The sequence below is a fragment of the Stegostoma tigrinum genome, chromosome 30 (assembly GCF_030684315.1).
Source record: "Stegostoma tigrinum isolate sSteTig4 chromosome 30, sSteTig4.hap1, whole genome shotgun sequence".
Taxonomy (NCBI): domain Eukaryota; kingdom Metazoa; phylum Chordata; class Chondrichthyes; order Orectolobiformes; family Stegostomatidae; genus Stegostoma; species Stegostoma tigrinum.
In genome coordinates, this window is record NC_081383.1 from 18,457,898 (window position 1) to 18,600,716 (window position 142,819).

General features: G+C 40.4%; 1 protein-coding gene across 2 annotated transcripts; it reads left to right on the forward strand.

The window, feature by feature from the left end:
* The first annotated feature begins 39,176 nt into the window (after window positions 1-39,176).
* On the forward strand, window positions 39,177-108,602 carry LOC125450190 (nuclear receptor ROR-beta-like). Of its 2 annotated transcripts, none has more exons than XM_048526210.2 (10): window positions 39,177-39,466; window positions 77,179-77,264; window positions 83,175-83,316; window positions 85,620-86,033; window positions 88,858-88,979; window positions 90,517-90,649; window positions 93,829-93,936; window positions 96,379-96,489; window positions 100,283-100,395; window positions 105,041-108,602. In XM_048526210.2, exons 1-10 carry the CDS (start codon window positions 39,460-39,462, stop codon window positions 105,200-105,202), a joined length of 1,398 nt encoding a protein of 465 aa, XP_048382167.1. In that variant the 5' UTR covers window positions 39,177-39,459; the 3' UTR covers window positions 105,203-108,602. The 2 variants fall into 2 exon arrangements, with proteins under 2 accessions (XP_048382167.1, XP_048382166.1); XM_048526209.2 differs by lacking the exon at window positions 39,177-39,466 and adding an exon at window positions 68,124-68,223.
* Window positions 108,603-142,819: the final 34,217 nt, after the last annotated feature.

Below are 142,819 nucleotides of genomic sequence, written 5' to 3' on the forward strand. Positions count from 1 at the left end.
ACCCCTTGCCTACCACTTTCCACTAAATGAGATTAAACGTGGAAAATTACAAGCAAATCTTCCACAATTGTACAATGCTGTTTGCAAGGCCCCTTGTGTGGCCTAGGGCCTTGGGAGGCAGAGCAGGGATTAAGGTGTTTCCACAAGACAATTGGATGCATTTTCCAAATTTCAAAGTTAGCTGTAATTCTGCTTTTCGAGCCAAAAATAATTTCTCCCAGACAGTTCCTTCGTATTACACAGCCAATGTGCATTTCCTCAGAGCTGTGAACAGCTTTCTTTGGACACATGACACCCAGATGTTAGAGACTGGCAGAGCACACAACCATGAGGATAATTCATATTCTTCCCAGTGTGACTGCATTTTATTGCAGGATACAAATCAGATCTGGTAGCATCATTAGTTCTTTTGTGTCTCAGACGAAGCCGTTTGGCTTCACAAACCCTTCAGCAGCACTTGCTAACACTGAGGAGCATGTCATTAGCAGCAACTTCTTTTAGAAATAGAGTTAGAAAAATTGATGTTTGTAAATTAATTGTTACTAATTTAATGAAACTTTATATCAGGACATAGAAATAAACTAAAACAATGTACAACTTTTACTTCAAATTTCAAAAAGCCAGCTTAACATTGTGTGCATGCACAGTCAGCAATGATTAGCTCTGAATTTGTACAAATACCCATTAATGATATTATTTTAGTAAACAATTATATTGTGATAAATGTATTTTATAGTGGTCACATAGATAAAGTGTGAAACAAAGTATGAGTTTTCTTTTTTAATTCAACAACAATCTTAATAGTGTGCATATACATTGGTTTCAGCAAACATAACTTTACTGTCTGTTTCTGCAGTAGAATCTTCAAGGCATCTTCAGAAACTGGGCGGCTTCTTTTTTTAACCTACACTTACTTTTGCCTCTGACCCTTTGAACAGACAGACAACACAGTGCAGTAAAAGGTGGCTACATGATGTTTGTTTACTTCACATGGCTTGAGACCTTTTCATTCACACCCATCCTCAATCTCTCATTCAAATGTCATCATCTGCATCTTTCCATCTATGTAAGATGGTGAACCTGCAGCAAGTTATATCTATTGGGGATGGGATAGATGCACTTTTGCTGATGGATGAAGAGGCAGGTTCTGCCATGCATGCCATATGTGAAGTGGTTATCAGGTGTTGTAATGGATTGGTGGTTTCAGTGTTGGTGCCAGTTGCCAATCCACTGCAGCCAATCATTGCCAATGTGGCATATATCAGGACATAGGTCATGTCACTATTTTCCTCCGTCATCAGCCAGTGCCTCTCAAATGCAAGAATCCATATACATGTTCATCATGCTACATTTGCAAGGACCTTTGAATGAAGGTTTTGGCCATTTACTGACCAATTCCAACACAACCTTGCAGAAGAAGGAGGTGGCACTGTATGTGAATTGGGAGGAAGGACACTTCCGTTAGGATGGTTGACTTACTACAAAGAGAGGGCCTTGATGATTCTTCAGATGTAACAGCAAAGCACTTTATTAATGTCATGACCACTGTTTATAATCCCTGATCACCTATAGATCTTTTGATATAATTACAACACATGCTTCTAAGAAGGAGCTATATAGCCAAAAGATGACTAAAAATGTAAATTCTTAGCAACATAATTCAAGGCCTGTCTGGAGGGCCTGAGTGGATTATCCCCTACTCGAGGGAGGGCCATGGAATGTCAAACCAGGTAGGGTCAAAGAGGCTTCAGAGGGAAGGATATCAAAGGGAGCAATGCGTTGCAAACTGAACTCTAACCTCCTGTGACTTATCTCAAACTGTGAATGTTGTCATGAAAAAGAGAGCAGTTTTGGTGAGCATGTTTTCTCCTTTTGAGAGCACATAAGTACCAGGGTGGGGGCGTAAAAGCTATCTTCAGCCCTGGTGTGCATACGCTGGTCATAAAAGCTGTGTGCTATGAAGGTTACAGCCGAGAAAGCCCCTAGTCATCCCTATACTGCAGATAAACAAGTTTCTCACTCTTTGTTTGGAAAGCAGTCAATAGGGAAAGGAAACAGAATAAAAGAATTCCACCTCACTTATAAAGCGAAGAATTTCACAATTGACTGTTCAACTCCTAACATCAGCAATACCAGTATCACCCAAATGAACAGCTGCGACATTCAACCATCTACTCTTCGCCAATAGCCCAGAGACTGATCGTACAACTTTTAACTGTTATCTTTTGTGGACTCTTTTCTCATTTTTAATCAGTGTCTATGTCCGTTGCATTATTATTTCTTTTTGCAATTTGTAAGTAGTATATGTACTTTTTTTGCTAATTCACAAAAGCCTGGTTAAATTAGCTCCTTTTAATACATACATACATTTGATCTAGGAGAAAAAAAGACACAAGTGAAAGGGTCCTTTGCAAATTAATCTTGTCACCAGCAAAGGAAGCAGGTGAATAAGACGGGGAGACACCTTATCCCTCCTCACCCAGGAGATGGACAATTTGGCATATCCCATGTGGAACCTTAATTTGGGGAAACTTGTCAATGGACTGGTTGTAACAAATATAGACCTATTTTTAGCATTACTTATTTAATCTTTCCCTCCCAAAGAGCATACAATTCCATGAAGCTACATAAAACAGTGGACTATTTTAGCAAGTTTATTTCGGTGGGACATTTTCTTCCTCACATTACAAACTATTTTCTTACAGTCTTCTAGATGTCAGGAGATTGAAAGAGCCTGGGCTCAATGCAGTATCTTATCATCGCATGGAATATAGGTTTACTTTTCTTTCATGCAGTAATTAAATACTTGCTAGATTCATTTCATGTATATCTGATCAATGAAAAGGAGAAGAGAGTTTGTTAAACTGTATGAATAATTTTTGTGAAAAGATGTAAAATGAGCAGCAAATTTTACACACTCCATTTTAATCAATTTCGCTTCATGGTTAACAACAGACCACAAGACAAAGCAAATAAGACACACCTTCAGATACATCTCATATTTCTATAGAGGCAGTTTTGACTCCTACGATATTCTTGTATTACAAGTATAAACCTTGAAATAGCAAATAAACAGCAAATGCAACTTTGAGCTGGAAGTTCACAGGTATGTTAAGGCATCAGGCAAGCAGCAAGCTCCAAAAAATGTAGCTATTAAACATTGTTATGCAAAACTAAGTGTACTTCCACTTGGTCCTCAATCTGTGCTGATTTCTTTTATGTACCAATTTTCTTGACAGTCAAATAAATTTTCTAGTTAGCAATATTTGATGTTCAGGTCTTTTCTTTGTCATTTTCTTGAAGCTACTTTCAAGGATTTTTTTCTATTGTGATTTGCATTCTATGACAATTGTTGCACTGCTACCTTTATTTTAGCAACTGTTATAGTGCCATAATAGACCTTCCAGTAGGAAATCTCATTCCACATTCCTCTGCTTCCACTCCTTCCCTGTTGGTTGTGCATTGTGGCGAAAGAAAGGAGCGCTAACAAAAGAATGTCAGGCTGAATCAGAGGTACACCCATCGTCCTGCTCGTGTATACAACAATCTGCAAACAGAAACAAACATCCATGAACTTGTAAAAGCAGAGGGGCTGTGATTTACTAAGGAGGACATGATGTAGACAAGAGACCTAATGGATGCAATGAGTTAAGTGAAACTATTCTCATTGTTCCATTGACATTAAGTATTCGGCTAATAACCGCACTCAAAGCAAGAAAAAATGTTGCTCGTTGCTTACCAGTGACTTTGACTGAATGGCAACTTCTACGACTCAAGCAATCTGTTTTCTTCATTCAGAGGAATATTTTTGCTGTCTAACCACTCCCAGGCTGTTCAGTAGTGCTGCTGGAACAAAACAAAGTTGCTGGAAAAGCCCAGCAGGTCTAGCAGCATCTGTGAAGGATGAAACATAACCTTTCGGGTCCGGTGACCCTTCCTCAGAACGGTGCTGTTGTTGCAGTACTGTTGGTCTTGTGCTATTGGGAAAGGTCAGTTTAGTTGCACTTGGAATATGCACAAGCTGGGGCTGGGGCCGTATATTTGGCACGGCCAAGTGCATATTTAAAAGGAGCCAAATTGGAATGATGACAGATCTAAACCTTTCCAGCAGGACAGCACAATAGCTCACTGCTATTTTAGGGATGTTTCTGCACAAGGCATCACAGCAAAAATCAGAAGCTTCCAGAATGGAAGGCCACACTCATTTAAGTACATCACCAGAATGGCACGGTCGGAGATTGCATAAAAAATTATTTCTGACTCATCAGTGAACAACATAAGAGCACTTTCAAACTTGCTGGGCTAAGTTTTACCTCATTGAATGGATCTAAAATTTACTGAATGTAATATTATTATTTTTCAGAAATCATGTTTGGAAATTGAGCTGCTCGTACTTTATTGTCCAAATATAATATCACTGTAACTTCTGGTGACAGAACAAGACTAGCTCATTTGCAAAATTCTGGTATTAATTGCAGTTCATTGCAAACTCGGTACAGCGTAATAATGTATTGTATTCCAGCAACAATTCATGTTATTTTCCAAAAGCAAAGAGTTGTATGCGTGTTATTCGGGTTGCCACCATCACAACACATTGAGCAGCATTTTCTATTTGAGTTCTGAGGGAGGTGGCTGAGGAAATAGCAGAGGCTTTGGTCATGATCTTTCAAAAGTTCCTGGAGTCAGGGAAAGTCCCAGATGATTGGAAAATTGCTGGAAGTGCAGGGTCAGCTTAGAACAAGTCAGCATGGATTTAGCAAGGGGAGGTCGTGCCTGACAAACCTGTTAGAATTCTTTGAAGAGGTAACAAATATGTTAGACCAACTCTGGAATGGCAACCAGTGACAAGTGGTGTCCCGCAGGGTTCAGTGTTGGGGCCACAGCTGTTCACTTTATATATTAATGATCTGGATGAAGGGACTGGGGGCATTCTGGAAAAGTTTGCTGATGATACAAAGATAGGTGGACAGGCAGGTAGAACTGAGGAGTTGGGGAAGCTGCAGAAAGATTTAGACAGTTTGGGAGAGTGGTCCAGGAAATGGCTGATGAAATTCAATGTGAGTAAATGTGAGGTTTTGCACTTTGGAAAAAAGAATACAGGCATGGACTATTTTCTAAATGGTGAGAAAATTCGCAAAGCAGAAATACAAAGGGATCTGGGAGTGTTGGTCCAGGATTCTCTAAAGGTTAACTTGCAGGTAGAGTCCATAATTAAGAAAGCGAATGTAATGTTGTCGTTTATCTCAAGAGGGTTGGAATAGAAAAGCAGCGATGTGCTTCTGAGGCTTTATAAAGCTCTAATTTGGGCCCATTTAGAATACTGTGTCCAATTTTGGGCCCCACACCTCAGGAAGGACATACTAGCCCTGGAGCAGGTCCAGCAGAGATTCACACAGATGATCCCTGGAATCATAGGTTTAACGTATGATGAACGGCTAAGGATCCTGGGATTGTACTCATTAGAGTTCAGAAGGTTGAGGGGAGATCTAATAGAAAGTTACAAGATAATGTATGGTTTAGAAGGGGTGGATGCTGGGAAGTTGTCTTCATTAGGCGGTGAGACTAGGACCCGTGGGCACAGCCTTAAAATTAGAGGGGGTAAATTTAAAACTGAAATGAGTTGACATTTCTTCAGCCAGAGAGCGGTGGGCTTGTGGAATTCATTGCCACGGAGTGCAGTGGAGGCCGAGACGTTAGATGCCTTCAAGGCAGAGATCGACAAATTCTTGATCTCAGAAGGAATCAAGGGCTACTGGGAGAGTGCAGGGAAGTGGAGTTGAAACGCCCATCAGTCATGATGTAAATGGTGGAGTGGGCTGGATGGGCCGAATGGCCTTACTTCCACTCCTATGTCTTCTGGTCTTATTTTTGAGAACAATTGTGGAGGTAGACATAAAATCAGAAGGGACTTCCAGGTAGGAGTGGGGCAGTTTTCCAGTGCAATTTACCTTCTTCTCAGCTCACAACATATTTGTGCGTGGTTAAAATGTTAAATCCTATGGACAGGTAGTTCTGAAACAAACACTTGGGGGCTCCATGTTTAAAATGCACCCGGACAGCACTTCACTGTCTGCAGTTTATGAGCATCACTCAGCCTCTGCTCATCAGTGCCCACCCACCCCACGAGATATGTGAATAAGGCAAAAAGCAGCTTTAGTGATGCCTGCCCAGAGGTCATCCTGCGTAGGAGAAAAGGGGAGTTATTTTCCCGATGGATAGCAACAAGGCCATTCTGACTGATGAAAGCAGGCTTGCCACAGGTGGCTACAGAGGTTATCACCAATGGGTGGCTGTAGAGAACCTGGCTCCAGCACCACAAGAGGAAGAATGATTTGCTGCGCTTCACCAGGGTATGTCTCCTCAATGCTGCATGCTCTCATGAGTGCAAGTTAGGATGGTAAGTTTGTCACAGTAGGGACTGTTACTCAGGAGATTGGGTGCCATACATCTCCATCAGATGTTTCATTTACAATGTGGCTGTCACTTCATTGCAGCTACCAGTGCAGCACTACTGGCACCACAGTAGCACTGTCTCTCCCTCAGCCTCCAGGGTACACACTTAAAACATAAAAAGGGCTACAACAGTCAGCAGCTCATGCACCATCAAGTCACTGTCATTTCATCATAACTAGGAGAATGTACACATCTGATAGTTCTTTTACAAAATGTTTGCAGGGGATACGTGCACAATGACAAATAATGGCTTCATGAGTCAAGTCCCCTTTTGTGTTCAGCCCCACTTGTCAGCCAAAGTCAGGTTTGTTGGCATTAGTCAATAAGGCTGCTTAACATGGACAGGCTTAATGAACCAGTTAGGCTTCAACTGTGACTCTGTGACAAACCTAACAGATCAAACTACAAATGACTGAGACTTCCCGTAAGTTGATCACCCAAACACTGAATGAGTTTACGCAAAGAAACACCTTGATTATGAAGGAGTAACTGAGGAAGTTTGTAGTCAGTGAACCTTGAAGGAAGAAGTTTACCACCAACAGTGTATGCATGATCCAAATAGGGTAGGTTTGTGAGCATTTGTATTTCCCAGTTTTGGCTAACAAAATGGCACTCGTAAATGTAATTTCAGTGACCTGGAGTGCTAATTAGTGTTCATGACATGCAGGTCAATGCAAAACATGTTTCAAACACCTAAAAAAATCTGCAAAGGTAATACGAAAACTTTTACTCATTGTCGGGAAACTGAATTTACATCCCAGCCAATTAAGTTCTGCTGCCCGTAATTTTATAGCTCTGGGCAGGAATGGAAAATTCCACCCATTTTGTACGTAATTTATGTCATGCAGCAAATGACAAACCCAAAACACACTGGGTGCATGTTCATGGACCCATGTAAAGTAATTGTGGCAATTCAGTAGCATACATTTCATCATAGCGGGACACGTTTTTGTCTTAGTCCTTATGCCAGTTTATGCCCTCTTCCTATCTGGTTGCAGCAGAATGCCATGCATTCCACGTGAGGAACGGGGTCACCTGAACTACAATTCATGACTACCAGCAAGGGAAAAGTTCTGAAGAGATTGGGAATTAAAGCAATAAGGGGAATGGAGAAAGGGAAATTGGAGTGTTCCACCAGGCTCTGTTCATATGTTTTTGTTCATTCAGGGAACGTGGGCATTGCTGTTGGGGCCAGCATTTATTGCCTATTCCTAACTGCCCAGATGGCAGTTAAAAGAGAGTCAACCACATTGTTGGGGATTTGGGGTCACATGGAGACCAGATAAAGATGGCAATTTCCCTCTCTAAAGGACATTAGTCAGCTAGATGGTTTTTCCCCCTAAACAATCAACCATGGTTTCAAGATCATCACTAGACTCAGTTCTAAACTTTTACTGAATGCTGTGGCAGGATTCACACTCATGCCCCCAGAACGCTACCTGGGTCTGTGGATTATCAATCTAGTGATAATACCACGAGACCATCACCTCCTCTTTAGACTTCAGATTTACAAAGTCTTTCCCTGTTTAGAAAATTGTCAATGCCTCAGGTATTCCTATCAAAACATACTACCACACATCTTCCCACACCCTATATTCCATCAGCCTCTTGTTTGCCATCTCCAACCTGTCTAAGACCTTCTGCAGTCTCCCTGCTTCCTCCACTGCCCAAGCAAACATCTTTACTTCAACCAACATCACTCAGAACTTAGATTATTTGATCATTACCCCATTGCTGTTTATTGGATTTTTCTGTGTGCAAATTGATTTTCAGGCTTCCTATGTTACAGTACAGCCCTTCAAAATTACTGAATTGATTATAAAATGTGCCAGGACATCCTGAAGTCATGAAAGGCTTTATGTAAATGCAAAATATTTTTTATCTCAGTTTGTGCCTCTTGCCTTTCTCTCATATTCCCTCTTGCATCAGTGTCATAGAGGTGGAGGAACTACTGCGAAGAATTAGAGGGTGGAGATAAAATCAAATTTGAAGAGCTCTTATAGTACAGAGGTAGTGTCCCCACTCTTGGACCAAGTAAACCCAGGATCAAGTCCCACCCGGTCTAGAGATGTGTTTTAGCAACTCTGAGCAGGTTGATTGGAAAACATTTTAAAAGTCCCAATCCCAATGTAAAGAAGAACCTTGTACAAATTGGACCTGGGGTGTCTGGAGGGTAGAGAAAACTATTTTTGTGCACATATGCTAAAAAAATATCAGCACGTTCTCTGCTTTTCACAAGTACAGTCTAATTATCTTGGATTTGCGGGATAAATAAATGTTAATTTAAACATGTATCATTATAACATGATTTGTAGGTAATGCATATAAAATATGTTTTCTTTGTTGATATAATAATTTAGGATTGCGTTAGAATATCCAAATATGGCTGACTGAGAGCTAAAAGTGGGGAAAAGTATGTGTCAATTTCAACAACAAGTTGGTACCTGGACATTTTGAGAATAAAGTGTAAATAAAGCCTATGTGCCCAGTCTAAGTAAGAAAATGAGAATTTCTGTCATAGTGTCACAGCCTGTGGGAGCCAGTGAATGTATTAATGATTGTTTATCAATGAAGGCAGGATGTTGAGCACGTGTGAACTGTGCATATATAAAGCATTGCTCCTGGGTCGTCAGTAACAGCATCTGCAAGACAAATCATCCATTTTGGCAGAATCTGCGCAATCATGAATGGCTGGAAACCATAACAGCCCATAACAACAGTTTCCCAGTCACACTGATTAGAGTAAATGAGAGGTGACACCTCAGTTTTCATGAGTCTGTTTGTACGTCTAACCTAATTTGCTGCAACAACTACTCCAATTATCACAAAAGAAAGAGATGACGATGGTAAAGAGCTGGAACAGGAAGTAATATAACAAGGTAACCTAGAAAGATGTGTCTGAGCTAAATTTTATATTGACCCTAATCATTCACATACACAGCCAGTAATTGTTTTGCGTTAAGTCAGCTCTCAGCCATTGATTGAAAATTTCCACTGAGCTGCTTCTCATCGTAAATCTGTCAGAATTGCATCAGAAACTCCAATTATGTATTGCAAAGGGCTTTTACTGCACCCCGAGTGAGTTTCCAGGAGGAATCAGAGCAACTCCAAGGAAATTCCGGATTCTGTAAGGCAGGTCATTAGAAACACTCTACACTTTCCAGTAAGTTATGGTGAAAGACAATAACACTATGTTGTTGTTAGGAAATCATAATATAAAATATCTGTTTTCTCAATGCATCCTCATTATTCTTTTACTTAACAGACAAAAAGCAATGTATTACAGAAAGCTCCAAATCTGATATGCAACAGGTCAGTACTTAATGTAATAATTGCAGTGGACATTATTGATTTTGAGACAGTATGCATGGTGTACAAGGTGGAGAAAATGAACAAGAGTTTGATTTTTACAACAGTAAATATTTTCAGCTGGAAAGCAACACTCAACCATTAAATGTTGTGTGTATTTTATGCAGAAGCAGAATAAAGTCAAAAATGCAACCACTGGGTAGAATCTTCACACCTTAGCCCCTGCTTGAATTTATTTTTATTCACCAACATTTATTGCCTGTCTCTATTTTCCTTTGAGAAGGCAGTGGTAGGCTGCCTTCTTGAACTGCTGCAGTCCACATCCTGTAGACAGATCCACAATGCCCTTAGGAAGGGTATTTTAGGATTGAGTTAGCAGCAGTGAAGGAATTTTAACATATTTCCAATTCATGACGGTGGGTGGCTTGGAGGGGAACTTGCAGGTGGTGGTGTTCCCATATATCTGTTGCCCTGGTACTTTTAGATGGAAGTGTTCGTGGGTTTGTGAGATGCTGTCTGAGGAGCATTGGTGCATTTCTGCAGTGCATCTTGTACATTGTACAGATTGCTACAACTGAGCATTGGTAGTGGAAGGAGTGGATGCTTGTTGATATGGTGCCAATCAGCTGGGTTGCTTTTATCTGATGTTGTCAAACTTCTTGAGTATTGTTAGAGCTGCACTCTTCTCAGCAAGTGGGGTGTATTCCATCTAATTCCTTACTCGCGCCGTGTGGATGGTGGGCAAGCTTAGGGGAGTTGAAAGGTCAGTTACTCGCCACAGTAATTCTAGCCTCTGACCTGTTGTTGTAGACACTGTGTTTACATGGCGAGTCCAGTTTAGTTTCTGGTCAATGGTAACCACAGGACATTGATAGTGTGAGGTCGAGTGATAGTAATATCATTGAATGTCAAGGGTGGTGGCCAGATTATCTCTGATTGGAGATGGTCATTGTCTAACATTGGTTTGGTGCGAATGTTACTTAGCACTTGTCAACCCAAGCCGAGATATTGCCCAGATCTTGTTGCATTTGAACATGAAATGCTTCAGTATCTGGGGTGTCATGAATGGTGCTGAACATTATGCAATCATTACTGAACATCCCTACTTCTGATCTTATGATGGAATGAAGGTCATTGACGCAGGAGCTGAAGCTGGTTGGGCCGAGGACACTGCCCTGAGGAACGCCTGAAGAGATGTTGTGGAGCTGAAATGGCTAACCTACAACAACCAGAACCATCCTCTTATGTGCCATGTATGACTCCAACCAGTGGAAAGTTTGCCTCCTGATTTCCACTGATTCTAGTTTTTCTGGAACTCCTTGCTGCCATACTTGGTTGAATGCAGCCTTGATTTCAAGGGCTGTCATTCACACCTCACTGTTGAAATTCAGTGTGAAAGCATTTTTGGGTTGGGAACTCAATGGTTGATTTGTACCCCTTCTTTGCCCATTCTCAACACAATATTAACGACCACTCAGAGATGACTTAGGAGGCAGGGGTGGTGGGGAAATTCTGATGGATGAACACTGGAATGAGACATTTGAAGCTTTCCCAGGTTTAAGTGATCTTGTAAGAGGCTGCGTCAAAGCCACAACGCAATTAACTGGCTCCCATAAAGGAGCCAATTGGAACAAAAATGTAGAGCTGCTAGTATACTGCCAACAGTAAATGACTTCTTGATTGGACTGGGGCCTGTTAACTAAGTGGAAGCAGAGATCAAGCAGCAGGCCAGGATAACAGAGGTGTATGTCTGTGCATGCATTTGGGCGGGGCGGGGGGGGTAGGTGATATGCATCCCTAATTGTCTTTGAAGAAGTAGCAGTGAACTGCCTTTTGAACTGCTTTGGTCTATGTGATGTAGGTACACGCAACAATGTTATTCAGATGCCAGACCCTATCTTCTGATGGCAATGGTCTGGTAAATGGTCTGGTCTGGTTTGTTGGTAGTGTATAGTTATGGGGGTAGGCTGGAGTACAACCAGATTATCACTAGACTAGTAATCCAGGCCCAGGCTAATAATCTGGAGACATGAAACCTTCGAAGATTGTTATAACATATGTCTGGTTCAATAATGCCTGTTTGAGAAGGAAAATGTGCCCCCCTCAACTCGTTTGACCTATATATTTTTCATTATTCTGGTCTTACCCTTCATGAGAAGTGGATGTTGGAGCTGCTTTAGGCTGGCAGCAGAGTAATGCTGTTGTAGGTGTATGAAATACCAGATTGGAGAAGTGCCTTGCACGAAAAGACCTGTGAAAATTTTCTGCGGGAAAAGAAGTGCTTTGAACAGCAGTCTCTCACCGTGGTCGGACCTCTTGACTGTAACTGACTAAAGAGTCTTAGTTTATCAGTTCCACGAAAGGTGCCATTCTGACTGTACACTCAACTCAATGGTCCTGTTAATGTGCTAACATAGCATTGAACAAGGGATGTCACAGCAGCCTGGTGTGAAGAGAGGGTAGCAGCCGGCATTCAGACCATTTGGAGGCCCCCTGTGCTGGTCTGCTGTGGAGAACCTTTGGAAAGAGACTAGATGTTTGTATTTTCAACTTGCTTCTTGGTTTTTATGTCCTATGGTTATACAATCTATAGCTAAAATGTAACTCTTTTTCTTCATTATCATAGAATCCCTACAGTATGGAGGCCCTTCGGCCCAACAAGTCCACACTGACCCTCAGAGCATCCTACTCAGATCCATCCCCTGATAACCTACCTAATCTACACATCCCTGACCACAGTGGCCAATCCAACTAGCCTGCACATCTTTGGACTGTGGGAGGAAACCAGAGCACCCAGAGGAAACACACGCAGACACGGGGAGAATGTGTAAATGCCACACAGACAGTCACCTGAGGTGAATCGAACCTGGGCTCCTAGCGCTGGGAGGCAGCAGTGCTAACCACTGAGCCATCATGCCACTGTATCTAAGGATTGAACCGAGGTACTCTGTACCTAAATGGCACTGTATGTTCATAACATTGTTACCCTGTAAATAATCTGTAACGGAAGAAGCTGTACCTGGGTACCTTTGTACCTAAAATGGCATTATAAGTGGCGACTTGTAACTTTGCACTGCACTCATTGGAGTACATGTGAAAATAAAGCTAATTCAATTCAATTCAGTTCAGTCCAATTCTAATCAATTCAACCAGTGTGCTACTGGAAGGAGAAATGTTTGTCGATAATCACTCTTCACTGCTTTTTTAATCACTTCAAAAGGTTTGCAGACAGACCCGTGAGTGTTTCTTCATAGCCTATAAGCCTTCTTGGGAGTGTTCAAAGAGAGCAAGATCATGGCAGGTTCCCAAATCATAATTTTCTGGGGAATTTCCCATTGTGCACACTCTGGAATCCACATTCTTTTTGTTATAGATATGCCAGTACTGGAACAAGCCAGACCTGTTCAGCTCCAAGCTTCAGAGTAACTTCCAACAATGTCACCACTTGAAATAGCAACTTGCATTGATTGACTTTAATGTACATATTTGACATTTGATAGGGATATAACAATGCCAAAAAATCTCAGATTAAAATCCAGACAAAAATTTTTTAACAATCCCCAAGTACAGCAGCTTGCCTACTATATCCTGTTCCCCATTCTCTTTTCCTATGTGTTGACAACCAGGCCTTCATCGATATAAGCCCTCACCTCTGGATCTTCTGCCTTGAGTTTAGCTACCTTTATCCACCACATTAAAACGGCCTATAAAACATACCGCTGGCCCGTAACACTTCCTTCTTTAGTTCCATATCAGCTTTAGACTGATTGTTTCCACAAAGCACCTTTGGATTTTGGTTATGTTCGAAATCTCATATGCATGGACATTGTTGTTGAGATGGGAGAGTAAATTGTATTGAAGCAGGCTTAAATAACAGCTGTTGATTATTTTCTCACTGAACTCCTTGGACAAATAGAGAAAGCACAGTTTCAACCAGTGACCCACATAGGGATTCAAGTGAGGAGAACAGCTGTTTCTCTGTTACATGCTGAGGTACAACGAATTAATAACCTCAATTATAACATCCAAAATTTTCATTGTCCTTCATTGGATATTGTGGATGTTATAATTGAGGATATTAATCCATTGTACATCAGTCTATAACCACGCCAGCGGAAATGAGAGTTCTAATCTTTGACTACCCTAAGCTATTTGTTTTCAATCAGCCCCTTCATAGCTGCAATCAAAACATGACCAGGGCTCTGGTCTCTGAAGAATGGACTGACATCCAGCAAAAATAGAGAAGCAACTCAGCCATCACATCTAGCTGTTCTATCTGGTCAGGAGTTGTGAGTCAGTCTAATGAACTGTCCTTTTTAAAAGCAACTTCCTCATGGAAAAGCACGAAATGTTGGAAGAAACAGGTTGTCACATGCCACTTGTAATTTACTTAAAAATTTCCATTCTTGAACATTCTCACTGAGTTTTTGCAGGCTGACTTGAGTAACTTTCAATAATAAAGAATGACCCTTTGGAAGGGAAGTTCTTGAATTAATGCATGACTTCTACATTGTCTCTGAAACAAAACTTCTTATTTTTACATGGTGGCAGGTAAAACTTATCATTCAGTTCAAACACAGGAAATAGGACCACATCTCCATTCCCACCAATGCCATGTGTACTAGTCACGCCAATAATACTATAAATAGAGTCTGTTATTTGGTGTGAAAGCAGCTAAAGCAGATTTTCTTACTGTTTGGTGTTCAACAACATGGGTACTATACTTTTTTAAATGTTAATAAGAAGTCATGGAGATTGCTGTCTGTGACATACTCGCAACCCAATTATAGTTATAATAAGATAATAAAATGTGAGGCTGGATGAACACAGCAGGCCCAGCAGTATCTCAGGAGCACAAAAGCTGACGTTTCGGGCCTAGACCCTTCATCAGAGAGGATGAAGGGTCTAGGCCCGAAACGTCAGCTTTTGTGCTCCTGAGATGCTGCTGGGCCTGCTGTGTTCATCCAGCCTCACATTTTATTATCTTGGATTCTCCAGCATCTGCAGTTCCCATTATCTCTCCTATAGTTATAATAAAGTAGCACTTGGTGCTCAAATGGCTCCTTGAATTTAAAATCCAAATACAACTATTACGTGATCAAGTAGTGGCTAACCATGACTGGAGAGATGCAAGAAGCATTATATAACCAAAAGTGTTAAAGTGCCTTCAGCATTTGTAAAAATCTATTTTAAATATTTACCCTAAGTTAAATTATTCCCTCAGTGGATTGAATAAAATTTAATGGTGAACTGCTTAAAAAACTGTAATTACACAAATTGTTAAGGAAGGCATTTGATGAAGAATTAAGGTAGGAAATCTGGGGTTATGCTACTAAATGATGAACTTCTTCACACTTGATTATTCACTTCTGGAATTGACTTCCACTTAAAACAAGAAAGATAGACATGAAGGGAAGCTATGGATGTAATGGAGCTGATCCAGTTAGTGGAATCATTGAGGTGAAGAAGCAGAGAAAAGGACAACACAGCTGTCAGAAAGTACCAGTGCTTGAACAAGGTGAAAATAGTTATTCTGGGGGAAACTGAGAAGATAAGAAGTATTTTCCAAATTACAGAAAGTCAGCCTTTTATTATTTATACTTCTGCACTGTATATTCCTATTCTATGATACAGAGTTACTTGTTGATCTTCCTTGTAATTTTTCTACAGAAAAACTTCAGTTATACAGTAAAGTCGCAGCATTCACCAGGGTTACATTCCTCGAAAACTTCATGCGTGCTGACTTATTCGCACTGCAAGCATGGCAGACCATATGTGGGCAGTGTGAGATATACATGCAAGGTGCACTTCCTGCTCCAGGTGTTACATTTACTCTTACAGTTTTTTTCTTTGAAACAGCTGATAAGTGAAGAGTAGATTCACAGTGGATGAAGAAAAAGTGTGCCATAGTTTTTTTGCAGATAAACAGTTATATGAAGAGTATACGCCCGAACACAGGACTTAACATAGAAACATAGAAACATAGAACATTACAGCACAGTACAGGCCCTTCGGCCATCGATGTTGTGCCGACCTGTCATACCAATCTCAAGCCCATCTAACCTACACGATTCCATGTACGTCCATTTGCTTGTCCAATGACGACTTAAATGTACTTAAAGTTGGCGAATCTACTAACGATGCAGGGAAAGCGTTCCATTCCCTTACTACTCTCTAAGTAAAGAAACTACCTCTGACATCTGTCCTCTATCTTTCGCCCCTCAATTTAAAGCTATGCCCCCTCATACTCGCCGTCACCATCCTAGGAAAAAGGCTCTCCCTATCCACCCTATCTAACCCTCTGATTATTCAGTTGCATTAAATTTTTTGGAGAGATTTCTCACTGTATGTTACCAAACCCAGCACAATAACTATCTACTTCAACCCATGCCATACTCCAGATTTGATTCCAGTCCCATCATGCACGTGCCATTCCCAGGACAACTCACTGGATATCCGCCACTATCTTTAAAAGGCCACTGTGCTCTTTGGGCTAGCATTGGCATTCCAAAGCTGTCCTCTTGGTCGTGGACATTTTCTAAATATGTCTGCAAAGGGGAAGATGGCACCGTGGCTTTCCTGAAGGGATCTGGAGGGACCTATTACTCAAGGGGAATGTGCGAAGTAGCAGAGTTCACGTCCCACAGGACTGACAGATGAGGTCATGCCACCAGACGCTGGCAGCCTGGTTGATATTTGGAGATGACTATCTTTATGTGCTTGAGATCATGGCTTTAATTGGAACAGGCCTCAAGCCATCATCTTCAGGTGCAAGTTCTGAGTATGCTGCTACCTTTGCCGTAGTTTCAGTCGCAAGACCTAATTCTGATCCAGTTTTACGTATAAGATTCTAGACATCAACTTATAGCAGTGAAATTATTTTCTTAATATGACTTGGTGCATTAGTAAGTATGGTAACTATAACCGACAGCAAGGAGAAAGAGAATTGGAGACATAAGCAACACTTACAATAATATATAACGAGAATTTTAAATGATACTTTAGAATAATATTATTATATTACAATTCTTATTAAGCATTTAATAACTTTTCAAATACAGTACAAATATTTTGAGGCTTTGTGAAGCCACAGGGCTATACCAGACAGACATATTTACAAGCCAACAAAGAGAAGGAAGTAGTCATTCTAAATGAGTATGATTATGTTAACAAAATGCACACTGTTCTTAGTGACAGTTCTAAATCTGTACCTATCAGAGCTTCCACCAAGCATGATACATAGCCTTGCTGAAAAGCAGCTGCAAAATTGTTTGTTAGACTTCATTGAGGGCAATGAGTTGTCTTGCAATATACATGGATTCAACTTCGGCGTTCAGCGTCTGTGTTCTCTTTCGCCATTGTAAGCTTGTTTATGAATATACTGTTGAAGGAAATTCTGTTAGTATTTGCTGTATGCGACTACAACATGACAAGATTTTGAATCAATATTAATTAAACTTATGACCTTAACGAGTTATGCAGATGAGTGAAACCACGGTTGCCAAAAATAGATTATGTAGCCATGGGATCCCCTCTAGACCCAGAGCTCACTAACATTTTTATCAGTTTCAGTGAGAAATGCATTTTTGTTGGAAAGGTCCCTAATCCCATACTGTACATATTTACGATATGTGATGATACCTTTAAGAGCTTTGAATTTCAGCCCTAATATACTTAGTATGCCTTAAAACATTTCACCCTGCCCTCAAATTCACTTCTGGGATGGACTAGTTTAACGTGCCTCCTTTCTTTGTCGTACTCATTTAGAAATCCACTAATGAAGTCCCCACTATCACCAACTGCAAGCCTACCTTCGCTAGTTAATAAACATTTTGGGATTCATATATCTCCAAATGGAGAGGACAGCACAAAATGGTCATCCCCGAAGCTGAAAAAGGCAATCTCTTGGCCAATCAGAGTTTGACTTTGCCTGGTTTGAATTTTAATGAAAGCTTGGCAGTTAAGCATATTCTGGTGCATTGTCCATGACGATATGTCTACCTATCAAAGACTACTTACAATCAGAGATAGCAAGAACTGCAGATGCTGGAGGCAGAGATAACCAAGTGTAGAGCTATACATAGAATTCACCAACTTTAAAATCTCCCCACCCCCGGCCTCATCCCATGACCAACCCTCCCTCTCATCCCCGTCTCCTTGACCTGACACAACCTGTCCAACTTCACTTCCACCCGCCTGCCCCTCCCACCTCATTGACCAATCCCCACAACTCCCTACCTGCACTCACCTACCACAATTCTACCTGCCTTCTCTAACCCCACTCTTCCTCTCTCTGTTTATTTCTGAGCTCCCTTCCCTTTCCCATTTCTAAAGAAGGGTCCTGACGCGAAACATCAATTTTCCTGCTCCTCTGATACTGCCTGGCCTGCTGTGTTCCTCCAGCTCAACACTTTGTTATCTACTTATAATCAGCACCTTCTTCTCATGAAGTATAAATTGATGTTCCCTATGAGATTTGGTACTCTTGCAAATCTGTCCTGATCAATGCAGAACTAAAAAACTTCAATACTCATCTACATTATTCAGCAAACATCTGCTGGTAGATAACATTCTGAGAGCAACTGAACAATGTTGATTGTGTTAATAGTTACACTAACAACCAATGTGTGATAATCAATTGAGCTCATACTGTGATTCACTGATACTTCTAGAAGTAATACACAAATAAAACTGTTCTCTGTAAACAAAAGGGATATGTTCAAGTCTTGCGTCCCTTGTTGTTTTTCCCATGGCCATACTTCAGCCGATGACAATCAACTTGCCAACAAACGTTTTATCTTTTATCTTCTAGCATAAACTGTTTGAAATTTTTGCATTCTGGTATTTGTTCTATTAAGCACAAGATTATAAACTTTGGCAACATATCTGCCCTTTCAGCAATAAAATTAAAATTAATGAAATTAATTTACAAATTAAACAAAGTGTAGATAGAAAAAAACAAGTCACAACAGTGTCAACTTTTAGTTTAAGATTTACCACTCTTAATGGCACAATCCCAGTTTAATTAATGACCAGAGAACATGATATTGGCCTTTCAAAATTCCCCAGTTTCTAAAATGGCCAAGATAGCTTGAGCAAGTGTAATCCCTGTGTTCTCAAGAAAGTAGAGAGAGAGAGAGAGAGAAGGGAGTTAATAGACCAAATGGTCTGGCATCAGCATGGAATACCTAATATCTTTTATTAAAGACACAGAAATAGGACACCTGGAAAGAAATATAATGTTAGGCAAGGCCAACATCACTTTATAGAAGGGCAATTGTGTTTTACAAATCTACTGGAGATTTTCAAGATGTAAATAGCAGGTGGATCAGAGAGAACCAATGATGGAGTATAATCGGGTTTTCAGAATGTATTCAATACATGCTATACTGGAGCTTGTTTGACTAAGTCAAGTTTAATGGGATTGGGGACAAGTATTAGCTTGGATTGAGGGCCAGGTAATGGCAGAAAAAGGACTAGGAATAAACAAGCCATTTTGGGAAAGTAGGTGGTAACTCTTGGATTATCACAAGCACCAATGTTTGTACCTTAACTATTTCCAATCAATAGTCTGGTATTGTGCTATAATTACAGCAAAACTATTAGTGCTTACCACCTTTACTCTGAAAAACTGTCAATAACTTTTGCATCCACAAATGCACAGCTAAATGCATACATCAGGAAGTTGTTGCTCATCCACAAAGTGCGTAGTCTTCACAGATGTTATCTGCGAAGAATTGGTGACATGACTGATCTGTAACATTTTGTTATTGTTTGCACTATGGAAATGATTGTAAAAATTAAGCATTATGAATTTGTTGTAACTGATCTTTTAACAGATATACCATATGATAATTGCTCCTGAACAATCTCTCTATCCCTGAAAACCTTATGTTAGAAGTCTGAAGTGTTATTTCCTGCATAATAAAAATGTCACCAATTAAATAATCCTTTATTCATTCACAGGTGTGGGCATTGCTGGCCAGGCAGCATTTATTGCCCATACCTAAATGCCCAGAGGGCAGTTAAGAGTCAACCACATTGCTGTGGGTCAGAAATTACATGTTGACCAGATCAGGTAAGGATGGCAGTTTCTGTCCCTAAAGGACATTAGTAAACCAGATGGGTTTTCCCAACAATCGACAATGGATTCATAGTCATCTTCATGCCAGATATTTATTGAATTCAAGTTCCACCATCTGCCCTGGTGGTTTTGAACCCACATCCCCAAAATGTTATCTCTGTCTCTGGATTAACAGGCTAGTGATAATACCACTAGGCCATCGCCTCCCCAATAACAGAACTGTTTTCTTTATGTTTGTTTACATGTTTACATGTTTACCTCCCCACATGTGTCTGTCCAAATTTATCATTTGTTCTCTGTAAAATAATTAAAAAGTGAATAATAATTAGTGCTTTTTACATCCCATTTCACTGTCAGTGAGAATCCTCCAGTTAGGTTGGTTTCTCAGTCAGTTTAATATCTTAAAGTTCCTGCGTGTCAATCTATGCAGCATCTTTCTTCAAGATAAATTTTGTCACTGCCCCCAGCATTCAACTCCTATATCAATGAATTAGACAACAGGATTGAGGTTAATATTTACAAGTGTGTTGATGATACAAGGCTAGGCAGGAAAGCAGACTGTCGGGAGAGTGCAAAGAGATTACGAACGAGTATAGACAGGTATGGTGATAAAACAAGAAGAAGGGGGTTTATTTACGCATGACTTCAGTACTGCCTCTTTAAAATCAACTATCATGGTGGCAGTATATCTGACACTCTCCTTTTGATCTGTCAGCCAGAACTCCATGATTGGTCCAGGTTAACAGCCCCAGGCAGGGAAATTATATTCTATGAAATCCAGCTGGCTGACCTTGTTACAGTCATTACATATACACTAGCCCTTCTTAGCAGAAATTTAGAGTGTGGGTGTAAAGAAGTCTTGCATCAATTATGTAGGCCCACGGTTTTGGTGAAACTTACACAGAATACTTTAGATATTCTTAGGACAGATCTGCTTGCTGGGATGAGATGAATTCAGTAGGCTGCATTCTCTGGACATTGAAAGATGAATACTAATCACCTTCAATGTATAAAATTCCTCGAAGACTAGACAGTGACGTTGAGTACTGAACTAGTGGTCATACTTTCAGAATTAGGAGTTAACAATTTAGAATTGAGGTGAGGAGAAGCCTCTTCACTTTGATTATTATGAATCTTTGGAATTCTATGCCTCAGAGGCTTCTGGATGTTCAGTTGATTAGCTTATTCAAGGTTAAGAGTGATTTTGTTTGGGTACTAGGTTATATGGGGATAGAACAGGAAAGAAGAGTTGAAATAGGGTCTCAATTTTCTTAATCTTCCTAAATGGGGAGCAGCTTGATGAACAGAATGACCTGATCCTGCTGCCATTGGTGTTTTTTCTGAATTAGACAGGAGCAATCAGAACACACAGCAATATTCTCATCCATCCAACATTGAAGGTCATGAAGGGGTTATCACAATTTATTCTTTGACAAGCACATTGGTTCATTCAGCAGTTCCATGGTCTTGCAAAGGATCATACACTCAAAGGCAGCTCAAGTTGGAGAATAGGTGCAATACTGTTTCGGAGCTAACATTGACCTGAGCACCTTGTAAGCAATTATATTTGGCACCACCACAGCTTAAGACCTCAAGAAATACAAACAGGAGTGGGTCATTTGGCCCCTTGAGCCTGCTCCATCATTCTAAAGGATCATGGCTGATTGGGTAAAATAGCCATAGTCCTAACGGACAATAAAACTGCTCTTGCAAAAGGGAGAGACGACTGCTGGTGGTTTAACCTGACAGTCACCACACCTCAGGTGAGGGAAGAGATTGAGAAGGAGAGTCCTAAATGGTAACCTCAGCTGGTGAGGAATTGAATGCACACTGTTGATGTTATTCTTCATTCTAAACCCAGCCATCAAGCCCAACTGAGTTAAAACAGACCCCAAAATTTAAACGCATCTATTCAAAAAAAACTCTCCAAATCTTCCATTTGCAAGAGTTTCTTGGAAACTTTTATCCGATGTAATTATCCAGTTATTTTTAATTCAACCCCTTTGTGATGTCAGAACAGAATATGACAATGGCACAATCCTTTCCAATGCAGTTTTCAAGCACAGTAATACAAAACATGTTCATTATACACTACTGATAAGGATCTTCAGCGGGGTCATCTGTTTGTTTATTCAGCTATGACTACTCCACACTCAAGCATGCTCAGCAACTGTCCTTCATGTTATACATCAATTCACACTTCAGCCTTGATTCTGTGCGAGGAACAAAAATTGTAATGTAAGTGGCTGACAGCCAGAGCCAAACTGGCCCACATCACATATTGAGCTGACAGCGAGCACCCAATTTTACATATTTGCCCAGAAGCAAGGAGACTGCACAGCCCAAAGTCTGACTAGCAGCTCAAATTTAAAGGGATGGGTGCACTTAAAAGTAGATGGTTCTGGACAGCAGTACAAAAAGGTTCGCGGTATCTGTGTTCCTAATGTTTATCAGCATTGACCTAAAATTAAAGAAACCTGGAAGAAATAACAGCCATAAATTAGCTGAAGGAAAATTCTTGTGGAGCTGCTAAATGGAAACTGGAGACAAATGATCGAGTAGGAGAGGATTTGTTTAAGGGAAGACTGCAAGAAGGGTGAAGCATGTGTCATTGCAGAAAGAAGCAGGTAGGGTCAGTAGTTTCTGTCATAACCAAGACCTTGCTGCAAAACTCTGCATTTACAAAAGTCTAAAACCTGGAGAATAAACTGTACCTTGTCAAACAGTTACTTCCATTATAGAAGAAAATCAGTGAATATGTTGCTGCTTGCAAACATTTTCCATGATAATAGACTGACTAAATATGTGATTAATGGTGATTTGGAAAGCTCCAAAGGCAAACTTACACTGGTGAGGTATACATTGATCTAGTTCAACCTACAGATAACATAGATAAGCTGCAGAGCTGGGCTGAGAGGTGGCAAATGGAGGTTAATGCAGACAAATGTGAGGTGATGCACTTTGGTAGGAGTAACTGGAAGGCAAAGTACAGGGCTAATGGTAAGACTCTTAGCAGTGTAGATGAGCAGAGAGATCTCGGTGTCCATGTACACAGATCATTGAAAGTTGCCACCCAGGCTGACAGGGCTGTTAAGAAGGCATACAGTGTTTTAGCTTTTATTAATAGAGGGATTGAGTTCCGGAACCAAGAGGTTATGCTGCAGCTGTACAAAACTCTGGCGCGGCCGCACTTGGAGTATTGCGTACAGTTCTGGTCACCACATTATAAGAAGGATGTGGAAGCTTTGGAAAGGGTGCAGAGGAGATTTACTAGGATGTTGCCTGGTATGGAGAGAAGGTCTTATGAGGAAAGGCTGAGGGACTTGAGGCTGTTTTCTTTAGAGAGAAGAAGGTTGAGAGGTGACTTAATTGAAACATATAAAATAATCAGAAGGTTAGATAGGGTGGATAGGGAGAGCCGTTTTCCTCGGATGGTGACGGCGAGCAGAAGGGGGCATAGCTTTAAATTGAGGGGTGAAAGATATAGGACAGATGTCAGAGGTAGTTTCTTTACTCAGAGAGTAGTAAGGGAATGGAACGCTTTGCCTGCAACGGTAGTAGATTCACCAACTTCAGGTACATTTAAGTCATCATTGGATAAGCATATGGACGTACATGGAATAGTGTAGGTTAGATGGGCTTGAGATCGGTATGACAGGTCGGCACAACATCGAGGGCCGAAGGACCTGTACTGTGCTGTTATGTTCTATGTTTTACAGCACAAGATATCACTCTGTCACACTCACTATTATGAAAACATTGTTACTGTGTAGGTGGATATAGTAGTGTCTTTAAACATTAATCCATGCCGATCAATTAATCCATTCCTGCCCACAATCAATCTAGTCATTGTTACCATGCTGAGCTCTCCTGAACCCACAACAGCTGGTGCCAATTGAAAAGCCAATCTAAAGACTGTCTTTGGGCAAAATTGCCAAACAGGCAGGGCTGATTTCTCCCTCACTGCTCAAATAAGCGCAACTCACAATGTGTTCCAGTAACCTGCTCTTAAAACTGCAAACACCTTCCTTACACAGTTTCTTTAGCATAAGGCAGCATCTTTTCCCATTTTTAGACCACAGTCAAAAAATAAAAATAAAAGTAGTGTTTAAACTAGGGTGAAACAGAGTTGCATAACATTTATCTTTTTACCGCATCTTCCATTATATAGCCTTCTGAAATAGAGATGAAATTTGGCATAACAGTTTGTTCGAGCCATTTTAGGACTATAGCTTCTCATCTTGAAGTTCGTTTGCAACAGCTCATGGTTTAACTTTCCCATCCTGCAAGAGGCTTAGGCTGCAATCAGGAAGATCAAGTTTCTGGGTCAGGGCAGAGATTCCATCTTCTATCAACAATGTTGACAAGCCAATTCTGGAGGTCATCAATAGCTTCACTTACCTTGGTTCAATGACTAACAGCAACCTGTCCCTTGATGCCAAAATGAACAGCCTCCACCTCCACTGTCTCAGACAAATGTTGTCTCCTGGCCAGGAATGTGCCAAACACAAACAGACACCAACGTTCTGAGATCTCCGAAATGTTTGTCCTCTTTAGTCAACTATGACTCCATTAGTTGGGTCATATGAATCAACTGTTTAACAGCTGAATCCTCAAAGTCAAGCTTGTTACTAGGATGAAACCAATAGGTCACATATGTCTGCAATACAAGAATGTCTACACATTTGACTTCAAGTTGACCCAGGATCAGAGTTGATTCATAGGAAGACCTCACTGCTGACTGGAGACCAGCAGTTTGGAATGGTAAAAAGCAGAGAGCAAAAGAAATGATCAGATAGAGGAAGGAAAGTCCTCAGCAAACATCAGGCTAATGCAATCCTTCTATATCAGTTGTGGATGGGACTGCCACTCACAAATCAGCTAAGAAACCAGAACAGACATTTTCAGTACAAAAGTCCATCATCTCCCAGGACAAAGAAATGACATTGTTATATTAAAGAAATGCTTTTAAAGTCTGTTTTATTTTATTCAAGACAATGTATACAAGCATAACAGAGGTGAAACTTCAATTTTCATCACATGTTGCAATTCAATAGGAGCTTCATAACGCTTAGAGGGCAAGCCTGTGACCTGTTTTTCATGTTTGGCAGCTGTTTCTAATGACAATCAGCATGAAAGGATATTTAGACTAATTAACATATCCACCATTCTCCACCTAATACAGTCCATTCCCTCGACAATGGAAAACACTCACTCAACTCACTAATACATAGTAATAGCATTCCTGAAATGTTTTACATATCAGCAATGGGCGTAATTCAGAAGTGCAAAACATTTTATAATCATCAAAAAGATGATTATCAAAATACCTATGTTTAGTTGAATGGCAAAATCTATTTTGAAATAAATAAGCAATTTAAGTATTGCAAGGGGGTGAAGGGAAATAGATAGTCAACTAGCTCCCACCACTACGTCCCTGACCCAGGCTTTTTTAAATTATTTCAAAATAATCTTTCCAACAACCACCAAGACATTGGCTCATGGTGAGAAGGGCACTACCTTTGAGATCCTTCATGTATGCCTGTATCTTTATTCATAAAAATATCTTTATACACATACTTAGTCACTAAAGCTGTTCGGTTCTGTACAGTAGCATATGAAGAAACAAACAAACATTGGAGTTTGGCTCTATCTAACTAAGAAAACAAAGGCATTTCTTACTTGTGCAACACTATATTTACACATACATTTGAAGCGCCAGGAGGGTCTGATAACTTAACGAATACCCATCTAATTTTGGCAGAAAACCCTCAGACAATGTTCTTTCTTTACTGCACCTTGGCAGCAGCTGGCCCAAGCTTTAGTGTATCCCTCTGCATGTAGTTTTGGACCTTGGAATGTGCCAGTCTGCAACACCCAGTTGAGATCAACACTTTGTTCTGGAAGACCAATAAGTTTTGGGCAGATGCAAGAGTATCTTTCACCAAGTTGATGGTCCTCCAGGTGCATTCGATGTCTGTCTCGGTGTGACCGTAGAGCACAGAGTCCTGCATCATGGAGCTGCTTGGCATGAACCTTGACAAAAACCTTTGTATCTCTCTCCAGACTTCCTTTGTAAAGGCACATTCCAGAAGATGTGTGACAGTCTCTACCTCCCCACAGCTGCTTCAAGGGCAACATGCAGTGGTGCAGAGAACCCAGGCATACATGAAGGATCTCAAACGTATTGCCCTTCTCACCATGAGCCAATGTCTTGGTGCTTGTTGGAAAGTTCTGGTGGTGAGGCATTCTGCCAAATGACTTTGACAGTGTGCTCAGGCGCAACCGGACGGGATCCACCTTCTCCTATTCCTGAAGGTTCTTGACGATGCTACGTGCTGATCACTTCCTGATGGACTTGCGGTCAAAAGTGTTTTTCTTTGCAAACTTCTCCATGAAGGCCAGGTGATACGGAAAGGTCCAACTACTTGTGGCATTCTGCAGCAACGAGTCCAGTCCCATCCTTTGCAATTCCAGGTAGAACCTCAGTATGTAATGATGTTTGATGTTTGGGTACTGAGGGTCTATGCAGCCATACACAAAAGTGGCCATCTGGATGGGGGCATCATTGGGTATGTTCTTCACCCATCCCCCCTTATCTAGAGCTTTGTACATGGTGTCCCAGCCAACATGGTCCATCTTAGGCCTCGGATGAAGTTGAAGATGGCTCAGGTACACTGGAAATCAATGGGATAGTAAGAGGCATTGGAAATGCGTTTCTGCCTGCTTATCATTTGCGACCCTTAATGCACTAAAATGGAGTGCACCTCCAGCCATTTTCAAAACTTAATCAGTCAGATTCAGTGAATCACAAAAGGTTTGTATACGGGTACAGCAAATGATTAGGAATGTTGGCATTTATTGCAATGGGAATGGAATATAAAAGTAGATAGGTTTGACTGCAGATGCTCGGAACTTTGATGAGATCATGATTGCGACAATATGTACGGTTTTAGTCTTTTTACTTGACAAAAATGACTACATTCAAAGGAGCTCATTCCAGAGGTGAAGGGTTTATGTTATAAAGAGGAGTTGTGCAGGTTGGGCCTATAACTATTGGAGTTTATCAAAATGAGAGGTGATGTAATTGAAACACATAGGATCATCAGGGAAGTTGATCAGGAAGATAATGAGAGGATATTTCCCCTTATTGAGGTGACTAAAACTAGGAGACATAGTTTGGGGATGAGGAGATTTTATTTTTCTCTCAGCGGATCGTTATTAAGTGAAATTCTTTTCCCCAAAGACCAATAGAGACTGTGCCCCTGAATTTATTCAAGGCTGACTTAGATGCATTTTGGATAGATGGGGGGATCAAGAATTGTGGGGCTTGGCAATATGCGGACAGGAAGGTTTACTTGGTATTATACACCTGATCAGCCAATGATCTATGGATTTGCGGAGCAGGCTCAAAGAGCTGAATATCCTGTTCCCGCTTTTATGTTTTAAGTTCCTAAGCCTTTCATATGATTCTGCCCAGCCTCTCATTGCTATCCTAAATCTTGTCCTTTTCTTCTAGGCCTTCCTCAGCATCAGGAACCACCTGGAGAAGACAGTCCAATGGAAATCACTCTTCCCACAACAGATTCTCACTAATTTTTCAGGGTGATAGTGGAAAATAACTCATCAGAATCAAACAACATTCAATGTTAAATAACTCTAAGAAGATCACTAATATACAGCTACCAATAATCTGAGTGTCTTCAAATAAATACCTCTTTAAGCACTGCACCCTGCCACCCTTGGAAACTATCCACCAAGCTTCATTGAGTGGTTTAGACAGTGAATGAGAGATCTGATGTTTCTTATTATTTTAGAGTTATAGTTCTAATTCCAATACAGAATTCAGTTAATAATATAATCAAGAGTGTTTCAACTATCTCCAGTAAGATCATGCTGATTAGAAAATTTTTGTAGACAAGATAATGGGAGGGAGAAAGTAAATGATTTCTAGGTGGTAAGTGCATTTGTACATTTTCTTTCCCCATCTGTCCGGCCCATTCATGCCCACCTTGGCCACTGAACTGAACAACAGAAATAATACTTAGTATCTCCTCCATTTATCTTTCTGATCCCATACTGACTCATCATCAGCATTGTACAGAAACCCAACATTACTTGTTACCACTCCACTATTTCAATGGATATAAGGCTCCCTTAGACAGCACCTTCCAAAGCATGACTACCATTATCCCAAAGGACAAGAGCAGCAGGTATATGGGACACCTCCTTCTTCATGTTCCTCTCCAAACCACTCACCGACCTGACTTGGAAATGTATTGCTATCCCCTCAGTATCACTGGGTCAAATCATGAAACTCCTCCCCTAACAACGGTGTGGACCTATCTAAACCCACGGACTGCCGTGGTTAAAGAAATCAGCTCACCACACCACCATCTTATCATGGGCAACTAGAAATGGCTATAATAAATTTTAGCCCAAACAGCAACACCCACATCTCTTGAATTAATGAAAAATATGCTGTTTACATCCAACCGTATATTTTCATTTTAACAAACCATTTTATGTGAAAAATTCCTTTTACCAATTGACCGGCTCCTGAGCTAACCAAAAACATATCGTGCTAATTTCCCCATTGATATTCAGATAAGAATTTTAAAGTGTGAAATAATAATTAGGTAACTTTAAAAATATTTTACTCACCAAGGGGTAAAGATTGAACGATAGTAGTATGTAAAATTACTTGGCATCTTATTTTAGCTCTTTCATTAACTGCAAGTAAAACTCTCAGGAGATAGAATATATTTTCCAATTGATTGTATTTTAAGTTCTTTAAAAAGCAAGAGAAAGAACATTATATTCAGCACATCAGCAAACCAATTTCCAGTACTCGATAAATTCACTGATTTTCCAACCATTAGTTTTGAATGGGATCCACTTATTTTGGTTTGTTTAGTCCATACATGTTTGCATAACTCTTCTTTGGAAGCAATTCTATTGAAATCAATTTACAATCTGTATCTTTTTATGTCTTAAATATCATTTTCAACATTTCCTTTGTGTTGTTGATATTTTCACTCACAAACATTTGTTTCTGTCTGTTCATCCATTGTTCCTCCTAACATTGATTCCTTCCTCCTAACATGTTAAGACTAACAAATAATACATAAAATTAGGAAATATCTGGTTCCATAGTGTTTGACCAACAATATCGCTTTCAATATAATACTTTGTCAGAGGCAGGTTCTTTACTCAGAGAGTGGTAAGGGCGTGGGATGCCCTGCCTGCCAATGTAGTTAACTCAGCCACATTATGAGCATTTAAACAATCCTTGGGTAAGCATATGGATGATGGTGGGATAGTGTAGGGGGATGGGCTTAGATTAATTCACAGGTTGGCGCAACATTGAGGGCCGAAGGGCCTGTTCTGTGCTGTAATGTTCTATGCTCTATTATATTTTAATAGATGATGTGGCATCTATGCTCTTCACTAACTTTTTTATTCACTTATGGCACGTAGGCATTGCTGGCAAGGCCAGCATTTATTGCCCATCCCTAGCTGGCCTTGAGAAAGTGTTGATGAGCTGCTTTCTTGAACTGCTGCAGTCCTCATGTTATCAGTTGACCCACAATACCATTAGAGAGGGAATTCCGGGAATTTGACCCAGCGACAATGAAGCGATATACTTCCAAGTCAGGATGGGGAACTTACAGCTGGTGGCATCCCTATATAACCTCTGCCTATTTCCTTCAAGGTGAAAATGGTTATAGGTTTTGAAGGTGCTACCTAAAGATGTTTGGTGAATTTCTACTATGCATCTTGTAGATAGGGCATAACAAGGTGTAGAGCTGGATGAACACAGCAGGCCAAGCAGCATCAGAGGAGCGGGAAAGCTGACATTTCAGGCCTAGACCTTCTCTGAAGAAGGGCCTAGGCCCGAAATGTCAGCTTTCCTGCTCCTCTGCTGCTGCTTGGCCTGCTGTCTTCATCCAGCTCCACACCTTGTTATCTCATATTCTCCAGCATCTGCAGTTCCTATTATCTCTTGTAGACAGGGCACACTGCTTCTCCTGAACGTTGGTGGTGGAGAGAATGAATGTTCTTGGATGAGGTGCTAATCAAGTGGGCTGCTTTGTCCTGGAAGGTGTCAAACTTCTTGAGTGTTGTTGGGGCTGCACTCATCAGGCAAATGATGAGTATTCCGTCATACTCCTAACTTGTGCCTTGTAGATGGTGGACCTGCTTTGGGGAGCCAGGAGGTGAGTTACTGTTACTTGTTCTATAGCTATTGATAAAAGTACTCTTGCAGTATGCTAAATAACTAATTCTTTTCACAGAGGATGTGTAATGGAGATTTATAAAGAAATAACCTATGTTTCTATTGCATTCCTGATTGTTTACTCAACAGGATCGCCAGCTGTTTCACTACATAGATTATTCTATTATTAAAACTCAACTATTCAATTTATGTGAAAATTATCAAGCACGTTTTGAAATGTTTGCCAGATTTTGTCCATTTCCTTCTCAACTGCAGACTAGCATTAACAGTAACACCTTTACAAATACTATGTAATTATTTTCTCCTTCCTTCACATGCCAGATGTTTTAACTTATATATTTGTATGGTTGCTCTTTGTCCAGTTTTATACAGTCAAGTGCAAGCTCCAGATCTATCCTCTATCTGGTACCTGACACAGTTAAGTCCAATACTTTTAATTTAAAGCCATTTATTTTCTGTTCTCCAGCTGTTTTCCTATTCTACATGCAACTTCCACCAAGATATGCCATTTTCAAAGGACAAGTGAGTCAAACAGGTTTGCAAACTGTTGACAGTCAGTATTATCAAATGCTGGTGTTCCAACCCTCAGTCAAAGAACAGGAGAGTGGAGGTGAGTTTGTGATTCCTGCATGGTGAAGGTGAAGTTTGGGATGCAAGAGATTTGTTGTAGACAGAGAATTTCCAATTGCTACTCAAATTGATATTTATTGTTGGGTACAGTACAGCATGTCAGAGCTCGTGAAGAAGGGGTGGCACGGTGGCTCAGTGGCTAGCACTGCTGCCTCACAGCACCAGGAGCCTAGGTTTTATTCCAGCCTCAGGTGACTGCCTGTATGGAGTTTGCACATTCTCCCCATGTTCTGTGTGGGTTTCCTCCCAGAGTCCAAGGCTGTGCAGGCCAGGTAGATTGGCTATGCTAAATTGCCCATTTTGTTTAGGGTGGGAAATGCAGGGATAAGTTAGAAGGTGAGTTTGTGAAGTATGCTCTTTGGAGGGTCAGTGTGGACTTATTGGGCGGAATTGTCTGCTTCCACAGTGCAGGGATTCTATGATTCCCAAAGTATTTACGATCTTTTTGGAGTGTTGCTGACTGGACCAGCATTTATTGCCTATCCTGATTGCCCTCGAGAAGATGATGGAGCCACCTTCTCGGACCACTGCAATCCATGTGATATAAGTTCACTCACAGGAAGAAAGTTCCAGGATTTTGATCAAGTGACAGTGAAGGAACATTCACAGAGTTCCAGGTTAGGATGGAGTATGGTTTGGAGGGAAAGGTGCAGGAGGAGGTCATTTCTTGCACCTGCTACCCTTGTCCTGTTGTGCTTTTGGACAGTGCTGTCAGAGGAAGCTTGGTTATTTGTTGCAAACTGATGATCATCAGGAAAATGTAGATATTTTTAATCAACTTGTTCAGACGTTTAAAGTTCTTGTGAATATTTGTAGCTCGGGTTGTGGATGAGGCTGTTGGCTTGCTCACCGAGCTGGTTGGTTACTGTACAGATGTTTCATCTCCATGTTAGGTAACATCATCAGTGCAGCCTCCAATGAAACAATGTTGTTCTACTCTGCTTGATACTTATAATCCAGTCTGTTACATTGGGTTGTGTCATTTCCGGTTCTGTTCTGCATGGGTTTGTAAATGGGGTCTAATTCCACATGTTTGTTGGTTACATTACAGGTTGAAAACCAGACCTCTAGGAATTCTGCATGTGTCTGTAGTTGGCTTGAGCTAGGATGGTCACATTGTCCCAGTTAAATCAATGGCCTTCATTGTCCAAGTGCACTGAGATGAGGAAACGTTCACCCTGTCGTTTTGCTGCTAGCTGCTGTTCGTGTATCCTGATGGCTATTTTCCTTCTGGTCCAGCCGATGCAATCATTGCTAAGTATTTTGTAAGCTGCATTGGTCCTGTATGTCATGGGTATGGACTCTTTGGACCTTATGAGTGTTTGTCATATTGTGGTGTGGGTTTGTGTCCTACCATTATTCATTGGAATCTCAGTTTTTGGGATATCCATTGTTAGCAAACTGTTGTTGTTAACTTCATCCACAGGTGCCTGTTCGATAGACAATGCCAAGAGGACACAGTATGCCCCAATAAACAGGCCACACTAACCTTTGTCAGGAACATATCAGAACTGACAATGAGACTCCTACAACCACTAGGAATCATGGTGGCACACAGACCGACAGTCACACTACGACCAACACTCACTCCAAAGACCCCATACCCAAGAGATGCAAGACCAACATAGTTTACAGAATACCTTGCAATGGCTGCACAAACATTACATCAGCCAGACCAGAAGGAAACTAGCCATCAGGATACGTGAACATCAGCTAGTAGCAAAATGATGATCAACCCCTCATCTCAGTGCACTTGGACAATGAATCAATTTAACTGGGACAACATGACCATCCTAGCTCAAACCAACCACACACACACATAGGAATTCCTAGAGGCCAGGTTTTCAACCCATAATGCAATCAACAAACATATGAAATTTGACACCACATACAGAACAGAACCAGAATCACAACCCAACTTAACAGACCAGATCATATAAATGCCAAACGGAGTAGAACAACATCATTTCATCAGAGGCAGCACTGATGATGTTTCCAAGCATGGTGACGAAATTTGTGTACGATCACCAGCCAGCTCAGTGAGCAAGCCAACAACCCTGTGTTATGTCACACCTCTACAGCAGCCAGGACTACAACCAGGGACTCCAGATTCGATGGACAGACGCTGCCACTGTGTCCTATAGTCCTGTAAGGGAAATGATAGCATGTATAAAATTACATTTCTTCAATTATTGACCAATGGATAGTGATCCTCTGATATTCTGGAGGAGAAAGCTCTGAGCAAGAGGCCTAATGAACTTATCTCCAAGCAAAGACTGATCTTATGACCGTATTCTGTGTCTGGCCCAATAGAGAGACAGAAATGATGATATTCTGTAGTCATGAGCTCTGTTAGTTGGTGGATATTTTTTCTGACATGTTCAACAGCTAATTTATATGGGCTAGAATCTGGAAGCATCCAAATCAACTCCCAACAGGTGGAACCCATCCATTATAAAGTCAATAGCCATATTAGAACATTTATGGTAGCCAATGATGCTTGTGCAAGTAGGTAAATCTCACTCTGCCCTGATATTCCTATCTCTAATTCATAAAATTGTCCAGGATCACACCTCTCCTTTAATCATTTATTGTAACTCTGATAAATTTACAAATATGATATCATGCTCCTTTTTAACTTAAGTCAGTATCATATTCACAAGCTCACAGAGAACAATACAAATCACATTGATGTCAAAAATTATCACAATAAAATCCTTCCCCAAACCTGTGCCTTCCTACATATTGTCATAATTCCGTGAATAATCTGTTAAAATATGAAGGTAGTTTTGATGGGGAAGAACTTGGTTACAACAGGTCAGTTTCTCTTCAATCAAAAGGTTTATCTGGATTTGCATTTTCAAGGAATGGCTTCAAATATGTAGGTCTGTAGGTGTATTTACAGTTCTACAGTTTGTAGACATATTTATTGTGTGGTCAGCTGTCTTGACTAGTGTATTGAAAAATCAGTCAGTGTGTGTATGTGAAGTTTTCCTTGTGGAATGCTGAAAGGCAGAATTTGTCCAATTTCTGAAAATTGCCCACCACAACTTTTGCTTTTGTCTTTTTGGCTTCTTTTCGGACCGCATTCCATTTTTACTGAAGGATCAATTACAGGGCATAATCCTCAAATAACTGAGACTGAGTCTTCAAATGATCTATCATTGTTAACCACATGTCGTGATTCCTGCTAAGCCATGGTATGATGCAATAAGTTTCACTGTCAGCTTTTAAAGTCAAGTATGTTCTTGCTGAAGGACTGGATTCAGTGTAACTTAGGTGAAACAAATTATACGTACCAAAATGGTCATCTTGTTTTACATTTCTCCATCAGATTCTTGTTTAATGGTTTCATGATAAATCAGCATTACCTTAGTGAAAAAATGTAAATGTGTCCTGTGCTAATGTGAAGATTGAAGGTATGTCTACAACTTGCAATTTTAGTCCTACACACTGATAACCATAATTTAAACTTGCCTGGAAGTGCTAAAACAGAGCCCTGCAGGTCTACCACACATGCACTGATTAGTCATAAGTTTCATTCCATTCACCCACTGCACTTTTAGAAGAATTTCCAGAATAAATGTTGATGGAGCACTGGTGAAGTTTTGACAAAGTGTTGCCAGAAACCCAACCATGTATATCAAAAGTCCCCTTCAAAAGTTCAACAAGTGAACAGTAAAAGATAGTATACCTCTGAAGTAGCATGAGTAATAGCTTGGTTACTCTCAGCTAGCTGGTCAGTGTTAGGAAATGGGATTTAGTGAAATGTCATGCATGAGTCCAGATAGACAATATAAGTGTCAACTAATTCTTTAATAATCCCCTGGGCGGCTATTACAAGTTCATGTTTCAATTCCTTTACCATGGTGTTGTGCACTAAATGAAAGCTGGCATTTCTACTCAAGACCTCCATCTTGCCAAACTTAAAGGGCCCTTTGCTCCAACAGCTTAGAACCAGTTTTAACTAAGTTGGTATAAGGAGCAAAATGTAACAATGACTTTAATGTTGATTTACTTCTTTACACTGTCAGCAAAATCTACTGTTAAGTAATTACCAAATCTTAGCTTTAATCTAATGACAAGCTAAATTTTCATTCATGCAAGTTAAGTAACTTGACTGCTGAAAAAAGAACCAGCATCAACACTAAGTACCTCCAAGTAAATCTGTTCCTGGTTGGAGATTAGGGTAAATTTTCTTCATTATTGCACATATAATGTGTCACTACACATGCCTCCATGGAATATGACTCTAGTAATGCAATACAATAATATATATGCATATAGCTCCTCTAATATTGTTACGTGTCCCAGTTTACTTCACAGGTCTGTTGACAGGCAAGATTTGACACTCAGACTAAGGTATTATTGGGTTAATTAATGAAAAACTTGGTCACTGATTTAGGTCTTAAGGAGGATCATATGGGCAAGAATGAGTGGTAGAAGGTTGGAAAAGTTTAAGAACAAAATTCTAGGCAACTGAAGAGAAAACTGCATCTGAAACACCAAACAAAAGCAGAAACATTCAAGAAGCCTGTACATGGTGGAGCACAGTTATCTGAAGGTTGTAAGGCTGGAAGAGATTGCAGATCAATGAGACACAAGGCCATGAGAGAATTTAAAATCAAGAATGCTTAACTGGGTGCCCATCTATTTCCATTTCTCACACTAGTCATCCTAGTGCCTGGTGTAAATTACACTTCTAAATTAATTGCACTGCTGAATTACAGTAAAATCACACTCAGTCAAACTAAAAGGAACTTGTCTAGAACGTTGTTTAATTGGAGGTTCAAGATAACTAAGGTATCCCCCATGTAAACTGATGAGCACTTCAAATTGCTGTATGTGAAAAAAAATGAAAACACAGTGATGCAGTAATTATGTGATAAATGACTTTATTTTTCAACTTGTTCACACCTTATAATGGACTGACTTTATACAGTAAAATACATTGACAGACATTGGGTATTAGGTCTGAAAAATGCAGGAATCCTTTTTCTGCTGAGTGCCATGTCTGCATGTGACTGATACAGTCCACCATAATATTGAAAGTGTCTGTACATTTGTACTGTTGTGTGAAATCCTGAAGCACCTCTATTCATCTTGTGGCTTCAGCTAAGGGAACAGACACAAAGGTGGGCAGGTATTCATCATACACTTCATGGTCATCATTTGCTTGGTCTCCTCATATTAAGAAAATATGGTATCTACATTTGCCTCATCTGTCAGTTTCACCTTGTCTCTAATTGATTGCAGTTTTAACCGTTTCTTGGGTTTAACCACACTTGAGGAGTTTGAACCTCCTTTCACAGGCAATTTTTGATATTTTCACAACGTTAGATGATGATGTTTCCATGTTGTCAGGCTCTAATTAAGCTGAACTTTGCTCTGATTGGTTGGCATTGTCTTATGACAAACATGCACAAATTCAGCTAACCCGGGACTACCAGTCTGGAATTTTGACCTAACATGAGCATTCTTCTACTGGGCTTCCCATTCTGACAGTAGAAATGGTGATTGACTTTGCTACAACCAGTTTCCAAATTTGACTCATCATCATTTCACTGTATGTACAATGATTCCATTGGAAGTATTGACAGTGCCAAAATCTTCTTAGAATATTTTGAATTTACAAAGCGAGAAGACTTTTATTCCAGGAATTTGAGCTGGATTCAAATCAACTTCAAAGATATGGCAGTGGTACATAAATTGATATATAAATTTAAATAGCTCTAAAATTGGCACTTCTTGTGAGGAATATTATGCGCTGACAATGCATATTGGAAACGTGGGTTTGGAGATAAATGCGTGGAAAATTTTGCAGGGTTGCAGTCCAATTTGTACATTTTGAATATGCACTCTTGACACCCATACCTCAGTTAAAATTCATTCTCTAGAATGTCATCTTAGATTTCTGGCAATATTTGTTTGAGGAAAGCTTTGCATTGTTGAATTCTCCTTCAATACAGAATCTTGAACAGTAGGAGAAGTATTTCGCAACTCACAATGTACATCAGGTCAGGCAGACTTATATTCCACATTTATAATATTCTTTTCAAACTCCTGACATCTATTAGAGGGGTAATAGTCATCTCTGAGCTGAACTTTGCTTCTTCCTTCACTACAAGCACTGCATCACAAAAGGAATTAATTATGAAATCCACCAAGATACTTCAATAATGTCATAACGCATCATTTAGCATTAAATTGCCTTTATGTGATTAGATTCCCTACAGTGAGGAAACAGGCCCCTCGGCCCAACAAGTCAACACCGCCCCTTGGAGGATCCCACCCAGACCTAACCCCTATAACCTACACACCCACGAACACTACGGACAATTTAGCACGGCCGATCCACCTAGCCTGCACATCTTTGGACTGTGGGAGGAATCCGGAGCACCCGGAGGAAATCCACGCAGACACGGCGAAAATGTGCAAACTCTGCACAGACAGTTACCCGAGGCTGGAGTCGAACATGGGTCCCTGCTGCTGTGCTAACCGAGCTACCGTACCACCACTTAAAGGCATCACATTAAATTTTGACTGCTTTCAAATGTAAACTTTTATTTGCACATTCTAATAATTTAATCCTCTGCACAGAACTAAATACAAAAGATACCAGCTATACTGACTGTAATTGCTGATTACTATGTGATCAATTATAGGGATGAAAGGTAATTAAAGTTTGATTTGCATGTTATCCGGCAGTTAGTGTCTCCAAATGTATTGAACATTGCCATTCGCTGTGATGGGAATCTGAATTTACCATTGAAGTAAGTCCCGATCTCAGAAGAATGATATTACTGTATAGATGAAAAGCTAACGTACCTGAAAGCAAATACATATTATCTGTTGCAGGGACAGTAGGAACTGCGGATGTTGTAGAATCTGAGGCAACAAGGTGTAGAGCTGGATCAACACAGCCGGACAAGCAGGCCAATATATTATCTGTGTTTAATGATGGTCATAAATCAAAGTATTTTCTCCCTTGTAGTTGATAACATAACCTGAAATTCTACAAGGGGTAAACGTAATCACTGCTGCGCACTTGTTAATTATTCTTACTTTTTATCTCTGTGTTGGCAACAATGGGCACTTTGCATTCACTGCTGCTAAGAAAATGTAGGCAATCGGACATTTGTATACATTCGACAGTCTTTTATTTGTCAAGACCTCGACTTCAGTCTGAAAGTTAACCATTAGTAATAAGTACGATTTTGCAACGCGTCAAGACCTGACTTGTGCAATATCTGTCTCTAAACCGGAGGAAAATGTGTCTGCATTCACTTCATACTTGTGCCAGATGGTTTAAGTAATTGTGCAATGTTTTATTTTCTCCAGTTTATTACTTTTGTTAAATCTCAAAAGGCACATTGGTACTGGACCAATTAAAAGAATATAGTCATGATCATTGACAATGATTTGGAACTCTCTTTTGCATGTGATCGATTGCTTTTCAGCGATGAAATCGCATTACTCGTCGTGGCTGTAAACAATAAAATTCCCTTTGATTTCTGTCCTTCAGGTAAATATCGTGTTAATCTTCTCACATGAACTTCCAGGAAATAGAAATCAATTCAGCATCACTCGCGATTTAAGGTAACATTGAAAACACGCTTCAGGTTCTTTGACGAGTAAGATGTTACACATATTCACAGTTTTATCACTTCTGCGCTAACTTGCTACTATGGTAACACGTTCCTTTTTGTTATATTTTTTAACTGAGTTTATTCTTTCTAAACTTCGTGTCTGGAAATAATTGAAAACATGCCACAACAAAGAGAGAAATGAAAGCGAGAGTAGAGGGCAAGGAAAAGGAAGAATGAGACGCGGGGAGAGAGGGAAAGGAAGATAGAGTGAGGCAACGCGAAAGAGAGGAAGGGAAAGTGAGAGGACACGAGAGAGGGAAGACAAGATGGAAAGCAAATTAGTGCTGGAGGCGAGATGGAGAGAGATAGAAGGTGGGAGAGATTGCCGGAGGGAGAGTTTTAGAGGAATGGAAGCAGGAAGAGATTGAGAGAGGAAGAGATCTGAGGGAGGGATAGACTGGGGGACAGATTGTGAGGGGGTGGTTAACGGAGAGATTGGAGGGAGGGAGAGATAAGAGGAGGGAGGGAGGTATTTCTGGATAGAAAGATTTGAGGCAGGGAAGAAGGGAATGATTTGAGACCGGGATGAAGGAGAGAAATTGAGGGAAGAGCGAGAAATTGTGGAGGGAAAAAGTAGAAACAGGAGAACCTGCTGGAGGGAGAGATTTGAGAGAGGCAGAGATCAAGAGCGAGGTAGATAAAGTTGGACGAGATAGATGGAGGGAGGAAGAGGTGGGAGAAACAAAGGATGGAAATGAAAGATGGATGGACGGAGTGGAAGTATGGGAAGAGAGAAGAGAAAGGGCGCTGCCGGCAGCTGCAAAAGGGTACGGGCAACAATAAGTGGTAGATGAGGGAGGCTGCAGGCTGGGTTCTGGGTTAAAATGGGAGGAGACCGGGGCGGAGCGAGAGCAGCTTGACAGGCGAATCACGCGAAGGCGGATTTCACATGTCGCTGAAAAACTGGGCGAGCATTTGGGGCTGCGATTGAAGAGTGAGTCAGTGTCCAGCTCATCATCCCTAATATCAACTGAGCAAACAAACCAGCGCGGGAGAGACTGGGCTGAGTAGCTGCTCTCTTGTTTGTGTATTTCTTAACCCTCCCTCCCTCCGCCTCAACATTGTTACATGAGGTCACCCTGCAAATATCAACCATGAGAGGTAAGGCACTGATTTGGGGAGGTAGTGCTGGCGGCGGTGGGAGCGGAAGGACGATTTTTAAAAATAAAGTTTTAAAAAATAAAATGTTTGCTGCTCTCAATTCTGTGCGTTCAAGGGGAGTTTGCAGTATATTAAGGTTGTCAAACTGAAGGGTGAAAAGCAGCCTGTGTCTTTAGCTCGTATTCTCTGGCATGTAGTAACGCCTGAATTTGAAGTTCCGACATTTAGTCCATAGCTCTTCCTCTGAGGATCAGTCTTGATTGTTTTTATTTTCTCACTCGGTGTGTGGAGCGAGCAGTATACTGTCAGCTTCTGACATTTTCAGTAAACTGTCTTTTCTAGCTCTCTTGCATTTTGCTCAGCCGCGATCCAGTCTATATATTTTGTTTGCGTGTGTAAATGTTTGTCAACTGTAAATCCTTCTGTTGCACTGTGTGTTCAGAGGTTCTTACTGAGTGGTACTACATTGCCTTGCATCCTGCAGTCTAGTCTTATGGTTTGTTCAGTGCTAATTTCCAGATTTTTATTTGAGCGAAATGAGCTATGAGCTTCGCATGTCAAATTTAATATAAAAGCTGCGGGTTGTAATTTGTCTCATCAGCAGGAACGATGCCAGTTGGTGATTTATTTTGATCTGGAACTTTGTTGCTGTGCCTGTAGGTGTGCACATTCCGTGCAGCTTTCTGTAACATCATTCTTTCCTGTGGCTCAGATGCCTGTGCACTTTGCTGCGGCGTACTTTTGCACGGGTTTATTTAAAATGATTATTTCAGAGTGTGCACTGCATCAAGGCAGGCAGTGTGCTGATCAGCTGCCAGACCGCAAGAGCGTCCCAGTGACCTAGATCTGTCAGAGCGGATCAGTCCGAGAGAGGGAGGGGGAGCCGGGATGGGGGTCGTTAAGTGCTTCTGTGCATCTCAGTCCTTGTGTGTACTAAACAATGATGTAAACAATCGGGGCAGACAAAGGAAAACAACACACCTACATTACTGGAACTAATTTGCCTATTGTAGCCTTTAATGTGGAACATATAAATGTATCATCAGTGTGACTTTTGTTTTTAAAACAAGTTCAAGGAGTTTGCACCTTCAATTTCTCCAACTATTTATTCAAAATAAGATTGATTAATACAGAACATGACGAACTTTAATAATTAAACTGCTGGTTTTATAAGAGGTCTGACACCATAGAGCTTTATGTCTCTGTCTGTCATTGGAGTTTACAGTCAAACTTCAAACTTTGTTTCTATTCAGGAGAGGAGGGAAGAGCTTGCCACAAATATAATAGATGTTACATACACTTCTCAGTCAAATATTTAACAAGGTTTGAGTTCACAGGTTAAAACTGAGCATAAGAAATTCATGACTTTCAAAAGAAAGTTTAAAAAACTTATGCAAATCTGAAACAAAAGTCAGAAAATAAGAAAGTGAGCTTAATTAGAATCTGAGAAGTTATCTTAGTCTTTTTGTCCCAAATACCAACTGACCCTGTTCAGCGGTTCCCATTACTTTTGTATTTTTAATGAAAACAAGTTCAACATAAAATGTCCCGACTCCATTTGGGAATACTCTAAGAATTTTGAAGGGAATTTTTGCTGTTTGTACAGTTAGTATGATCTTTGCATGTTGTGTAGTCGCTTGATTTAAGCTTAATAACATCTGATATAAATTGGAGAAGATTTATAGAATGAAGAAGCAAAGGTTTTTGTAGGTAACAATGCATTGTCTGAGCATCATAGAGCTACATTTGACCATTGTATGAATTTTCCGATCAGTCCGAATGAATCACCAACAATATCAGAATATTGGGAGTTGCAAAATAAAAGATGTTGCATGGTTAGTGATTTTAAAAGAATGCCCGTTCATAATCCTTTTCTTGGGAGGCAGATGGAGCCCTGTTGGTTTTAACTCCATCTGACATGCAATAGGTGTGAATAAAATCTAAATGTTAAGAGAAGGAAAAGCTCTAATTAGATTTCCAGGAGTAAAGGCCTCAAAGCTACTCTCAGATAACTATTTAGAGATAGTCAGAACTCGCAATGCTGGAGAATCTGAGATAACAAGGTGTAGAGCTAGATGAACACAGCAGGCCAAGCAGCATCTTGGAGGAGCAGGAAAGCCAACATTTCGGGTCTGGACCCTTCTTCAGAAACGTCAGCTTTCCTACTCTTCTGATGCTGCTTGGCCTGTTGTGTTCACCCAATTCTACACCTTGTTATTTCAGATAGTGCATTTTAAGATTTCATTTGAAGTTTTACTCAGACTAACAAATTAAGAGCACTTTCTAAGTGAACACAAAATATATCTGCTTTGCATCATTCTAGCTGTAAGAGGTCGTGTAAAGGATACGTGAAACTCCTAAATATTTGAAATTCATTGAATTTGTAAACTAGGATTTTTTTATACACTCGCTGTTTCTTACTGTGTTTTCCACTAATTTTCTTTCTCACAAAGCATCATTCAGTTGCGTGAGTGAATGAATCTACCTTAGATTTCTGTACTTTAACCCTCCCTTCTTCAAGTAAAATATTACATCTCTCGAAAGGCTTTGTTCAAGGCCTGAAAGACACTTGACAACAAAAAACTAAATCAACTTATTCAGACATCAGTGCCATGATCATTTCTGCCAGCCTCTTGTTTGGTGAAAAAATCCGAATGGTCCAGCACAAGGTTGAAATGTTCCCCGAAAGTAAACATCGATAGATGTGAAAAAGCAATTTGTATTACATTATTTTTAAAAATGACCAATAAATACTCATGAGTCATTAGAAATGCCAAATTATACTATTAGAGGTTGTGTAGTTTATAGCTACTTCCCCATGCATGTGGCACAATCGATGAATTTTGACAGAAGTCACATTTTTAAGCAAAATAGAAGTTGTAAAATTTGGCAATTGTGCACCAGATTTTGGGGTAAATAGTCTAATTCATTCTGCATAAGCATATTATAAAAATCTCAAATACCAGGGTTTAATCAGAATGTTTGCTCTTCAAATTTGTTTTATTGTAGAGTTGTTCAGAATTCAATGATCACTTCATCAATACAACTGATTGACAGCAGGTAGAACCAAACATATTAAACAAAAGATCAACACCTTCTTTAAAACCAGTTAGTGCAGAACTAGGATGGAGTAAGATTCTGTGTGAGCACCAGAATTGCACAGATGGTTAAAAGGAAAATGGAGGATTGCCATTTCATTGGTTATATAACCATAGAGTCAGAGCCCAGCCAAGGCTGGTCTGTTACTGATAAATTTAGTGTGGAGATATTTAGCATTACACATGATTCCATTGGGCTGATGTACTGTATTTTTCCACATTTTTGTCATCTTCATGCAGCTTCAACCTCTCTAGCCAACCTCCACCTCATGCTAATTAATTTAACTTTTGAATACTAAATATCTTGTTGACTGCATAAAAATTAAAAATATTACCTTTCAAAGAATGCAGCGATCCTAATTGCTGGTGGTAACACTCAACCTTTGGTGTGTATTTTTAATTGATTTTATTTTTGAAGCCGGTATACAGAATGCTCAGAATGAGTGTTAACTACTAATACCATGAAAATTGTTCACAATGATAAGACTGTTTCTGATGTCGGGAAATTCTGTAGATTGGCATATTACAGTAACTTTCAATTATTAATGACTGTAAACTAGACATGCTCCATTACTACAATAAACCCCATTCACTCAGTTGTTAGGGTTCCTCTTTAAGGAAAACTTGGAAGAAAAACTCACTTCTGCTGCAGCTGGACTTTGACAGTAAAATCAGAGCTGCGGCTATCTAACCAGGCTTTGGGATTTTGTCCAGGATGGTGGTAAGATATCCTTTGGATCACTGTCATTGTCAGAATTCAGCAGTTTTGTTTTTTTCTCTGTTAAAACATATGTACAGTAAATTGGAACTTTTTTTTCTAAATCGAATCCTCAGTAAACTGAGTTAACCTGCAATGAGAGAAAACTGTACAAGCAGATTCTTTTAACAGGCATTTGAAATATTTAGTTATAAAAGAAGTCAAAAGCTGGACGCTTTGATTCTAGAGACAGTTTGACTCTCATTAAAAGTATTCAGAATGACAGAAAGATCTGGTTCATAAATAGACATTTGCAAAAATATTGTACCAAGAGCAGTGTCAGATTGGGGTAGTTTTTTTGCCAACTTTGTTTGGGATAAAGGTTCTATCTTTTTCTCATCAAGTTTCAGTTCCATATAAGCTGGAAGACATGCTGCACAGAGCTCGGTGACACAGATACCAGGTTGAATTCCTCAGATGATGCTGACTACGTTCCATTATATCCGATAATGGCATTTGTGTTCTTCCATTTAATAAACTTCAGGGTGTGGGGATTAATTTGGAAGATATTTGAACAGAAATCTCTGCTACATCATGATGAAGGGACAGTAAAGGAATGGATAATTATTTTTTTAAGCAGAATTCAGAAGCCCACTTATCAGTAAGGAGCCAAAACAGCATAAGGAAATATTGAGAAGTGAACATCTGTCTACATGAATGAAAAATCAGGTTTGAGCTGGAACAAAAATGGAATCTCTTGAAACCAAAATATAATCTGTTGTGGCATGTAATTGTAATGCTGTTACCTACATGAGAGCTATGTCACTGCACATGTAGTCAATTGTTAGTTCATTACCATAGTATCATTCAGTCACGACTGACAGCTGACATATTTTCAATCAATCTTTTGTAAGGGATTTACTAAAGAGTGTACATTCAAAAATATATTTTGACCGACTAATCCATTCCAATGTCACATATTTAGATTTCAGTCTGAATGTGATTTCTTTTTAAAAGTAGCTGAAACCTTTGTAACAATACACAGCTGAGTTGAAAATTTTCAATTTCATTAAAAAAAAGTTCAAAACATGATACATTGGGCCAATTGTGATTGAGAGAAGGCAGTGTTATGACTTTTATTTACGGGCCCCATTTCAGTTGTTAATAATGTCACTTTGTTTATTTACATATCAATTACATATATTAAAACCTTAGGAAAGTAATCCAATTTGGATTGAATAAAATATTGGTGGATAATGAAAGAAAACTGATATATGGTTAAAAATCTTAGACATTTCTTCACCTGATGCAATCTGTTATTCAATGCTAAGCTAATTCTAATTCTACATTGAAAAAATCTGCACAAAATTATTTTAATAAATAGGGATCGCAGAAATCCTGTAAAATTACTACATCATAATATTTCTCAGTTATCAAAACTGTACATTTAAGATGTTGGTTAGAACTCGGCTGGACTATTGTGTACAGTCCTAGGTGCCAAATCATAGGGAGGATGTGAACACATTGGAGAGAGCGCAGAAGTTACATGAACAGTACTAAGGATGAAGAGCTTCAATCATGAGGATAGATTAAGGAGTTTCAGTTCTTCTTGGAGAGAAGAGGAGGTCAGATAGATGGTTCAAAGCATGAGCAGCCTGAATACAGAAGAACTGTCCTTGCTCTTAAAAAAAACAAGAACAAGCGGGGATAGATTTAAAGTGATCTGCAAAAGAAGCAAAAGTGAAATGAGGAAATTTTTTTTTTTACTCAGAAAGTAGTTATGGTATAGAATGTACTGCCAGGAATTCAAGAGGATGCTGGATAATTATTTGGATAAAACGTAGGGTGCAAGAGTGTAGGGGGAAAGCAGGAAATGAGCACCAGGTGATGATGCACATTTAACACGCTGGTGCAGGCTCAGTGGGCTGAATGGTGCATTCTCAGCCGTTACACTTGTGTTTCTGCCATATGTTTGTTACCAAATGTCTTATACTAATGTGCAATTCATTGTAATGGGAGTATTTTTCAGGGTCATGTTATGAAATTTTCATGTACAAAAGAAAGACCTCTATTTGTTTAGCACTTCTCAAAATGTCAAGTTAATTCAAAAATGTTTTACCAGATGAAGCACTTTAATTGCTTAGTCATTGTTGTACTGAATTCATTAAAACCTGTTACACTTTAGTGCCGTCTTGAAATTTGTGGTTGAACCATTCTGAAGGGAGTAACTGTACCTCAGTTTTACCTATCAAAAGAGATGATGTCTGAAAACTTGAATCTTAAATTATTAAGTAGATCCTATCTCCCCAGTGTCCTCCTTGATAGTTACAAAGTTGTAGGTTTTCTGAATAAATATTGAGAGAAGAAATAAAGCTAAAAGAAATATTATTTTCACAATAGTTGAATGATTGATTAGAAGTGAAGCACAAATTCTATTTTCTTTAATATTTCTAATGAAAACTTGACTCACCTACGCAGGCTAAAACCAATAGAAATTTCTGATGAAGGGTCCAGACCCAAAACGCAGCTTTCCTGCTCCTCTGATGCTGCTTAGCCTGCTGTGTTCATCCAGCTCTACACTTTGTTATCTCAGATTTATAGCAGCCATTGCCTTTATACAAGCTATGAATGTCTTCACTGCCAGTCACAGAAATTTCTCTGAGGCAGTGCCAAAGATTTGGTAGAAATTCATTTTATGAATGCAAGACAGCTGAACTATAAAGAGACCAGTTAGCTTTTCCACATAAGTCAGAGTTACAGAGTCATACAGCACAGAAACAGATCTCAACTACTTTTTTTTTATTTTTCTAATATATAGTTGATAGATCAACATTTCTAAATTTGATAATGAGAAAAAAACAAATCCCTGTGCAGTATTAAATATATACTTCAGAAGCTGAATGGGCTATATTAAGTTGTGTCATCCAAAGTAGTGATGTGACTAAACCACAATGACCAGCTCACCTGGATCAGTGGAGTTGTCTCTTCACAGTATTCCCCACAATCCCTTTTGTGACATCATCATATCTTTCAATTAGACGCCAAGTTTTTGTTTGCGCAACAAGTGCCTCCCAATGAAATGGGAACCCACAAGCGCCCAGGAGGAGTTTTCTTATTGTGCTCCCCACATGGGTTAACATTATCTGTGATGATATTAGTTACTTGCCTAAGAATATCAATTGGTGATGAGGCCAGAAACTCATACATAGACCTTTGCCCTACAGACATAAACAAGGTTGTGATGAGAAGGTGGTGGGGTTCCCATATGTCATCCTCCTGGATGACTAAAAACCCCCGTCATCGAACTTGCCATTGGGTGGAGTACACAAAATCCTGCTCCATGTGTCAGGAACTATCTCATTTATTTAGTGGTCACTTGGTTCTCCACCTGTATTATACACACAGCTTTGATACAAATTAGCTATAGTATTTTATTTTTTGCAACAAGGTGCTTTGTTACTTACAACCTGATGCCCAATAGAGGTATGAAAGAAGACTGTTCATCAAAAATTAAAATATTGTGGAATAAGACTTGCTTTATATATACATGCCCAACTAAATTTATTTGGGGTCACAGGGGGAGAGGAAAGTTTTGTAGTAAATTTTCTGACTCAGTATATTTTCAGAACTTCCCCTGTATTCCCCCATCTCACAAATGCAGAGGCAATTTGCAATTTCTGAGGCCTGTGAACTGCTGGCTCTTATCAATTTACTGGTAATGACTTTTGTCTGAACTTAGTATGAGCACTGGAAAATATGAATAATTTTTTTTGAAGTGCCATAAAAATGGATGAAGGCAGAAAAAGTTGCAAGTACTTGCAAGAGCTCTTCACCCGAAACAATGATGTGATCACATTGTTGTCTGCAAGATGACTGAATGGCTTTTATTCTGTTTTTTTCGATGCTTTACCAAGTCCAAAAAGTGCTCTTTCATTTCTTTATAGAATGATAATTTGGGGAATGGAACCAGATCAGGTATCAGTCATGCTAGTTATCCCACTGTCATGCCTTTTTTTTGTTAAAGGTCGTACTTTTGGTGAATCTTTTGAAAATATCACTTTACAGAATTCCATATTCATTCTACAGCATGCACAGTAAAATGAAATTTACAAATTAGGGATCCATGCCTATAGACTACTAATCCAGTCCTGACTGGAAATCACAACTGTTTAAATAGATTACTCACACAGAATTATTTCTCAATTACTGAACCTTTGTACCTTTGCTGATTCTGCCTGTGATTTTTTTTGAGGATATAAAGGACAAGCTGCATTTAACCATTTAAAATCCAAGGTGACTTAATTGTGGAGCTTCAGAAAATGGGTGCACGGATCTTGAGGCATAATTGACCTGTGCCCATTCATTGAAATGCAGGCACTTCTGTGCTGTCTGGACATTTGAATGATCTTTGCGGGCAGCCAGCGTTAAGTCATAGGTTGGATGCTTCAGTAGGGAGCCGGTATTGTGAGTGGCTAGAAACGGATAAAACTGTGTTCATTCTGCCCTTTTGTGTGGCAGTCAAGCAGATGCTGTGCTGATCTGTGGCAGACAGAAGTTAAAGTGTGCATCTGTTTATCAATAGCTTTCAGACTGCAGTTACCTGTATGATTCTCAATTTAAGTTCTTCCTGTACACTGTAGCAGAGAGTGGTTAACCTGTGTTTCCCACTCTTCTATTCCTCAGTAGCTTGTAGCATAACTGGTAGCAAATGTTGCCCCTCTGAGGTAGTGAAGTTGTGAAGCAGGTGGCAGAATACTCCAAATAGTGATACACACTGAGCTGTACCAGAACAGTCCAGGCAATGGAAGGTGGGGATGCTGATTCAGCAACCAATGATTTGCTGTGTCACATTTTGTGTGGCAGCATTGTACGCAAACTGTACACCCAAAGTGATGTGTTTGCAGCCAATGACACCGTCCTCATAATCCTGATAAAGCCATATTCTCAATTTGCCTGATTCTTTTTGGCGAGGAAGAATGAAACATAGTTAGCCACCTTTTGAGCAGTGAGCTTCATTTCAGATATTCTATATATCAGTGGATAATAAGTAAGATGTTGCGCTGTCTATAGGTCAAGACTGGAAAGGGCCAAATCTATGAACTTTCATCTCCACTGTTGCCTTCGTAGTCACTGGTAATGCAGTCTTTGCCTTATTCTGAGGTTGTACTTTGGGGTTGAAGCTTGTGGCAGATTTCAGTGGGGATGTCCTTAATGAAGTGCAGACATCCTGTACAGTTTTCATTGCTGAAGTTTATGGAGGAAAATTGCTCCCTGTGCATCCTGTCAGCTTTGATTTTCTATTGAAAATTTCTATTTCTGCCTTTCCTTCTCCTCTTCCAGGAGCTTGTCCTGCTCTACACAACCCTACGTTATATCTCAAAGTTATGAAGAATGCCAATGGGAATCTCTTGAAGCACTGATGATGGAGAAGCCTTTAAATCAGCAAACAAAAATCTTAAACTTGTGTCTAAAACACATCTTTAAACACTAGCCCTCCGCATAGCATTTTACAATTTGTAGCAACTATAGAAAGTGTCAAACACTGCTACAATTGTTGCCACATCAAGAAGAAATCATTCATTCATTAATCTGCAGATGGTAAATAATCTCTTCAAATAGGATTGATGGCGATGAGGGTGTTGCCCCTGCTGCTGAGTGTGTGTTCAGGTGTGTGGATTGAGAGGGTGTTGGCAGAAACGGTGAGCTCCAAAAATGGCAACAGTGGCATTTAAACAGTATTAAGTTCAGATTGTGTTCTGTCTGCTCTACGACATCATGCTTCCAGCAGACATTCACTTGCTGTTGACTAAAACTGCTCCAACATGGTGTCCAGTGGAACTCACTCCTCAAGTCTGCAGACATGCAGCATATGCTGTCTTGGCATGCTAAGGGCATTTATAACCATCATGTACTATAGATTTGCAAAACGATTAGAGTATCTTCTATCATTTTAAAATAACAAATAATACCAAATAATATCAATATAAGACCTGAGTGAAGGGAAAATGACCAAGTAAAGAAAATTATGACATATTAACAAATTTGGATGTATAAGGGCTATATTTCTTATGCAAAACTTTAATTATTTTTCCCCTTATTTATAATGAAATAATAATTGCATCTGAATTGGTTTACTCCTTTTAACTTACTTCTTCACAGTAATTTAATGAAAATACATAAACATGTTTTGCTGAACTTCGATCCTTCTATTAGTTACTAATGTATAAAGCTTCAGTCTGTGACAAGAATATCAGCAGAGTGCAAGTTATATGCATTGTTCCCTTGTTCTTAGTTTTCAGCATGACCAGAATTGGTATTTACCACCACCTAGTGTTCAATACTTAAATTGCACGCTATCATTTAAAATGCAACATTGTCGCCTAGTGAAATGTTTTGAAGGTTGTGGCAACTGTAAGTATATTCAAGAGGGTTTCTTTGATTGTTTATAATATCATTTAGGCAAGTTGTGCTTAAATGTCTGAGTGATTATCCACCCAAACAGCTAATGGGTAATCACATCTTTTCCTAATTAATGATTGCCACAGAGTGTCGGGGAGGCCGGGATGTTAGATGCCTTCAAGGCAGAGATCAACAAATTCTTGATCTCACAAGGAATTAAGGGCTACGGGGAGAGTGCAGGGAAGTGGAGTTGAAATGCCCATCAGCCACGATTTAAATGGCGGAGTGGACTTGTTGGGCCGAATGGCCTTACTTCCACTCCTATGTCTTATGGTCTTAATATCAGAATAGTCTAAGTACCCTCAACCTGAAGCTCAAATGTCTTTCCTTCCCTGTTTTGTTCATTTAAATGATGCTTGCTTCTTCTGCTGTCATTTGAGTAAGGAGAGATTGTTTTGGAAGACAGGACCACTCATCTATTTTTGTCATGAAACAGGCTGTCATTGCTGCAGGCATTTTGCCTCTGACATAGTAGGAAACGACCGATGCTGGAGTCAGAGATAACACCGTGTGGAGCTGGAGGAACACAACAGGCCAGGCAGCATCAAAGGAGCAGGAAAGCTGACATTTCAGATCAGGACCCTTGAAGGGTCCCGAACTGAAACATCAGCTTTCCTGCTCCTCTGATGCTGCCTAGCCTGCTGTGTTCCTCCAGCTCCACACTCTTTTGCCTGTGATCCTTCTGGGTACAACCCTACATTCAACCTTGGATCTGTTATAGTTCAAATAGAGGAATACTAGTCATCTGTGACTTTTGTGGATCAGGATGGAATGTGGCACAAGTGTTTCAAATTCTGCTGTTTCATTGGTGTGATGCTGCAACACAGAGGCAGTTTGGTACATACTGTTAAATTTTCCAGACTAGATTGGCAGAACCAACAGAGGTCCTTTCCTAACTTTTGTCTTTTAACAGTCCTTTTGCCCATGCTGCAATTCTAAAGCTTGTGAATGCCAGTGATTGGTACCATACAGCCCAAACAATGTGGTTGTATTTGCATGGTTTTTAATCCACTAGTTTTCTTATTTAAATGTTGAGGCCCTAGAGGCTTTGAAAGAAGACATTTTTGGCACACAGAATAACTGCTTTGCCACTCCAATCTAATCTGGCTAAGGGGTGACCTACTTGAAGATTTCAGACAGCTCCACTTTTTGAGTTGTTTCTCCAGATATGTTTGTTTTGCTCACTTCCCGTTTTTTTGTCTCTTGGTCTCCAATCTGTCCATCCTAAAATGAGAATTTACCAATCAGGAAATTTCAGGGGAAACCCTCATTCCCAAAGTGTGGCAAATCAGTACAAGATCAGTGATCAGCCTCTACCTGTTGAGCCACAGAATGGGGCAGTGAAAGTAAATGGAGTGTAGTGAACTTGTTGAGCAAATAGGCAATCAAGAAACTATTGGGATAATAAACTAATAATTTATACAATTTTTCTCTAAAATCTAGTGTTTCCCAGCATCTTTCTAATTAGATCAAAATAGATCATGAAATATATTTACTACTTTTGAGCATTTTTCTCTGATACACTGTTCACTTGGATTTTGTTCTATGCAGTTTCAAAATCACATTTTACCTTCTGAGCACATTCAGATATTAGTTCTAGTACACAACGCCACTATCAGTTAGATTATCTAAGTAGTGTCTAGTGTACCAATATATCAAAGCACGAGCAGTTTTCAAGACAAAGAACTGTACAAAGGATCAGATATAATTATCCTCTCACAGCAAATGATCTACCTTATTGAAATCAAGATGCATGGCTGCAAAAACTGATCCTTCTTGTGGCCATAATCTAAGAAGAAAACAGCCGACTTGACATTTTAAGAAGCTATTTACTTCCTTTGCCACTCAATTTTGAAAAGACTCTCTGTGTGGTTTCTGTACACGGCAAGTAATTTTCACATCGCTCTCTCTCTGTGCCCCTTATCTCTTTGGTTTGTGGGTGCTGTGCTTGACGTTGCCAAGTTGCCATTCTCATCATTGACGTGGAAAATAATTAACTAATTTAGAACTGAGGTCTTTTTGAATTACTGATGACTGATTCACACAGAGAAAACATTGGGGCAAGGAAGAAGACACATCTGAACTGCAGTATCAAAATCAAACCAAACTTGAGAGTCAGTTTCAGAGATGATTGTAGTTTTGTTTCCAGATCCCAGAATTTTTGCTTGATTTGATTTTATTTTTCTCTCCAGTATGCTATATGATTCAGTGCTAAGACAGTGAAATGATATTTACTTATTTGCGGTCATTGCTTCAGAGGTTTTGTGGTCCGTGCCAGAAAGCTTGGTTCAGACAGAGTATGGATAGTTTCTTTGTCAAGAAAACTCTTGTTGTCTAAATTAAAGCCAATGTATTTAACCAGCTGAGAAATGCAAGATGGCACTTTATGCCAGGTGTTAACTTTCCATAAGCAAATTCTTGCTTTTCCCAAACTGAACAGTTAGTCAAAATCATGAAGTTTACACCTTTTCAAAACTATAGTAATTCTGGACAATTTGAAACATACCAGGATGATAGAAGTTCTCAACTGTAAAGAGTCTTGAGGATCCTTAATCTTTAAGATTTCAAATAGATTAAAACCGAGGACATACAATAAACTTTGCTTTACAACGAAAGGTCACTTCAATAGAAGATGGTAGACATTACCTGAAGCATGACTATATTGGCTTCACACTTCTGGTACCTGACCTCTGTCCAAAATATGAAATATTAAAGGACTCAACAAGGGAACTGAAAAGTCTGTGCTGTTGTCTATATATTAAGATTATAACATGGGTGCACAAACATGTATTTAGTATTTTAATGGCGTACATTGCTATTAGTGTTGTTGTAGTTTTGATCTTAAAAGGGATTTTGAATAGTCGTGACCCATTGGGCAGACATTGTGATGAAGGAGACTATTAAGGATGAGAGATATCACCTTGATCTGTCAAGGTATGTGATAGGGTCGTTGCAGAGGAGATGCTGCACAGCTCATACATTTACAATGTGGTGGTGTTTCTGCTTCCATCATTTAAGTGGTCGAGCTCAATAACTGTAAATTGGAAACAAAGCCATCAGAGGCCACAATATAATGCAAATTCTCAGGTTGATATGTCTCATAATGAACTATTATATTTCTCAATTCAAGGTGGAAACTTCATCAAGAAATGTAAATGAAAAGTATCAGCTGATTTATTAGGATTCTTGTCATTATATGTGAGAGTAATTGCAATTATTAACATCAAAATGTACTTTACAAGAGCACTATTCAGCAATATTTGATACCAAGCCATGTGATGTATTACAACAGATGTCCCAAAACTTGCTTCAAAGAAGTAGGTTTTAGAAACATCTATTAAGAGAAAAAAGAAGCAAAGGTCTAGGGAGGGAAATCCAGTGTTTAGGATCTTGGCAGCTGAAGGCAAGGGCCCCAATGATGGGGAGCTGAAGTTGGGGATACTCAGAGGCAGGAATAGCTGGTAAAATAAAAGATGTCATTTGTCAGTTACGCGTCAGCTGTATCAATGTAATTGTTAGTAAGTATCATGTAAACAAAACTCCGCAAGTCCATTCAACAATTACTGATGCAGTCTTTTTGTGCCCAACACAATCTGTTTACAGATGTCCTGTAAAGATGATTCATCTGATCTGAAAGTGTAGAGAAGAATAGTAACCCAGACAGCATTGATGAATCCACTAAAAGAGATGATGTTCATCCTTTCCAATAATGTGATACAGGATTATCTGTGATACTTAGATCTGTTTTCAGCTGTCTTAAAATAATTATTCACTCAACAAAATAATGAGACAACCAGCTGGGAACTCTTGTAATTGCAACAGCATGTTCCTTTAGGCACCACCAGACCTTCCCTTGATAGAAATTCCCAATGATAAGTCCTGCCCACTCAGTGAATGGTAGACTACACCTAGTGTGAGTAGTGGCCAATTGTTGTACTGCACATCCTGATGTGAGCTTTTAAGATTCTTCTCTGCCCTACAATTCCAGGCACTACCTTCTTGGGGCAGCCATGATCCTTATTGTGCATTTTTCTGCAGTCTAGACAGTGCCCAATGCTTCATTCCCAGCAGCGCCGTGGTTAAGCGCTGCCAGCCAACCAGATAGCAATTTCCAGCAGGTTGTATAGTTTCCTTGGCCATGTACACTGGAATCCGAGCTGCTGTCTACATCTCAGCAGTTATGAGACAGCTGCAATCAATTGGAACTAGGTGCAGTTGCTAACTCATCACACACACTCCAGTTGATTGAGCTTATTAGTTCCTGAACACAGGAAATAATAACACAACACATACACACAGTTAGGAACCGATGACTCTAAAACAAAACATCTATCAGTCTGAGTTGTTGGTGAACAGCAGACAGTAGAACATTGTGGCCATTCTATTGGATGTTACCAATAGCGCTGGCATTGGGAGTTGAACATTGAAGTTTATGATTTTTGGCTTTGTCAATTGAATTTTTTCTTTTGTCCTGGTTCCTTTCCACAGTGGCTGCTGGCAGCACTCCTTTTGAGAAGATACCTTCACTCCTTTGTCAGCAGTACAGGGTGCTTAGTAGTTGTTCTCCAAACTGTGATCTTCACAGCACACTAATCTACACAATTGGATATCACACACACAGATGAGGTCTGAAAGTCGCTTTAACCCCAATTTTTGTATACCTCTGGAAGGTAAAACAAACATCTGTGATTCAAAAGTACTCCTCAGCTCATGATGGAACTAAATTGAGCCTCCAGCTGAGAGGATGTGGGGTAGTCGGCCACTGGTTACCTCTTTCCTTTCTAAGTCTTTCCATTTGAAATTTCCCTGACTTTGTTCAGGTCTGACATACCAGCATTTTATCCAGCCAGCCACAGTCAATTTACATTCATATTCAGTTTCTGGCCCTTTCTTAAAACACATTGTAATTAAAACTCCATGATGTTCATGGGTGATCAAGGGTTGTGATCCATGGTCAAGACAGTATGTAGTTGCTGTTTTACATTTTTTTTATGTACTGGATTTCAATAATAATTTGTTTCATGTTGCAAAATTTTGGCAGTGGTAGAAGATTTAGAGTAATCACCATCTTGGAATGAAATAGCTGGCATGTGTTTAAAAGTTCAGAAACAGATTTGATTCAGCAATATAAATCTTTAAATGTTGCGGATTTCAGCCACTCCATGCACATCAGTGTTTGAAGCATACCTTTGCAGATTGAGTGCTTCTTTTGTGGCCTGTTTGAAGGCTTTCTACAGTGAACTTAGATGACTAAATATACTATTTATTTCCCCATTCTATCTTTATCATATGGGTCATTAAAATTTAAATGAGAAACTTAACCAGGGTGGGTTTAGAAATGATCAAATGTCATCGGTATGGATTTGAGAATATGGGGAAAGTGAGCAAAAGCTTCAGAGAATGTGGCGGTGGCTCAATGTAGTTCCATCACAAACTCTTTTTGAGTTGCAGAATGTTGAAATGGATAATGGGTTAAATTTTTATCTCTCTGTCTTTAGTCAGCTTCTGAAAATAACTTAAGAGGATCATGATTAAACTATTTGGCTCCTCAAAGAAAATGCCTCACCACCTCCAAGTTATCCTCCAAGCAACACATTTTCCTGACTCAGAACTATACCGTCATTCCTTCACTGTTGCTGGGTCAAAGTTCTGGAACTCTCTCCCTATCACCATTGTGGGTGTTGTTACACAGTTAGAACATCAGCAGTTCAAGAAGGCAGTTCATCACCACCTTCTCCTGGACATTCAGGAATAGACAATAAAGGCCAGCCTAGCCAGCAATGGCGACATCCCATCAATAAATGTAAAAACCTTCACAACTCATTGGTGATAGAGAATTCTAAAAGTTCATAATCCTCAAATTCCTTATCTTTGTCTTAAATGATCAACCCCACATCGGTGAAATGATGCTACTTTATACTAGATTCCCTAATCAGAGAAATGTAGGTGTTACAGTGTGCATATTTCAATGTGGAAAGAACAAAACAAATAGGAGCAGAATTAGGCCGTTCATCCCCTTGAGCCTCCTCCACAATCATAAGGTCATGCCTGATCTGATTGTGGCCTCAACTCCGCTGAACTCCCTTGTCAGTCAGCCTTGGGTTTATTCAATCTCCACTGTTCTTGGGGAAGAGAGTTCCAAACAAACTCCAGAGAGAAGAAATTCCTCTCCATTCTTCTACTTTCCAGAGAATAAACATCAAATTTGTTCAGCTTCTCAATACAGAATAATACTGTCACTCAAGAACAAATATGTCGAATTTTTATTGCACTTCCTCTAATGCAACAATATCATTTCTTAAGTATAGAAACCACAGTTGCGCACAATAATCCAGTTGTGGGCACACTAGACTTCCAATTTGGTAGCAAGACATGATCATTTATACTGCAATCCCCTTTCAATAAGGCTAACATCCCATTTGCCCTCATAATTGCTTGCTATGCCTGCATGTTAACTTTTTCTGTTCCTTTTATGAGAACATACAGGTCTCTCTGATCATTAAGATTTAAAAATCTCCTCCCTAATAAAACATATTCTGCTTCCAAAGTGAATAACCTAACACCTGACCATGTCAAAACACCATCTCCCCTCAGTTTAGCTGCCTGTACTGTCTGTGCAGCCTCTTGGTCCCCTTACAGCTTACATTACACAGGCTTGTATGGCAGAAAATTTGAATGCATTAATTTTTGTCAAAACTATTAGTATAGTTTGAAAATATCTGAGGCCCTATCACTGATCATTATGGCACTCCACCAGCTTTGGGAGGCAACTTGAAAAATTCCCTGTTTGTCCCAGCTTTCTGATTGCTGCGTATTAACTTGCCTTCCAGCCTTGCTAATATTTCACCTCAACTGGTGAGGCCACTTCTAGACTGCCGGGTGCATACTGCAACATAAAAGTAGTCCGCAATTCTGGTCGCCCTTCTATAGGAAAGATGTTAAATTTGAGAGAGTGCAGAAAAGATTCACAATGATGTTGCTGGGACGGGAGGGCTTCAGTTATAGGCAGAGGCTCAATAAACTGGGGCTTTTTTCCCCTGGAGTATTGGAGGCTGAGGGGTGACCATACATAAATGTATAAAATCACACGGCCATGGTTGAATAGCCAAGGTCTTTTCCTTGGGGGGGGGGTCAAACCTAAAGGGCATATGTTTAAAGTGAGGGGGGGCAGTTTTAAAAAGGCCCTGGGGGGCAATATTTTCATGCAGACGGTGGTGCGTGTATGGAACAAACTGCTAGACGAAGTGGGTACAATAATGACATTGAAGAGGCATCTGGATGGGTATGTGAATAAGAAGGGATTAAAGGGACTTGGGCCAAACGTTGGCAAATGGGACCAGGTCAGAGTGGGATCTCTGGTCAGCGTAGGTGACTTGGACCAAAGGGTCTGTTTCCATGCTGTATGAATCCATGGCTATCTCCAGAGTCCTTATCGTGCATATTAACCATGTATTTAGAAGCGAGTGAATGACTTTTGGAAATCAAAGTTTAATAGATCTAACGTGTCCCCATTACACCATTGTTACATTTGTCAAATCTAAGAGTTTGTTTTTAGACAGTAGTTTCCTTTGCAAAAACCCAGTCACTCACTGACATGTGATTGTCCACCCAGGAAATTCTGTGTCACTGGTCATGGGTTCTGGGTTCTGTGGGGCACTGCACGACTGATTGAGCCTGATCCTACAGCCGCATCTCTGACTACACATTTGACAGGATTTCTGGGAGGTAGAAGTGGTCCTTGGCCTTGAGATCATTGGTATTCCTTTCTCTGGTTCCTTTTCCAGATTTCATCTTGTCAACAGGTGTTGTCGAAGGATTGTATCCCTTCATATGGTTTCCTCCAAATTGGTTTCTTCTAAACAAGGGTCTGCTATGCATTGACAGCTATATTGCATTTCTTGACAGAAGCTTTCAGGGAGTCTCTGAAATAATTCCTTTGTCCTCTTCCCATTCAAATGCCTCCCTTAAGCTGGGTGAAGTAGATTTGCTTTGAAAGTTGGAACTCGGGCATCCTAAGCATGTGGCCAGACCAGCGGAGTAGGTTTCAGATTATCATGGCCTCATTGATAGTACCATTAGCTGCATCAAGAATGCTGATGTTAGTATGCCTGTCCTCTCAGCTGATGCAGAGAATCTGTCTAAAACAATGATACTTTGCAAGGGTCTTGAGGTAGCATCTGTACATGGTCCAAGATTCGAAGCCATATATTCATGGTATGAAAATTCTATGATGTTTTAAGTGCATTGATAAGATATCCTGCCCTTTCCTAATGTCAGACTAACTGGTCTATTTCCCCGTTTTTTTCTCTCTCCCTCCTTTCATGGTAGTTGATTTTTATATTTATTAACTTCCAATCCACTGAAACAATGCTTGGATCTTGAGAATTCTGGAAAATTAACACCAGTGCACTATCTCTGCAGCTACCTCTCTTTGAACCCCAGGAACAGGTTATCAGGTACTGTCATCAGTTTCTTAAGACTCTCCAATGATTCCCTGCTAATAATGGTTACTTTAAGTTACTCAATCTTATCAGCCCCTTGGATACCCACTATTTCTAGGATGTTCTATGTCTTCCTCTGTAAAAGCAGGTACCGAATATATCAGTATCCCTGCGAAATTCTTGCAATAGTCTCTTTGGTCTGTCTCAAGGGAGCAAACCTGATCTTAGCTATTCTCCTTTTTATGTATTCCAAAGAGTTGTGACCATTAGGTCTTTATATTCCTGACTAGATTACTCCCATTTAATTTTCTCCCCTTTTATCAATGCTTCATTCACAATTTGTTGTTTTCTAAATCTCTTTGAATCCTTAGCCTTACTATTACACTTTGCAGCATGATATGTCTTTTGTTTAATGAAATACTATCTTTAACTTTCCTAATATGCCAGTGATAAATCTTTCTGACTCAGAATTTTCAACAAAAATGCATTATTTTATTGATAATGTTTGGAATCCTTTTTTCTCCTCGACTATTTACTGTTCTACGTTGTCAGTCTATACAACCAGTCAATCTCTGCCGATTCCCTCTTCAGATCTATGTAGGTCTTGTTTAAAGTTCACATTTTGGCTTTATTTTATCACTTTTTTTTACTTTAATACAGAATTCAATTGTATTACTATCACATTTTCCCATAGGTTATTTTTATTATGAGATTACTAATTAACCATGCCTCATGACACAATCCCAAATCTAAAATAAATTTGTCCTTTTTTTGATTTGTTCCCCAAATGATTGTCCTACAGGAACATTGCAAAAGCATTCTGCAAACTAATCTTCGAGGCTATCTTTGCCAATTTGATTTGTTAAGTCTATATAAAAATTATAGCTCTCCTGAGATTATTACATTTCCTTTGTTATAAACTCCAATTAATTTTAAATTATTGCCCTTGTCAGTGATATAACTACTATTAAGGAGCTGTACTAACATCAATGTTTTTTACCCTTTTTATTCCTAATTAGTTAATAGTATGCTAATTTTATTGGATGAGCCATGATCCTTTTAACACTGTGTACTATGTTATCCTTTATAATAATGGCTATTTCTCCTTTTCCACTATGCCTGTCTTATCAAAATGATGTGTGCCTGGAACATTAATTTCCCAACCTTGGTCACCTTGCAATCATGTATTAGTCATGGTGATTATTGTCAAACCATTTAACTACACTTGTTCGGCTAGCCCACTTGTCATAATCACTTCATGCGTTCAGATGAAGAGCTTTCACTAGTTACCAGCTGCCATCCTGAAAAAGGCCCCTTTATTCCTACTCTATGCCATCTGCCAGTCAGCTAATCCCCTATTCATACCAGTACCTTGCCCCAACACCATGAACTCTTCTCTTACTTAGCAGCTTCCTGTGCAGCACCTTGTCAAGGCCTTCTAAAATTCCAAATAGATCATGTCCATTGGCTCTTCTTTGTCTAACTGTAACTTTCTAAAAAAATTCTAACAGATTTGTCAGATGTGACCTTTCCTTGATGAAGATTATCTGTTTTAAATTACCTGTAATGAAGCCAATTTCCACTTTCTGGTAACCGGCGCAAAACACATCCTTAGCTGACATTTGATCGTTCTTTTAGCCAGCAAATGTTAGTAACTCATTTGTGTAAAGAATCACAAAGACATAATGTTTCTTACCATTCTGTAACCATACAGTGGTGGGTTAATAAAGCATAGCACTAGTTTCAATGTTCAGTCTCAACATTTCCTGAACTCCAGTTTATATAGGGACAATATAATACAGACTAAGATTGTTAAATCTAACTATTGACATTTTAGTATGTAGGCTGAATCATTGGATAACTTGTGTACACCTTTGGACCACTGTTGCTTTGTAACATTGCAGCAGTGATTACGTAGCAAAAATTAATTATTCATTGCAATTTAGAAGAATGAGTAGTGATCTTACTGAAATATTCTGAGGAAGCTTGACAGGGTAGACATTGAGAAAATATTTCCACTAGTGGGGGAGTCTTGAACTAAGTTGCAAAATAAGGGACACTGATTTAAAACTGAAATTAAAAAGAGTTTATTATCCAAAAAAAAAGTGAAAGTCTGGAATTCTGTATCCCAAAGGGTTACAGAGGCTATATTACCTGAGATGGATTTATTTGAAATAGAGGAGTTGAGGGCTACGAGGAACTGGCATGACAAGAAGCTGAAGACAACAAAGTGTGAAGCCGGATGAACACAGCAGGCCAAGCAGCATCTCAGGAGCACAAAATCTGATGTTTTGGGCCTAGACCCTTCATCATGGGATGAAGGGTCTAGGCCCGAAACGTCAGCTTTTGCTGCTTGGCCTGCTGTGTTCATCCGGCTTCACACTTTGTCTTGGATTCTCCAGCATCTGCAGTTCCCATTATCTCTGAAAAGAAGTTAAGATCTGTGGGATATTAGCCATGATCTTATGGAATGGTAGGACAGGCTTGTGGGACTAAATGACCTGGCTCTGTACCAAAATATTTCTTATTATGTTCTCTGTTCTTAGGTGTGAGGAGGTATTTGTTTGCTGTTCCTCTCTTTTGAGTAGTTTGCATTTGATACAAATGAATTTATAAACTTCAGGAAATTTAACAATAAGAGAGAGATTGCTGAATAAAAAAGAGAAATGCAGTGAATTAGCACAGAAGAATTGTTCCAAAGCACTTCACAGTAAAAAATGTATTTTTGAAGTGTGCCAATTTTAGGAAATGTGGCAATCAACTTCGCATAGAGCTGAATCTCACAAGCAGCAACAGATAATAACTGTATTGGGGAGAAATAAATTTTGATCAGGATACCATGAAAATGTTTCCTAAACATTTATTAGTTTATGGGATGTGAACAATGCTGCCTCAGCCAGAATTAATTGCCCATCCCTTATTTCTCTGGAGAAGATGGTGGTGAGCTGCCTTCTTTAAACTGCTGCAGTCCAAGGAGGTGTTGGAACACCCAAAATGATATTACTGTGGGAGTTTGACTCAGTTACACTCAAGGAATGACGAAAATAGTTACAAGTCAGGAACGTGTAAGACTTGGAGAGGAACTTGAAGGTGCTGGTGTTCCCATTATATCTGCTATTATTGCGTAGTAGAGGCTATGAGTTTGGTAGGTGGTGTTGGAGGATCCTTTTGATTTACTTCCAGATTGAGTGATATTTTAGATGATGCCCAATGCATTGGTGGAGACAGGCATGAACGTTGAAGATGGCGGATGGGGTGACAGTCAGGTGGGCTTTTTTTGCTGGATGGTATTCAGCTTCTCAAATATTGTTGGAGCTGCAGGTGCGGGGTGTTAATTCTCAATTCTGATTTGAGCCTTATCCACCATCAATAATCATGCGTTGAATGGTACCATAAGAATCCTTTATGTCTCCCCATTTGGCAAGAATAGGCCTTGTTATGATGTCTCAGCTGAATGATAGCGCATTTGACATTTAGGAGTTCCTCAATTGAACTAAAGGTGTCAACCTAAATGATGATATACGCTTGTGATTCTGGAGTGAAACTTGCATGTATAACCTAATGACTCAGATGCACGAATGCTACCACTGAGCCAAGAATTACAATAAGGGAATTTCCACATATGTAAAGAAAAAATGCCCTTGTCTTTTTTTAAGAGAAGGGATTAAATATCCTGCCTAGAACATTTCATAAAGCCTGTTGATTCAGGAAATAGTTTTGAGAATTACTTGGCTCAATACAATGCATTCAGTTTCATTCTCCAAGGGATCAAAAACAAATTGAGAATAATTATACATGTAACAAGAAATCTAATTTGCACCAAATTTTAATACTGTTAAAAAAAAACCCAAGGTATTGCACAAGTATGAAATTAAACACAAATTGACACTGAGCCTAAGAAATCAATATATTGATGCTGGTTTATGATTTGTGTATTACCGATAACGACATCATAGGAAACGTTATCGCCATTGAGAGGCATACAGGATTGTCTGGAGCTTGGAAATGTTAACTGTAGGGAACAACTGAGCAAGTTGCATTCCATCCTTTTCTCGAAATAAATTCAAAATTGATCAAATCAAATTGTTCACGCTGACTGAATTCAAAGTATTTTTTAAAAATTAGTAAATTTGGAATTTATGCAGAATTTTCACATAGCTTATTAGATTCCTGAAACAATTTAAACACTTTAAGAAATAACATAAATAGAGTTGTTAGATACCTAAAAGAGGAAATTGAAACTAAACATCCAGGACAAGAAGATTGAAATCAGACAAAATAGAATGAGCAATGGGTTGAATGGCCCCACCACAGACTTGTCCCAAGTTTCTTTTGCCACTGATTTCATAAAAAAATGTTACCACCAAGAAAAGAAGGCTTGTCTTTTGTTGACAAACATCTGACTATAGCTTTGCCTTTTTGTTAGCAAGCTCAAATCGGAGCTAGTTGTTGTGCATTCAAGATCCAGTTGAGAAACATGAGCAACTAACTTCAAACTGACACCATAGTACAGTTTTGAGCAAGTGCTCACTGTAGAAGGTACCACCTTTCAAAGAAAACATTAAAAGCTGGAACAATCTGTCCTCTTTGTCATAAGAGATCAGTGTCACTGTTTGAAGATGCGCTGGGTTAGTTTTCCAGTGCCCTGGCCTGAGTTTATCCTACAAGTTATCATCACTAAAACACATTATTCAGTCATGTGACTTGTTGCTGATGACGTTTTGTTGGTGTGCTTTGTCTCTCTGTTATACAGTCAGTACTCTTCAAACATACTGAATTGGGATGTTATGAAAGGTGCTATATAAATGCAAGCATTTTCCTTCATTTATGCCCTTCAATCTCATTATTGTACGGTGTCCTGAGAATTGCTGTGCTTTCTGAAGAACCTTAAGTCACGTGAACATAACCTGAACTCCTCCATAAACAATAAATAAGAAAGCATTAAACTTGCTCCAACGATTGGGTGAATATTTGAGCCAACTAAACTTGAGGCTCATGCGTTTAATCATGATTCCACCATATAATAGCCAGGTGCAAAGTAAAACACTTCGTATATTGGTGATCCACTTGTCTTGTTGAGTAAGACAGCAAATTGTGGTGTTTAATTGCCAGATACTAGACACTACGCTCATACTACCTTCGAAGTAATTTTGCAAGTGAATTTTGCAATCAAAGATATGATTACGATCTCATCACTGGGTTGGATTTACACCAAGAGGTGAAAGCACAGTGTGCAAGCCCATGACCCACTCTGTGAAAATTGTATAACGTGTTATGGCGAAACGGTTTCAAATAGTTGTTTAAGAGATCCAGCACACCACATAACTGTGGTTCATCGATCCAGCTTGTAAATAGATATGCATAGCTTGTCTGCTGCTTATTGTTGAATTAAAGGAAGTGCTCACCACTATACGTTTCTGCACCGCGGTTCCACACTTCGAGGAAGATGATCAAATCAAATAAATAGGAAGCACTCAATACCTCGATATCGCAGCACTAGAGCAACACAAGATGTCCTCGTGTAAGTTTGTTAATTTTTAAAAAACTTCCAGTTTGTTTCTGGTATATACTGTTTAATTTATTGCACAAATTTCCAATACATGTAACGGTGTGACAAATTGTAAAACAGAGCAGCACCACTGGATCTAAAGATCAAAAAGGATAGCAAAATTGATAAAACATAGATTTTTATCATATCAATAAAATTTATAATAGAAAATTAATGTCCTGGTGTGATACACATTGACCTTTTTTTAGAATTGTGTAATGTCAAACTATAGTGCCAATATAAAGATTGTATGTATAAAGATATCTTTAAGTCTTTCAGTCATTTTGAGTTTCTATCGTAAATATTGAAGCACATGGTAAGGTGGGCAGAAAAACTAATTTAACTGTACATTTCCAAAGGTGCTTTTTTTTCTGAGCTTGCTTTGTCTCGAGGTATGGTTTCTTCGGTTGGGACTGCTGCTGGTAAAGATTATAGCGACATTTGTGGTTTTCAGTTTTACCAGCCCCTCCAAATTCTGCTGATGCTCAGCATAGGCAAGAACTTGCAACAAACGCTTGTGTTTCAGGGATGCTGCTTATCAGTTCTCTTGCATCTTTTCCCCATGTGCTATTTCTGTAATCACAAAAATGCTTTTAGCTTAGAACAGTTACAGGAGGAAGCATGGATAATGTTTGGCAATTTAATCAACCATGTAAGATGCTTTGTTCCAAATCTGTAGATTGGACCAGCATGAAAGAATTTTTTTAATAATCACATGTTTTATAGCATGTGCCTCAGAATGCATTTTTTTTCTTTATCTTTCCCCCTTTCTCCTATCCTCATTCACTTGAAAGTTTTGTTCCATCTCATTTCTGGAACCTTGCCCAAGTTCTTGCATTTGTTAATCAGAAAATCACCGAATCACATCATTCAGCAGTGGCGGCTATAACAGAGAAACTTATTCTGGACTGCACCTGATACTTTCACAATTGAACAGGGCTCATTGGATAAGCTAGCACTCTAGCAGAGTTTGTTTTGCTCCTTATATTGAAGATACTAAAGCCAATTGAAACATATCCATCGCCTTTTGTTTTAAGACTGGCTAATTCAACACAGAATGGGCATTCAACTAGTTCAATCCTGATCTGTGTGCCTCAGCGAAACTTCATTTAGCACATAACCCACCAGAGATGTTAGCGCGTTCCAAAGGTATTGACTGAAATTGAGTATTGGTTGTTATTTTAAATTCTTTTGGCTAATCACAGGGATCTGCCCACTGAGGCCATCTGTTGTTTTGTTTTTGTGCAGCTTTTTCGTGATGGTGAATTCTTTGCTGATAGCTATAATATATGCTGCAAGAAAATTTGGTACAAATTTTTGCCTGGATGGAATTATCTGTATTATAGCATCTGTTTGCTCAATTTTGAGTTACCCATTATCATATTGTTGTGCTGTCAATAAAATATCATATCTTATGATTATCATCCACAAGACATATGCGTTTTGTTAATTTTAAAATATGGTAAGCTTATAAACAAAAAAAAGCTGTGCTGTGATTTGACCGAGGTCTGAGAGAATGTTCGTACTTTTATTTGTTCCAATCAAATTTTATTTCTGATATACTAATTTGGTGCTTGAGCCAAAAAAATTATTTTTAACCTAAATGTTTTGGTGAAAATTTGTGCATTTCATCGTGAGAAATATCTGTATTATGAGTGCGATATTCTGCTATTTGTAGGTAGCAAGAGGTAAGAAGGGGACATAACTGAGCAAGCTGGTCCTTGAAACTCACCTCTTTCTTCCTACCTCAGCATTCAAATGCTGAGTGAGAACATCCATGGGTGACCTTCTCAATTCACCAGCAATTAAAGTCCTTAAATGATCAGTTAAGGACACGTAAGAGCCTCAAGCCTCCACCTCCCTAATCGCCTGGTCCTACAGTAGGCAATTAAGGTGGCTAATTTCCTTTGTGGAGAACCAGGGTGACCTGGCTACCTGCTTGGTTCAGACCTTCAATCACCGTTGCTTCTAGTACCCCTTTAACCCCACTGCCTATTTTTCTCACATAGCCAACCCTACAACAAGACGGGGAAAAAAACTTACCCTTCCACTGAACCCACCAAGGAGTAGGCCTCAACCAACAGATTTTATGGCCCATGAAGCTACTGCCTCCAATTGGCCAGTAACTCCAGCAACCTGATTCACGAGTATCGAGGCCTGTGATACGGTGAGATAGCAATTCACTTGCTCACCTGCCAGCACTTAACCTACTGCCTGCCAAGCAGCTGATTAAGTTGCTCAGTGATGGGGGTGGTGTGTTCCTCATTCAGCCACACCTTTTGAAAAATAATGGGCAATTCTGTCCTGAGTGTTTTTATACCCTCTGAAAGTTGTATCAAGGCCAGGTATGACACGGACAAATTGCAGACCACTCATTCAATGCTTATCTAAATCTTCTGAAAAGCAGCAATAATTTATACTGCTGTAATGCTTTTGTATTTCCCACAACAGCTATCTCTCTGGATTGTGCTACTGCAATATGTGAGCAAGCTTTGACGGTAGAACCTCGCTATCTGTAGGAAACGATTTTGAAATTGTAGAAGCCATGCAGGTGGCAGAACGAGCATTTGTGTTCCGTCAGTTCATGCTGGTTTTGGACTAGTGTCCCACAGATGAATGGACACTGTATCACCACAGTAGCTGACCCAGACCTTATGTTATACTCCTCTGTTTGATGTGTTATACCTTATTACTGCGTACACACTGGATTCCAGGAAATTGTGACATTAACCAATTTGACAGTTAACAATTAGAGTTTGAAATATGATGGATATTGGTTAAATAATAGCCTGCCTATAAGGTAAAAGCTAATGATGCCATAGTCCCACCAGACTATATGGCTACTCACTATTTAGAGAGACAACTGGTGTTGGTTTAACCTGAGGGTCACCACATCTCAGGCAAGAGGAGAGGTTAAGAAGGTAAGCTCCTTCAGGGCAGGAATTGAACCCATGCTGTTGCCATCACTTTACATTTCAAACCTGAACTGTGGCCTAGCTTGGGGTCACAATTACAACACTAGAAACTCCCAGCATATTTCCAGGCAATGGGAGAGTTTTACAAGGAATTGGAGGATCAGTTTGAGCTCTCATATCACACTTTCTGACCTTTAGGGAGGAAAGCGCAGATGGCCCTATACTAGCGAAAGCATTTAAATCACATGATATGTGAGCCTTGACAGGGTCAGCGGTACATGTAGTAGGTGGGCACATGTACATCAAATTTCATAAATGATCAAGACAACATTTTAGTTAATGACTAAGCATTATTGTAAATTAATTTTGAAAAATTAATTTGTAAATCTTAAATATTATGTTCTATGTTTAAAATGCAGCTTCATTTGCATTTTTGTTTACATTTTATAAAATGCTACCTGACATAAACCATTTTATCAGACAGCTAATTGGAAAATTATTGCTGATAAAATAAAGATGTCACATTTAATCTTTAATAATTTTCAATGTTGATTCAGAAGTTAATTTAAAATGTGAAACAACCACAGATTTCCTCAACTTTCGACAGTCTAATTTGAATCTTGCAATATGAAATAAACCACAGCCATCATACTGACTTGTTTCCTTTGGAAGAAGTGTAGTAAATTATTCTAAAAGTGCACAAGGAGATGCCAATATCAAAATAATGCATCTTTTAAATGGAGACATTAGCACGTGGATCAAAGGAGGCCAATTTGGAAGAGTAATGTGTGAAAAGTACCATTAAATCTGCAGTGACTTAATTGGCATTTCAGTTTCTCCCACTCCATATTCATTACCAGAGAGACTTGTGGACAAAGTTCTATTAAGAAAAAATTGTAAAACCAACTCAATACAAAAAATGGAAAGATATATATGTTTCATATTCTGGGAAGGAAAGGTTTTGAAATGCAGTGCTAAGATCTTCTCTACTTCACAATTATCTTATTATAATATTTTTTTAAAACATGTTAACCATGAATCAGTCAATTAGTTTGGTTTCAAAGGCCTTGATATTTTTACCATGTGATCACTATTGTGGCATTTTCATTTTCATTTAGAGATTGTTGCTTCTGTATGTCTTTAGAATTTTAATTTCGTCTTTTACTTGACAAATAAATATTTAGATTTTGACAGTTGAGTAACTGCGAGGAGTAAATGATTTCGGCATTCGAAAGGTGTTGCTTATTTTTAATGACTTACTCACTGGACTTGAAGGAGCAACCTATCTTCAAAATAGAATGAAGCAATTACAGGTGTATTTTGTAATATGCCTATAGGGTGTAAAAGTATTTTTAAAAAAACTGTACAAAACATTGCTGCTGAGTTTGGTTTAGAGACATGTTGTGGAATTGATAGCTGAGTAATGGAGGTTGAAAGGAGCTGAATAGAGTGTTCCATATTAAATCCTATTAGTGTAAGCACTGCTTTGCTCAGTGCCATGCGATACAGAGAGCGGCAGGAACTGTTTACAAATTGGCAGATAGGAATGGTTTAGGGGGAGTATTGAGTTTAATTTTGAAATGAAGAATCCATCCCACTGTAAGTATCAACTTATTAAAGTTACTGATATTGGACAGTGAGAAAGTTTAATATTTTGTTTCTGTACGTGTTTGTGTCTAATATTTAATATGTATTTCTGATTAAAACAGGCAGAATGTGCAACCTGGCACTGCTTTAATGTTGAATATGTTGATCAGCAGGCATTGCTAGTGAAGAACTGGAGAAACATGTTTCATGATGTATAGAAAATGGCATGTGTTTGCAGATTTGATTGAATGTCAAATGCATCATTCTCACTGACTTACCTATTTTCCAGTTCTGTAAGCTCTATACTGAGAAAAAATTATGGGAAGTGATGATTAATTAATAATAAAGGGTTTTTGGTTTATGGCTTTGTTGAGATGTCGTTTACCTCAAACATTAATTCTGTTTCTCACTCCATATATAGTGCCTGATCTGCTGATTATTTCCAGCACTTTTTGTTTATTTCAGATTTCCAACCTCAGCAGTACTTTGTTTTTGCATTACTGTACTGAGATTTAATTGTACATTCTCGTGCAGAATATTAATACCTTCCAAATCTCAATGAATGGTCTCTGTACAAGTAATCTCATCAAAGCTAGTTTAGCACTTCCAACTAAGCTCTTCTGATGCTACAGTAATATCTTCCAAAGAGCAGTGCAATTCTGAAGCTAACAAAAAAGTTTGTGAATTTTATGTGCTGCTGATATATATGCCAATTATATGCCGATAAGTTCTCCAAAGTCCTGCGCAATCAGAACTCAGTTGGAAAGTGCTAGCTATAACTGAGATGCAACTAGTGTGCATGCTCAGTGTAGTGGGTGAAGCTCCTGTTTTCATTTTTAAAAATAATAAAAGCCAATCATTTCGCTGTAGTTTCATAATAAAATAGGTGATGCTTTGAAAAGTATATGTCAATACTAATTCATTCAGAAAATGTTCATTTCTAGTTTGTTAGTTTTCAACTAGTCTATTATGGTTTGTTGTCTATAAAACCTGCAGTGTATATTTGCTCAGTCATGACATCTGCATTCCGATCCCATTTTCACTCAAGGTAATGTAAAAAAGTTGTGAAAACCATAGAAGAAAACAATTAAAATTCTAAGAATAGAATTCTAATCAAGTTCTCTTAGGGGAATTCATTACTTCTGTGTTTTCACCAAAGTAAGTTGTGTAGATTATCTTAAAAATTAAATACTAAACAGGAAATACTTTTGTTTCCTTTTGAGTTTCCCTTATATTTACCTGTTCATCTTGCTGAAAGTATTACTTTAAATAATTTTGAACTTGTACTCATCAAAAATTTATTTTTTTCTTCAACTTACATCATTCTTCTTACCTTGTAACATCAGTCCTGTGGGGAAAATACTGATGACTGTTATACAAGATGGTATCAGTGTTTATGTAAAGACCATAGCATCCAAAGGAGTAATCAGCATGGATTTAGAAACCGTGCTCTTTCTCACTAGTCCTGTGAGACAGTAACTAAAAAGATTGTGTACGCACAGTCCAGAAAATGTAGTTTGTATTTTTAAGACATTTGATAGAATTCTATGTGTGAGACATCTTGGAACAGAAAGGCTGAGATATCTTATTTGTGAGCATAGGCTGAGTTTCTGATACTATATCCCCTCTATGCTTAGCTCAGTTGGCTGAACAGGTAGTTTGCAGTACAGAATGACACCAATAGAGCTGGTTCAATTCTCACACTGGCTGAGGTTACTGTGAAAGGTCCAGCCTTCTCAACCTCTGCCCTCACTTGACCCTCAGGTTAAATCGCCAGCAGTCATCTCTCGGTAATGAGAGAGTAGCTCTTCCCACCAAAGAAGAGTTACTTGAAACATTAACTCCATTTCCATCTCTATAGATACTATCAGGCTTCCCAAATTTTCCCTATACTTCTGATTTTTTAAATTTCAGATCTTCATCTACAGTAGCTTGCTTTTATTTTAAGACCAAACTTAAGCTTAGAAGTGCCAATGATTTTCAATGTTACTTTGGCTCTGTGTCAACTATTGTCTGATTACAGCCCTGTGAAATACCCGGGGCATTTCTCTATATTAAAGAAGCTCTGTAATTGGAACTTGATGCAATGAAATAAACCTCTCTCCTCATACTTTCTTAAACCTTAACCTTGTTCACAATATTTCACCTTTGTGTTCTTTCTGGGAGCCAAGATGAGTCTCGACATGCAACATTCTTTTAAAAAAAAAGGAAAGTTTAACATCTCCAATCTATTTGAGTCATTCAGGTAAATATAACAATATTTAAAGTATGAAGAAGAAAAAGTGATATAGTAATAGGTCTTGATTTTAACACTGAGGCAGGTACAACAGAGTTGGGAGTACTCCTGGCTAAGCAAACCTGGCTTAGAAGAAACAACTGCATATAAATTGCTCCAGAAGGTGAGAGTAGAACTCCAGCAGGATGTGTTGGTTGGCAGTGTGGGCAGTTAGATACTGTCTGTACTGGAGTCTAGCCTGCTACCTGAGAGAGGTTGTTTAAATTGGTAATTAGAGCAATTAAGGCCTCAAAGCCCCCTCACCTCACTCCAATCCATTCCTCTTGCCTCATTTGTATCAGCTCTTCATACTGTCTGTGCCAACCTATGCCCTTTTGGTCATCTGTTTGATTCCTTTTGGTACCTGTGCTAACCCATAACTCGCACCATGGTTCCTTTTTAGACTTTCTATGCCAACTTAGTGCTAATTATGCCAATCCATGTCCTTACTCCCTCCTTGCCAGCTTACCTTGTAACCACCATGGGAAGACCTTAGGAGCCATAACAAAATGACATAAAATAAAACACTAAATATCTACAGACAACTATATTTTAAGAAAGCTCATTGATAAAAATCCATTTAGTTTATTTAAGTCCTTTCATGCACCCAGTCCTCTGTAAAAACAATATTTATATTCATATCAAATGCAGCTACTCCCTGAGGAAAACATTTGGAGCTGTCAATGAAACTGTGAACTTGCAGCCCCTACTGTAATAATCAGTAGTTGTGGAGGTTTGTCACATGTCCCAGATGCTGAGGTCATTGCATTTTTCGGGTATGCAAAATCTTTTAGATTTTTTTAACCCTCTGGCTTTATTTGTTTCCTGCTATTATGACCTCAGGTAAATAGATCCCACGCAACTTTCTCAGACTACTTTAATCAGGAAGTTTTTTGAATATGACCATTAAAGCCAATATTATATATAAATTTCTTGAAATTTGCTTGATGACATTTCCTGTTCATCTTGGACGTAATCTGTGGGATTACAAATGAAGTTGTTCAGGGCCAGTCTGGGACCTTGGGCATGATTTTAACGAACCTGAACTGTCTTTTTTTAAGTACAGTGCTCAATTTACTGCTAAATGAATTCTGTGGATTTTTTAAAAAATGCCAATTAGTTATGATTGATGGCTGTAAAGAAATGAAATCAGTTAGAAAAAGGCACAACATTAACAAATTCCATGGAATTCATTACCTAAGAGTGTGGTGGATGCAGGAGCAATGAGTAAGTTTGAGGAGGAGACAGATTTATAATTTGTAGTGGGTTAAAGGGTTTTGGAGATCGGACAGAAAACTGAAGTTGAGGCTGAGGTGAAATCAGTCATGATCAAATTAAAGAGATAATGGGAACTGCAGATGCTGGAGAGTCCAAGATAACAAAGTGTGGAGCTGGATGAACACAGCAGGACAAGCAGCATCTCAGGAGCACAAAAGCTGAAGTTTTGGGCCTAGACCCTTCATCAGAGAGGGGGATGGGGAGGGGGTTCTGAAATAAATAGGGAGAGAGAGGGAGGTGGACCGAAGATGGATAGAGGAGCAGATAGGTGGAGAGGAGAGTATTGTTGGGGAGGGGATAGGTCAGTCTGGGGAGGACGGACAGGTCAAGAAGGTGGGATGAGGTTGGTAGGTGGGAAATGGAGGTGCGGCTTGAGGTGGGAGGAGGGGATGGGTGAGAGGAAGAACAGGTTAGGGAGGCGGGGAAGAGCTGGGCTGGTTTTGTGATGCAGTGGGGGGAGGGCGAGATTTTGAAGCTTGTGAAGTCCACATTGATACCATTAGGCTGCAGGGTTCCCAAGTGGAATATGAGTTGTTCCTGCAACCTTCGGGTGGCATCATTGTGGCACTGCAGGAGGCCCATGATGGACATGCCGTCTAAGGAATGGGAGGGGGTTACATTGATGACTGTATCGGTGCCGCCTCTTGCTCCCAAGAGGAGCTCAAACAGTTCATCTATTTCACCAACACCTTCCACCCCAACCTCAAGAAAAACTCCCCCTCTCCCTCTCCCCATCCCCCCTCACTGATGAAGGGTCTAGGCCCGAAACATCAGCTGTTGTGCTCCTGAGATGCTGCTTGGCCTGCTGTGTTCATCCAGCTCCACACTTTGTTCTCTATGATCAAATTAAATGTGCTCAAGGGACTGAATTGCCTACTCCTGCTTCTAGATCTCATGTTCTCAACATGCAAATTTCAGTTTAGAAAGACATGACAGAAAATTCTTTTCACTTTACTTTAAGAGGGTTTGCAGCTGCAGCAGAATGTTGACCTGCCACCAGAGTCTGATGAACATACTGAATCGTTAGGTGTAAGTCTGTATTCCAGCACCTTATGTATTGTGGCTAGGATTGCAATTTCAGAATGTGCTATTTGGTGACCAGAGTAAAGCTGTATTCCAAACTTAAGTCAGAAATTTTGGTCATATAATGAAGCAGGAGTGAGAAGCTGAGAAACATTTTATTTCAGGGCTGATGAAAATTCACAGCCCTCTGAGCCATTGAGCAGAACATTGCACCTGTTCTTATGCTGTGCTCCGAACGCTGGGAAAGCATTGAATTAACGAGATGGTGGTATACCTGAAGCCCACCATCTTCCCATGTCTGCCAGAATTGGGTCAGGGATGCAAAGGCGCATGGTTCAAACTCTCACCCTGTCACCAATTTGCCAAAGAGTAAAGGCTTTATACACTATTGGTATTCACCCAGCTGCAGGCTGCAGATTGTGCATCCAGCTTATCACCTTCCAGGAATGGGGATGTGTGACCTTCGACGCAAAGCACTCAGTGTCTGATTGATGGTCTCAACATCAGAAAGAGGGGTTAGCTTGCTGAGAGCAACACCCCTGCCCTTGCTGATTTCTTCAAGGCCCCCCTCCCCCCACATTCTCTCTGCCACCCCCTGAAAACCCATTCCCCCCCCCCACGCTATCCATTTGAAGTATTGTGGTTTGGGTTGCTGAATGAGTCTGGGACTCCGTGCATTTCAGTCCAGGAGCAGCCAGAACCAGGTGCTGCTGAGTAAAAGAGTTGCTTTCCAATCAACAGCCATCGAACCCAAATTCTGATTCCTCTGAAAGGTCTGTTGCTGGCCTCCCCCCTACCTGATTGGCTCCTGATTTGCTGGGCCTCAACAATAAGAGGCCACACTGGTGCCAGGAATCAAGATTCCACCTGCTAACTCAACATTTCTATACACAGATACATCCAACTTACTGAGCATTTCCTGCGTTCTCTGCCTTTATTACATGATTAAATGCCTTTGATTCTACAGTAAGGTGCGGTCCTTCAATAATACTCGCTATTTTGCTGTTTGTAATCTCACTTGTCATGCTTTGTCTATGATACAAGTCTGACAGCCAAGAGGTCATGGGTTGAACTCTCCCTGCACCAAATTGCAAAAATTTAAACTTACAACTCTGATAAACTTGTTGCAGGCACAAGAAAAAGATATGCTGAAATGTTCCAATTGTAGCAAAATCCACCTTGTTCACCAAAGTCCTGTGGAGAATAAAGCCAATCAATCTTGACACCCATTCACTTTAAGGGGTTTAAGGGGATCAGGTCAGGAATGGGCAGAGAGGCAGTGATCTAGCCCCCAAACATATTTTATGTGTCATAAAATCTAGCACAACATCTGTAACAAAACCGGACGATTAGTAGCGCGGAAGTCTTGTGACACAGGACACATCCTTACTCTTACGGGAAGTGTGCTCGTAACATATCCAAATAGATTGACGCTCTCTGGTCTGCCTGAAACTTGTTGATCTTCCAGACCAAGTAGTTAGCCTCAGCCGAGTGTTGCAAACTGGAATGTTCCAAGGTCCAGGACTGCATGCAGAGGGATGCGCCAAAGCTTGAGGCAGCTGCAACCAAGCTACAGTGGAGAAAGGCCACCATCTAAGGCCTTTCAGCCAAAGTTAAGTAGGAGTCTGTTCAGTTATAGGACGCTCCCGATGCCTCGAATATATGCAAATATAGTTGTGTGTAAGAAATATCTTTGGTTTGTTTGCTGGATAGAGTCAAACTCAAATGTTTGTTTCTTTCTTCATATGCTACTGTGCAGGATCAAACTGCTTCAGTGACTGTATATGTTAATAAAGGTACTTTTATGAATAAAGTATATTTTTGAAACAAGGAAGATGTTGATTACCAGCTTGTATATCCTTCCAATTTGCCTAATTGTAAGAGTAGGAGACTTTCCCACAGAAGGTTATAGAAACCACTTTTCCAAGCATTGGCCTGGCCAATGCAATGACTGACTACGGTTGTCAGCACTTTCTTAGGGTGTGGTATCCGAAGGAAGAGGATTAATAGGATTTTCAAAATATGTCTGAAGTTATCTATAGCATGCTGCTTCTGAACACAAATAATCAACCTTTCCAGTTAGATTTTATCTTCCAGAATGCGAGAGAACATTGCCAAACATGCTTATAAAAATTAGATTTACAACTGAGTCGACTGTTCTTTTCCAAATCCAGAGTTGAGCTGATAGCTATTACTGTGATCTTAAATAATTCCAATGTAAGAAAATGAAACCAATCGATCGATCTATCAAGAATCAGTTGCAAGATATCTGTCCTTGCACCTGTCCCCACAGACTTGTTGATGCAACAAGCATGGTTAATGCAACAAGGTGTTAATGCAACCAAAACAAAGTTGCTGGAAAGTTGCTTTTTGTTCCTGATTTACAGCATCCGCAGTTCTTTTGGTTCTTAAAGGTGTTAATGCAGTTGCTTAAAAGCAATCTAAAGAGAACAAGTGAACCTGAAAAAGTAGTCCTCTACCTCCAATGGCTGAAACCCAATGCCTCTGAACCCACATCTTCTCTTACTTCCTTTCCCTTTTCCTTTCACATCGCCACCAAGTATACAAACTCTGGCCTACACTTATGGTTCCACTACCATTAAATTGTTGATTATTGAATTTATCTCATCATGCCCCATGGCTAGTTAACTTTGTAAATAGTTCCATCCTCTCAGGTAGTGTATCCTTTCATTCAGAACCTCCATCAAACTGATAATAGGCTTGAAATTAGCAGCAACAACATTTTGTTACATTTTTCCTTGCCAATCTGAGACCACATGCAGAAACTGCACAGCTGTTGTTGCTCAGACTGGATTTATTTAGCTGAGCTGTCAATTAATGAATGGTCCAAGTCACTGGAGAAAAAGGAAGTATCTATATTGCATCTTTTCAACACTGTAATGGTATTCAAAAACCTGTGGCTTTCTATGAAGGTATTGTTACTCAGAAAATATAGGTAGAAAGAAAATCAACATGAATATATTCATTCCAGTGCAGTTTGATTCAGTTCATTTATTTTTGTTTAGTATGCACCACTACAGGTCGAGTAGGATTGGAATTGCTTGAGGAAGAGTGAACAACAAGAAATATTCAATACTCATTTGCCATGGTTGCTTCATGACTTGATGAGTGTTTTCAGATTTTCCCTTTATTCTTGAATTTCCAGCACTTGAGATGTTTTATTTATATTGCTAGACTCGTGATTGTCTTTATACTCAGCCACTTAGTATTGACCTCACTTCACTGTGTTACCATGCAAGCCCAATCTCAGTACAATATTGAGCCTGAGGCCATGGCCTAAAATTATTATTGACTTCAGTGTCCCCACTGTCCAAAAATCACATCAATAGGCAGTCTATAATTCGCATCTTGTTTATCAGTGTAGTTAAAAATATATTTCCTATTGAGATCATGCGGAATTTGCAAAATGCCTAGTGTATTTTACAATGTAAACTGTTAGAATTTCACTAAATAGGGAGTGTAAAAAAAATTACAAAGAACTATGTCAGGAATGAATAAAGCAAAAGCATATGACTTCTGATCATGCATCACTTCAATAATGCATAAGGGATATTTATATTCTCAAAACAAAACTGTCTTAGTTGAAAATATATTTGCTGTGGAAGTATTGAACTGGTTCTAACAAGAAACTGTGGTATTTGCTGAAATCTGTAACAACTATGTCATTATACTTGGGGCTTGCAGCCTTCTCAAATTTGAAGGGTTTTTAGTGTGGTGTTTTTTAAACAACGTGTTTGAATAAAAGGAAGTTCCATACTATACTTCCAAAATTTACTTTCCTTTCTATTTTCATAAGGCAAGATGTTTATCTTCAAATACAGCCAAGCTAAAGATGTGTAATAGCACTGTGATACTGCCACACAGTTTCCCTTGTTACCCATCTATGAACATTGTGGTTAAATTACATTTTCATAAATAAATTCTGCAGGCAAAAGAGAGGGGTTTTCATACACATTGGGCTTGTATTTCAAAGTTAATTTTAAAATGGATTCCAGTATGCATGCCAGGGTATCGGTACTTGCATGTAAATATAAGGGATGTATGGCTTAAGCTCATTCTGAGGCAATAGATTCATAAATGTTTCCTAACCTGTGGCATCTTTATTATACGTGGCCTGTAACTCTAAATTAGGGGCTAAGTAATTCAAAATTTGGTTTTTGAATGTCAGGAGAATAACAGTATTACAAGTTTGTGATCCCCAGATAAATGATTAAGTGTAATTTTCCTATGAACAATTGGAGATGAGAAAAATATTAATTCCTATTTAGAAAATGCTTAGCTTTTGTTTTGCTAGGATTGGAATTTGTTTGGAAGGAACTAAAAAATTATTAGCTAATTGATCTATTTTTATTTCTGATCTCTTGTTGCAGCCCAAATTGAAGTGATACCGTGTAAAATCTGTGGAGATAAATCTTCAGGAATCCACTATGGAGTCATCACTTGTGAAGGATGTAAAGTAAGTGAGGCTAAAGCACTTATTTTAATTCCTCCTAATTTATCATTTCTTCTTCCCTACCACTTCTCTGTTCAGTTATCTTAGTCAGGAGGGAGGAGCTCACCCATTGGAGCCTTAAAATAGATTTAAGGATTGGCTCATGTAACAGTTTTTTGAAAAGCCATCTAATATGATCCATCCTGTAGTTCTTTCTGAACATCTTTTTTAAATGGCTCTTTCTTAATTAGTTCCCACATCCCATTTATAAGCTACTGTGCTTTCTTTTTCCAACACTGTGTTCCCTAAAAACCTACCACACAAAAAAAATCTAAAATCTCCTTTATTATTATATAGTCATCTTCACTTCATAGTTTGGGATTGCAGAATAATATTTTCAAATTTACCTTAGCAAGGTATCTCATAATTTTAAGCATCTCTGAAAGAAAATCTCTTGTAATGCAAAATCTCACTTGTTTTGTAACTTCTTATTTTTGTGTCATTTGGAGTGAATTTGTTACAGACTCTACAATATTAGAACTGTGCCCTAACAAATGACATATATAAATGCAGTATTGCTTTTTTATGTTTGTACACTAGCACCTAAAGAGTCTGTGTTCTCAAATCAGCTTATCAACCCATCCTCCCACTTTTTGATTTTTTTTGTTGCTGAATTTAGTGTCTCTGTGCCCCTTCTTGCAGCATCAGGATGGGATGGCATGCTGAGGATGTCATTCATGCCTCAAGAGGCTATGAAGACAATAAAACCTGGCTAGTTGGTGTGCTGCCACTGTATCTGGGAAGAGGATGTGAAATCAGCGCAGTGGGGACACAGGCTAGCAGCAGATTTTGCCATTGCAATATGGAAACAGGAGGTGCATTTAGAAGGTTGAACTTCACAATAGGGAACGTCACCCTGCACTCTCCTGAAGTTGTTGCTACACGTCCTGATCATGTTATAAACTTCCTTCTTAATCTTGTTTCTTTTGTAGGATTTTATAAGTGATATTAATTTTGTGTTATTTGAAAGGAAAGACATGTCTGGTCCTATGAAATGGAACAGTATTTTCTTCCATTATTCATTGTGTTTCTTATGGAACAAAAACAATAGAGGCTTGATATAACATTTTGCATGATTTATAGACTGAAGTCAACAATCTGTGTTGACTTTCATTTTAAGCAAGCCCATTGTTCAGTTAGATTTATCTGAGACCAGTTGTGCTTATGACTGCTGAGGAGAAATTGCTCATCAGTGCCAAAATATAAGCAGTGCATTATGGAGACTTGCTTCTGCCTGGGAAAAAGCAACTGTTAGAATTAGTGTTCTGCATCTTTTTTCTCATTGCATTGCAAAGTATGAAAGCTGATTCGGCAACCTAACCACAAACCAAGATTCATACATTATTTTTGCTTACTTGTAGCTTGTGTACTTGGAATTTGCCAAGATTATTTGGCGATCTTCTGATCTGCTGCTAACTCTGATAATTATTTTAGGTTGCTGAGCTATAGCCCAAGGGAGGAAAACCTTAATTCATTTACAGTGAAAGAAGACCCAAGTCCAAAAGAAATACAGCTGGCTCACCAGAGAAAAGTACAATGCTAGAGTCATAGAAACATAGAGCCATACAATCATGCAGCATGGAAACAGACCCTTTGGTCCAACTCATCCATGCTGACCAAATTTCCTAATCTAAACTAATTAAATTTGCCTGTGCTTGGTCCATATCTCTATAAATCTTCCCTATTCCTAATCTACATACAAACCACCCCCTATGTGAAAAGCTTGCCCCTCAGGTCCCTTTTAAATCTTGCTCCGGTCACCTCAAAAATATGTTCCCTAGTTTTAAACTCCTCCACACTAGGGGAAAGACTTTTGCTATTCACCTTATCTATGCCCTTTATGATTTCATAAACCTCTATAAGGTCACCCCTCAACCTCCTACACTTCAGTGAAAAAAGTCACAGCCTATCCTTATAAGTAAAATGCTCCGACAACTTCCTGGTAAATCTTTTCTGATCCTTCACGAATTTAATAATATCCTTCCTGTAACAAGGTGACCAGAACTGTACATAATGCTCCAAAAGTGGCCTCACCAACATCCAGTACAACCTTAACATGACATTCCAAATCCTTCATTCAAAATACTCTTCAGATGGTTTTGAACTGTTAGGAAATACTTCTATAATTGGTAGCAGAAAAGTTTTGGGTGCTCAGTGTTTGTAAATTTCTGTTTAGTAATTAAGACTGTTAAACTGTTCGCCTCTGTGTGAATTGTCAGCTATGAATTAATCTTGACTACAATGTGAATATTTTTTATTCTGATCGTGTGCAAGGTTTTAGACAGGGTGAATGGAAGTCTCATTGAAGATAGTAATAATGAACAAGAAGAATTGATTTTCATTCATATAGCTTCTTCGTGGCTACGAGAGAGTTCACTGTGCTTGACAGTGGTTACTGCTGTAATGTAGGAAATCTGTCACAGTCAAGTAATCTGTTTTTGTAATATTGTTTGAAGGATAAAAATAAGTCAACACACCTTCACTACCCTTGGGTATGTCCTGTCCCGACTGCATGACAGACCCACAGAGGTGATGGCACAAAGATGTACAATTGGGATGAGGTTGCCATGGGAGCCCTCCAAATTGACTTTGGATACCATGACACTTGAAGGTATTGAGTCAAGTATGAGCCAGGAAGTGTTCTGTTGATCACTATTCACCACGCCCTTGCCTCTGCTGATGTATCTATACTACTCCACGTTGGACAGCACTTCGAGGAAACACCGAGGGTGAAAGGGCATAGAAGGCAGACTGATGAGCCAGGGTCAAGTTTCATCAAAACTTTGCAAATATAGACAAAACAGCTGAACTCCAAAGGTGACTGCCCTTGGCATTAAGGCAGCATTTGTCTATGTGTGGCATCAAGGAGCCTGAGCAAAACTGGAGTCAATAGGTATAAAAACAAAAACATTCTCCGCTGGTTGGAGTCATACCTAGCACAAAGGAACATTTTATTGGAAGCCAATCATCTTAGTTCCAGGACATCACTGCAAGAGTTCCTCAGGTAAATGTCTTAGACCCAACCAACTTCAGCTGCAAAAGCAGAAGTTGTTGGAAAAGCTCAGCAGGTCTGGCAGCGTCTGTGAAGAAAAGATCAGAGTTAACTTTTCGGGTCGAGTGACCCTTCCTCAGAACTTCAGCTGCTTTATCAATTATTTATTCTCCATCACAAGGTCAGAACTGGAGATATTTGCTGATGATTATATATGTTCAGTATTAATTGTGACTCATCAGATATCAAACCAGTCCATTTTTATATACAGCAAGACTTGCATGTCTTGTCAGTTTTGGGCTGGCAAGTGGTAAGTAACATTCATGGCAGAGAAATGCCAGTTATTCACTATCTCCAAGAGAGAATCTAGCCATTGCCCCCTGTCATTCACTGGCATTGCCATTGCTGAATTCTCCACTATCAACATTCTAGAGGGTACCATTGATCAGAAGCTGAAATTGTACAAGCAATATACAAGTCAGAGGCTAGGAATCCTGTCGCAATTAACTTGCCTCCTTTCTCCCGATGCCTGTCAAACATCTACAAGACACAAATCAGGAATCTGATGAAGTACTATCCATTTCTTTGGATGGCCGTAACATCAGTAACCTTCAAGAAGCTTGACAAGACCCCTCTCTGATGAAGGGTCGAGGCCCGAAACGTCAGCTTTTGAGCTCCTGAGATGCTGCTTGGCCTGCTGTGTTCATCCAGCTCCACACTTTGTTATCCAGGACAAAGCAGCATGCTTAACTGGCACCTGCGTGAGAGCACCAATACTTGTAAGCCACCCACCATCTGGTCTTGAAATGATATTTCTATTTCTTCACTGTTGCTGGATAATAGTCCTGGGATGCCCATTCTACCAGCACTGTGGGTGTTTCTATATCCCAAGGACAGCAGTGGTTCAAGAAGGCAGCTCATGACCACTTACTCCAGTTCAGTTAATGATGGGCAGTGAATGCTGGCCATTTCTTTGATGAATGATAATAAAAACAGGTATAGGATCTTTTACATCCACCTGAAAGAGCAATTGGGATTACTTTATTATCTCATTCGAATGAGAACACCTCTGACAATGCAGTGCTCCCTCAGTACTACACTGGATTGTTAGTCTTTTTATTTGTGTTCAGGTCCTGGAGAAGGACTTGAACCCATGATCTTCTAACTTGGAGGTTTGAGTGCTACCACAGTGTTGTGGATAACAAACAATGGGCCATTTTTGTTGGCAGAAATTCTCCAAAGTCATTCCATGTCCTTGTATCTTACAAGTGCCGCAAAATGTATTTTCTTCCATAGGCATGCTGCAGCCTTTTTCACCATACTTGAAAGTAATACAGAGCACTAACTACACTAACTAATGTTGGCATCGATGAATAATGATAAGAGAATGTAAACTGATAATAATTGAACTTCACAAATTCTTTTTTATTTAAAACTGACATTATTCATCTTTATAGCCAGAGTTCCTTGTGGGAAAGTATTTCTTTTTAATGCAATAGCCAGAATTTCACTTCGTTTTGAGATAGTGGGAACTCCCAATGCTGGAGAATCTGAGATAACAAGGCGTTGAGCTGGGTGAACACGGCAGGCCAAGCAGCATCAGAGGAGTGGGAAAGCTGATGTTTCAGGTCTGGACCCATCTTCAGAAATGGGGCCTGAGGAAGGGTCCAGACCAGAAACGTTAGCTTTCCTGCTCCTCTGATGCTTGGCCTGCTGTGTTCATCCAGCTCTACACTTTGTTATTTCGTTTCATTTTGATGTTTTCCACTGGCTACTCCAGTTCTGGCCTGGCCGGTCTCCCACCTATAAACCTCCATAAACTTGAGCATGTCTAAAACTCTGTCACCTTTAACTAAACTTGTTTCCAGTCTTATTCACAAAAATACCCTTTGCTCACTGACCTACTTTGAGTCCTGATCTGGCAACATCTGAATTTTAAAATTCTCGTTCCTGCTGTCAAAATTCAGTATATGGCCTCAACTTGCTCCAACCCTGCAACCTCTTTGTACCCTGCAACACTGTGATCTCTGGTTAGGAATAGCAGGATCAAAGCCTGAGCCAAGTGGTCTCTCACCTAAAAATAATGAGTCAAACTAGGGGTCCACATGAAGAGCAACGAGATAAAAATTTTCTTAAGGCAAGAATCATTTCTGCAGAAACACTGCACTGCAAAAGACAATGTGATGATTACAAACTGCTGATTATATCCTTAAAATGTTGCAAAGTACAATATAGTTAATTAGCTGTAGTCAACCTTGAATAAAAGGCCAATCCTCAAATAATACACCCCTACAAATTATCAAGCAGTTACTGAGAGAACAAAAGGACTTGCAGGAGGTGCTCTAAAACCATGGATATTCAATATGGAGAATGGACTGCTTTCAATGCACTAAACCCATATCCAATGTAAAACACAATGACAGCAGTTCAACTTCAGGTGACGGCACCAGCAGTTTTGTGAAATAAATGGGTTTTTTTTGGGATTGGGAGAATTCTTTCCTAAGAATTCAGGAAAACCTCTTTATTACTGATGCTTGCACAACTCCATCCGAGGGTAGAACAGTTTCTCTGCCACTGTGGATGGCGGGTATAGAAGCTACCCATTTTATTGAAAATGTTGACAGTGCATACAATGGTGATGTTGTGAACGAAGACAGCTGATCTCATTTCCTAAAGTGTTCAGAGTTTGCTGTCCTTTCACTGTGTGTTTACATTTTGATGAACAAGCAAAATTGAGCCACATGCTGTCATGAATTTGTGGTGATTATCTGTTATGAGGAGTGATAGTTTCTTGATCTGAAACTAGGAGTCTATGGAACTGCAGTATGCTAATCCAAAATAACACCAATAGTAACAACCTTAAGTTTTTTTTTTAAAATCAGGGCTTCTTCAGGAGAAGCCAACAAAATAATGCTGCATACTCCTGTCCTCGTCAGAGGAATTGCTTGATTGATCGGACCAATCGGAATCGTTGCCAACATTGCCGACTGCAGAAGTGTCTTACTCTTGGAATGTCACGTGACGGTAAGAAAGAAGATGGGAACTGGTTCAGCCAGTCTGTGTTTTCCTGCATTTGTTCGTAACTTAGGGGTGTGTGTGTGTGTGTGTGTGTGTGTGTGTGTGTGTGTGTGTGTGTGTGTGTGTGTGCACATGTGTATGATTTAAGAATTATCTACAGTTAGGAAATTGTAGATTGGTCTTGCTTCAGATAGTTTGTTAGTTTTTGGACCAGAAGCAGACTCCATTTCAAGCTGCCCAATAGATTCGCTCTGGAATAATTCACTGGCAGAAACTTCAGTGAGAACCTGGATCCATTCTAGCATTCATATTGGTTCAAGTTTTCCTGTGAGACAGGCAGATTTGGATTTTGGTCATATTGGGTTTGTATTCATCTCAATTTGCTGATATAATTTCAGTACATTGGACCCAATAAACCTATTCCTATCCAAACAATAAATTATATTCCAGTATTGAATTCCAAGGCATAAAACTAAACACCTCAGTTTCTTGTTTACCCTTCTTGATCCAGGCTTAATGTATTCCCTACAAATCTGTGTTTTTAATAATAGACACTTGAAGCCTATCCACCCACCAGTAGATTTCAGTGAGAGACAGCAACATTTCTGGAAGTTTATCCAATTTGACTTTTCTTCATTTCTCTAGATGCATGAGTGTTTGAATAGGTGACAGTCCAAAGATTTCTAAATTGGTTATTTTTATCTGTAATGTACAAAAACTCTAAGCATTGTTGCTATTAAAGGCTCTGCTGTCTAGGTTGTGTGGCTGTGCATTTCTAACGTTTGACTATTGTCAGGCTGCTGATGGAATGTTGATGTAGATCTGAAAAGTGGATTACATTTTAACACATTTTGATGCTTTGAATTGACTTTTAAACTCTCTGCTTAACTAAGCAGATTACTCTCACATTTTGGCAGTTTCAAATTTCTATCCACAGAAAGGATTTAGTAGGAGGTTTTATTAAATATTGGATTTTTAAATAGATTTTTGCAAATTGTAAAAGCAAACACCTAAATGAAAGGAAGTGAATGTGAGAGTGAAAGTTGTTTTGTCAAAACAAGAAGCAATTCTTTGCCTTAGTAATCAGAATCTGTAAAAGCAAATTTTACTACCAAATAGAAAGTGGGAAATCGGGGATTAAATGGTCTAGTTTCCACATTGCCACCCTGTTCACTTTTTAAGCTTGGAATTCTGAGGTTGCTCTGGACCTTCCGATGATCCAAGCCAATGAACTCTGACTTCTGATCAGCAATTCCTTGGGAAATGGGAACCCTCTGCAAATGTTTCTGACTGACCTAGAATTGGAGACTTTGGACAGGGATAGTTCCACTGTATCTACCTGAATAGTCAGCCAAGAAATGTTAGAGTGATGAAAGCCTGGCATCCAGGTAACTAGAGAACTGAACCCCACCTGACTCACCAGTGAATCAAGCTACCAGGCCGCAATAAACCCTGACTGCGTCTCCCCTAAGCACACCTGAATAATCCCCACAGCCTGAGAACCGTCCATTCAAACCACTTACCCAAATCATTCCTCACGCAACTGTCCACACGGCACATTACCAACCCTCCTATCTACTCATCCACTTACCTCATCCACCTCTCTACCCTACCATCTAACCAATCATTAATTCATTCACTCACCCAGTCACTAATTTATTATGTGGGATCTGCGTGTGTACACACACACAAACACACACACACGCGCGCGCGCCCCTTCACACACTCACCAAGTTTAAAAAATACTGCGCTGTTGGACTTCTTTAATGGATGTTGCACTCCATATTTCTGGTGAAGCTGGGCTTGGAGGGTCTGGCAAGAAAAGAAGAGCCAGGTGAACAGCAATGCAATCGTGATTGTCACTGTGCAAGATCCTGTCCATTACTGGAGCTGGGGAAAGTAATCATTATTCCCCGTAACTCACTGCACCTGAGCTGAAATGTTTGGGAGTGCCTGAAGTGAAAAGAAATTTAATATCTCCTGGATTGATATCATATTTATTTGTCCATTTCCATCCTAAAACACGATCAATTTTTCGTAGAGATTTTAGGTGATCAGATCGAGAGAAACAGTGTTGTCAAAATAATAAGCCGAAACAGAGGATTAAAAGTTAAAACTTTAAATTTTTAAATTTAAACTTTTAAATCTAAAAAAAATTGGCTGATTTCCAAACCTATTCTTTTCCTTTTAAACAAAAACATGTATCTCATTTATAGACCTAAAAAGGCTTTTTGAATCATAATCATATGTTTATACAACTGTTAATACAGGCAATCAGGCAGTCATCGTTTTCTCTTACTTTCCAATAGCTGTAAAGTTTGGTCGCATGTCCAAAAAGCAACGTGATAGCCTCTATGCAGAGGTACAAAAACATCAACAGCACCAGGAGCAGCTGGCATCGAAGGAAGATTCCGAGGGATTAGCACGAGTCTACACAAACAGCGTCAGTAGTGGACTCGGAGATCTGGATGACATCAGCAGCACTTTCTCAGACGGGCTCCTGTTTGACTTTCCACTGACCCCTGATGGAGGGAACAGTTTTTATAACTTTGATCTTTCAACCTCTGCTGAACCATCTCCAGATCAGTCTGCTATTGACATGAATGACATTAAGCATATTAAACAAGAGTCCATATATGAAATCATGTTGGAACCCAGTTTGTTCTCGTATCCTTCACCAGAGAGTGGGCAACTAGCCTCAGAAATCTCAATGGCAGAGATAGGTATGTATTGCTACTCTTTGTTAAGTCAGTATAGGAATTGTGCTAGAAATGTGTGCTGACGTCTACAATCCGACCCCACCACCCAAGACATTTTCCCATCCCCACCCCTGTCTGCTTTCTGGAGAAACCACTCTCTCCGTGACTCCCTTGTTCGCTCCACACTGCCCTCCAACCCCACCACACCCGGCACCTTCCCCTGCAACCGCAGGAAATGCTACACTTGTCCCCACACCTCCTCCCTCACCCCTATCCCAGGCCCCAAGATGACTTTCCACGTTAAGCAGAGGTTCACCTGCACATCTGCCAATGTGGTATACTGCATCCACTATACCCGGTGTGGCTTCCTCTACATTGGGGAAACCAAGCGGAGGCTTGGGGACCGCTTTGCAGAACACCTCCGCTCGGTTCACAATAAACAACTGCACCTCCCAGTCGCAAACCATTTCCACTCGCCCTCCCATTCTTTAGCTGACATGTCCATCATGGGCCTCCTGTAGTGCCACAATGATGCCACCCGAAGGTTGCAGGAACAGCAACTCATATTCCGCTTGGGAACCCTGCAGCCCAATGGTATCAATGTGGACTTCACCAGGTTCAAAATCTCCCCTTCCCCCACCACATCCCAAAACCAGCCCAGTTCGTCCCCTCCCCCCACTGCACCACACAACCAGCCCAGCTCTTCCCCTCCACCCACTGCATCCCAAAACCAGTCCAACCTGTCTCTGCCCCCCTAACCTGTTCTTCCTCTCACCCATCCCTTCCTCCCACCCCAAGCCGCACCTCCATCTCCTACCTACTAACCTCATCCCACCTCCTTGACCTGTCCGTCTTCCCTGGACTGACCTATCCCCTCCCTACCTCCCCACCTATACTCTCCTCCCCACCTATCTTCTTTTCTCTCCATCTTCGGTCCGCCTCCCCCTCTCTCCCTATTTATTCCAGAACCCTCACCCCATCCTCCTCCCTGATGAAGGGTCTAGGCCTGGAGCGTCAGCTTTTGTGCTCCTGAGATGCTGCTGGGCCTGCTGTGTTCATCCAGCCTCACATTTTATTATCTTGGATTCTCCAGCATCTGCAGTTCCTATTATCGCTGACAATCCTCTTACTCTGTTCACAAAATGACAAAATACAAAATAATTATAGCTGCGAAGTACCATTTGGCCCATCCTAATTCACCTATCCAGAGAGATCCTCAGTTTTCCCCGTTGCAGTCCTGCCGTGCTGTGAAATGATATGTTTTCCTTCAAATCATTTAACACACACTGCAATGATTCTGTTCAAATATTCATGTATGCCACTAATGACTTGAAACTCAGAGCCAATTCACAATCACAAGTTATGGAGTTGGGAAATTTATAATGGGCAATAATTTGTTGTCATGGTAATGTTGAAGCTGATGGCATTCTCTGTTACCTATTTATAAAGTGAAACTATAGCTTCAGGGTAGGAGCAGGTGCACAATTAACTACTAGAAACCAGAAGTTGCTATTCATCATTCCATAATTATATTTGCTTGATTATATGTAGTTCATTTGACATTTTCAAGCTCACAAAAATTATGCCCACTAAGTTTCTGTAAGTGATCAGGGTGCAGTAAGGAAAGAGGGAATCTGGGACCTGAGTGAACAGGAAAAGCACCAGGATACCTGTTTAACCAATGAATATATATAAACGCATGAAGAACTGGAAGGGAGCGTAACTACTGTGTCAAAAAAATACAAAAGAGAGGAAAAGAAAGATTAGATTAATGGAGGAGAATAAAGTAGAAAGGGAAAATGAGAAAAAAAATCACATATTTGAAATTGACACATAGAGAGTGATGGGAATCTGGAATTCATTGCTGTAAGTGTGGTAGATACAGAAACCCTCGTAACAGCATGTAAAATAATTAGATAAGCACTTGCCATGTCAAGGCAGACTAGGCTATGGGCCAGGTCCTAGGAAATTGGATTAGAGTAGTTAGGTGCTTTTTTTTAAACTGGCATAGACTTGATGGGCTGAAGGGCCTTTTTCTCCGTCATAGACCTTCATGACTCCATGACATTTTAAAAATTCTCCTGCAAAGTTCAAAACCTGAATGAAAGTGACTTTTTGCATCTAGTGGATAGTTCTCAGTTCACAATGCCTGATAACAAATGATTATCATGTCATTAAAGAGGTATTTTTGCTACTTTTTACCAACGTTACATATCTATGGTGGATTTCATTAGTGACTGTCTGGCAAATGTAGCAATTTCATGCTCTTTAATGCAGAACGTAATGTAGAAGCAAATGTCAAAGCTAACAACAGATGGATGCAACTCCAATAGCAAAATTGGAGCCTGCACCTTGCCTTATTTAAACAGATGTGAGTGCCATTGACATTACTATTGCTTTGAGAGCAAGTTCTGGACCATTTTACAATGTTTTATTTGTCTCTTTTCTCTCCTTTTACAATTCAGTGTTTCTTTCCTTCTTCCTCTTTTTTATATTTATCTTCCTTTGCCTGATTTGATATCGAATTCCTAATACTTAATTACATTGCCACCCAAAGGAATCGATCCTTTACCAATCACATAATATCCAGATTCTGTGGCCATGCAGTTAGTAGCTTGGATTTCCAACTTTGTGGGCAAATCCTTTGGAGTTTAGCGGCAAGTATAACGAACAGTAAATATCATGTGATGCCCCATATGTCCCCATTGGATAGCAATCTAAATAAGGGCTTGGAAATGCTTTATTTTGGCTTTGTAATTAGAATCTGTTTGGATTAAATGAACAAGTATTACTGGCTGTGAGTCAGTGCTTTGTATCATCCTTTTAAAACCTGTGTAATCTTCTCCAGATCGGATAGCACAGAATGTGGTGGAATCACATTCAGAGACTTGCCAGTACACAGCTGAGGAGTTGAAGCAGCTAGCCTGGCAGCCATATACACAAGAAGAAATCAGAAACTTTCAAAACAAGGTACTGATCGAATTACTTTGAGTGACCTTCAGCAATTGTATAAATAATGATTGAAAAAGTAAAAGATCTTCACATATTAAAAAAACAAAATTTTATTAAAGTAACATTTTCATTCATTCAACATTAAAATAGTTGTGAAAAAATATTTTATACCAGGCTGAGATTATAGACACAAACAGCAAGAACGCAAATTCCACTGAGATTATATTTCTAATTTTAACCCTTGATAGCAATCTACAGTCATTAAGTTATAAACTTTCATTGCTTAGTCTTGACTATTGAAGTATGTTGCTGACTGATCTCCCACATCCTATCTTCCCTAAACATAAGGTCATTGAAAACTCAGCTGATTGTAACTTACTTCTCACCAAGTCCCATTCACCTATTGCCCCTTACTACACTGGTTCCTTGTCAAGGAGCATCATAATTTTAAAATTCTCATCTACATTTTCAGATTTCATGCACCTTCCTATTTCTGTAACTTTCTCTAATCAATGCAACCCCCCTCCACCCCCTACCAATTCTTTGAGATATCTGCAATTCTGTATAAGAGGAGAGAGATTTAAAACAGACATGAGGAACATCTTCTGTGTAATGAACTTCCTGAGGAAGTGGTGAATTTGGGCACAATTACAATGCTTAAAATGCATTTGGATAAGTACATGAATAGCAATATTAGGAGCAATATGGGCCAGGAGCAGGCAGATGACACTAGTTTAGCTTGGGATTATGTTTGGAATGGATTGGTTGGACTGAACAGCCTGTTTCCTTGCTGTATGACTCTAAAACTCAAGTTTTCGCCTCTTTTGAAATCCTAATTTTAGTTGCTCCATCATTAGCTGGAAGCACGGGAGTACCTTCCCTACTCTGTTGGCCTCTCTTGCATTTCCTCCTTTAAGATACTCCTTATAATTTGCCACTTTGTCTGAATTTCTCATCAGTGACCTCAAGACTCTTTTATGTGTCTAGGTCTCATATTTTATAATGCTGCTTCAAAGACCCTGGGGACTCTTTCTGTTATGTTAAAGGCAGTGTACAAATATAAGTAGTTTTTGTTGCTTTCTCATTACATTAATGAGAAATTTCTGCCTCAGCATTGCATTGTAATAATTGGGGTTGCTTAAATGTTTGTTGAGTGCTGTGCCCATTAGAGCACAGGCACGAAAACTCCATATCTCGAGTCACTAAAATCAGAAGCATGTTGTTTAAGGTTCCCATATAAGCGAAATGAGAATTGGGCTCCACTGCAACTGTTCTGTTGACATAGAACAAATCAGAGTTTTGATGTAATATTTTCCAGGAATTGCTGTTTTGCTGCTGCAGAATATCACCTCAATCATCACAAGAAACTTTATTTATTTGTATCAATTGTATATTAATTTATAAGAATTGCCTAATTGTAGAAAAAATTATAGAGATAAATAAAAAAAACTATTGATCCTAACCAGTCAGTATTACTTGTCAGGTTCAAACACTGCAGTTTAGACCAGTGATGTCTTTTGTACAATACCTTGACTTTGATCCTGTGTTTGAACAGTCCTGTGAGGCCATGTGGCAACAGTGTGCAATCCAAGTGACAAATGCAATCCAGTACGTGGTGGAATTTGCCAAACGAATTAGTGGATTCATGGACCTGTGTCAGAATGATCAGATTATACTCCTTAAAGCAGGTACAGATCACACCTCATTCTAACAAAAGTAGCAAAAACATTGTCTAAGTAGATTTGAACACTGGAACAGTAGCAGGTATGCTTTTTATAAGATTGTGACAAATAGAAAGACACAGCAAAAATACCAGCGTTAAAGCAGCAGTAAAGCTGAAGGCCTGATTCAGACTATGAATTCTAACCCTGTAATGTCACCTCTTGGCCCTGTCTTGAATCCAAGGGGATTTTAATTTTTTTAGGGCTGCAAAACAGTGAATGTTGGAGCATTCTCAGCTATGGATTGACAGAGGGGTACGTCTATGAATATGCTGCCCCAGGTTTTAACCAACCATAGACATGCTGTCCTGTTTTTAAAGGATTGGAAAGAGAACAAATTCTATAAGGGAGGTAATTAAGTACAGGCTAAACAGGATATTCAGTCCTAAATAAGTCAAAATATGAAATTAGACATAAATACTTTTCTTGACAGTGGAGTTATTTAAAGACTGCAGTATTATATTTAAATCAAAATACTGCAAATGTTTGAAAATCTGAAATAAAAATAGAAAGTACGGTTCCAAAACATTAGTTACAGTCAATTCTATCCAGCATTGGGCAAGGTTTTCAATGGATCCTTCATCAGAACAGTCCAGACTCACTGAAGAGAATTTCAGAAGTGACAAATAGTGAAAAAGGAAAACAATATGTGTGAGAGAGAAAAGGAAGCAGTTTTCATGTTGTTTAGGGCTGCTGTTAGCTGTACTGCTAAAGGCGAATGAAAAGTTAGCGTTCAAGGTTGTGCTAGAACAGTTCAATGGCTCTGTCTAGCAAGGGCTCTGTAAAGTCCTTCAGGAAGCCCTAGGAGCTGTGTACAGCTCGGAAGAAGGCAGTGTACGTTAATACTCCAGTACAACACAGAGTGGGGTAGGTAGCCCACAAGTGGAATTTGTTTCACGCATGATTGGAGCTCAGGGAGATAGAGCCAGTACCAGCTTGGTGAAATGTGCTGTTTGTGAAAATAAGTAAGTGGGGAAGTACAATTTCCTCAAATCCAGAGTCTAGCAGACCCAGGAAAGAAAGGTGGACAACCAGAACATGTGCAGTTGTTGAGGCAGTCCATGAGAAAACCACTTCTCAGGAAGTTTCAAGGTCAGGTCATCAAAAGTGAAGAATTGTAATCTTTTGTGAAATTTTAATGAGATTTGGTAACCCAAAGTGCCACTGTGTCTTAGAAATGGTTGGTTGATGGAGATCTATTTGTTCACATTTACTATTCAGTGTATTCTTTAAGACAGTCAACCATCATTTGTCAGTTATCCATATTTGTCTAATGTTAAATTTGGGCTGCTAGAATAATAGTCATATATATCTTTGCATAGTGTATTTTTTTTGTCAATTATATTTCCGTGTTTGAGAAAGTTTGATTTGTAGTAAATTAGCTCATGTTTCTTGACAAAAGAAATCTGGCTAGATTGTTTCTAACATAAAACCAGATAAAGCTTAAAACCTAAAAATTGACCATATCACCAAACTTGTTAAACTTTAAAGATAAAAACTGAAAACCTGCAGATGCTGTAAATAGTGTTACAATAGAGGCTGAAAGAGTGCACCGATTCCTTTCTGGTCCCACTCCTCCACTGGTCACAACAAATTTTAAGTTTAACAAAAACAAAGTTGGTGAAAAAGCCCAGCAGGTCTGGCAGCATCTGTGAAGGAAAAAATAGAGTTAATGTTTCGGGTCCAGGGACCCTTCCTCAGAACAGTTCTGAGGAAGGGTCGCCAGACCCGAAACATTAACTCTGATTTTTCCTTCACAGATGCTGCCAGACCTGCTGGGCTTTCCCAGTAACTTTGTTTTTAAAATTTGTTGTGACCAGTGGAGGAGTGGGACCAGAAAGGAATCGGTGCACTCTTTCAACCTCTATTGTAACACTGTATTGCAAAACAGCCAGAAGTGAACACGCCAGTATAATAAATCAATTTGATTCCAGGGACAAGATATAAATATCTAGTCTGTAAGAATGTATTACTGTCTTTGGAAAATTGCCTGGAAGTTCTTAAGTGAATCATCATAAAAACTGATAATACTTTCTATATTAACATTGAATTTTTAAAATGGAAGAAACAGCATTAGAATGCTTCAAACAGTTCACAGAAATTATTACAATGTTAGATATGGCAACACGATTAGGTTTGAATTAACCCTCCATTTCAGAGCTGAAGTTATTTTTGTTACAAAATAAATTGCACGTGTGAAACACAAACAATAAAGAAAAAATTGATGGATTTATGACCTGGTCTGGATAGAGTAAACTTGCTACTAAAAGGTGGATGTGAAGGCCAAGTTATGAATGAACTGTTTACAAATCAGGAATATTGAAACAGATGAATATATCGTTTATAACTGATCTTAAAATCTTAGCGCATTCATGCGGTTGTTTTTGTACCGTCTATATATTCAGATATTATTTCTTGCTTTGCAAATACTTAATCCAGTTCCACTTTTAAATATATTTGATATCTGCTTCAATAACTGCTTGTGATAAAGCTGTTCTTAAAAACTTTCTCAATTTTCACCTGAATTCTTTTTGTGATGACCTTGTGTCTCAGTCCTCCTGTTCATTTTACTTTTGTCAACTTTTCCACTGCAGTTTCCTCTGAAGATTTCTAAATGGTGGATGTTTAATATCATCCTTCATCATTTAATCCCACATTCCTCTTCCTTTGTGAAAACAGAGACAAATTGGAAGATTTATTTTTTACCAACACACAAAATGGAAAGCTCACAGGATTGGAAGGAATGCAGATCTCATCATTGCCAACTCCACCCCAATTCCCATCCAAGCACTACTCTGTAAGTTAGAGAGTAAAGTCAGGCTGAGTGTAAATCCAATATTTCATCTAAGTGGGCAAATTAAGTTAAAATTACTCCCAAAATTGACCACTTCTGCCATCCCCATTTGTTGAGTGCACATTATTTTTAATTAACCTTTTATCTTGGGTATGCTTCTAAGTAGCATCTTGCCCTTTTATGTTCAAGATTATCAAATTTCTAATTCAGTTTTGCTCTCTTATTTTAAAGATTCTTTTTGAAATGCCAATTTGAAATCGATGAATTCTAACTACACATTGAAATTTCTGTTCGATATTAAAATGTGTTAAAATATAAGATTAAAATGGAATTTTCTGTTTTTATTTTCTAGGTTGCCTAGAGGTCTTATTGGTTCGAATGTGCCGAGCATATAACCCTTTGAATAATACAATTTTTTTTGAAGGAAAATATGGAGACACACAGATCTTCAAATCATTGGGTAAGATTTAATTAACATGTAGATAAGGAGGCATCACAGTAAATGCAATTAGCCTATAAGTTTGACAGTGCTGAATTGACACCTAAGTTTCCCAAAGAGTCCAAGCACGGAATTAGGAAAGCAAGAAGGGGCATTAAATGACCTTGGTAGTTAAATTTAAAGAGAATCCCAAGGCATTCTACACATACATTAAAAACAAGAGGATAACAAGGGAGAAGGTAGGATCACCCAAAGATAAAGGAGGGAATTTGAGCTTGGAGTCCGAGGATGTGGTGAGATCCTAAATGAATACTTGGTGTCAGTATTCACTCAGTAGAAGCATGTGGAGGATAGTGAGATTAGAGTGGAACATGCTAGTATGTTAAAACATTTTGAGATCAAGAAAGAAGTGGTGTTGGATCTTTGAAGAGCATTAAGGTGGATAAATCACTAAGCCTGATGGTGTCTACCCCAGGTTGTTGAGTTAGGCAAGAGAGGTGATTGCTGGGGCCTTGACCATGATCCTTGTATCCTCACTAGCCACTGGAGAGATCCCAGAGGACTGGCGAGTAACTACTTGTTGTTCCTCTGTTCGTGAAGACAAATATGGATAATCTGGGAAACTGTAGACCGGTGAGTCCCACATCAGTGCATGGGAAGATTTTGGAAAGAATTCTTAGGTATAGGATTTATGCACATTTGGAAAAGCACAGCCTAATTAGGGACATTCAACATGGCTTTGTGTGGGGCAGGTCATGTCTTACTAACTTGATTGAATTTTTCAAGGTGACGATGAAGGTGATTGCTAAGGATAAAGCAGTGGATGATGTTTACATGGATTTTAGTAAGGCTTTCAACAAGGTCCCTCATGGTACGTTCGTCCAGAAACTTAAGATGCATGGGATTCACAGTGACCTGGCTGCTTGGATTCAGAATTGAGGCAGAGAGTAGTGGTGGAAGGGAGTTTTTCTGGCTGGAAGTCCTTGCCAATGGTGTTCCACAGGGATCTGTACTGAGTCCTTTGCTGCTTGTGATATATATAAATAACTTTGATGAAAATGTAGACGAATGGGTTATTAAGTTTGCAGATGATACAAACTATGGAGTTGTGGATTGCGTAGAAGGTTGCCAAAGGATATGGACAGTTGCAGATATGGATGGAGAAATGGCAGATGGAGTTTGTTCTGGGTAAATGTGAGTTGCTGCAGTTTGGGAGATCAAATTTTAAGGAAAAGTATGCAGTTAATGGCAGGACCCTTAACAGCATTAATGTACAGAGGGATCTTGGGGTTCTGGTCCATAGTCACCTGAAAGTGGCCACACAAGTAGATAGGGTGGGAAAGAAGGCCAATGGCATGCTTGCCTTTATTGGCCAGGGAATTGAGTTCAAGAGCCAGGATGTCATGTTGCTGCTTTATAAGATTTTGGTTAGGCCGCATTTAAGATTATTTCACTCAATTCTGGTCACCACATTGCAGGAAGGATGTGGTGGAGGCTTTGGAGAGGGTGCAGAAGAGGTTTATCAGGATGCTTGCCTGGATTACAGGGAATGAGCTATAAGGAGAGGCTAAAAAAAACTCGGATTGTTTTCTCTGAAGACAGACTTGATAGAAGTCTCTAAAATTATGGGATGTATAGATAGGGTTAACAGTTAAAATCTTTTCCCCAGCGTTGAAATGTCTAATACTAGGAGGTATGCATTTAAGGTGAGAGGGAAAGATTTCAAAGGACATGTGTGAGGTAGGTTTTTAACACCAAGTGTTAGGGGTCTGGAACGCGCTACCTGGGGTGGTGTTGGAGGCAGATTTGATAGGGGCGCTTAAGGGACTTGTAGACAAGCACACAAGTATGCAAGGAATGAAGGAATGTGGACCAAGGGCAGTTTAATTTGGTGTCATGTTGGCACAACATTGTGGGCCAAGGGCCCATTCCTTTGCTATACTGTTCCTAGTTCAATGTTCTTTCCCAAATAGAGATCAGTAAGTGCGCTCATTACAAGCTAGGACTCTTTCATCAGCCATATTAGTATAAGCATAGAAATATGGTCAAACTTTAGATTTGGATTTCCATTTTAGCACTGCAGTAATAAGGCCAATTTCCCAGCTTTGACTCCAAGTGAAGAAATTCTGCCTCAGCTTTGAACATATTTAATGTCTCAACTTCAACAGTCCTCTATAGTAAAGAATGTTACAGATTCACTAACCTCTGGGAGAAGAAGTGAAGAAAAAAGAGACCACTGCAGACTATGGAAGTTGAGGATGTAAATCTATCCTAAAAGATTTTGAAATTAAGGCATTTCTCAAGTGCTACTTTTAAGACATTCAGTTTAGGTATTACAGAAATAATATACTCTTGCCGCTGTTTTATGATGATGATAATGACAAATTTTATCTCCATTACCAGTAATCAGTTTTTGCAGATGATTTTGCAGCTGTATTTATCGAGCTGATATTTCCTCTTTAGGTTGTGATGATTTGATCAACATTGTGTTTGACTTGGCAAAAAGCCTGTGCTGCCTGCATTTGACAGAGGAAGAGATTGCATTATTCACAGCTGGCATCTTGTTATCACCAGGTATATAAAATATGGATCTTAAAGCATTAAGTTGGAAAATACAAAAACTGTATGCGATGTAGGAGCAGAAGTAGGCCGTACGGCCCGTCAAATCTGCCATGTCATTCAATGAGATCATGCCTGATCTGATAATCTTCAATTCGATTTACCTCCATTATCCGACGATTCCCTTAATGATCAGAAATCTGTCTGCCTCAGCTTTGAAAATATTTAATGACTCCACCTCAACAGCCCTCTACAGTAAGGAATTTTACGGATTCACCACCCTGAGAAAAAAAAATTCTTCCTCATTTCCATCTCAAATGAGTGCCCCCTTACTCTGAGATTATACATTCTGGACCTAGAAGCTGAAACAGCCTCTCCATACAGATTGGGAAATCCAGTCAGCATGAACGAGTTGGACCAAAGGGTCTGTTTCTGTGTTGTATAATTCTGACCTATTCTGTGAAGCCACCTAAGAATTTAAATGTATTGACTTTCAGTGTGTGTAGTCTGGTGATGTCTGTCATTCTAAAATGGTGCCTTTTCCATAATTCCTCCCTTGATACATCTTCACCTAAGCAGTGGAGCTGAACTGTTTCCTGAACAATTGCAGCAGAATTCAGTTTTAAATTCTTTAAAGTAGAAAGCCGAATATAAACATCTTGGAATGTATAAATGAGAAATATTTGCCATATTATTGAATCTCTAAATTGTTAGACAGTAAAATTGCTATCAATCCAGAACTTGACTTGTCATTCCAAGGGAGTCAGCTGCCTTTACAGGGAGACACTGCAAACCTTTAAAAAAGATTGCAGGATCCCTTGCCCTGTTTGCAGCCTCCCAATTTTCACCAGTGTGGATTGATGTAGGTCACAATCCTTCACCCTGTACTCCTGAACTACATGGTTTAAGAACAGGATTAGGCATCTCCTAGTCCCTTACAATTTTTTGGTGAGAGACAAGCTCTTCAAGGCTCATACCCCTCCAAGGTGTTATGAATCATCACGTAGATGAGGAAACTTTTTGGAGGAACATATAATGAGGCTTGGCCAAGAGCCCAAGACATTTCTTTATGTTTCAAAATACCTGCACCCAACAGAAAACATTGCTTGATTGACAGCTGGTACTTTTTGATTGCACAATATTTATTTTATATAAAATAAAGGTATCCATAGGATGGTAGCTTCTTTTGTTGAAACTTTAAAGGCCTGAATGGCTGGTACTTGCATAGGGCCACAGTAGAATTGTTTTTTTTTAAATAAAGTTTTAATGAAGGACTAGGTTTCATAAATCTGTAATAGGTTGGCACTGAGGGTATAAACGTTCATGTAGAGTCGGTGGTGAAATTAGTTAGCATGGAAGACCCCATGAGGTTGACAGGGTAGGAAGCAAGTAGCTACGGAGGATATGAGTGGTCAAGTGATTTTGAAAAAAAGTAGTTAATCTTTTTTGGGGGAATTAGCTAAAGGAGGAATGTTGGCTAGGATATTGTGATAACTCCTTCACTTTTAGGAATGCTAAGGAGATATTTTCAAAGACAGGCGAGGACTTTGTTTAATGTGAGAACATGCAAAGTGAGTAAAGAGTAAGCCACTTGGCCCTTCAAACCTGCTCTGCCATTCAGTACGATCATGATTGATCTGATATTAACCTCATTCTACATTCCTGAATATCCCTGATCGTTCATTCTCTTGGTAATCAAGAATCTTCCTACCTCTGCCTTAAAAATATTTTTAAGATTTTACATCCACTGCCTTTGGGGAAGGGTAGTCCAAATACTCTCAACCATCCGACAGAAAATGTTTCCTCACCTCTGTCTTAAATGGGAAACCTCTTATTTTTAAACGATGACTCCTAGTTGTAGATTCCCCCACAAGAGAAAATATCCTCATGATATTCACCCATTCAAATCCTCTCAGAATCTTATATATTTCAATTAAGTCACCGACAACTCTTCTAAACACCAGAGGACACAGGTCTAGCCTAGCTAGCCTTACTTTGTAATAATACGCACCATTCCATCAGCTTTTGTGATTACTTGCTGTACTGCATATTAACCTTTTGTGATTAATGCATTGGGACACACAGATCTATCTGCATCTCAGAACTCTTCAACTCCTCACTGTTTAGATAATATGCTCCTTTTGTATTCTTTCTATAAAAATGGACAATCTCACACATTTTCACAGTGTCCTCAACTTGCCTGATCTTTGCCCACTTACCTAACCTATCCATATTCCTGTTTAGGCACCTTTATATCCTCTTCACAACTTGATTTCCCACCTATTTTTTATGTAATCTGCAAACGTAGCCACTATACCTTCAGTGCCTTCATCCAAATCATTTATATAAAATTGTGTAGAATTGAAGCCCCAGCACTGACCTTTGTGGCACATCACTCATGCCAATCTTATTCCTCCCCTCTGCTTCCTGTTAGCTAGCAAATCTCCTATCCACACCAATATGTTCCTCTGTGCACCATGAGGTTTTGTTTTCACAAAAACTAATAGTGCGGCACTTAGCAAATGTCTTCTGGAGTGTCTAAGTTCAGTACATCCATTTGTTCCCCTTTTATCTACAGCATTAGTTACTTCTTCAAAGTATTCCAGTAAACCAGTTAAACATGACTTTGAAGCAGTAACTGGTAAAACCTGAAAAATAATTATTTATTCCACATAAATAAATAAGGATTTAAGAGCTGGTAAAAGAATTAACTTAATGCACAACAATGCTTAGTTTCTACAAGTTTTTTGAGGTGTGCTGCCTGTGTTATATATATTTTGATGAGTAGCCATCAAATTTGCCATGCAATAAACCAGAAAGAGGCTTCATAAACTGCCATTCCATTGAATCAATTTTAATTCTCAGGTATTGGCACAAAATCAATGGTATTGGGATGGCCTATATCATACATAGCGCATGATATTTCATTCCACTGACTAAAGGAATTGGTTGCATGAACTGTTGTCATGACAATGATGGACTGTCTTTGTCTACTCCAATACTCCAGTTAACAAACATACGGTTTAGAATGGGAATAATATAACTGCTTAACCCTCAAAATTACCCAACACATATGCATGCACACATCAGATAAAGAAGAAAAGATGGATATCTCGCTGCAGAAATTCACTTTGTGTGTGGGGTGGGGGGAAACATGTTTGGCCAATAATTGCTAGTCCTTGATCTGATGTTCAAACATGCATAAACAGGTAACTAAACATGTGTAGTTGTTTCTGGAGTCTTAGCATACATATCTTGCTCATTAAACGCAGTATTGAGAAGACATTTAGTTGTTTTTCAATCTGTTTCACACTGGATTCACAGCAGTGATGATTTAAAAACAGGAAAAAGGTGAGCTGGGCTGCCTTTCATCAAAAGGTTTTTTCCCCTGACTGAAAACAAAAAATATTTCGAAGCAAAATCTTGTCTAAACAGGACAGCCATAAAAAAACCTGGGTAGCTTCAGTCTGAGAAGTGAGTCCGAGCAATTATGTAATTTCACAGACATCTCTTCTTTTTTAAATAAATGTCCTAATGTGTCCTTTTCACTGACCACTTTTTTAAAAAACCATCAATCGAGGTATCTTCACAGAAACTAAAATTAAATTTAATATTTTCATAGTCCTTCAAAACCCAAGTCCTCAAAAAGAAATCACATATACACATGGACACATCACATTATGAAAGTTATATAATGGGCAGCAAATCCAATATCACTTGTTTGGCCTGGCAAGATATTACAACCTATTGTCTTTTTAAAGGTTTCTTTAGTATGTGCGGAATGTTTCACTTTGCCTCTTTCTTTTAGATCGACCATGGTTGACAGAAGCTAGAAAAGTCAAGAAGTTACAAGACAAGATTTTTGAGGCATTGCAGTATGTCATTCACAAAAATCAGCTGGATGATGACAAGCTATCAAAGGTATATTGAATTGTTTCAGGGGATCATAGACACAGAAATTAGTATGCCTGGCTGCAATCAACAATGGATGAATAATGTATGATGCTTTAATATAAAGGATTATTCCAGGATCCATCACAGAATCATAGTAGTGGAAATATGGGCATCCAATCAAAAAGGTATTAGGATGTGATCAAAATCAGAAAGTTGTAGGAGAGTTTCAGCGAGGAACAGCACCTTTTGGCAAGGACACAGACTTTATACAGGGGTTGGAAATAATGGCTTTGAGCTTTATTGCATTTAGCTACAGGCCATTGCAGCAGTATAAGGTGACATGTATTATAAGCAGCATGACTGCACACAGACAGTAGAATTTTCTTATTTCACTGAGTAAAATTCAAATCCCATATGAATGAATAAGTTTATCATTTGGCTGTTTTTATTTCCACTCTACAATAAACCTATTCCTGAACATAATCTTTATCTAGCAATGCACCTCTGCCCATTGCAGGACTGGGGAACATTTCCTTTGGTATTCTTTGTTTCTGTTGCACTATGTTGCCAAAATGTCAATCAATTTCTAAAACTTAATGTGAATAATTGAATTAGTGCACATTTTGCTTAGTCTTAAGTGGAATTATTTTTGTGTGTAAAAGGATTATTCTGACTTTGCTTACAATATTGGTTACATGATCTAGGTGTGCACAGCTTGCAAGTATGGCCTGTAATACATGAGGAAAATAGAAATCAGGGAATTTGGAAAAAAGAAACTCAAAAATATGGGTTCCTTCCAAGGCCTGCTAAGTTTAACATCGAAACCTGCTTTTTTTTCCCCAATTGATTTCGGTCCTGATAGCCAAGCAGATTGATAGGGTGGGTGAAACAGTTGGGAAGCAACTGGGTCTTAAAAGCTTCAGTCAGGGTTTTCTTAGGGTTTTTAGTGTTTAAATTGAATGATGTTCAGAGTCTCTGGGGTTTGAGTTGAGGAGTTAGTTGCATGAATGCAAGTTGAGACAGTGGTGGTCCTGGTACTTGGAGCATCTAACCTTTCATTTGCCTGAATTCCCAAGGCCTGGGAAAGCTGGTCAGCAGCTTTTAAAAATAAAAGTGGAGACAGGCATGCAGCCTCCTGACAACAATTTAATGACCAACCCATATAGTAAAATGCTTGTTCTCCTGCAAGCCAATCTACCTCTACTAAAACTGCTTTGGGGAATTAAAATCCTCTCATGATGCCTGGTCCTTGATCAGCCCTTTGTCTGTGCATTATGCAGTTGGAAAAGTTATCTTAATTCTTGCTGCTCACTGTCACATTCACTTGGCATCAGAAAGATAATAGATCATAAATCCAACCAGCAACTGAAGCAACATTGCATGTGTAATCCAACCCTAAGTGATAGGCTTTCCTTCAATTAAAAAAAGCTTAAAATTGCTGTGATGTATTCGATAGGAGAAAACTGTTTCAAGCCGGAAGGGAAAGATATTGCAAATATTTGTCTGGTTATTAAAATAGTTCACTGGATAGTGAATAGGTGACTATAACAATAAAACAGCAGATATTCCATCTCCTACCTACTATCCTCATCCTGCCGCCTTGACCTGTCTGTCCTCCCTGGACTGACCTATCTCCTCCCTACCTCCCCACCTACATTCACCTTTACTGGCTCCATCCCTGCCTCCTTGACCGGTCTGTCTCCTCTCCACCTGTCTTCTCCTCGATCAATCTTCTATCTGCCTCCCCCTCTCTCCCTATTTATTTCAGAACCCCCTTCTTCTCCCCCATTTCTGAAGAAGAGTCTAGGTCCAAAACATCAAGCTTTCCTGCTCCTATGATACTGCTTGGCCTGGTGTGTTAATCCAACTCTACACCTTGTTATCTCAGATTCTCCAGCATCTGCAGTTCCTACTATCTCTGAAACAGCAGATAATTTCAATTTCAATCAAGAAATCAGACACAATGTACATATTATAGTTTTTGAGGAACAATCTATGTCATTTGTCCTTAAAAGGTCCGTATATGTAATACAATGATATCCTGTATGTGCAAAGTTTAATACGTGAAAGCAATCAACAGCACTGCAAGATGTCTGAGTGTCTGGAATATACACTGACTTAGTGAACTGGTGGGGCCTAATCTGACTTCACATTCTAAATCTCATGATTCAAGTGTAATTTCAATGCACCAAATTGCTTTTTAAAAAAGATTTTGCAGTTTTCAAGTAACATTTACATTTGTGGTGCCTTTTGTTACATCACTTTAGCTACGTAGATGGAGATTTGAGGCCTCTAGCCCTGACAAAAATAAATGGACAAAGCCATGCCATCTGATTTTGCATCAGTCTAAATTCTACAAGCATCAGTAAGGCCAAAACTTTTAAAAGAGTCCAACACTGAAAAAATCAGGTGGTTAGTAAGCCCATTTTGCTGATCTGGTGTCTATACACTGCTTGTGTATAAAATTTCTGACATTGTGAGTACTTTTAATCAAATGTGCCTATTTGAAGCTGGCAGAATCAGGTACATTTCTGTCTGGTATCCTGCCTGTTGTGTGTAAATAACCACAAGCTACCCTTAACTTGGCTACTTATTAAGAAACCTCACAGGCAATCAAGTACTGAAAACAACGATTAAACTTAATTACATTTACCAATGAAAATAAGACTCCTCAAGTAGGCAAATTAAGCCTCACAACTTAACTTGGCTGTTACCTAACTGACGGTGGTTTTTAGGTACGATTGCAACCAGTAGTTTGTCTCTGGATGTGTCCAGGGTATGATGTTGTTCAGTGTTGTTAAATGGAGTTCTGTTCCCGAGGAATCCTGGGGTTGAATTCTTATACGATTTTCTGTTCTTCAAGCTTCCACTATGACATTATTGATGATCCTTTAGATTCTTTCATCCAAAATATTGCAAATCTACACCTTGCCTTCCTATCACAAGTAGCATCCTTGTTCCTTGTTACATTTGGCATTGACTGCCTGTGGTAGACACAACTTTCCTCTGATTAACTCCTTAAGTTCTACTGCAGGGCAGTCATTTGTCCTTGTGGCATAAGGCAGCCATTTATCAAGCAGTTCTTAAAACAGTTTTGTTCATATTGCCTTGACTCTTTCTTCTCCCAGGCATGGCTAATTGCTTTCCTGAATAACAGTTTGTCCTTGTCCTTTAATAGTTTATTCCATATCGAGTTATTACTGTTTCTTTCAATCTATGAATAGTTATTAAAGTCCTGAAGCTTACATTATCACATGCCCAATTTGGAAGCCAGTGCAACATTACATTAGACAGATGCAAAACCGATCAGGCCATAAGATGAGGGAGCAAAAGTAGGACATTAGGCCCATTGAGTCAGTTCTGCCATTCAATGAGCTCAGTGCTGGTCTGTTAATCCTCAACTCCACTTCCTGCCTTTATCCCATGGTTTTTGATTCCCTTATCGATTAAAAATCTGTTTATCTCAGCCTTGAATGTTATTAATGGCTCACCTTCTACAGTAAAGAAATCTATAGATTCATTAACCAATGAGAGATGAAATTCCTCCTCCTCTTTCTGAGAGATGAAATTCCTCCTCCTCTTTCTCTTAACTGGATGACCCTTTACTCTTGAGATTATGTCCTTTTGGTTTTAGACTCTCCCACAAGGGCAAACAAACTCTCTGCATCTTCTCTGCAACATCCCCCGATGAATATTATGTATTTAAGTAAGGTCGCCTCTCATTCTTCTAAACTCGAATGATAACAAAGTCAACATTCTCAGTCTCTCCTCGTAAGAAAATCCCTTCATATCTGGAATCGATCTAGTGAAACTTCTATGGACTGCGTCCAATGCCAGTATATCTTTGATAATAAAGTGTGAAGCTGGATGAACACAGCAGGCCAAGCAGCATCTCAGGATATCTTTCCTTAGATAAGGGAATGGAAACTATTCACAGTGATGTTCCACTTAATGCTGTTGACTTCCTTCTGGAGACTTAGTTTAAATTGACTTAACTGAAACTACAAAGAAAGTTTAATAATGTCAGTGATGTTGTAAAATGCTAAATGAACACCACTTCAGTTACCAGCACAATTTGCTCTATTTTGCGTTCTCCAGCCCACCTTGAAGTTTAAATCATAAATGTGCCTGAGCTAACATGAGTTCAATGTCATTTGGGAGTGAATTATCCCATTTTACTTCAATTTAGCGTGACATCCAGTAGTGACATTTAACATTGTAGCTTTTTGGCTCATTATTTTAATAAAGATGTCCACATTACATTTAAAACAGTGGACAATGTTATAAAAAGCAAAGTGGACCCAGGCTTGTCAGAGAATGCCTGCAGACAAGCTACAGTGGAAGTGTTAACAAGGTGCAAGACACAAGTGCATAGCAAACCAAGGCAGCAGAGGAAAGGTCACCGGACCCGAAACGTTAACTCTATTTTTTCCTTCACAGATACTGCCAGACCTGCTAAGCTTTTCCTGCAACATTGTTTTTGTTGCAGCAGATTTTCTAGTAGGGTAACTACAAACAGCAGCATTCATATGTTAATATTCTAAGAACTAATTTCTGGGCTTTGAAACAAAAATAAGAATTCTACTTTTTGACATTATTTAAATAAGTTTTCAGAGAAGCTCTCCCTGTTTCTTAACAGCACAATGCATTTTTTTCTGTTCCTTCTCAACAGCTGATCTCCAAATTGTCTGTGGTGAAGTCCGTATGCAACCTTCATGTGGATAAGCTACAACTATTTAAGTTGCTACATCCACAAACAGTGCACAACTTTCCTCCACTCTACAAGGAAGTTTTCAGCACAGAGATGCAATATCCAGATTCCTCCAACAGCTAAATTTGGCAGTTCTGTGCAACTCTGCATTTCCAAAGTGAAAAATAGGATTTAAATTCCTGTATCACCAATTGCAATAGCACTAGGATGAATGTACCGCACTTCATATGGTTTCACCACAACAGTTAAAAGAATGTAAATACTTGGATACTAAGTAGTGGAAAAAGAATCCCTTGTGCATGACATTTAAAAAGCTGCTCCATTGTGTTCACGGACGAGAGTTAATTCAGAATTGCAAGACTGACCTTCCAATGGTCTTTGTGGAATTTGTTTCTGCTGGTAAAAAGAACTGTGGATTAAAGGAATATAGATAGTATTTTATCTGTAATGCAAACCTATATATTTTATGAAGGGTTTTTCTTTTTACTGACTTTTCATTGATTTCAGGGCTGCTGTTGTGGTTTAAATTGATGGAACGATTATTATGCAGGCAGTTTTTTACTTCAGCAGTAATAAATCATGATGAAGATTTGAAGGAATAGATCAAAATTTCTTGAAACTAAATTACAACAATGCTGAAACCAGCAATTAAATACTTGGAAATCTTATACGTGTAAATATGTATGTGTTTATATTATTACTATATATCTTTAGGAAATGGTCAAAAAAGACATCTGCATGTAATGATAACTAAAAGATTATGGTATCCATTAGCACAATGACCATGTTAGTGAATAGTAGTCATAGCTTTGCAGAGTATTTTATTTTCTCCTTGGACTGAAGTCCAGTGTTTCCCTCAGTAGCCACAAAATGGCCTGTTGGGCTGTGGCAGAAGCACATTAGATGCCTAAACAAGGCCTTCTATATTTTACTGCTCGGGAACCAAATTATTCCAGGCAGTGGGGAATTCTGAATAAAGTATTGAAAAATGCAGTCACAGTGGCTGGATAGATTTTTCAATAGCCAGCTGTAAAATGGCTGCAATCTTCAAAAAGCAACAGCCAAAACCCAAAATAGTACCCCAATGAAGTGACATTTGGGCCTCTTTGTAGGCAGTCAGAAAATTAAATCAATGTAGTTGAATAGCTGGTTAAAAACAAAATATTAAACTGCTGATCTACTCCTCAGGCAAGACTGTGCGTCCCTAAAAATGGAAATATTCTCAAGTGCTAATCCCTTGCTACGCCCAACACATTTAAAATAGTCATCAAATGTTATCTCTAACTGTTTGTTTCTTTCAGGAAAGTTTTCATCCATTACCCGATTTTCCAAAAGACAATATGTAGTATCTAGTACACTCCTATAAAATGTCCCAGGACACACATTCTTTTATAACATTTTAATGGAAATAGTTGAACATTCGAGGGATGTTTGAAAGAACTGGCTTTTAAAAATATCGCACTTGGTTTTTGTATGTTTTGTAATTTAATTTTCCCATTACTGATATCCTGTAAGGGAATAATATATAACAATGTGCAAGCAAAATTGTAGAAGTTAATTATTTATTGGCTGAAGAATAGACGGTTTCTTATATTGTGATGGATTATCATCACAGGTATAATTTAAAATCTTGATGGAAGTGGGGTTCTGGAAACTTAGAATTTTTTTTCCACTTAAAATGTTATACATTTGTCATATGTTTGCAGTCAGACAGCAATGATGGAGATCCATAGAAAATGACTTATGCCAAGAATGTGGCATCAACAGAGTGCTGAAATTGTAGAATTAGAACCCATACCATGTGGAAACAGGCCCTTTGGCCCAACGAGTCCACACGGACCCTTGGTGCATCCCACCCAGACCCATCCCCCTTTTACCCACCTCATCTACAGACCTCTGAACACTACGGGCAATTTAGCTTAGCCAATCCCCCTAACCTGCACATCTTTGGACTGTGGGAGGAAACTGGAGTACCTGGAGAAAACCCACACAGACATGGGGAGAACGTGCAAGCTCCACACAGACAGTTACCTGAGGGTGGAATTGAACCCGGGTCCCTGGCACTGTGAGGCAGCAGTGCTAACCACTGACCCACCGTAGATGCCAAATCAGATATCATACTCCTAACTGCTTCACTGGAATCGATCACATATATGTTTTGAAAAATCGCTGTGTGAACTACATAGAAGGGGACATTACATGTGTTTAATGTGCCCCATAAGTAAAAATAGAGTGACTGATAACAGTCTGTTGGTCAACATCAACCATAGAGACATGAAATTTGCAACAACTGAAGTCAATGCACTGGGCCAGGGAGGGGAAAAGTCAACAAAACAGCTATCATTCCTGATCATCATTCACTGATCGACTTCTGAAAAGCGTACATTTGTACACAGTTGTAAAACCAATTGGGATTCCCAGTCTTGGTTCGAAAATGGCCCTTTGAACAAAATGCTAGCAAGCTGTCAGTACCCACATAACTATATTATGGTTCACCACCATTAGGATTGTAGAGGACAGAAAGGAATTAGATAACCAAACACAGAGCATTAAAAGAAGGGCAGTGGTTTTGTTTCACTGAATGGGACTTCTAAAATAGTACAGATTTTCTTAGGAAGTTTCAAAAGCTGCTCTCCCATACTTGGTGCAGCATCTAATCTGGAAAGTAAAACCATACATTGGCATATTTCAGCTATGGACACCCTAAAGGGCAGTATTTCTGTTTAAGTAGGTGTATTAAGAAACTGCTGAAACAGCCAAAGTAGAAATAGTTATTTTTAGTAGGTTGGGTTCCATTGCAACGATTGGACTCACTGGATTCCAAATGTTAAGCACTTTCTTATTTAACAATATTGAAAATTTCTTTATGAAACATACATTAGATAGAACCTAATATGTTTTTGATTTTACTGTTCATTGAGGGGTCTTGTATATTCATTTCCACTTCTTCACTTGCAACATATCATTTGACCTCCAATTGGATATCGAAGAACATAATTGGTTTGTATGCTGCACATCTGCACAACATAGTGTCTAGCAAATAATGTATTAAAAATTATCCACTGGGATTCAAAATATTGATCCATTTCATATAGGTTATATTTCAGTTCATATGATAGAATAGTGTCTCGCACCACTTACAAAAAAAATTAAACTTACACTGTGTGTATTATTCTTGTGAATGTTGTGTAAAAAGAGACAGTGAGAAAACACCCAGCTTTATGTCTCTCTTTCAATATGTTGAAAATGCTTTCCCCGGCACATTAAGTTACAGACAATATTTATTACATTGTTTAGAAAGTTATCTGATTTTATTTTGGTCTGTATTGTAAAACTGTAATTCTATTTTTTTTTATAGAATTAAATACATATATAAATGCAAGATGAGAAGAATAGAAAGATTTTTTAAAAGTCTTGTCTGGATTTCAATGACAAGCAAATTCTTATTTTAATATATTGACAATTTAAGAAAAATTGGGTAACAATTAGAGAATGGCTATAGTTGTATAATGTAAAGGATGTGTACATGAACTACATTAAAATTATATATTGTATGAAGAGTGGATAAATGCTAAATATTTTGTTCATCAGCTTGATCATTTATAATTGCATCAGAAGTAAAATATACCTATTGCCATCAATTGCTGAATTGCATGGTGGCTCAGTGATAAGCATTGCTGCTTCACAGCGCCAGGGACCTGGGTTTAATTCCACACTCGGGTGACTGTCTGTGTGGAGTTTACACATTCTCCCTGTGTCTGTGTGGGGGTGCTCCGGTCCTCCCACAGTCCAAAGATATGGCGAGTAGATGGACTGGCTATGCTAAATTGCCTGTAGTGCCCAGGGCTGTTTAGGTTAGGTGGATTAGACAGGGGTAGGGGAATGGGTCTGGGTGGGATGCTTTTTGGAGGAGCTGTGTGAACTTGGGCTGAATGGCCTGTTTCCATACTGTAGGGGTTCTATGACTTAATGGCAATTGTTGAGAGGTAAGTAGTGGCCAAGATATCAAGGTGAACCCCATATCTTTCTTTCAAAATAGTGCAATTAGTTTCTTGGCATCACTTGAGGTGGCAGACAGGCACTCAATGAATCACTCAGTGTATCAAATAAAATCAGTAACTCCAATAGGGCAGCATCCCCTTAAGACTTCTCTTGATTATCATTCTAGGTTACTTTACAACTCCTGGAATGGGATTTTAATTTCCAAGTCTGGTAAAAATGCTACCATCAAGAACTGGTTAAAGCATGAAATTGACACTTAGTTAACCAAATCAAAAAGAATGAGGTTTTATTATCCCCCAAAAATAATTTTAAAATGACCACAAACATAGGTGATGAGCTTAGAGTGATAGAAGTTGTGGAAGATGTGTTTTATATAAATATAAAGCGTGGATCAGCAGTTAGCACTGTTGCCTGAAAACACCAGGGACCCAAATTTGATTCCAGCCTTGCATGACCATCTGTGTAGAGTTTGCACATTCTCCCTATATCTACACAAGTTTCCTCCAGATGCTCTGGTTTCCTCCCAGTCCAAAGATGCACAGGTTAGGGGGATTGGCCATGTTAATCGCCCTTGGTGTCCAGGAATGTGCAGACTAGATGGTTGATCCATGGGAAATGTGGATTACAGGGATAACAGGAACTGCAGAATCTGAGATAACAAGGTGTAGAGCTGGATGAACACAGCAGGCCAAGCAGCATCAGAGGAGCAGGAAAGTTGACGTTTTGGGCCTAGAGCCTTCTTGGGTGAGTCTGGGTGGGATGCTTTTTGGAGGGTTGGTGCAGACTTGATGGGCCAAATGGCCTGCCACCAAACTATACAGTTATATGATTCTATAAAGGTAGAGCCAATTGTAATTTACACTAAGTTACAAGAGTGAAATCTGAGACCAATTATTTAGCTATGTCTTGATTCCCCTATAATGGCTAAGCTGCAGATGTCCTGGAGTCTTCAGTGAATTGTTGGTCTTCCAAGTTCCCTTTTATCAGCCAGCCTCTGAGATTAAAAGAGAGAAGAGCTTCCAATATTCTTGATATTATCCATTCTATGTTGATGTCTCTCTTTTTGTTACTCACAGCTCGTGAAGTATTGTTTCTTTGCATATTTCAAGTCTAGCTCCATTGTCTTTTGCAAACCAATTGCTTCACAGATAACCTTTCATAGAACATAATAACGCAGTCCAGGCCCCTCGACCCTCGATACTGCGCCAACCAGTGAAACCAATCTGAAGCCCATCTAACCTACACTATTCCACTATCGTCCATATGTTTATCCAATGACCATTTAAAATGCCCTTAAAGTTGGTGAGTCTACTTCTGTTGCAGGCAGGGCATTCCATGCCCTTACTACTCTGAGTAAAGAACCTACCTCTGATATCTGTCCTACATCTATCACCCCTCAATTTAAAGCTATGTCCCCTCGTGCTAGCCATCACCATCCAAGGAAAAAGGCTCTCACTGTCCACCCTAGCTCATCCTCTGATCATCTTGTATGTTTCTATTAAGTCGCCTGTTAATCTTCTCTCTAACGAAAACAGCCTCAATTCCTTCACTATTTGCAATTATTCTGCAAGTCTGGATAAAACAAGAGATACAAATTCTTTGATGCCTCATGGGGTTTCATGGTGTCTGGATTAAAATGGTAATTCTGATGCAGCCAAATTTGTGTATTCTATGCGGTTACCTGGGTGTGCTAGAAGATCACAGCAGAGCGAGTTTTGAGAAGATTTGTAGCTCATGTTGAGGTTCTGGATGTGAGTTTGCTCGCTGAGTTGGAAGGTTAGTTTTCAGACGTTTCGTCACCATTCTAGGGAACATCATCAGTGAGCCTCCGACGAAGCGCCGGTGTTATGTCCCGCTTTCTATTTATCTGTTTAGGTTTCCTTGGGTTGGTGATGTCATTTCCTGTTCTTTTTCTCAGGGGATGGTAGATTGGCTCCAAGTCAATGTGTTTGTTGATGGAGTTCCGGTTGGAATGCCATGCTTCTAGGAATTCTCGTGCATGTCTCTGTTTGGCTTGTCCTAGGATGGATGTGTTGTCCCAATCAAAGTGGTGTCCTTCCTTATCTGTATGTAAGGATACGAGTGACAGTGGGTCATGTCGTTTTGTGGCTAGCTGATGTTCATGTATCCTGGTGGCTAGCTTCCTGCCAGTTTGTCCAATGTAGTGTTTGTCACAGTGACAGCTGTGACAAACACTACATTGGACAAACTGGCAGGAAGCTAGCCACCAGGATACATGAACATCAGCTAGCCACAAAACGACATGACCCACTGTCACTCGTATCCTTACATACAGATAAGGAAGGACACCACTTTGATTGGGACAACACATCCATCCTAGGACAAGCCAAACAGAGACATGCACGAGAATTCCTAGAAGCATGGCATTCCAACCGGAACTCCATCAACAAACACATTGACTTGGAGCCAATCTACCATCCCCTGAGAAAAAGAACAGGAAATGACATCACCAACCCAAGGAAACCTAAACAGATAAATAGAAAGCGGGACATAACACCGGCGCTTCGTCGGAGGCTCACTGATGATGTTGCCTAGAATGGTGACGAAACGTCTGAAAACAAACCTTCCAGCTCAGCGAGCAAACCCACATACAGATCACAGCAGAATTGTGGGTCAACAACATTCTGTTTAAAACCATTTTAAGCTCATGCAATGCTCCTGCATTAAGATCAAATGATGGAAATTGAATATTGATAGTCCACTCCACTACAATTAGCATAGTATGTACAGGACTGAACATAGATCAAAGTGAACATTTACAGAGCATATGATATCTCATTTTAATATTTTGTATAAGTACATACACACACACACACACACAGTGCTCAACTTTGGTTTTGGATTCATTCTGTACAAAGTGTCAAAATTATTTGGATATTCTTTCCTCAAATTCAGATTTTAGTTTAATGGCCCATGTGAGCTTTAGACAACAAATCTGCAACCAAGACTGAGAAATACTAAAATAAGAGCAAAATAGAAGTCTATGTTATGATACACCTGGACAAAAATACTACACCTTCACCACACTGAGATCAGTTGCTTATTTTGTCATGTCAATGATGGCAAAGGGTCATCGGACATTGACGTATAATTTCTTCCCAACTGGAAATATTCTTATATTAAATCTAAATTACAATTCAAGAAACATGCACCGCTATGAATTGTTTCACATCTGGCGTCACACAATCCACTTAAACCAAATGGATTCCTGCTGCAGAGATGTTTAAAAAGCTGACTTGTGGATACTAGTGCCAGATTAGTCCACAAAGGGATTGGGAATATGTGGCCAGGTGTCTTGCACCATGCAGCGTCCAGATGCAGTGATGCACAAAGTTCAATGACCTTGCACAGCTGGTCAATGTTAACAAATATGGTGCATGCAGCTAATCTGTATCAGAGCTGTGATGCATCAACCTATCTCATACACAGAATCAGGACTTCTGCCAAATGTAGTAAAACTCAAAGTCGTCGTCATCTACTTACCCATGTTACCAGCTTCTCAGCCACTTTTCTCTGCTTCCACCTTTAGCTATTTAACTACAGTAGGTGCTTTGAGGCAATGAGTTCATGCTGAAGTCGCATTAACTGTATACTCAGACAGGAGCTCTTCATTAGCCTTTATAGGGAGCTATTCAGTACAGCCCCTGAGAATCCTTAATAATTATGCCTGCCAAATGGCCTGCTTCCACACTTTTGGGATTCTGTGAGCTTTATCAAACCTCTAGATGAAGAAATTTCTCCTCACCTCAGCCCCAAAAAAGTGCAGCATGGTTGCTCAGTGGTTAGCACTACTGCCTCACAGTGCCGGGGACCTGGGTTCGATTCTACCCGCTGGTGATTATCGTTGTAGAATTTGCCCTGCGTCTGTGTGGGTTTCCTCCTACAGTCCAAAGATGTGCAGGTTAGGTGGATTGGCCACGCTAAAGTTGCCCATTGTGTCCAGGGGTGGAACTATAGAAGACAGAATATCCTTTATTGTCACATGTACTGCAGTACAGTGAAAAGCTTTTACAATGGCTGCCTTCTAATGGCTCCACCTCAGGTAGAAGTACTAAGTACAAATCTTGGATACAAAAAAAGAGAAAGAAAAGGAAAAACAGTATCACCACTTAGAGCGTCTAAAAAAAAGGTAGTTATAACATAGTTGAAGGATTAAGATTACAGTTGTTAAAGAAGTAAAGAACTTCAAACAGCAGCAGCTTGGCATGTGGTCTGAGTGTCCATGCCAGACCTCGGTCCAAAAACCGTCCCATTCTGCTCTGCATCAGTACTCAGCTGCACCAAGGTAAGTTGCGCTGCTTCATGACTTGCACCCCTCATGCTGCTTCAAGACTGCTAAAAGGAGAGAAGAAAAACAAGAAAAAAAAGAAAGGCACAGCACAGGAGCTCTGCGTGGAGCATCCTACTCTGTCACCATCTTGCCAGAAGTGTGGGCTAAGTGGATTAGCCATGGGGAATGTGGGGTTATAAGGATAGGATGGGGGGGGGGTGGTATCTGGATGGGATGCTGGTTGGAGGGCTGGTGCAGACTCAGTAGGCCACACTGAGTGTGTAGGGATTTTGTGAGTAATAATATAAAACTGTACTTAGTTTTCATGCAATAAACCATATTGTGAATTAAGACAAGAACCTCTTCTTCACCGGTCGACTCGCCTCTAACTGATCATTAAGACAGACCCTAAATACAGAATAGGCAAAGGAGGATTTGTGCAGCAAACACACCTGTCTAATACCACATACTGGCTGAGGAAACAGACGACACATGGTGCCAGCAGTGGCAATGTGGACAAATACCATGTGGGCCTATCACCTGAACACTTTTCAATACAATCACTGACATTTTGCCCTCTCTATTGCAGCACAAATAGGCCCGCAATCACAGGGCTTAGGCCAGAACAGAGAAAGAACAGGCATTTGGGCATCTCATGAGCCCTCTAGAGGAAAACGCATGCCATTTCATGGGGCTGTCTAGCGACAGTTACAACAGCCAACAGTGCTGAGAAAATTAAAGTTTATTGTATGCTCCTGCCTTATGCCTTTTTTTAAAAAAGATCCCAGATTATCCTTAAGCTTTTAACTGTGATTAAATGCAAACTACAGGTATATCACTGTGGAGTTTAAATAGTATCAGAGATAATGGGAACTGCAGATGCTGGAGAATTCCAAGATAATAAAATGTGAGGCTGGATGAACACAGCAGGCCAAGCAGCATCAATGCTGCTTGGCCTGCTGTGTTCATCCAGCCTCACATTTTATTATCACTGTGGAGTTTGTTTCCTTTCACTCCAAAATCTCTCCTCCTGTATTCCAACACACAAAATCTGGATGTGAACATAGAAGCTATGGTTAATAAGTTTGCAGGTGACACCAAAATTAGAGGTATAGTGGACAGTGAAGAAGGTTACCTCAGAGTATAACAGGACCGTGATCAGATGGGCCAATGAGTGGCAGATGGAGTTTAATTTAGATAAGTGCGAGGTGCCGCATTTTGGAAAGGCAAATCAGGCCAGGACTTATTCAACTAATAGTAGGGTCCTGCAAAGTGTTGCTAGACAAAGAGATGTTGGAGTGCAGGTTCATAGTTCCTTGAAAGTGGTGTCGCAGGTAGATATGATAGTGAAGGATGCATTTGTTATGCTTGCCTTTAATGGTTAATGAATTGAGGATAGGAGTTGGGATGTTACACTGTTTCTGTACAGGACATTGCTTAGGACACTTTTGGATTATTGTGCAGTTCTGGTCTCCCTGCTATAAGAAGGATGTCATGACACTTGGAAGGGTTCAGAGAAGATTTACAAGGAAGTTGGAGAGTTTGAGCTATAGGGAGAGGCTGAACAGGCTGGGGCTATTTTCCCTGGAGCATTAGAGGCTGAGGAGTGACTTTGTAGAGGTTTATAAAATTATGAGGCACATGGATAGGACAGATGGAAAAGGTCTTTTCCCTAGGGTGGAGAGTCCAAAACTAGAGGGCACAGGTTTAAGGTGAAAGATTTAAAAAGGGAGCTAAGAGGGAACTTTTTCCACTCAGAGTGGTGCCTGTATAGAATAAGCTGCCAGAGGAAGTGATTGAAGCTGGTACAGTTACAATTACAACATTTAAGGCATCTGGATGGTTACGTGAATAGGAAGATTTAGAGGGATATGGGCCAATGCTGGCAAATGGGACTAGATTAATTTAGGATATCTGATCAGAATAGATGAGTCAGGCCAAAGGGTTTGTTAAGCTGCTATACATCTCTATGACTCTATGACTATTTATATTTTCATAAAATCAAGAACTAACATCTGGCCGGCAATGTGGCCTCATCATGAAGATTGAGAGCTACAGCAAATCTCTGACAGATAAACATTGTCACTTAATCAGAGACCTGCAGTCAGTTCTAATACACCCATGTCAGAGTACTGCAATCCAACATGAGGCACAATTGGTCAGAACTGTTCGTGGGTGTTGTTCAAAACCAATAATTTAAAAAAAACGTTGTTTCATAATTTTACCAGCATGTTTCATGATTAATGCATGGGCTCTCGTGGTAAGCATTCTACCCAGGTAAAGTTAGGTGGTGGACAGGAAACAGTATGGTGTAAAGCAAGTTTTCCTTGTCAACAAGCAGTCGATTTCTGGTTCATCAAGGTGGGCCAAAGTTCACTGTTATGGCTGGTTGCCACAGGATGTTGGGGCTGCTGTCAAAAAAAAGACATTCACCAAAAAGATCAACAAGGCATGTTCTCACAACAATTGGGTGGTATTAGCAAATAGGTAATAGCTCTTGTGTTTCCATTATAGACCCCATCTTAATGTAGCTGATTGCATTTAGCACCATTGGCACTTACACACTTCCAAGAACTCTCTCCTCCTGTTTGTTTCTGGTCAGTGAGAAAATAATGGGATTTTCTTTAATCTGTCACCTCATGTAACAATGGCCAGTGAATGGAGATATGTCACTGATATCAGCTCCCACCAATGGGAGCAATTACCATAAAAAATTAAGGCTACTGTATTCGCGATGGTCAATGGCAATGTATCCCAATCCTGCTGTGCAACAGCAATTCAGGTTGAAGGAGTTAGCACAATACAATCATAACCTTCTTCCTGGAATGCATGCATCTCAGAACAGGTAGGAACACTTACTTGAAGGCCTTTGGTGACGAGGAGATTCAATTAAGAGCCTTCATCCTTCTGCACTAGCTCATAGCCTCTCCTCTCTATTGCCTGTACTCCATGTCCAGCTCATGCTGAAGCTCAAGGAGCACAACTATATCTCCCCCATTACTGAATCAAGCTTCTCCTGACAACCTCTAACACCTGATTTTCTTGCCAAGATGCTGCATGACATCCTTGTAAATCGAAAACTATTTGCACAATTCCTCTGGTAAAACCTAACAGTTCTTCCATTGTTTCTACAGCAGCAAAAGAAAGTCAAGAGCACCAAATCAGTGAAAGAGGCTTTTTAAAAAAAAATCACATTCACGAAAATTGCATGCTTACATCACACAACATATCAATGATAACAGCTGGACAGTCAGAACACACTGTGCCATAAAAATTTTAGCTGACATTTATGAAGCTTTGGGCTTCTGTACCACTGGCACCAGGAACATCAGACAGCCCAATTTCACATTCCTATTTTCTAAATCACATACAAATATCCAATTATGATACATGCCCATCCCTCTAATACTTCAGAGTGATGAATGAAGAGAACGGCATTGAAACTGATTGAATGTCTCAAGTAAATTGTTTGCATGCCATGCCTTTTCATGTAAATATCACCTATTTAAATTTGGCTTTAAGAACCTTCTACAAACAATTGTTTTGTCTTTGTGTGAAGGAAGCAATGATAGTTTAGACGCAAAGACTCTCAACAAAGCAAATAGTAACAAAGGCACATTGCCAACCTTTGAAACCAATACTTGCCCTTCAACCACAGAATAGAATTATAGAATGGTGGCAGCATAAATAGTGGCCATTTGAATGCAATGTAGGGATTGCACATTTCCTTGTGTACACTGAGTGCATGTCATGTATATTCCATTATTTCGTTCTGCAGCCCTTTTAAATTGTGTGTAAACCCTAGCTATGAAAATGCATCTCCTTTGCTCTCTTTTTCCTTCCTCAAAGTGTTTCAGCAGAAATGGTTCCATGGCTACATGGCCTTTGTTCAACTGGTCATATTTTTAAAAATTCTTTCATGGGCTGTGAGCATCACTAAGGTCAGTATTTATTATTCATTCCTGATAACCCTTAAACTGAGTGACATGGTAGGCCATTTCACAGGGCAGCTCAGAGTCAACCATGTAACTGTGGGTCTGAATCACATGTAGGCCAGGCTAGGCAAGAATAACAGATTACCTTCTCTAATGGGGTTGGGTGTGATCAGTCAGCTGGATGGGGCACTCAGCATCAGGATTCTCTTGTGTCACTCGGCCTGGCAGAGTACAGAATGTTATTGATCTTCCTACACTGCTGGGCTAAGATTGCACTAACCCAGGAGGCAACGTCAGACCTACTGACAGGGTTTGGTGTTGTGACCCACTCTGCTGGAGCTGGAAGGAGGACAGCTCTCTTCTGCATCATCCCATCCACCAGGACCTCCAAGTGCTTGTCCAGAGAACAAGGCGCCAAATTCCCCTTACTTGCCATGTAGATTTTTTAATAACCATCACTGATAGTTGTCATGGTCACTATTACTGAGACTAGTTTTCAGTTCCATATATTTATTAGTTTAGTTTAAATTCCACTTGCTGCCATTTTGGGACTTGTGTTACATGAAAAGGTAAAGTCACCATATTCTTGTACACCACACTTCAAGTCACAGGGGAAAGAGGTTGATAAAACAATCCCTCATGGTAACATCAAATTGTGTGAGAATTGAACCCTCACTGGTGGAATCACTCTGCATCACAAACCAGCTAACTGACCCTTACTGGCAGTCTGTAAACTTCTAATATACTAGTCCAGCACCAGCAAGAGACTTTAAAACCAACAAGGCAGTCTGGAAGTCAGTCCTTCTTGTAGCGTTCAAAATCACAAAACATGGTATATTATCTATGCAGGGTTCATCTATGGTGGGATGGGTCTTAAAACGACAGCACCACATTAGGACGCTTTAACTCCACATCCCACCAGGCAGCCAGCCAAAGAGAAAGCTGACCACATGTAGCACAGGACATCTACAGTAAAAGATAACACAGGAAGTCAACTTGCACTTGGTCCCCACAATTTACAAGATTGGGGTTGGGGAAAGAGCTTTGTGAAGAGCTTTCTCAGATCACAGCACTGACGTAGGTGAAGATGGTCATAGGTATAGAGTTTTCAGAATGGAAGAGATGACGGCAGCACAAACTACCTATAATAAATTGTGGGATCACAGGTAGGAGATGTGAAAGAAAATGTAAGAGAAATCACAGGGTAAGGGATATTACAGGGGTGATCACAGAAGAGGACAGGTTATCATGACTACACCAGGAGAGCTCATGAGAGAGACAGAAACTGGAGGGCGCTCATGAGTTAGGAGACACATGGAACAGACAATGGGAATTGATTGCAAGGAGAGGCCAGGTGCTAGGGGGATCTGGAGGAGAGATCAGATCACAGGAGGCAATGGGGAAGTGACAGGAAGTTTCCTTGGCAGACGGAGAGAGTACAGAGTAAGCATTCATCAGACCACGTTTCCTAAGCTCTCTAGGAAACCTGACCTGCAGTTTTTAAAACTAAATGGCCGTCAAAACCTATGGAACACACTTATTAACATACTAAAATCACTGACTCACCTATTTGAAGCAGGTTACTCCGATGCCCCAGTTAAACTTGAGGAAAACATATTTGAGGCTCTGTTTCCAAACTTTCATCAATTTAACCCAACAGCTAGGGGCCACATACTTTCATATCTAATCTGTGTGGACTGGCATTTAACCACAAGAAATACATACAATATATTAGACCTCCTGAATAAATGAATGATTTGAGTTTATTACTCATGATATAAGCAGATTGTCATCTTCCAGAGAGACAGTTGTGGATTTTTTTTCTGTTACTGAGTGTCATTAATTACTGCTCAGACCATTAAATGGAATGGCTCATATTGATCATGTACTGAAGCTTCAAAGAAATAAATAACTTAGCCAATATTGTCTCGCTCTCTCTTGACTACAAGAACGTGCCCTCTATTAGCTGATTTTATAAAAACAATGATGACAATATACGGGATGACAAGGTGTGGAGCTGGACGAACACAGCAGGCCAAGCAGCATCTTAAGAGCAGGAAAGTTGATGTTTCAGGCCTAGACCCTTCATCAGACCCGAAGCGTCAGCTTTCCTGCTCCTAAGATGTGCTTGGCCGGCTGTGTTCATCCAGCTCCACACCTTGTTATCTCGAATTCTCCAGCATCGACAGTTCCTATTATCTCATGACAATATACGAAATAGTCCACCAGCCTAGTTTCACAGCCTGTAAGTTTTGGAGCTACCTTATGGCTCCTGGAAAGATAACTACAGGGGAACAAACATGAGGATACAATTTTTTTAAATAAGGGGAGACTCAACTCAAGGTGGTGATGGCCAAGTGGTATTGTCACTGGACTGTTAATGCAGAGACCTGGGTAATGTTCTAGGGACTTGGGTTCAAATCCTGCCATGGCAAATGGTCAATAATTTTTAAAAAAGATTGCATCCAATGATGACCAGAAGTTAATTATCAGGAAAAAGAACCCATCCACTACACTAATGTCCTTCAGGGAAGAAAAGTGCCATTCTTACCCAGTCTGGCCTACATGTGACTCCAGGCCCACAACAATGTGGTTGACTCGTACTTATCTTCTGGTGATTAGAGATGACCAATAATTGCTTGCCTGGTTAGCAACACCCTCATCCTCTGAATTAAAAAAAAGGACCAAGTTAGCTAAATTGTTTCAGAGATAGTAGGAACGGCAGATGCTGCAGAATCTGAGAAACGTCTGCTTTCCTGCTCCTCTGAAGCTGCTTAGCCTGCTGTGTTCATCCAGCTCTACACCTTGTTATCTTAAGTTACCTAAAAATTGTTCATTACTGCAGTTTCACTGTAATCCATTAAATATGTAATAATTCTGCTGGGGTAATAAATAAAATTGTTTCCAACATTTTTATTCAGCAGCAAAAAATAGCTCAATTTAAGAACTGCAACAATTCCAGTGACAAACACTTCAAATTGTTTGTTGTGCCAGAGCTCTGACTTATCTTTCCAGTACTTTAATTGAGTTTATTCCTCCAACCAGCCAGTCAATTCAAAAAATCAAAGCTCAGTGTATTGTTGACATACTTTTCCATTCTTTAACAAGTAACAACTTGCTAAAGATTGTGCCAGTTCCTTCAATGGATCAGAATTTAACATAATAAAATGTGAGGCTGGATGAACACAGCAGGCCCAGCAGCATCTCAGGAGCACAAAAGCTGACGTTTCGGGCCTAGACCCTTCATCAGAGAGGGGGATGGGGTGAGGGTTCTGGAATAAATAGGGAGAGAGGGGGAGGCGGACCGAAGATGGAGAGAAAAGAAGATAGGTGGAGAGGAGAGTATAGGTGGGGAGGTAGGGAGGGGATAGGTCAGTCCAGGGAAGACGGACAGGTCAAGGAGATGGGATGAGGTTAGTAGGTAGGAGATGGAGGTGTGGCTTGGGGTGGGAGGAAGGGATGGGTGAGAGGAAGAACAGGTTAGGGGGGCAGAGACAGGTTGGACTGGTTTTGGGATGCAGTGGGTGGAGGGGAAGACCTGGGCTGGTTGTGTGGTGCAGTGGGGGGAGGGGACGAACTGGGCTGGTTTTGGGATGTGGTGGGGGAAGGGGAGATTTTGAAGTTGGTGAAGTCCACATTGATACCATTGGTCTGCAGGGTTCCCAAGCAGAATATGAGTTGCTGTTCCTGCAACCTTCGGATGGCATCATTGTGGCACTGCAGGAGGCCCATGATGGACATGTCATCTAAAGAATGGGATGGAGAGTGGAAATGGTTTGAGACTGTGAGGTGCAGTTGTTTATTGCGAACCGAGCGGAGGTGTTCTGCAAAGCGGTCCCCAAGCCTCTGCTTGGTTTCCCCAATGTAGAGGATGCCACACCGGGTACAGTGGATGCAGTATACCACATTGGCAGATGTGCAGGTGAACCTCTGCTTAATGTGAAAAGTCATCTTGGGGCCTGGGATAGGGGTGAGGGAGGAGGTGTGGGGGCAAGTGTAGCATTTCCTGTGGTTGCAGGGGAAGGTGCCGGGTGTGGTGGCGTTGGAGGGCAGTGTGGAGCGAACAAGGGAGTCACGGAGAGAGTGGTCTCTCCGGAAAGCAGACAAGGGTGGGGATGGAAAAATGTCTTGGGTGGTGGGGTCAGATTGTAGATGGCGGAAGTGTCGGAGGATGATGCGTTGTATCCGGAGGTTGGTGGGGTGGTGTGTGAGAACGAGGGGGATCGTCTTTGGGCGGTTGTGGCGGGGGCAGGGTGTGAGGGATGTGTTGCGGGAAATGCGGGAGACACGGTCAAGGGCGTTCTCGACCACTGTGGGGGGAAAGTTGCAGTCCTTGAAGAACTTGGACACCTTAGTTTTCACTTAACTGAAAACAGTTTGTTTGTAATGAATGAAAACTAATCAATATCAAATTCGTTCTCAGATCTAGATTAACTGTAAGGAATAGCAAGAATAGACAGTGAGTCCCATGTCACTGTTGGGTAAGTTGTTGGAGGGGATTCCAAGGTACAGGATTTATATGCATTTGGAAAGGCAAGGACTCTTTAGATAGTCAACAAGGCTTTGTGCATGGGATATCATGTCTCAATAACTTGTTAAAGTTTTTTGAAGAACTGACAGAAAAAACATTGAAGGTGGTAAAACGGTATACATTGTCTACATGGACTTCAGCAAAGCATTTGACAAGTTTCCGCATGGTAGTCTGGTTAGTAAGGTTAGATCACAAGGGATGCAGAAGGATCTGGATACAAAATTGGCTTGAAGAGACAGAGGATGGTAGTAGAGGGGTTCCTTTTCGGACTGGAGGCCTGTGACCAGTGGTGTGCCAACAGGATTGATGCTGGTCTACTGCTTTTCGTCATTTATATAAATTTGTATTTATTTATATGTGAATATAGGAGGTATGGTTAGTAAGTTTGCTGATGACATGGTGGTGGACAGTGAAGAAGATTATCTCAGAGTACACAGACCATGGCCAGATGGGCCAATTGACCAAGAAGTGTCACATGCAGTTTAATTTAAATAAATGTGAGGTGTTGCACTTTGGTAAGGCAAACTAAGGCAGGGCTTATACAGTTAATGGTAGAGCCCTGGGAAGTGTTGCTGGACAAACAGACCTAGGAATGCCATGCATTTCCTCAACAGTTGATTCATGGTAGACAGGGTGAAGATGTGTGGCACACTTTCTTTCATTGGTCAGAACATTGAGCATAGGAGTTAGGACTTCATGTTGCAACTGGTGAGGATATCGGTGAGGCTACTTTTACAATTCTGCACACAATTCCAGTTGCCCTTTTATAAGAAGGTTGTTGAACTTGAGAAGATGCAGAAAAGAATTACAAGAATGCTGCTGGGGTTGGAGGGTTTGTGTTATTGGAACAGGCTGAATAGGCTGGGGCTATTTTCCCTGGAGCTGTGGAGGCTGAGGAATGATGTTATTAGATTAGATTACCCACACAGTGTGGAAACAGGCCCTTCGGTCCAGCAAGTCCACACCGCCCCTGTGGGGTATAGAGGTAGATAAAATCATGAGGAGCCTGGAAAGGGTGAATAGACAAGGATGAATAGCCAAAGACAAAGGGTGCAGGAGTCCAAAACTAGAAGGCATGGGTTGAAGATGAGAGGGGCAAGATTTAAAAAGGACCTGAAGGGTGACTTTTTCACACGGAGAATAGTGCATGTGTGGAATGAGCTGCCAGAGGAAGTGGGGGTGGTGGATAAAATTACAATATTTAAAAAGAATCCTTATGGGTATACGAATAGGGAAGGTCTAGAGGGATATGGGCCAAATGCTGGCAACTGGAACTGGTCAAAATGGGACGTCTGGTCAACGTGGACAAGTTGGACTGGCGGGCCTGCTTCTGTCTTGCATGACTGACTCTAAATGGCAGGGATTCACATTTAACTTTTTGGAGAAAATATTGTAAACCAAATTGGAATGGTTAGATTTGGTGGGTGTAAAATCTGGTTGAAAACAAAAGATTGGAAAATATAGGAGAAAAAAAGCAAAAATGTTTGCACTTTAATATTAATGTAATTAGTGACAAATTATATGGGAGTGCTTTTATTACCGAAATAGTTTGACTTCAGCTTTATGGGATATAAGCTGAAAACTTGGAAAATGTTATATTTCATGGGCGTAGTCATACACTCTATCCATTAAACAGTTTTAAAAGAAATAAAATAGTTAGAGATAACAATGTTGATTTTGGAACCCCTGCAAAGTGAAACCAAACATTATGACATTCAAGCACATAATTAACCAAAGGCTTACTGCCTTGACTATCTTAAATTTTGCACCAAATGTTCTTTGTATCATGTGACAGCCTCATTAAGCTAACTGTAGCAGATTTGTCAGCCCAAAACTGAGTATCCAGAAGCTTCTGCGGCCATCAGGAGCAGCAGAATTTTAAATCACAACTTTACAAACTGGTAAAACTTTTATTCCTCCACTACTATAAAGCTAGATGGTTCACTGAGGAGTGCAGAAGTGCCTGCTGAGAATAGCATTTTTATACACTTGAAAAATAGTGCATAAACCTGCTACAAATAGGTCAATGTGCATGTTAAGAGATAATGGGAACTGCAGATGCTGGTGAATCCAAGATAATAAAATGTGAGGCTGGATGAACACAGCAGGCCAAGCAGCATCTCAGGAGCACAAAAGCTGTCGTTTCGGGCCTAGACCCTTCATCAGAGAGGGGGATGGGTGACGGTTCTGGAATAAATAGGGAGAGAGGGGGAGGCGGACCGAAGATGGAGAGAAAAGAGAGAAATGTGCATGTTAAACAGATTAGACCAAAGCTCTGCACCCACAGATGAAGGGATAAAATTAAGCAACTAATGGATAGAGATGCCTGGGTGAACAGTCTCCTTGGCAATGGAGCTCTGCACGAGGGCAAAAGATGAGGAAGTAATACTTACATCACTTTCACCCAGAATTTCCATTCAGATGACCCTTTTCAACCTCGACTAGAGGTCTGCACCATCATTGAAGGCACACCAGTAACTACACATGGCATCATTAAATCATTATAATAAAATGTGAGCCTGGATGAACACAGCAGGCCAAGCAGCATCTCAGGAGCACAAAAGCTGACGTTTCGGGCCTAGACCCTTCATCAGAGAGGGGGATGGGGGGAGGGAACTGGAATAAATAGGGAGAGAGGGGGAGGCGGACCGAAGATGGAGAGTAAAGAAGATAGGTGGAGAGGGTGTAGGTGGGGAGGTAGGGAGGGGATAGGTCAGTCCAGGGAAGACGGACAGGTCAAGGAGGTGGGATGAGGTTAGTAGGTAGCTGGGGGTGCGGCTTGGGGTGGGAGGAAGGGATGGGTGAGAGGAAGAACCGGTTAGGGAGGCAGAGACAGGTTGGACTGGTTTTGGGATGCAGTGGGTGGGGGGGAAGAGCTGGGCTGGTTGTGTGGTGCAGTGGGGGGAGGGGATGAACTGGGCTGGTTTAGGGATGCAGTGGGGGAAGGGGAGATTTTGAAACTGGTGAAGTCCACATTGATACCATATGGCTGCAGGGTTCCCAGGCGGAATATGAGTTGCTGTTCCTGCAACGTTCGGGTGGCATCATTGTGGCAGTGCAGGAGGCCCATGATGGACATGTCATCAAGAGAATGGGAGGGGGAGTGGAAATGGCTTGCGACTGGGAGGTGCAGTTGTTTGTTGCGAACTGAGCGGAGGTGTTCTGCAAAGCGGTCCCCAAGCCTCCGCTTGGTTTCCCCAATGTAGAGGAAGCTGCACCGGGTACAGTGGATGCAGTATACCACATTGGCAGATGTGCAGGTGAACCTCTGCTTAATGTGGAATGTCATCTTGGGGCCTGGGATGGGGGTGAGGGAGGAGGTGTGGGGACAAGTGTAGCATTTCCTGCGGTTGCAGGGGAAGGTGCCGGGTGTGGTGGGGTTGGAGGGCAGTGTGGAGCGAACAAGGGAGTCACGGAGAGAGTGGTCTCTCCGGAAAGCAGACAGGGGAGGGGATGGAAAAATGTCTTGGGTGGTGGGGTCGGATTGTAAATGGCGGAAGTGTCGGAGGATAATGCGTTGTATCCGGAGGTTGGTAGGGTGGTGTGTGAGAACGAGGGGGATCCTCTTGGGGCGGTTGTGGCAGGGGCGGGGTGTGAGGGATGTGTCGCGGGAGGTGCGGGAGACGCGGTCAAGGGCGTTCTCAATCACCGTGGGGGGAAAGTTGCGGTCCTTAAAGAACTTGGACATCTGGGATGTGCGGGAGTCCATCTTCCGCACCTACACAGGCCCCAAACCCCACCTCTTCCTCCGGTACATTGATGACTGTATCGGCGCCGCCTCTTGCTCCCCAGAGGAGCTCGAACAGTTCATCCACTTCACCAACACCTTCCACCCCAACCTTCAGTTCACCTGGGCCATCTCCAGCACATCCCTCACCTTCCTGGACCTCTCAGTCTCCATCTCAGGCAACCAGCTTGTAACTGATGTCCATTTCAAGCCCACCGACTCCCACAGCTACCTAGAATACACCTCCTCCCACCCACCCTCCTGCAAAAATTCCATCCCCTATTCCCAATTCCTCCGCCTCCGCCGCATCTGCTCCCACGATCAGACATTCCACTCCCGCACATCCCAGATGTCCAAGTTCTTTAAGGACCGCAACATTGGGGAAACCAAGCGGAGGCTTGGGGACCGCTTTGCAGAACACCTCCGCTCAGTTCGCAACAAACAACTGCACCTCCCAGTCGCAAGCCATTTCCACTCCCCCTCCCATTCTCTTGATGACATGTCCATCATGGGCCTCCTGCACTGCCACAATGATGCCACCCGAACGTTGCAGGAACAGCAACTCATATTCCGCCTGGGAACCCTGCAGCCATATGGTATCAATGTGGACTTCACCAGTTTCAAAATCTCCCCTTCCCCCACTGCATCCCTAAACCAGCCCAGTTCATCCCCTCCCCCCACTGCACCACACAACCAGCCCAGCTCTTCCCCCCCACCCACTGCATCCCAAAACCAGTCCAACCTGTCTCTGCCTCCCTAACCGGTTCTTCCTCTCACCCATCCCTTCCTCCCACCCCAAGCCGCACCCCCAGCTACCTACTAACCTCATCCCACCTCCTTGACCTGTCCGTCTTCCCTGGACTGACCTATCCCCTCCCTACCTCCCCACCTACACCCTCTCCACCTATCTTCTTTACTCTCCATCTTCGGTCCGCCTCCCCCTCTCTCCCTATTTATTCCAGTTCCCTCCCCCCATCCCCCTCTCTGATGAAGGGTCTAGGCCCGAAACGTCAGCTTTTGTGCTCCTGAGATGCTGCTTGGCCTGCTGTGTTCATCCAGCCTCACATTTTATTATCTTGGAATCTCCAGCATCTGCAGTTCCCATTATCTCTGATCATTAAATCATTAAGTGCCTTAGACAGATTTGTGACCCACCAGGACTACTTAACTCTAGGCCTCATTGCTACATTGATTTAAATAACAACACAAGTCCTAAATTTCAGAATTGAGACAACAGTGACTCTCCTTAACATCAAAGCAGCAGTTCACTATGTGTACCAGAACTGAATCTGAAGTCAACAGGAATGGGGAAACTGCTCCCTCTTCATGCACCATGAATGAATGTAAACAAAATGCAGAAAACTCTGATCATTAGCATTGGCTTAAAGGAAAATAACCAGTTACATGCCAAGGTACAACTTTGGTACAAATATGGCTGTAGACTCACTCGCCACCTGTGTGTCAAATTGGCAGTGTGGATTGACCATTCATTATAGAAACCAGAAGAGGGTTACTGGAGCAAGGAATGTTTTGATATCAGGAACAATTGAGATCAAATATTCAAACCTTCCAAATAATTCTAAATCTTCGACACGTAGATCTCAGAAGTAAACTCTTACAGGTAATCAATCATACCAACAAAATATGGGAAACCCGAGTCAAGGAGAATGTGACATCACCAAACGGGTCTGACTTGCAGAGGTTTTAGGTGAAATGAGCGATTGCGTGTTGACTAATAAACTAGAGATGTTCATTGGAAAATGCATTGCATACCAAGTCCAGAAGAGACTCTAGCTCAATTAAAAAATTTGCAAGCCTCCAAAGTGAGAAAAACCTTAAAACTTATTCTTACATCTTTACCAGTTTAATCTTGCGACCTCTTTTAAACTCATATAGAGTTTATGAAATAAATAATTTTGTTTTCATCCTTTTAATGGATAAAATATGCCTGACAAAGTAAAATCCTATGCAATTTCATACTCTCAAATCTAGGCATATAAAGACAATTATACTGAATTTTCTTTGGTTCTAAGATAACAGAGCTACTAACAGACTGTTGTCTGTCGCATGAGATTACTTCCTCTACAGCAAGTGATAAAAGGAATTTAGAAACTAATTCCATTGGTACAGTAAAGCCTTTTTGGGTATCCATATTAGATACCATTAGAAGTTTTATAATCCTTGACCTTTCTTCTACATTAAGATCTAAAACTAGCCTATTAGCATCACTAAGTAAATTACATGCATTAGCAACACCACTCGAATGTGTTTTAAACTGAGCATATAATAAATACAAGCTTCCATCATGGAAATATCAAAACACGCACAAAGTGAAATACTGAGGTAATTTCGTGATCCTCACTTCCAGTGTGTCAGTAATGCTTGTATCAGAAAAGCACAGTTGGAAAATTTGAATAGACGGTTTCATTTTGAAGCTTGAGCTGTTGAAGTAAGGAGATATGATAACTTACAATGTTACATTTTGTTGGTTATTGTTGAATGGAAAGTACAATTGTTTTTATGAACAGTAGTGCTAATTCTCTTCTTGCCAATAAATATGTTGCAACCACGTTAAAGTTTCAAGCTTAGACATTCTTGTAAGATAAACAGAACAATAAATGTGCACATAGTATAGTTTAACATGGGAGTTTATTTTTAAAAGTCCTCAAAATCTAAGTAAATTTTCAAAATTCCCTATAACTAGTCAGTGAAAATGACAACACTATGAAGAGCTGGCTGCAATTTTGTGTTATGGAGAAAAAAACCTGCATCTTCATGTCCATGACTGCAATTGATTTCCAATCTGCTGAGCTAATGTTGCCCACGTCTGATCTGAACACAGTGAAACTCAGAGAATAAGTCAACATCAGTCAACTGCGCACACTTCCTGGCCACTGGAGGTGGATTATTCTTGGTGTAGGCTTATGAGCAAGTCATCAATCCAACTCATTCAACTGAAACTTTTGGATTATAAGGGTAGCTAATTCAGGAGAGTAAAACACACATGAGGGGAGACCTGAGAGCATTTATAAATAATTCTGTTCAATCTTGCCTTATATTGTTATAACATTTTCCTTAATTTTATACTTACATCGCACAGCCCATTTTCAATGCTGTTTGACTCATGGTGTTGGCCTCTGCTAACCAACACTGCAAACAAAAAAAATGCGTTCAGCCTAATTCTCTTGCTGTCTGAATAGCTATTTCACTTTGTGGCAGTGGAGTAGGTCACTCTTACGCCGCATTATTTCTAGTGACTTAAGCAAAACCAAAATCAACACTCCCCCACTGAGGGAATCAAGATTGAACAGAAGCCACAAAAATCATCTGAACTCAGGGGTTCGAATGTGGAGCTTTAGTCATTTCTATTGCAGCTCTCAGCACAACTGGACAAATTATTTCTAAGAGGAAAATGGTACTTGAGTGGAACAATCTATAATTGAAAACTGCCCACACCATTGAAAATGAGTACCACAGGATACATGTTTTTGTAGCATTTGATTAAGCCTTTGAATAGTAAAGGGTTTAAAATAAACATTTCTTTGCTTGTAAGATTTTCAAGCAACTGTTTTACATAAAGATTAGATTAGATTAGATTCCCTACAGTGTGGAAACAGGCCCTTCGGCCCAACAAGTCCACACCGTCCTTTGGAGCATCCCACCCAGACCTATCTCCCTATAACCCACACATCCCTGAACACTGATACAAAAGATACAAAATATGATCAGAAATGATAATGGAATGCCAGCCTATAACTAGAGTTTTAGAATATAAATATGAGAAAGTTCTGCCACAACTTTGCAAAGCTCTGGTTGGACTGTATTTATACTGTTGTGCAGTGTTTGCAACACACCTTGTAAAGGATACATTTTCTATGCAGGGAGTGTAGTACTCATTCACGAAAATGCTTCAAGACTCCATGGATTAAGTGATGAGGAGAGATTACACAATCTTGGGCTGTATTCCATGGAATATAGAAAGTCAAGGGGTGACTTGAATGAGGAGTTTGTATTTTGAAAGGAACTATAAAATAGAGCAAGATCTTCCACGGTTATGACCTTAAGTTTGTGAATTATAGAACCTGAAGTTTAATCAGGGGCTCGATGGAAGTTTTATTACTCCTGATATCAAGGGATAGCATAGGAAATAATGTTGGCGTAGATAACAGTCATGACAGAATGATAAAGGGCTGTGCAGTATTCAATCACCAAAGTTGTCCTAAAATCTCAATGAAGAAAGTTGTGAAATATTCACAAATACTCATTGGATTAGCATTAAGAATTCAGCTCTGATCATGTTGTTTCAAAGAGCTCGCGGTGCCACAAATGCAATTAAGTTAGAGAGTTGGCCTGTAACATTGGGACAAAGTGACTTTGTGGATAGGTGTTAGGAAGCTAATCTTGAGTCAAAGGTAACCAAGGGTGTGCATGATGTGAGGTATCAAGTATGGGGTAGTTAGTGAGGAATTATTTCCACTAGTGTTGGTGGTGGTGAAGAGACAGGTGTTAAAGGAGCCAAACCACATCACTTTGAATTGAGAGCCAAGCCATTCAAAACTGTTGTCATGAAGTACTTCTTCACACAAATGGGATGAAGTAACAAAACAAGAGATTAAACAATAAATGGCAGGACACCAGGAAGCTCAGAGGAATCTTAGGGTCCTTATCCACAGGTCCCTGAAGATGGTACAGCAGATTAGTAAGGTTGTAAGGAGGCATACAGGACATTTACCTGATCAGTTGAGGCATTGATTATAATAGCAAAATGGTTACATTCGACTTGTACAGAATTTTAGTTGGGCCACAGCTGCAGTTCTAGTCAATGCTCTATAGGAAGAATGTGATTGCACTGGAGGGGGTGCAGAGGACGTTCACCTGGATGTCATCTGGAATGGAGCATCTTAGCAATGAAGAGTGGCTGGATAAGCTCAGGATGCTTTCTTTGGAGAAGAGAAAATTGAGTGGGCGGTCTTAATCGAGGCATATAAGATTGCAACGGAAATGGACAATGTGGAGAGAAGACAACTGTAACCCACAATTGAAAGGTCAATAACTAGAGGCACATTTTTAAGGTGAAAGGCAGAAGCCTTAGAGGGGACTTGAGGATTTTGTTTCCACCCAGAGGGTGGTAGATGTCCGGAATACACTACCTGGGTGGGACACTGAGGCGGGAAACCTCAATCTTTAAAAAGTACTTGGAGGAGCACTTGAAATGTCATAACATTCAAGGCTATGGGTCTAATGCTGGAAAGTGGACCAAGACATGCAGACCTGAAGGGCCAAAGAACTCTTGTGTATTGTATGATTCTATGAATAGAGCTCGTCATTTTCCATACGTCAGTTCTGCCATTCCAGGAATCAACCTGATGATCTCATTAATATCCCTCCATAGCTAGAACATCCTCCATCAAATAAGTAGACCAAAAACTGCACACAATACTCCTGATGTAGCCTCTCCAAGGCCCTGAATAATTGCAGCAAGACATCCCTGGTCCTGCACTCAAATCCTCTCACTACCAAGGCCAACATACCGTTTGCCTTGTTCAATGTCTGCTGCACCTGCCTACATACCTTCAACAATAGGTTTACAAGGACAACAAGCTTTTGTTGCATCTCCCTCTTCCTTTCTGTCACCCCTCAGATAATTCTTCTTGCTTTTTGCTATCAAAGTTGATAGCCTTATATCCTTCTACACAGTTCATCATTTGCCATGCATTTGCCCATTCAGATTGTTCAAGTCACACTGAAGCATAACTGCATCTTTTCACAGACCACTTTCCCACCCAGCTGTGTGCCATCGGCATCCTTGGAGGTATATTTTGTTCACCCATCTCAATCATTAACCTACATTGTGAATAACTGGGGTCTAAATACTAATCCCTACAATAACCTCAAATCACTCTTTGCCACACAGAAATAGACTTGTATTTTTCCTATTTTTGTTTCATGTCTGCCAAACAATCCATATTACCTTCAATCCCATGCACTTTCATTTTACTTGTTAATCTATGTGAAACCTTATCAAAAGGTTTCAAAAGTCTAAGTAAACTGTGGCCACTGGCTTCCTGTATCAGTTAAGTCTTTGAAAAATTCCAGATTTGTCAAGCATGATTTTCATTTCATAAATCCATGCTCTGACTAATCTTATGACTGTTTTCCAAGGACTCTACGATTAAATCTCTACTTAGTTTTCAATTGGACTTATTACATTTTCCCTACTACCAGTTTCAGGCTAACCAGTCTCTCATTTCCCATCTACTTTCTAGCTCCTTTTTAACAATAGTGGGGCTACATTAGCTACCCTCCGTACTCGAGTCTATTGAAAGATCTTGACAGATGACAGCCAATGCACCATTATTTCTAGGGTTAATTGTTTAAGTGATGGCATGTAGATTATCTGTTCCTGGGATTTATTGGCCTTTAATCTTATCAAACTCCCTAACATTTCCCTACCAATACTGATAAAAGGACTCCAAGATAATAAAATGTGAGGCTGGATGAACACAGCAGGCCAAGCAGCATCTCAGGAGCACAAAAGCTGACGTTTCGGGCCTAGACCCTTCATCAGAGAGGGGGATGGGGAGAGGGAACTGGAATAAATAGGGAGAGAGGGGGAGGCGGACCGAAGATGGAGAGTAAAGAAGATAGGTGGAGAGAGTGTAGGTGGGGAGGTAGGGAGGGGATAGGTCAGTCCAGGGAAGACGGACAGGTCAAGGAGGTGGGATGAGGTTAGTAGGTAGCTGGGGGTGCGGCTTAGGGTGGGAGGAAGGGATGGGTGAGAGGAAGAACCGGTTAGGGAGGCAGAGACAGGTTGGACTGGTTTTGGGATGCAGTGGGTGGGGGGGAAGAGCTGGGCTGGTTGTGTGGTGCAGTGGGGGGAGGGGACGAACTGGGCTGGTTTAGGGATGCGATCCGACCCCACCACCCAAGACATTTTTCCATCCCCTCCCCTGTCTGCTTTCCGGAGAGACCACTCTCTCTGTGACTTCCTTGTTCGCTCCACACTGCCCTCCAACCCCACCATACCCGGCACCTTCCCCTGCAACCGCAGGAAATGCTACACTTGCCCCCACACCTCCTCCCTCACCCCCATCCCAGACCCCAAGATGACATTCCACATTAAGCAGAGGTTCACCTGCACATCTGCCAATGTGGTATACTGCATCCACTGTACCCGGTGCGGCTTCCTCTACATTGGGGAAACCAAGCGGAGGCTTGGGGACCGCTTTGCAGAACACCTCCGCTCAGTTTGCAACAAACAACTGCACCTCCCAGTCGCAAACCATTTCCACTCCCCCTCCCATTCTCTTGATGACATGTCCATCATGGGCCTCCTGCACTGCCACAATGATGCCACCCGAACGTTGCAGGAACAGCAACTCATATTCCGCCTGGGAACCCTGCAGCCATATGGTATCAATGTGGACTTCACCAGTTTCAAAATCTCCCCTTCCCCTACTGCATCCCAAAACCAGTCCAACCTGTCTCTGCCTCCCTAACCGGTTCTTCCTCTCACCCATCCCTTCCTCCCACCCCAAGCCGCACCCCCAGCTACCTACTAACCTCATCCCACCTCCTTGACCTGTCCGTCTTCCCTGGACTGACCTATCCCCTCCCCACCTCCCCACCTATCTTCTTTACTCTCCATCTTCGGTCCGCCTCCCCCTCTCTCCCTATTTATTCCAGTTCCCTCTCCCCATCCCCCTCTCTGAAGAAGGGTCTAGGCCCGAAACGTCAGCTTTTGTGCTCCTGAGATGCTGCTTGGCCTGCTGTGTTCATCCAGCCTCACATTTTATTATCTTGGAATTCTCCAGCATCTGCAGTTCCCATTATCTCTGATAAAAGGATTGGTTAGCTCAGTTGGCTTAATAGCTGGTTTGTGACACATAACCAACTGCACAGATTGAACTCCCATACTGGCTGAGGTGACCATGAAGGACAGTCCTGTTGCCAGAGGTCTCATGATCTGGTCAGACTATGGTGACTTTATCTTTACTAATACTACTTTCCTTCAGTTCTTCCATCTCACTAGACCCTAAGCTCTCAACATTATTCGGGTCCTAACATATGTATTTAATTGTTCTGCTTTTTTGTGCCCCATTATAACTTACCCTGTTTGTGATTGTAATAGGCCTACATTTGTCTTCACTAATCTTTTCTCTGCATGTACTTTGCTTTTACAATCAATTTTCAGATTCCCTGCAAGCAAACTCTATTTTGCCCCTCTTAATCAAACTCCTTGTCCTCCTTTGCAGAAATCTAAACTACTCCCAATCCTCAGGTTCGATGTGTATGTCACTGCCTTGGATCTAATACTTTCCCTAATTTCCCTTGTTAGTTGCGACCAGGCCACCTCACCTATTTTGTTTTTGTGCCAGACAGGAATGAACAATTCTTGTGGTTCCTTCATGTACTGTTTAAGTGTTTGTCACTGCCTATCCACCATTATTCCCAAGGGGCCTCACACAAAATGTAAAAAGCTTTTCCTTTCTCAGTACACAATGCCCAATCTAGGATTGCCTGTTCTCTAGTTGGTTCCTCAACGTATTGATTCAGAAAATTCTCAAATAATCCAGGAATTCTTCCTCTACAGCACTGTGATTGATATTAACTTTAATCTGCACTACATACTAAGCCACAAATCTTTGTATCTTCAACAAGTTTGAATGCATGGCTCTCCATTGTATTATCAAAGTTATTAATGACAAAAGTAAAAAGTTGAGACCCTAGGGAAAATCCTTGTCGGACATTCCTTTCTAAGTCTAGTACCTACGCTGTTTCCTCCTGCCCGGTGAATCCCCGAACCAGGTGAATAATTTGCTTTCATTTCAATGAGTTTCAACTTTAGTTTACAGTCTCCAATGTGGAACCTTACTGAATACCTTCTGAAAGTACATGTCAACCACATCATAATGCTTATTTTTCCAAAACAAAAGACAACTTGTACTTTCTCTAGTTGATATTCATACCTAAAGCTTTCTTGTAATATTCATGGTAAAATGTCGTGTCTTTATTAATCCATTAGCTAGCTAACAACGGTTGCAAAATTCAGAACAAGGAAATAATATAAACATGAATCGATAGCCAACTGTTTCAAGGGAATGTATGCTGATGCAACATTGTGTTCTTGTTCTGTACGCCATGATATATAGTAATACACTGTTAGAATTAACAAAAATTAAGTATTGCAATACTTCTAAATTTTGGAGGTGAAAAATGTCAGCAAAATGCAATGGTTATTGCAGTAATTTTCAAAATATCTGGTCATTTTCCTTTATTATGCACAACTATATTTTCATCATATCCTCTTATAGCATCAAAACATAAAACAATTATTGTTTAAACTAACCTTTTATACATGAGAGGAAATGGAAAAAGTCTGGTCAGTTAGGGTCAACAGCATTAACTGAGGAAGCGCTTATATCTTATCTACATTTTACAGCGATGCTAATAATGCTTACTCTTGCAAACTTAGAATGACAAGATTGGAACTAATTTCCAAGAAGGTCACAAGATTAATAATGGCAAGCAAATTAGAATTGTTACGACTTGGTTTTGCGTTGAGATTATCTTGCTTTGGTGCTGAGGAAGACCCTCCATTTATTACATGCACTTAAAAGTTAAAACTAGAAAATGATTCTTTTTAATGGTTGATCCAACACAAAAGAAAACACTTCACACATTATTTAACACATTTTAAGATAAATATTCAATCACGATTCTTCATATATTTGAGGTGCTAAGTGACTTGCATCTCCTTCCATCTTGAAATGTTTGCTAATCACAAATTTAAATTCATTACTTGATGATCACTCGTGTGATTCCTAAATCTTGATTCAAGTAAATCTATTGGGTCAATCCATGAAAAATAAATCAAACACTGGGCTGAATTTTTCCATTCTTAAGATAGTGAATAAATTTGTGTGATGACTAAATTAGGTAACAATAAAAAAATTAGAATTTTTAAAAATCCTCAGCCTCAGGTGTGAGTGCATAATCTCACCATCAAGTGGCGAGAAGCTTATTTTCATGAATTTACATCTTATCAATATTGTAACTTGTCATATTAATATCACACTTCCAACTTACCTCCCTATAATCAAGAGACTTGAGAGTGTTGACACTCAGCAGGTAAACAGAGTAGCTACCAAGTGACTTGTCTTGACAGTGTCCAATGCTGCTCATGGAATGACTTTCCCAGACCTCTCAATGGGTCAGGAACCTGCGTTCAATTCCAGGCTTGGGTGACAATTTGTGACTGTCTGTGTGGATTTTGCACGTTCCCCCTATGTCTGCATTTGTTTATGGTCTGGTTTCCTTCAACAGTCCAAACATATGCAAGTTAGGTGGATTGGCCAAATTAAGTTATCTCTATTGTCCAGGGATGTGCCATAGTAAATGTGGGTTATGGAGATAAGGTGGCGGAGGGGGGGGGGGGGGGGGGCGCTGTGGTGGCTGGTGCTGGCTCTGGGTAGAAAATTTTGAAGAAGGGTCGAGGCCCAAAACGTCAACTTTCCTGCTCGGCCTGCTGTGTTCATCAGCTCTACACCTTGTTATCGCAGATTCTCCAGCATTTTTTGAGTGCGAGCAGCAGCGGAGGCAAGACGGACCCGGAAGACTGCAGCTAAGGTAAAGCAGTTTATTTTTAAAATTACTTACCGGTAGCGGGCAGCGGTGTTTTTTTTTCCTCTTTCAGAGAAGGAGCGGGAGCATCAGAGGAAGTGACGAGGACCAGAGGGGAGGCCGGGAAGGAAAGCAGTGAGTATAAATACTCACCCTTCGACGCCAACGGCCTTTTTGAGTGCGAGCAGCAGCGGAGGCAAGACGGACCCGGAAGACTGCAGCTAAGGTAAAGCAGTTTATTTTTAAAATTACTTACCGGTAGCGGGCAGCGGTGTTTTTTTTTCCTCTTTCAGAGAAGGAGCGGGAGCATCAGAGGAAGTGACGAGGACCAGAGGGGCAGCCGGGAAGGAAAGCAGTGACCATATATATCAGCAAGGCGGCTTAACCCGAGACTCTACAACTGTAGTGTCTCCCACCCGCCCTCCTCCTCTAACCTAGTTAATAAGGTAAGGTTCATTCTAAACTTTCTCTATTGAAAGTAAGTTTGTTATTATTACTTGAAGTAAGCTTTCTGCTTTAGTATTGAGTGGGTGTTCAGATAAGTCGGGTATGGATGCTAGGGCAGTTGCTTGCTCCTCCTGCAAAATGTGGCAGTTGGGAGATGTGGCACACGTCTCCGCTGGCTACATCTGCGGGAAGTGCACCCAGCTACAGCTCCTTGAAAACCGTGTTAGGGAAATGGAGCTGGAGCTGGATGAACTACGGATCATTCGGGAGGCAGAGGGGGTAATTGAGAGGAGTTATCGGGAGTTGGTCACTCCTAAGGCTCAGGACGAGGATAGATGGGTTACAGTTAGGGGGAGGAAAGGGGACAGACAGACAGTGCAGAGATCCCCTGTGGGCATTCCCCTCAGCAATAAGTATACCGTTTTGGATACTGCTGGGGGGGTTGACCTACCAGAGGAAAGCCATAGTAGTCAGTTCTCTGGCACTGAGCCTGACACTGTGGCAAAGAAGGGAAGGGGGCAGAATAGAAAAGTACTCGTGGTAGGGGACTCGATAGTTAGGGGAATCGACAGGAGATTTTGTGGGCAAGATCGGGATTCCCGGAAGGTATGTTGCCTCCCTGGTGCCAGGGTCCGGGACGTCTCCGATCGGGTGTATAAAGTTCTGAAAGGGGAGGGTGAACAGCCAGAAATCGTGTTACATATTGGCACAAATGATATAGCCAGAAATAGGTTTGAGGATATAAAAAGTGATTTCAGGGAGTTAGGATGGAAGCTGCAGAGCAGGACGAACAGAGTAGTGTTCTCTGGTTTACTACCGGTGCCACGAGATAGCGAGGTGAGGAACAGGGAGCGGGCGCAGATGAACACGTGGCTACGCAGCTGGTGTAGGAGGGAGGGTTTCAGATATGTTGATAATTGGGATGCCTTCTGGGGAAGGTGGGACCTGTACAAGAAGGACGGGTTGCATCTGAACTGGAAGGGGACCAATGTCCTGGGTGGAAGGTTTGCTCGAGTAGTTCGAGAGGGTTTAAACTAGTATGGCAGGGGGGTGGGAACCTGAGCTGTATACCAGAGGTGAGCGTTGATGCAGGTGAGGCAGTAGCAAGAGGTAGACCAGCTAGTGGGAAGGATTTTCCTGGGAAGGAACCAAGGGATCGGTTAAAGTGTGTTTGCTTTAATGCAAGGAGTATCAGGAATAAAAGTGATGAACTTAGAGCATGGATCAGTACCTGGTGTTATGATGTTGTGGCCATAACAGAGACATGGGTTTCTCATGGGCTGGAATGGTTGCTGGATATTCCAGGGTTTAGAACATTTAAAAAGAATAGGGAGGGGGGAAAAAGAGGAGGGGGTGTAGCACTACTAATCAGAGAGGGTATCACAGCTACAGAAGCTTCCATTGTCGAGGAAGATCTGCCTACTGAGTCAGTATGGGTGGAAATTAGGAGCAGCAAGGGAGTAGTCACCTCGTTAGGGGTTTACTACAGGCCCCCCAATAGCAGCAGGGAGATTGTAGAAAGCATAGGTCGACAGATTTTGGAAAAGTGTGGACGCAGTAGGGTTTTTGTAATGGGTGACTTTAACTTTCCTAATATTGATTGGAACCTCCTTCGAGCAGAAGATTTGAATGGAGCTGTTTTTGTAAGGTGTGTTCAGGAGGGTTTCCTAACGCAGTACGTTGACAGGCCGACGAGGGGAGAGGCCATTCTAGACTTGGTGCTCGGAAACGAGCCGGGGCAGGTATCAGATCTTGTGGTGGGAGAGCATTTTGGTGATAGTGACCATAACACTCTCTCATTCTACATAGCTATGGAGAAGGAGAGGATTAGGCAGAATGGGAGGATATTTAATTGGGGAAGAGGAAACTATGATGCGATTAGACACGAGTTAGGAAGCATGGACTGGGAGCAGTTGTTCCATGGTAAGGGAACTATAGACATGTGGAGATTGTTTAAGGAACAGTTGTTGGGAGTGATGAGTAAATATGTCCCTCTGAGACAGGCAAGACGGGGTAAGATAAAGGAACCTTGGATGACGAGAGCGGTGGAGCTTCTAGTGAAAAGGAAGAAGGTAGCTTACATAAGGTGGAGGAAGCTAGGGTCAAGTTCAGCTAGAGAGGATTACATGCAGGCAAGGAAGGAGCTCAAAAATGGTCTGAGGAGAGCCAGGAGGGGGCACGAGAAAGGCTTGGCAGAAGGAATCCGGGAAAACACAAAGGCATTTTACACTTACGTGAGGAATAAGAGAATGGTCAAAGAAAGAGTAGGGCCGATCAGGGATAGCATAGGGAACTTGTGTGTGGAGCCTGAGGAGGTAGGGGAAGCCCTAAATGAGTTTTTTGCTTCTGTCTTTACGAAAGAAACGACCTGTGTAGTGAATGAAACCTTTGAAGAGCAGGTGTGCATGCTGGAATGGATAGAGATAGAGGAAGCTGATGTACTGAAAATTTTGTCAAACATTAAGATTGACAAGTCGCCAGGCCCGGATCAGATTTGTCCTCGGCTGCTTTGGGAAGCGAGAAATGCAATTGCTTCGCCACTTGCGAAGATCTTTGCATCCTCGCTCTCCACTGGAGTCGTACCTGAGGACTGGAGAGAGGCAAATGTAATTCCTCTCTTCAAGAAAGGAAATAGGGAAATCCCCGGCAATTATAGACCGGTAAGTCTCACGTCTGTCGTCTGCAAGGTGTTAGAAAGGATTCTGAGGGATAAGATTTATGACCATCTGGAAGAGCATGGCTTGATCAAATACAGTCAACACGGCTTTGTGAGGGGTAGGTCATGCCTTACAAACCTTATCGAGTTTTTTGAGGATGTGACTAGTAAGGTTGATGAGGGTCAAGCTGTGGATGTGGTGTATATGGACTTCAGTAAGGCATTTGATAAGGTTCCCCATGGAAGGCTCATTCAGAAGGTCAGGAGGAATGGGATACAGGGGAACTTAGCTGCTTGGATACAGAATTGGCTGGCCAACAGAAGACAGCGAGTGGTAGTAGAAGGAAAATATTCTGCCTGGAAGTCAGTGGTGAGTGGGGTTCCACAGGGCTCTGTCCTTGGGCCTCTACTGTTTGTAATTTTTATTAATGACTTGGACGAGGGAATTGAAGGATGGGTCAGCAAGTTTGCAGACGACACAAAGGTCGGAGGTGTCGTTGACAGTGTAGAGGGCTGTTGTAGGCTGCAGCGGGACATTGACAGGATGCAGAGATGGGCTGAGAGGTGGCAGATGGAGTTCAACCTGGATAAATGCGAGGTGATGCATTTTGGAAGGTCGAATTTGAAAGCTGAGTACAGGATTAAGGATAGGATTCTTGGCAGCGTGGAGGAACAGAGGGATCTTGGTGTGCAGATACATAGATCCCTTAAAATGGCCACCCAAGTGGACAGGGTTGTTAAGAAAGCATATGGTGTTTTGGCTTTCATCAACAGGGGGATTGAGTTTAAGAGTCGTGAGATCTTGTTGCAGCTCTATAAAACTTTGGTTAGACCGCACTTGGAATACTGCGTCCAGTTCTGGGCGCCCTATTATAGGAAAGATGTGGATGCTTTGGAGAGGGTTCAGAGGAGGTTTACCAGGATGCTGCCTGGACTGGAGGGCTTATCTTATGAAGAGAGGTTGACTGAGCTCGGTCTCTTTTCATTGGAGAAAAGGAGGAGGAGAGGGGACCTAATTGAGGTATACAAGATAATGAGAGGCATAGATAGAGTCGATAGCCAGAGACTATTTCCCAGGGCAGAAATGGCTAGCACGAGGGGTCATAGTTTTAAGCTGGTTGGTGGAAAGTATAGAGGGGATGTCAGAGGCAGGTTCTTTACGCAGAGAGTTGTGAGAGCATGGAATGCGTTGCCAGCAGCAGTTGTGGAAGCAAGGTCATTGGGGTCATTTAAGAGACTGCTGGACATGCATATGGTCACAGAAATTTGAGGGTGCATCCATGAGGATCAATGGTCGGCACAACATTGTGGGCTGAAGGGCCTGTTCTGTGCTGTACTGTTCTATGTTCTATGTTCTATCTGCAGTTCCTACTACCTCTGTATCAAGATGGCTAGTTTTCTATGTGTTCCATGTAATCGAACCTTGCTAAGCAGTCTATTGTGAGGAACCTTGTTGAACACCTCAATGAAGTCCATATAGATCACATCCACTGCTCTGCCATCAATCCTCTTCTTTTCTTCATCAAAAAAAAACTCAAGACATGATTTCCCCCACACAAATCCCTAATTCCTGTTGGCTATCCCTAATCAGTCTTTGCCTTTCCAAAAGGATGTAAATCCTGTCCCACAGGGTACACTTCCACAACTTGCCCACCACTGATGTCAGGCTCACCAGTCTATAGTTCCCTGGCTTTTCCTTACCACCTTTCTTAAATAGTGGGATCACGTTAGCCAACCTCCAGTCTTCCAGCACTTCACTTGTGGCCATCAATGATACAAATATCTCAGCAATGGGCCTAGCAATCACCTCCCTTGCTTCCTACAGAGATTTAGGTACACCTGATCAGGTCCTGTAGTGACCTTCAACCTTGAGGCCCAGGCCTGATCAGTCACCTTCCCAGTTGCAGCTTCAACTGTACTGCTACAGATTTTGGGATCACAGGTGTGGGGGAGGTGGAGACCAGGTAGCAACTATTAAGCCTAGGCCCTTGTTCTTGCCCAAAAGCGATATGCCCAACCTGCAGAAACAGGCACAGGATTTGCTGGCATCACTGTTTCCCTGAAAAGTAGAAACACCTGGAAACTAAAGCAATGGGAGTGCAGGTCAAAATGCATACTTAGCAGCCACTGAGTGTTCCACTGGACTTTGGCTGCAATGTAGCTGTTACTCTTTCCAATGGTAACAGCCTGGCCCTCATATTGCCAGAGACATCACAATAGTATGAACATTGAAGGTTTCTTGCACTTTTTGTTCCAACTGATTGGGTGACTCTGGCACACGTCTGATGTTCCTCTGATAACAAGGTGTAGAGCGGGATGAACACAGCAGACCAAGCAGCGTCAGAGGAGCAGGAAGGCTAACGTTTCGGGCCTAGACCGTTCTTCAGAAATCTGTTCCTGTGCCTCTCTCTGCAGGATAATTGTCATTTATGACCCAGAACAAGGGCATATCTCTGCTTGGGCTTTATAGATGCCTGCGTCCAAAGGCATATTTTCCCCTCGATCACACGAAGAGGAGCAATGTATTCAGCGGATTGCGCCGAAGTCTGATTTATATACAATAACAACCTCAGTTATATTCTCTGCTTTGTGGAGTATAGAGGAGTCCCTTGCCAATGTATCCTCAGAGCTCACAGACTTTACCTTTAGAAGTGAAGTTGAGGGTTCCCCAGCTATGAGTTCTTCCTTCTACAGGTTTCCTACATGCCACAATTATATGTATGAGGGATTTGAAGAAAATTGATAAAAGCTTCTGCAGCATTTTGCACTGAAGGTACCCAGTAATCAAGATAGTAGTTTGGAGCTTAAAGACAAAAAGCAGAAATTGCTGGAAAAGCTCAGCAGGTCAGCAGCATCTATGGAGAGAAATCAGAGTTAATGTTTCAGGTCAAGTGACCCTTCCTCAGAAGACCCAAAACATTAACTCTGATTTCTTTCCACGATGCTGCCAGACCTGCTGACATTTTTCCAGTAATTTCTATTTTTATCACTGCTATACAGCATCAACAGTTCTTTCAATTTGTAGTACAGCAGAGCCTACTTCGTTGATTGCCCAGGACAGTTTCCCTGTCAGCAAATGAGCAGTCTTCATTTTTCCCTAGCCAGTTTCACTATCTTCTCATAGGGTTATGTGGCCTGATATATAGCCCAACTACTCAAGTGTCTTGACATCTTGGTTCAGTTTCAGGCCAGTTTTTCCTGCAATGAGTGAAGGAGTATGATAACAGTGGATGCAAGAGCAGTTACTGATGACACATGAGCAGGAAACGTTGCGGTGTCCTGAATTAGTGAACAGGAAGCACAGAGAGCAGGAAGGGTTAGTAGGTGTTGAGAATGAGATGGGTGAAAGTCTTTGAGCGGACATGATGAATGCAATGCTCAGGTTTGTCTCCATCATCTTTGGTGAAAGTGTATCGTGACAAAGTTAGAACAAGTGTTGATCCTGTATGTGAGGTAGTAGACAGAAAATTGCATTACTTACATCTGTGAATCACAGGATATTGATGAACTACTTGCAGCACTACTGGA

Bases quoted from the DNA above. Each gene is read 5' to 3' on its own strand.
- LOC125450190 (XM_048526209.2), top strand. The intron at 77,265-83,174 runs GTAAGTGAGGCT...TTTTAAAATCAG, and splicing joins TCACTTGTGAAGGATGTAAA to GGCTTCTTCAGGAGAAGCCA. The intron at 88,980-90,516 runs GTACTGATCGAA...GTGTTTGAACAG, and splicing joins TCAGAAACTTTCAAAACAAG to TCCTGTGAGGCCATGTGGCA.